The 144,179-nt window shown below is 35.0% G+C and overlaps 3 protein-coding genes and 2 long non-coding RNA genes across 6 annotated transcripts in view; 4 read left to right on the top strand and 1 right to left on the bottom strand.

Annotated features, from left to right (window-relative positions):
• The window catches only part of il10ra (interleukin 10 receptor, alpha), a 10,645-nt gene extending 728 nt beyond the window's left edge, over window positions 1-9,917 (bottom strand). The window contains 7 exon segments of the mRNA NM_001077625.1: window positions 1-2,092; window positions 5,438-5,550; window positions 6,882-7,035; window positions 7,777-7,922; window positions 8,191-8,366; window positions 8,467-8,581; window positions 9,732-9,917. The exon segment at window positions 1-2,092 is cut by the window's left edge and continues 220 nt beyond it. Of these exon segments, the coding sequence (NP_001071093.1) occupies window positions 1,244-2,092; window positions 5,438-5,550; window positions 6,882-7,035; window positions 7,777-7,922; window positions 8,191-8,366; window positions 8,467-8,581; window positions 9,732-9,789 (1,611 nt within the window). The 5' untranslated portion in view covers window positions 9,790-9,917 and the 3' untranslated portion in view covers window positions 1-1,243.
• Window positions 9,918-27,377: 17,460 nt separating this feature from the next.
• On the top strand, window positions 27,378-61,561 carry tmprss13a (transmembrane serine protease 13a). The gene is given in 13 exon segments (NM_001159512.1): window positions 27,378-27,507; window positions 36,634-36,814; window positions 38,680-38,784; window positions 38,966-39,169; window positions 42,422-42,548; window positions 43,413-43,508; window positions 43,595-43,638; window positions 44,989-45,151; window positions 50,622-50,791; window positions 54,183-54,281; window positions 56,430-56,572; window positions 61,000-61,155; window positions 61,238-61,561. Coding segments are annotated over 13 exon segments (1,521 nt in total). The 5' UTR covers window positions 27,378-27,489; the 3' UTR covers window positions 61,253-61,561.
• Window positions 61,562-68,702: 7,141 nt separating this feature from the next.
• On the top strand, window positions 68,703-114,572 carry fxyd6 (FXYD domain containing ion transport regulator 6). Of its 2 annotated transcripts, XR_012390382.1 has the most exons (10): window positions 68,703-68,974; window positions 92,069-92,122; window positions 100,440-100,463; window positions 100,562-100,597; window positions 107,889-107,963; window positions 108,314-108,350; window positions 110,621-110,670; window positions 110,769-110,807; window positions 110,893-112,180; window positions 112,382-114,572. XR_012390382.1 is itself a non-coding variant. In NM_199847.1 (9 exon segments), coding segments are annotated over 7 exon segments (300 nt in total). In that variant the 5' UTR covers window positions 68,890-68,974; window positions 92,069-92,073; the 3' UTR covers window positions 110,798-110,807; window positions 110,893-111,370.
• Window positions 114,573-115,087: 515 nt separating this feature from the next.
• On the top strand, window positions 115,088-125,044 carry LOC141377789 (uncharacterized). The gene is made up of 3 exons (XR_012390665.1): window positions 115,088-115,136; window positions 122,674-122,798; window positions 124,549-125,044. It is a non-coding gene; the product is annotated as an uncharacterized lncRNA (long non-coding RNA).
• A 6,049-nt stretch (window positions 125,045-131,093) lies between these two features.
• Window positions 131,094-134,467, top strand: LOC141377786 (uncharacterized). Its single transcript, XR_012390661.1, has 2 exons — window positions 131,094-133,307; window positions 133,516-134,467. It is a non-coding gene; the product is annotated as an uncharacterized lncRNA (long non-coding RNA).
• Window positions 134,468-144,179: the final 9,712 nt, after the last annotated feature.

The following is a 144,179-nucleotide window of genomic DNA, read 5'->3' as shown; positions in this document are numbered from 1 at the left end:
CATGTGAGTCTCCTTAACTTCAAGTTAAGCCCCTTCATGCTACTACACTACTACTTCATGTGTTGCAGTCCACAGACAGACCCTAATCATAAAGAGAGTACAATAGCTATGTAATTCTTAACCGCTATAATCACCACAGCCACATGGTCTCAGTAAACTTACATATGTGTGTAAGTGTGTGTGTACTGCAAACTGCATTTGTGTGTGTCATTTCAGAAAGGCTTGAATAGAGTTCACCACATATACATCAAATAAACTTTCTAACTATTTTTGACTCGTGACATTTCAGCGTCATCTGTGTCTGTCTCTATCACTGACTGCTGTTTATCTGACGTAACACACAAGAAGCAGACGTACACATCAGAGTGGTGAGCGGGGAGAGGCAGCTCATTTGGATTTGAAGCCACAGGCTACAAAAACAGCTACATTGTCCTCAGCCACTAAAATGGGCAGATTCTACATTATATGATGAATAAACTGATTGGTATTTTGAGCTGAAACTTTACAGATACATTGTTTAGACAAAAGTCTTTTCTTACATCTTGGGTAAAATAGGTGAGTAATTAATGCAATACATGTAATGTCCTTTGAGTAATGGATGTAATGCAAGTAAACAAATTGATATTTAAGTTTTCGATTGTTCCGCACCACCTTTTATGCACTAATCAAAATAATATAGTACACTCCTAACTGTAAATTTTGAGTTTTGTTCTACCCCTAAACATTTAAAGATTTAAAAAAAATAATTAAATAACCCACAAATTCTGTTGGTATAAATTATAATTATAGTTGATTTGATTATATCAAATAATTGACAAAAACACAGCATATTGACTTCGATGCCATTATTATTCATATTAATATCACATTTCATTACATTCAGCAATGAAATTTAGCATATCAAAAAATGTCAGTACATATATAACATGTACAGTCAAAATCTACAATACATGTGCAAGTTTGCAAATGATCAATACAAGTCTGTAACACAATTCAGAATTGGATTGCAATCTGTCAACCAGAATTACTACGAGCGTCATCATATCCTGATGATTTCACACTCTTCATATCTCGTCTTTTCTCAGCATTTAACCAAAAACGCTGGCCTGACGCATGAAGGAAGTGACAAAAGCTGGTTCTTCATTTGAGGGCCCAGCAAATATAGCACGTCTCTGCCACCATTCTAAATAAATATCTGTTAGCACAAATGCATAATAATAGCCTAGTTCAACCTGAAAAAGCCTCACGTAAATGTCAGCTCTACGTCTCCTAATGTAAGAGGCAAAGTGTCCAGCTTGTAAGGCTCTTTTAAAAGTAGTGGACATGTAATGAAAAGTGACGACTCCTCTGTTTTGTCTGAATGGCAGGATAGATCGTCCAGTCCAAACATATTCACAGTCTCTAAAGGAGATTTTTTCAAATAGCTTGATCTATCATTGTCATTAACAGTTTGTTCGTGAGAAAAGGAATCACAGTCTGTAAGGTGCTTCCTGGTTTTGCACCACATGCAAGTTTCGGAGTCAGAACACAAGCATGTGACTTGACCAGATCGATAGCCATTGATGCGACTAACCATATTAGCGTCTTCATCACATTGAATGGTTGTTTCGGTTTCAGCCTCAGCTGAAGGACTCTGACTACGATACCCATCCCCAATTACTACAATCTCAGATAAGAGATCATCATGCATAGGCTTGGGTTTGTCAGAAATATCTTGGGTTTGAATTCCCAATCCACTGTCCTCTCTTGTTCCTTCAACACTACTGCTGTTTCCTCCTCCATCCAGGAAAGGAAGCTCCTCAAGGCTTCTTCTTCCACTGCTAAGGCTGTCCTCGGTTCCTGTGAGACTCCCACAGCCGCTGTCCTCCTCTCTTTGCGGTCTGTTTTTGATCGAGTCCTGCTGGCCGATGCTCACGCCGCTGTCAGTGCTTTCCCTTCTCTCTTTTTCATCCTCAGAAAGCTCCTCTATTTCATCGAATGCTTTGGTCTTTTCTGCGATTTTGTTGCTGTTCAGTAGCCATCCCTTCTGAGTGACCGATTCCACCTCGGTTTGTCCTACATTCATTGGGAGCCAGCCATTCACAGCCAATTTCTGATGAATAAATGGAGAACATATGGTGAACACTTTATAATTAATCTGACCGTAACAGAAGTGAAATAAATTTGAATGGTTTAATCAGATGCATGGGGTATTTTCAATTTATTCTATTAAATTACAGTAAAATCATTTATAATGTTACAAACTATTTTAAAAAAGCATCTATCAATTGATCCTTCATTTTTTACAAACAAATTGTGAAGCAGCACAACTTTTTTCTACATTAATAATGATAATACATTAATAATATAATTCTAATTAAAATAAATACACTAACTGATAACTTTTAAAAGGTGACACTTTAGAATTGAGACCAATTATCATTAATGACTAGTGGCTTATTACCTGCCTATTATTAAGATATTGGCTGTTTATCAAAATTTATAAGTAGGGCCAGAAGGAATTTGAGGACATTTTTTGCTACTTCTGCTCAGAAATTTGTTAAAAATCTGCGGAAATTTTGCGAATATCATAACTAAGACTTTAATATAGGAACTAAAAAGTAATACCTTTTTAACTTGTTTTTAATGTTTACAATACAAATCCAATTAGATCCACTTTATTTGGTGAACAAAGCAAGGCTGTCATATAATATATATATATATATATATATATATATATATATATATATATATATATATATATATATATATATATATATATATATATATATAATAAAAGATATACTTTTCAAACTGTATTGTAAATAAATTATATAAACATTTTCCTATTAGTCAATACTTATACTGAAATTAAATAAATTTAAAAATATAAATTTACACGCATTTACACAAATAATAAATAAACAGAATCAATGAAAAAATCAGCTGAAATCGGAATTCTGCTCGGGCAGATTCCATGTTGGCCTACTTATAAGTAACTATTCTGCATGATTTTATTCTACATCTCTAATTCTACTCAAAACTACTACCCTAATTATTATTAAGCAGCAAATTAGGTGTTTATTGAGCAAAAATTCTTAGTTATAAGTTTTGTTAATAGAAGAAATTGCAAGTATGAAATTGTAAAGAAGAAATGCTTTGTAGCTGTTTTCAGTTCTCTGGATTTGCCATTAATTAGCATTAGACTGAAAACACAAACCACTTAGTTTTTAATTTTATTAACCAGTAATAATTCTTAAATATTGGGGAAAATATATATTTAGGAAATAACAGGCAATGAACCATTGAGTTATTAGAAAATACTGTAGACATGAGGTTAAGAAAACATGTAAATTATAATATTTGTGTTTACATGTTGTATTTTAAGGTATTTTTATTCAGCGTTCAAGTGTTCACATAGCAGATGAACAATAGCAAGGTGTGTTTGGCATGAGTTCCCTCAAGAAAGCCCTGAGCTCATAAGATCCTAGGGGCTGAGGCTTCCTCCTGTTTTTGTAGGGCGAGAGGGGAGTCTGAGCTCAGGTAGGTCTCGAGAGGTTTCCTGAACTAGTTCTGGGACTATTATTGATTTGGAATTTTTTTACAGCATGATAGACCTCTACCTGAAGGCATATGTTGGAGCCCAGAACTAAATGCTCATTCTCTGTGCCAATTTGGTTTAATTAATTCACTTGCATATCTCTGGACTATGGGAGGAAACCTGGAAACCCAGGGGAAACCCATGCGAGCATGGGAAGGAACATTTAAGCTTCCACAGAAATGCCAACTGGCTTAGCCAGGACTCAAACCAGTGACCTTCTTGCTATGAGGCAACAGTGCTAACCACTGAGCCACCATGCTGCCCTATCCTGAATAATCTAGAAAATGGGGTAGGAGTGGATGGGGGGATTCGTCAAAACGCAAAAAACTAAGGTTAGAAACTCTGGTAATTTATAGCGTGTTTGGATTTAATAATAATAATAATATTAATACTAATTCCTTACATTTATATAGCGCTTTTCTGGGCACTCAAATCGCTTAACACAATGGGGGGAATCTCCTCATCCACCACCAGTGTGCAGCATCCACCTGGATGACACAACGGCAGCCATTTTTTGCCAGACCGCACACCACACACCAGCTGATTGACGGAGAGGAGACAGAGTGATGAAACCAATTATGATATGGGAAGGGTTAGGAGGCCATGATGGAGAGAGGCCAGTGGGCAGATTTGGCCAGGATGCCAGGATTAAACCCCTACTCTTTTTCAAAGGACATACTGGGATTTTTAACGACCACAGAGAGTCGGGACCTCGGTTTAACGTCTCATCCAAAGATCCCTGTCAGTATACTGGGGCATTAGGACCCACACAGACCACAGGCTGAGCGCCCCCTGCTGGCCTCACTAACACCACTTTCGGCAGCTACCTAGCTTTCCCATGTGGTCTCCCATTTATCTGATTGGTAAATCATGTGATAGCTAATATGGGACCAGTCGTGCTCAATCATAAGCATGTGATCCTCTCGAAATTAGTTTATAAATAAACTTCCCGTTTGTCCTTAAACAGCAGCTGTGTGTGGATCTAGTCTTTTACATTTTTCATGCAAAGCATTTTTGTGTTGTTTGGATTAGACTTTTTGACAGTTGTAAGGCTGTGAAATAACAGAGAACATTCAGTGTATAGTTATGTGGGACTGTACACGGTCAAAACATGCCTGGAAATACTTTAGCTCTTGGTTTATCTGAAAGTAATTTAGCATACATTAGAATGTTCACTAAATCAGAATCAAGCATTAAATGTAAAATTGCTGATTTTTTATTATGAGGATCAGGTTTGATATCACAGTTTGTACAGTATAAAAAAAAAAAAAAAAACTTACATATATGAAAAGTCCCCTTTAAGATAGCTGTACAAATGTATGTGTGTAAAATGTCTAAAATATTTTTTTTTATAATATTATAAGATATATTAATATTTTCTACTGGCTTATAGTCATTTTTCATAATTCTCTAGTTGCTTTTTATTTTGAAGATACATTATCAGCAAGTTAAAAAAATAGATATTAAATATAAATTAATATTTTGCTTAAAGCATTTACTAATTTAAGGCCAATTGAGAGAATTACTAAGAACTTTGAAGTAGTCTGTTATATATATTTTACCAGAGTTGGGTTGAGTTGAGTTTAAATCAACCAGAGTCAGAACGCTATCATTCTATGTTATCATTTAACACCAAAGAGCATTGACATCACATATACGTAAGATACAAAAAATCCCTGACATTTGTCTTACTGTTACTGTTCCTCGAAAGGAGAACTGACACTTGTGACAAGAGTTAACGCTGAGTCTTTCTTATTAGGGCTCAATTCCTTTTTCTAAAACCCCGAAACTGGCTTGCTCTAACACTTTTGGTTTTCACGAAACTAAATCTATTTACAAATCACCAAATTGACTCACCAGAACAGCGGGCATTTTACCAGGACGCCTCAGGAAGAAACAGACAAATAACATGAATAAGGTTATGACTCCGACTACACCAATAACTCCGATGGAGATCACCACTGACAAATCTGAAAAACAAGAGAAATATATTGAGCCTCTGCACACTTGAAAAGTGAATGAAAACACTTGAATGAAAATTGATGAAACAGAAGCACCCTTCTGAAACCTTTCAGTGATCAGTCCATATTTTTTTTGCCTCTATGAAGAAGCTTTTGTGAAATATAAAAGTTCTATGAATGTTAAAAGTTCCTTATGCATCCTTTCAAGCATCTTGAAAAATATCTAGTAAAATATTATTTATTGTCATCATGGCAAAAATAAAATAAATCAGTTATTAGAAATAAGCTATGGAAACTATTATGTTTAGAATTGTGTTGAAAAAGATCTTCTCTCCGGTAAAAAGAAATTGGGGAAAAAAAATAAACAGGGGGGTCTAATAATTCAGGGGGGCTAATAATTCTGACTTCAACTATATATATAAATATATATATATATATATATATATATATATATATATATATATATATATATATATATATATATATATATATATATATATATATATATATTGCCCTACAGTCTTATCTTCATTTTCGAAAAATCCCCCTTCCACCCCATCTCCTCCTTTCAAGAACTACCTGATCTTGTACCTTCTACATGCTAATTGACCAGGTGGGAGCTCTGGGTTTCATAATATTCAAGCTCAGAGCCAAACCTGCTATTAATATCAAGCAATATCTAAGTGGGAACTCTTGAAATTAAGTTAAACTGACTTAAAAAATTGTTTAACTTGAAAACTTAGGTTAGAAACATGATTAACTTAGTTTAATGACTTATGATTAACATAAAAATAATTGTCGTAACTTCCCAGTTGGCATCTTGATGTCAAAATGTCATCAAAGTTACATCAAGCATGATGTCAAAGAAACACAACAAATGTCAAAACCTTTACATCCATTTGACATCTAAACATTGATGGCCCTTTGACCATCTAAGTAATTACACAAAAATATCATTAATCGGAAAGATTATTTTTCAAATTCCAAATTTACACCATAATTAGTATCTCTACAATGTATGTAAACAACATTTATGTCAAAACAACATCACATTGGCATCAAAAACATGTCAAAATCGATTGAAGGACTGTCAATGTTTTTTCAATCTACTGTAACATCAATCTGATATCATTTTGACATCAATGTATTCAAATCGAAATGTCAAATCGAAATTCAAATCGATTGACATATTTGACTGGCTTTGGATGTTGTTTAACATCAAGCTGATGTTTGACATTTTTTATTACAGTGTAGTAATGTACTGGATAATCAACTGACAACAAAGAAACTATGACAGATGTTCTAATGGTTTTAACTTTTACTGGAAATGTCTGTAGTACCTGTTGGTGGATGTATGCAGCGTGGCAATGAGGTGTTGCTCACTGCAATAGATGTGATCTCCAATCTCACACGAACACAATACGTTTGCCAATATGATAAATCAGTAAACTCCACTTCACCATCTTCATCATCATCATCACTCAATGTTTTAGCCTAAATCAGAGAAAACAAAGCTTTAAAGATCGCAAGAAAATACAATGAAAATAATTTATGTCCATCCACTGTTTCAATAGCGTTCATTCCAGATAAGACTTTACAAAAACATCAGTTAAAGTTTTACTAGCCATGAATCATCAAATAAACAAGCTACAAGGTAAATCATTAAAACATGACATCAATTTGAATGGTAAAAGGTTGTGAAAATGCTACTAGTTTCGTAAAATAACAACAATAAAAAAAATATTATTATAGGGAAAGTTTAGGATTTTGTATCCCCACAATGCATTTAAACAACCTTGATGTAAAAAAAAACAACATCAAACTGACATCTAATATTGACGTCAAATAAAAGGTGTGGATATCAAATGGATGACAACAATTTTACATTAAATTGATTTACATTTTAGATGTTTTTTGATGTTGTTTTTACCACCCAGCAAAAAAAAAAAATGTTTAATAGACGTCTAAACGTAAATAACTTAAACAAGGCTAAAATTGAGCTGTCAGTGAAAATCTAAGACATCTAAAATAGCCCAAAACTACAGTACACTATAGTTGTCAAACAGACAGATTTTATATGTGTAGTTATTTATTTCTGTCTATTTGACAACGAGTCAAGTTTTGGCCTATTCTTAGACGTCTATTAGACAGCCCAAATGTAACTTTTTTGATGCCAAGACATCATCAAGGTGTCCATTGGGTTTGTCATTAAGCTATGTCCACTGAAAAACCAACCTTACTCTCCTGTCCTCTCGGATACAGAATGGCAGAGTAACTTAGTCCATATGGAAAAAGCTCTTTGAGAAATGGCTTTCTGTGAATCTTAACCTTCACCGTATTTGGCCCTGAGAACAGGTCAAAGTCTGGAGACAACAGCTTAACTAAAACACAAAAAGAAAACCGTCCTTACAAAATTTTTTAAAATATACAGTTTGTTATATGATGTAAACACAATAATTCGTAACTTTTTGATAAAGTGGCTCTTTCGTAATTTATATGCATTTTTTATGTAAGACTTGTTCATCCCCCAATGATGGTTGGTTTTGGGGGCATGCTTAATTTTAAAAATAATATAAAGTCATATAAATGTAGAAACTAGCTACTTCATTGCCAATATATAAAATAATTGCATAAAAAGTCCATACTTACTATAATCTAAACGAATCCTTCTTATCACCAACCACGAAGATTCGTTATTTCCACTTATCAGTTCAATTTTTACTTTCATTGTAGGTTTGAATATAAAGTTTCCAAGATTACATTTAGTTTCTGTAATCATGTCACATTCTTGCACAATGTTCCATTTAGCATGAGGACCAGTGTCTCTAAAAAAGAAGACAAACATATTAGCTTTATATATATATATAAGCTGGGATAATGAGTTGAAATGTGTATATGTTGTTGGTGGATAGTAAGACTGCGTACAGTGCTAGTTTTACTTGATAAAAGGCAGGTACGGGGGCTTTATTGGGGGGATCCCACAGAACAGTTACATTTCCCTCCCATATGTCGAACGTCAGATTTAATTTCTTCTGCTCACCTATGAACAAAAGAGAAAACTTAGCGTTAGGCTCTTACTAGCTCCGTCGATTCTCTTCACTTCCTAAAAGAGTAATAGTTTATTTGCTTTTGTTCTAGTCATAGTTCTAGTCTCGCATTTAAGCTGTACTTTCCAGACGTGGGAGGAATAACAACACCTTTTTTGAAACAAACTGAAGTCATTTTGCAGTTGTATGCCCACTTCAACGGGGAAATCACTCGATTTTGCACAATGCTATGCAATACAATGTAATAACAGAAACTGGTAGTTCACTCAAAAATACAATTACACAAATTTGGGTTTTCTTGAGCGGTATTATCTACTGGCTTCAACTACAAGCTTTATAGGGCATTGGAATTATACATTTCTTTGAGATGTCTTCATATAAGTACCTTAACAACAGATTTCTATGATGTTCAAGAAATAAGGAAATAAATATGACCAGATAGTCTTTTCTACATATTGGTTGTTGGAGCTATTAACCGCAGGAAAAAATAAATAAATAAATAAATAAATAAATAAATATATATATATATATATATATATATATATATATATATATATATATATATATATATATATATATATATATATATATATATATATATATATACATATATATATATATATATATATATATATATATATATATATTATAATAAATAAATATATGTATAATATATATATATATATATATATATATATATATATATATATATATATATATATATATATATATATATATATATATATATATATATATATATAATTTTCTAAAGGCTAAAAAATAGATGTTGTCATTAGTTGTCATTGAAAGCTAGGGTTATTCCCCCAAGTAATGACTGCTAATACCTTCGAAGTTAACACATTGTTAATATATATATATCTTACAAAGCTAAAATATTATCAGACATACTGTGAAAATGTCCTTGCTCTGTTAAACAAAAAATAAAAACAAAAAACAAAGTATGGCTAATAATTCTGACTTTAATATCCTTCAATAGCAAAAAAAATAAATAAATAAATAAATAAATACACAATCCAAATCATGTTCATGCTCTAAATCATATATTTTTTTTATTATTATTTTGTAACAAACATCATAGTTCACAGAACAAATGACGCACATATATACTTAAAAGAATCTTACCTGCTATCAATCCTGGGGTACAGCAGACTAGAAAACAAATCCACAAGGTCCAATCCATGTTTAATGTCAGTTCAGCATCATATCCAACAACAATTCATAGTTCTCTTTCCACATAAATGCTCAAAACTCAAACTCAGTTTAACGCTCTAAACATCTGTAGCACCCAAGCAGTTACAACAGCTCAATGATCATCTACTTTCCAGTCTGATCTGCATGTCTCTTTCTCGTTTTCTCTCTCTTCTAAATGTGGCTTTGAGTGGTTGACTGGCTCTCTATGTATTTGCGCTGTGAATGTGAACTTCCCCTCTCGGTTTTGTTTCAGTCTTCCGGCAGATATTTTCCCTTATTGTATATAGCAACATGTTTCTCTCTCTCGCTCTCTCTCTCTCTCTCTCTCGTGGTTAAAACATTTAATCAAATGTGAACAATGTTATATATTTAATCTAAAAATTCTAACAGTGAAAATGTAATATACACGCATGTTAATTATTTCCCAATGTAAAGGGAAATACCAGTGTAGTCATTAATAAGGGGATTAACCAGAGATAACTTGTTTGTTCTTGGTATTTACAAAGAAATTTTTGTTAGTGATGGCTCAAAAAGTTATTACTGTTTGTGTTTAAGAGTTTTTTTTTTATTTTTTTGTTTTTTTTATAAACGACAAGAACTGTTGCTTTTCACAAAACTAAACCAGTGGTGTATTTGCATATCCGTATGCTACGAATGTGTGTTTTCATATCTGTGCTTGCGATCTGTAATGTGTTTTGTGGTCATTGATTATACATGCACAGTGAATGCACATCAGTTTGAAACATTTCTGCTCTTCTGATATGTGTGCAAGTGTTTTTTGGTCGGGTGTGGTTGGAAGATTTAACCAAGTTCTGAGAAGATGGCTGAGCTGTTATGCATATTATTATAATATAATTTGAAAGTTTAGATAACCCAATTATTTTATTATATTTTTCTAATTTTAATTATAATATAATTATTTTTATAACTCAATTAATAAACATGATTCAAGGAAGAAAAACAAAACAACGTGAATAAAGAATATAAAATGATAAATTAGTGATTTAATATTTATTCATTCATTAATTTTCTTTTAGCTTAGTCTCTATTTCAGAGGTCACCACAGCAGAATGAATTGCCAACTTTTCCAGCATATGTTTTACACAGTTGATGCCCTTCCAGCTGCAACCCAGTACTGGTAAACAACCATACACTCTCCTGCACTATATACAACTTAGTTTATTCAATTCACTTATAGCACATGTCTCTGGACTGTGGGGGAAACCGGAACACCCGGAGGAAACTCACGCGAAGATAGGGAGAACATGCAAACTCCACACAGAAATGCCAGTGACCTTCTTGCTGTGAGGTGACAGTGCTAACTACTGAGCCACTGCATCACCGTTTAAACGTTTCTTTAAGCTTCAATATGCACATTTCCATTTGCACTTATACAACTCTTTTAAACCAAAATGTGAAGGATAAAAAAAAATCATTAAACACAAAATAACGAACATTAGTGTCTATAATATATTATTTTATATAAGTTATAAACGAAGCAAAGATGGGGTTGGATAGGGCACACCCTACGCAAACCACCAACTAGCAACACCAGACAGGCTCTCAGATGGAACCCCCAAGGGAAGCGGAAGAGAGGCCCTCCAAGAAACACCTGGCGACGCGACCTCGTCGCAGACATCACAAGGATGGGTTACACCTGGGGACAAGTAGAAAGAATGGCCCAGGACAGGAACCTCTGGACATCTACCTTTGGCGGCCTATGCCATAAGTAAGTAAGTATAAACAAATCAGAAGAAAGAAATTAATTATATTAAAAACTATAATACATACTGTAGATATTTGCATTAAACTTTTACTTATTTATGGTCAATAAACTGTAAAAATCACAACTAATTATGTAAAGCAGGGCCTGTTGCATAAGAAAAATTAAAAGCTTCTGACAATTGATTCACTCTTCATGTTTCACTTTCCAAGAGAACTAAAAGCAGCTTGTTCATACCTCCAGCTCACACTTAATACAACTATATGAAAACGGTCATTGAGAATCAGTTCCCCTTTCCCCTATGAAGTTTTGTAATTTGCTGTTTATAAAGAAAGCACTGGTCCCACATCAGTGCTCTCAAAAAAGGATTTTCACACACCTGATCTGAGGCTAAATCACATGAAATATGACACAAAACTCACTCAACAAGTCTGCTTTGAAAAAATTAATAAATAAAATTCAGATTATCTAACCTGACCTTATATGTAAACAGAAACATAAGCTGTTTCATGCTCATTGTTTTTTTTTTTTTTACTCACCAGACAGTTTATTAGGTACACCTTACTAATACGAGGTTGGACCCCCATTTTGCCTTCAGAACTGCCTTAATCATTCGTGGCATAGATTCAACAAGGTACTAAATATTCCTCAGAGATTTTGGTCCATATTGATCTCTCACATGTTGCATCTCACATGTTGCTGCAGATTTGTCGGCGGCACATCCATGATGCCAAACTCTTGTTCCACCATATCCCAAAGGTCCTCAATTGGATTGAAATCTGATGACTGTTGAGGCCATATCAGTATAGTGATTTCATTGTCATGTTCAAGAAACCAGTCTGAGATGATTCATGCTTTGACATGGTGCGTTATCCTGCTGGAAGTAGCCATCAAAAGATGGGTACACTGTGGTCATAAAGGGATGGACATGATCAGCAACAATACTCAGGTAAGCTGTGGTGTTGACACAATACTCAATTGGTTCTAATGGGCCCCCACACCATTATACCACCACCACCACCACTTTCATGTTGTTGATGCCAAATTCTGACACTACTATCCGAATGTCGCAGCAGAAATCGAGACTCATAAGACAAGGCAACATTTTTCCAATCTTCTATTGCCCAATATTGGTGAGCCTGTGTGAACTTTAGCCTCATTTCCCTGTTATAAGCTGAAAGGAGTGGTCTTCTGCTGCTGTAGCCATCCATCTCAAGGTTTGACGTTTTGTGCATTTAGAGATGCTTTTCCGCATACCTCGGTTGTACCAAGTGGTTATTTGAGTTACTGTTGCCTTTCTATCAACTTAAACCAATCAGGCCATTCTCCTCTGACCCACAAAACTGCCACTCACTGAATATTTTCTTTTTTTGGACCATTCTCTGTAAACCCTAAAGATGGTCGTGCATGAAATCCCAGTAGATCAGCAGTTTATGAAATAGTCAGACCAGCCAGTATGGCACCAGCAACCATGCCACATTCAAAGTCACTTAAATCATCTTTCTTCCCAATTCTGATGCTCGGTTTGAACTGCAGCAGATCGTCTTGATCATGTCTACATGCTGAAATGCATTGGGTTGCCGCCATGTGATTGGCTGACTAGAAATTTGTGCTAACAAGCAGATCAAAATTGAAATTTTTAACACAGTAAGTGCATTTCTCAAAACACCATGGATAACCAGCAGAAAAGTCAGTCTCTTGCTCAAAATCCTTAGATCATCTCTTAAAACCTAATTTCTGTGTCAATAAACTTGTCAGTGCAGTCAGAATAATGAGACTTTGTGTTTTTGTGTATGGATAAGATCATGTTACCACATTGTCAATATAACAGTGTACTTTGGAGGGCTGTTTTAATGTAAATTATGGCTAGTTTTTATTTATTTCACTGTTTGTACTGTAATTTGTTGACAGTTCATGTCATTGTGATACAGAAAGAAAAAGACAACCCTACATACCACAAAGAAAAAACTAAACAAAAATAGACTTTTTTGTGATGACCTTCATTAGAAATTCACCTGAGAAATTCACCAATTGTAGACAGATTTAGTAAAAAAAAAAAAAAAAAAAAGGATTGAATAGAAATGTGTATAAAAATGCATAATGACTTAATATTATGACAACTTGTTCAGTCATTTTGCATGTAAAGATATATGCCATGAACAAACGAATGTTGTGGGGGGTGAAACTATTCAACAGAGACCAAAATAAGACATTTAGATAAACATAACATAAGTAACTGATACTGCAGGAAACATTAGAGAATTGCACATAGTCATTTGCATGGACGTACAAAAGAATTTTCAACTTGTTCAAAGAAAGGGAAACTGCTTTTTTGATGTGCACAACTGACACAATGCACTGAATATTGAACAGGGAGTTTTGAGAATTTCAATTCTGATCTGAGAAATATTCCAAAGTGACTGAGAAAGACTGTAATATGGGTTTCTGTTTTTATTATGACCTGAGAGTGTAAATAGGTCAGACTCATGACGAATCACAAACTCAAAATCCACATCATATGTACATATCTAGGGCGTGCGCCTATATTTAGATTCAGAATGTAAGTGCCTACTAAATCTGATCTTTCCTGAAAACAAACAGACACACACGAAGAATCAGCTATTTAAGTCACCAGTCGCAGATCTGTGCTCAAATGAAGCTGACAACAGCATCAGTGTGGACTCTCAGAGAAGGTTCACTGATTGAAGATGAAGATTAACTCAGTTAATAAAACATTCACTGACAGATTAAAAAAGTTTGTAAGAGATTAGGGCTGCAGATGTTGTTATGGCTATGGCATAAATGCTCTTCTCACAGTTAGACTAAAAACACATACACACCTCATAAAAAAAAAAAAAAAAAAAAAGATCAGGTGCTATGAAAACCACAAAAAGAAAAAAAAAGAAAAAAAAGGGCAAATGTCACACAATGTTTCACACTTGGTGAGCTAGGTGACTGAACAATATGTTAAGCTAATCAAATGAATAAAAAAAAAGTTTTTAAGTTTGTAAAATGTGAATGATTAGGAGAAAAATGTTTGTAACAAACTTTGATGTTGGCTTGAAAAAAGTTGTGAGAATTAGCATGTTGCTAGCATGGCTTATCATGTTTTTAGTATGTTTCCAGTATGTTATCATTGTTGGTATGAACTGATATATTTATAGCATTGTTAGCATAATTCTTACATTGCTAACATGCTAGCATGTTCTTCGCATTACCAAGAATTACAACATGATCTCACGGCAACATAATCTCACGTGATCTAACTTTTTGATTTAGTGGCTAATTCGTATGAAATCGTACAATCTCAAGCCTGGTTTATACTTCTGCATCAAGTGATTGACGGGACCCACGACGAATGCCTTGTGCGTTGCCGTGCATTTATACTACTGCGTTCTGTCTGTGTTCCTCTACAATAACATTTCTAAAACGCTAGCAGGAAGTGAGGTGTTTATGTTCCTCTGTGTCGAGTTTCTTTGCTGGTGTTTTGTTTTTTTCTGAATGCTTCCTTAATGTACAAGTGGCTCAAACTTGCTAATTTTGATGCAGGAACTGGTAGATGTGCTACAACTTTAACCATAAGGTAAACACTAAACAAAACTTTTCATCTGGAGCTCGTTCACAAGACTCGACACTTGAAAACACTGGCTTCAACAGACTCGCGCGGCTCTCAATCAATAGTTAAATTTTTTGAGAGGTACGCGTCAGCGATGGCGACGGTGAAAGCTATGCCTCCACGCTTTATAGAAGTATAAATCAGCCTTCATTCATACAATTTAGTATGATTTGCTTGTCCCCCAATGACGATTGAGTTTAAGGGTGGGTTTGGGTGCCATGCGATGTACGATTTTTTATTACAAATCGTACATTTTCTTATGACAAACAAATGAACAAATTAGCCACTAAACCATACCTGCCAACATTTGTTTCTGAAAATCTAAATTGTTGAGTTGGGGAGGGGGAGCGTAGTGGTGGGGATGTCTAGGTGGCAGGGGTGTGAGGTGTCTAATTAACACAGCTAAGTAACTGTACTATGCACCGGGCTTCGGGCAGCTGCTGGAATCGGATACTATTCCAAAGTCGGCAATCCGGGGGTGTTATAGTCCGGGGGGGTGAACTTACAGTTGTTTTCCGTGAGAAATAACAAAACGGGAGGGTGGCGGGAGGTGGGTCTGAAATACTTGAGACTCTCGTAAAAAACAGGGTATTGGCAGGTATGCACTAAAATAACTTAAACATTAAAAAGTTACATCTCCTCATGAGATCAGGCTGAGAATTACCATGATATAAACATAAATTAGCATGTTTTAACATGAATTAGAATTTTGGTAATGCTGTTTACATGTTTCTAACATGAATTAACATGTTGTTATTATGTTCAAGCATGAATTAACACAATCATGGGTTAATACAGTGCTAGTATGTTATTGTATTAACATGGATGTGCATGTTTCAAGCCCATTTAAAATTAATTAGGATGCTGCTAGCATGTTTCTTGCATGGAGATGCATTTGGTAGCACAAATAAGTTTGCTGTACACACATTTTTGCCTTCAACACGTTTATAACTTAAATTTGCATGTTGTCAGCTGTATTTCTATCAAACATTTGCATATTTTCTAGCATGTTAAATATTGCTACGGTATATTAACATTAGCATTGCTAGCATGAGGTTTTTTTTAAGCATGTTTCTAGCTTGTTTAGCTTAAATGCTATCTGTTTAGCTAGACAGATGATGTATAAAGGACTTGACATGGATGAATGTAGGTTGCTCTGTAAGATTTACTGACCTCACTGAAAGTCCATAGAATTTTTAAGGAGTATGCATTTTAACTGTCATTGCATTTTAGAAAATATATAGCATTAAACTTCTGATGAGTTTCGTGGTTGCAGCTTTAGGGGGAGATGAGACATGTCTCGGAAAAAGAATACTGTAGGATTTCAGGCTTTCAAATTAATAATCAGGAATACAATTGCTTGGTGATTTCCATTGCACCATGTTAAATGGTGTTGTTTTGCTATATGAGGAAGTGTACTCGAGTTGTGCTTATCATGCGGTTTCATTTTTTTATTGGTCTAATGCACTGCTGTTTTTTCACTAGTTTCATGGTTTTTCTTTGTTTCACTGCTGCTTTTAACAAACTAGTGGGTTTAAGTCAAGAATTGCCTACATTGACAGAAACACACACACATACACACATAAAAAACTACACAGAGTTTATTTTTGTCAAATGTTCTTTTTGGTTAGAAATCACTCATCAAAGTTGGTGCTGGCTGTTATTTGAATATTTTGCATTTCCATATTAATATATTTTTATATGTAAATTTATTTATATAATGCTCATTTATATATTAATCTTCATAGATTATTGTTTAAAACGTGAATTAGCACCAAAACAGGAAGCAATTTTCATATGTTAGCCTGTCATTTAGCCAACTGTGAAGACGACTAAATAAAACTAGGTCAAACATCGCCCTCTTTTGGTAAGAAATCACATCAAAAACCAATTTATTTCAATCATACTTAGCAAACATTTGGCTAGCATCACAACGTCCAGTCTCTATTACAATTAGTTTGTCCAGCATTCACAAATTCTGATAGTATTTTTATTTATTCATTTTAGTTATTTATTTATATATATTATTTATATATATTATTTGTATGTGTGTATATATATATATATATATATATATATATATATATATATATATATATATATATATATATATATGAGTGACATACTGTAAAAAGTGGCCAAGACCAGTTATTTTTGTTTTGCGAGTCGGTATGGGGCCAGATCAACAAACATTTTTTTTTTTTTTTTACATCTCAGCAATGTGTCTGAATGGAGGTGGTTAGTCTGTTGAGTCTGGTGAAATAAGAGAGGATATTGTGTTCGACACTGGGTAGTTGACGATCCGGATTTTACAAAGAAACTGCATGTATAAGGGTTAAGAAACCCTGGACAAAGATTTTAACAGATTTGTGTGTGTTGAACATCAATTAAGACAATGTTAACATTTGTTAACCTTAATTGTAGGGAATAACTGAATAATTCTGACCCCACCCTTTCCTCCAACCCCTATTTTCATCTTCCGGGTTTATAATCTATATGAAGTAGTGTCACTGGTAGTGTCTAATTATTTATGAGATTAAGTTCTCTTGTGAAGTATTAAGTCAATGAAATGTATACAAAATGTGACAACTGCCAGCTTTCATTTGAGGGCTGATAAGGCGACACCCTTATGCAGATATGACTGTAAATGGCTCTAATGATGATCACCATTTTACAACAATACACAGTATGAGCAATATCACACGAGTAGCAGTGCGATACGGCTGTATGTCAGCACTGGTGGGAGGCAATCAAAACACAGAGAGTATAAAAACCGTCCTCTATGAAGAGCTAATTTCTTCCGCCATACATTTACACCTGCAACTGACCGTCAGAACAGCAGAAACTACTGCTACTTCACAAATGTCATTTTAGAGCTAGTATTTAAATGATTCTTTAGCTTAATGTCTAAAATGATGACAAAACAGGTGATTTTGCTAACATTTTGAGAATATAAGGCATAAAATGGCATTAGACTAGAGACATTTTCCAGTATTTTTCTGCTGCAATTGGGATATCACAATATTTAACTTTGAAAAAGCCAAACACTAGCAGAAACGAAACCAGACCATGGTATAAATACAGCACTACAGCATACTAAAGAGAGATCGACTTAGAAAGGCACTTACCTGTTTTATAATGATTTGCTGTAGTTTGATACTGCGCTGAGTTTTTTTCTCCTCTAAGGGCTTATTATGCAGGCTCTGTCGCCGTGGCAGAATGTCAATTGACTTTGCTCTGCTCAGGATGATGAATACAGACGCACTTTATCTCTGAAATTATAAATATTTAAAATAGGCAATGTCCTTATAAGTAAACTGCAAAGTTGCAATCTAAACAGCTACTTTCTCGCCCGAAAAGCCTCAAAAGTACATTATGTTGTCCAACAGCTGCAACATTTGTCAAACTGTAGTCTGTCTATCTATCTATCTATCTATCTATCTATCTATCTATCTATCTATCTATCTATCTATCTATCTATCTATCTATCTATCTATCTATCTATCTATCTATCTATCTATCTATCTATCTATCTATCTACAGTATCTATACATATATACACACATATATATATATATACACATATATAATATATATAAATATTAAATATTTCCCAAATTATGTTTACCAGAGCAAGGAAATTTTAGTATGTCTGATAATGTTTTTTTCTTTGGAAAAAGTCTTATTTGTTTTATTTCAGCTAAAATAAAAACAGCTTTTATTTCTTTTTAAAAACTATTTAAGGTCAAAATTATTAGCCCTTTTAAGCAATTTTTTTCCCCCTGATAGTCTACAGATCAAACGATTGTTATACAATAACTTGCCTAATTACCCTAATCTGCCTCTTTAACCTAGTAAAGCCTTTAAATATCACTTTAAGCTGTATAGAAGTGTCTTGAAAAATATCTAGTAAAATAAAATGTTATTTATATATATATATATATATATATATATATATATATATATATATATATATATATATATTTGTCTAGTTTTAAGATCTGTAAGAGGAAAAACTTAGATAAAAAGAGAAATTGTTCATCTTTAACATTTTTTTTTCCATCATGAAATGAACAAATGTCATTTCCACTACATTTGATAGCTTTTATTTCAAAATGAAATAAATGATGGCAGTCGAACTTTGTCCAAGATCATTTTTGTATCTAGTTTAACCAATCTTTCCACCAAATATATACAATAATTATACATTTGTCAATTAAATAAAATAGTCCCTTAGGTCCAAGTGTTGAATTGTACACCTGTCACACTCTAAAATGTAATATTAATTTGGTTAAGAGCTTATTCAAAAATAAATAAACTAAATTTTACATTAAATAGAGCATTTAATGTGTGATAAAAACTTTTAAATATATATATTTTTTAAATGTGTGTGGTGATGGAAATGACAGTAGTGGAAATAAAATTACATTTCTACAGGTTATTGTGAAAAAATTAAAGATAGCTTTACTGATTAGCTTTAAATTGATACTAGCCTATCATGTATACAAAACACCCTTATTTACCTTAATTTTGTTTGGTTTTTAAAAACACCTTTGAGGGTACAGCATGTTTGGAAATGATGTAAATTAAATGTATTTTTTTAACAAGCTAAATTTATCTTGATTTTTCATCATGTGTTGTTGAGGAAAATGTAAATTCCCTCCATATTGAAGATGTGCTCGGATGTCACTATTCATTTTCATAAAAACCACCTAAATAGTTTTTTACACAAACTTTTTAAAGTGACATTACAGTGTTGTGGTGCAAATGACACTGATACAATGCGACAGCTATATTTTGTATAAAAGATAGTATTGATAATAGTCTCACAGTAATAACTATAAAATACTTAAATTTTCTCACTAGTGCTTAATTAAGATACATGAATATTTACCAGATAAATTATATTTTAAAATGTTTTTTTCATTGTTGAAATTTAAAACTCTGGGTGTGTGACAAGGTGAAAACAGTGATTTTGACACCTAAAAGGAGGTTGAATAAAATGAAAAATATATATTAGAAAGCTAGTAAATTTTTTAAAAGTACGTTTTATTATTAGTTTGATATATATATATATATATATAGAGAGAGAGAGAGAGAGAGAGAGAGAGAGAGAGAGACAGAGAGAGAGAGAGAGAGCATAGATGTCCTCATAAGTCATGTATTTTTATCTTAATACTGAATTTGAGTGATTTTATAAATGTCAGTCACGCCTGCCTGTCCACACCTGCATTACATCATCGGTTTTTAAAAATACACCTCCCTTGTTTTTGCCCCAGTCTTTGCCTCCTGGAAAATATGTAATCTGAGATGCTTCGAAGTGTGTTAATTGAAGTGCATCATGGTCGTGTAAAACATTACTGAATGATGGATCTATCATGTGCCTTAGGATGTTTTACAATGAGAAACTGTGGAATTTTAATGCTAAATAACTGTGAGTTTTATTTGTATTATTAAGTTTTACGTTTATTTAATATTGCTATGGGACATTTCTGTGATGTCACTCAATAATTACTGTAAACAACTGTAATGACATCACCAAACAGAAAAATTTGGCATTTATAAACACATGACACCCTCATATATATATATATATATATATATATATATATATATATATATATATATATATATATATATATATATATATATATATATATATATTTTTTTTTTTTTTTTTTTTTTTTTTTTTGATGACACAACTGGTGTTTTTGCTGACTCACACTAGTGACTCTACTGCTGAAACAAACAAAAAAAAAAAAAAAACGTGTCTGCATTTTTAGAGCTTGATGACTGTTTTAACACAAGTCTAGAACTAACCAACTATCTATAAGGTGAATAATTGCAAGCTTTGATTTAAACCAAAGAAATATACAAAAGTGGCGACGCAGTGGCGCAGTGGGTAGCATGTTCGCCTCACAGCAAGAAGGTCGCTGGGTCTCTGGTTTGAGGCAGAAATATATTACATTACATAATATGTTACATAATAAACAGAAATATATTACATTGATGGCGAAGCAGTGGTGCTGTAGGTAGTGCTGTCGCCTCTCAGCTAGAAGGTCGCTGGTTCGAGCCTCGGCTCAGTTGGCGTTTCTGTGTGGAGTTTGCATGTTCTCCCTGCATTCGTGTGGGTTTTCTACGGGTGCTCCGGTTTCCCCCACAGTCCAAAGACATGTGGTACAGGTGAATTGGGTAAATTGGGCTGAATTTTCCGTAGTGTGTGTGTGTGTGTGTGTGTGTGTGTGTGTGTGTGTGGATGTTTCCCAGAGATGCGTTGCGGCTGGAAGGTCACCCGCTGCGTAAAAACTTGCTGGATAAGTTGGCGGTTCATTCCACTGTGGTGACCCCGGATTAATAAAGGGACTAAGCTGAAAGAAAATAAATGAATGAATGAAATATACAAAAATGGGTCGATGACTATGTGCTTACTGTAATGACTTTAATGAGGGGAAAGCTATAATCTCATCAAGCACTGCAAATTTATATTTGATTTAACCATGTAGCAGAAGCTTTAATCCAAATTACAAATGAGGACAAACAAAAGCAAAGGAAGTCAACAAATGCAAAATAGCAAATGTATGTTGATGCTGTGACAAGTCTCAGTTAGTCTAACTTCATCTTTCTTTCTTTCTTTCTTTCTTTCTTTCTTTCTTTCTTTCTTTCTTTCTTTCTTTCTTTCTTTCTTTCTTTCTATTTTTCTTTCTTGTTAAAGGGGTACTTTTATGCTTTTTCACTTTTTGAACTTTAGTCTGTGTGTAACGTGTATGTTTGCACAGTTACAGTTACAAGTCTTGTCCACAGGGAGATATTTGATTAAAAAATAATAATAATAATAAAATTCCAACAACTAGCTCTATGGACAGGTGAGCATGATGGAACACCAATGAGGTGGAAGAGCATGCTCGGAGCCCGGTGGCAAGTCAGTGGGCCAATCAGAAATAAAAAATAACAACTGTTCGTTTTAGTGATTGGGCTGGAGATACAGGCTGCGTTTGAAATCGCATACTTCCATACTATACAGTACGCTAAAATCAGTATGCGAGCTGAGTAGTATGTCCGAATTCAAAAAATTTGAAAATCAGTATGCGAGAAGTACCCGGATGACTTACTACTTCCGGCGAGATTCTGGAGTGCGCATCCCATGCTGTGCTATCCCATGATGCCCTGCGAGCGAATTCTTGAATGGGAGTAAAGCAACGCAACTTACGCAGGTAGTTCACGTGACCAACAAAAAATGGTGGATGTAGTACGTCCAAATTCCATTCATACTTTTCACATTCATTCTCACATACTCATACTTTTCTAATGGCCAAGTAGTACATTTAAATTCAAATGCATTAGGGTGTTTCGGACGCAGCCACACTCTTCTTAAGGAGAAAAGAAGGACCAGCTGGGAGAAGGGAGAGCACAGCTCAGTTGTTGTGTGATTATTAAAAATAAATAAATTTGCTTACTTGAAGCACCAACCCTGTCTTCAGCTTCCAATAACAACAACAAACTATATTACAGTGGTGCTGAAAACCAGGAAGAAGAAGAAACATCACTGCTAGAATGTCCACTCCATCTATTGGTCCTCCAGGCGCTTTCGGTGCTCCACAGAGAGCAACATTACTTGCTGGTGGAACTGAAGAAAGATCTACAACAAAGTTTCCAAGGCCTAATGGAAGCCCAGCGGGAGGACCGCAAGCTAATCCGGAACCTGTTGGCCCAGGAGATCAGGGCCGCTCCGAAATCTGCCGCCCCCCCCTCCCATCACTTTACAGAAAATGACGTTGGAGGATGACCCAGAAGCGGCTGGTTCGAGTCATCCCACTGCTGCTTTTCCACTTTCTCACTTACACTGTAAGTAAAGCAAACAAATGATTTCATTAAATATTTAATATGAATTCTTAAAGTTATAAGACACCTCTGTTTTTTAATGTCAATTTAAACAAAAAATCTAAATGAGAGATTCATTTGCTGGTTGGGGTTGGGGGTATGCCTTATTTTTACATCCCAGTGTTGACAGGTATGCAATATGTGCAGATGTAACTTACTGCTTTGGCAAGCATTGTGGCAGTTTTTGAACACAGTCTAACTATTAGCCAGTCACAATGCACTAAGACAGGTGAGTCAGATTTCCAGTGTTTCGGATAAAGCCTGGAGGCTTCATAGTGTTGTAGGAGGCCTGTCAAAAAATTACTGAAACAGCTTGATAAATGAGTTGTGTAGCATGCTCTGATAGAATAAAGATGAAGGTGCATAAGAAGGACTGGGAGGTTCTAGCAAAGTGGTCCCCAACTTGACGATTCCTCAAAAATATATATGTTTAGCTAATAGGAGACATTGTGATGAAATGAGGTTTTGCCTGGGCAAGGATGATTTAAAGGTGATGGTACTTCATCCAGAAAAAAAAAAAAAAAATGTACGAATTATGTAGGCAGATGTACGTATCACTGTATTTCATGTTTAAAACGAACGGGGCAGTATGACACCGTTTCATGTCACGCTTACCAGCTGACCGCATAACTCCATGTAGACTGCAGAGAAGAGTTGACCATAATGACAGGGTCGGGTCTAGCAAAGAATACCAGATAGCAGGTAAGGCAAAAACAGAAGGCAAAAAATAAAACAAACAAGTAAAGAACAGGGTGATAACATGATAAAAACTAAAAATGTAATAAAAAAAAAAAAAAAAAAGGGCTTTTTTTCTGGATTGCTTTTTAAAACTATCGATTGGGTTTGGGGAAACCCAATTGGTATCAATCAGTGGTTGTGTTTAGGGAAGGAGGAGGGTGGGGCTGTCAATCAGTCAGTCAGTCGACAATGTCCTCTGGTGGATTTACATGAGAACAGAAGGCATGAATGGCACTCGCGAGAGAAATTTGAGATCTGAAAATTGCCTCTGGTGGATTCAGGAAAACAAAACCTGCAAAAAAACATAGCTCCAGGAACATTTGGCACTCTCCAGAAATGTATATAGCGGTACATTTTCAGAATGAGCCTGAGTTGTACAATCAGCTATAGTCAGATCATCAAGCTGAAATGAGAGGTACTTTAGAGTCTAGTATCAGCATAGCAGTGATGTGAAAATCCACGTTTCTGATTGACAGATCCTAGTGATGCTAAATAGAAGGAGAACAGAAATGGTCCAAGAACTGAGCCCTGAGGCACCCCAGGAGCAAGACATTGTATAGTGTATAGCAATTGAATGCAAGTCCCTAAGATGCTGTTTGATGGTTGACACAAGAATCTGACTTAATAATAAATATACCATGATTAATAACCATGAGAGCATGGTAGTCTCTGTAGAATATCTGATTCTGAAGTCAGACTGGTCACTGCTTGTTCTGTAATACAAAATAAAAAAAAAAGAACAAAACAAGCTTGAGAAGTATGAAACTATTTATTTAAAAATGTTTCTCATTCATCTATTCATTTTCTTTTCGACTTAGTCTCTTTTTAATCTGGGGTCGCCACAGCAGAATGAACCGCCAACTTATCCAGCAAACGTTTTACGCAGCGGATGCCCTTCCGGCTGCAACCCATCACTGGGAAACAACCATACAGTCTCATTCACACACATACACTATGGACAATTTAGTTTACCAATTTTACCTACACCACATGTCTTTGGACTTGCACCCTAAGGAAGCCCACGCAAACACGAGAAGAACATGCAAACTCCACGCAAAAACGCCAAAAACCAACGCACTCAAACCAACGACCTTCTTGCTGTGAGGCGATTGTGCTACACACTGCGCTAGCCCTCTCAGCATCATCCACTTACATGATCTGTTAAAGATCCTTCTAACATGCTGGTTGGCTGGTTGCAACAAAAGAAACAGGTCTGATTATTATTAGTGCTGCTACGTAGTATTTATAGGCTATAAACATGTATGTTGCTGTTGACTGTACACACAGACAGTTTTGAGCCAGAGTAACGTCAGGTTTTTCATGTTTTTAGTCAAATCATGTGGATCCAAGTTCCAAGGTGGCTTTTGTTACATTTCTCTTTTGTTGATACAATAAATTGCAGCACAAACCGTCTTATATAACTGTGCCAAAGCTCTGTGTTATAGCCATTATGTGTTATAAATAGCCAATGAATGAAGGGATGTAACTTTCCCATTTATTACTGTCATTGTATTTAACTGACATATTCGAATTGTTTGCATATTGGTTAAAATAATTCAATCCATCAAGGTTGCGTGTGTCTTAGTCAAGCATAAAGATATGTTAATAGAAAGTATTCATGGACAAACAAGCACAAGGATATAAGGAAGGTAAAATAAATTCACAAAAGTTATTGCTCCCGGTTTAAAACTTTTACTCCAGCAGAAGTGTGTCCCTGGGGAGTGTGATTAAAAGATGCTCAGTGACGGTAAAAGGCTGAACAGTGCTACCTGTGGTGCAGAAAGTTGTTGAATCACAGCTGACCTTTTTTGCCTTGTCATTCTGTCTTTGTGTAGTGCGAGTTCAGCTCTTCCTGTTCAGTGCTGTCAAACAGCTGCCACTGCTGTGACGATGATGAACTGAAGAGTTTCCTTCTTACAACTGCTGTGCAGGAGAGTGCGGTCACGTTGTAGTCATCCTGAAAGAGGCACAAAGATTTCAATCACAATCCAACTATTGAATTGCTTTGATTTGATATGTATTTATAACAAAAGATCAATAATAATAATAATAATAATAATAATAATAATAATAATAATAATGGTAAAAATGTATACTCTGTCTGAAATTTGTATTAATCACTGATGTATTAATTACTAATTTATCAGTCTTTCTCTTAGGTTTTGTTTGTTTTGTTTTTATTTTATTATTTTTGTATTATGTATATATTATTGGTTACTTTTGTTTGCTTGTTTCTTTGCTTTTATGCATTTCTTTGAGTTTGTTTTGGCATTTTTGTTTTCTGTTTTATTTTGTTTAGTTTGGGTTTACTTTGCTTATGTTAGATTTCTTTTTTGTTTCATTTCATTTTGTTTTCTGTTTTGTTTATTATTTGCTTTTTGTTTTTATTTCAGTTTTTTTTTTTTTTTTTGGTTTTTTATGTGTTTTCTGTTTAATTTTGCTTATGTTTTAACTTTTTTCATATACCTTTTGCTGGATTATGCTTAATTGTGATTTATTTTGCTTTGATTTTCTGTTGTTTTGTTTTACACTGCATAACATTGATACATTTTGGGTCATGCAGGTGTACAAATATGTTCAAAAAGGTGGCAACGCCAAAGCCTCAAAAAATACCAATTTACGTGTTTCGAGTTTACGTGTTCCAATTTACACTGGCTTTTCATCAGACAGTATTCATTACAGCATGTTGCTCTTTTTGTCTACACTTCTGGATCACATGATCTCATACATTATATAAAAAAATTATACACATTTGCAAATTACACAACTTAAATATTCAAAACAACAATACAAAAACAAATCCAAAAAATACATCACAAATAAAGAAAAACATAACAAAATATAACAAAGAAATACAACAAATTATAAATGTTGCGGACCATGTCCATCTCTTTATGACCACAGTGTACCCAATGTCAAAGTGTGAATTATCTCAGACTGGTTTCTTGAACATGACAATTCATTGTACTCAAATGGCCTCCACAGTCACCAGTTCTCAATCCACTAGAGCACCTTTGGGATGTGGTGGAACGGGAGATTTGTATCATGGATGTGCAGCCGATGCATCCGCAACAACTGCGTGATGCTACCATGTCAATATGGACCAAGATCTCTGCTGAATATTTCCAGTACCTTGTTGAATCTAGTCCATTACCTTATTAAAACTGGTCCAATAAAAAAATAATAAAATATACACACACACACACACACGCACACACACACACACACACACACACACACACACACACACACACACACACATATATATATATATATATATATATATATATATATATATATATATATATATATATATATATATATATATATATATATAAATATATCTCCAAGCATTAACTTTGATTCTACACACAAGGATATAGTAAATCACCAGTGTTATAAAATATTTATTAAGTCTGACGCCAATGTCCTTTGTTAACATTACAGCTCAGAATTTTTTTTTAATTTTTTTTTATGTGAGCTTATTTTAGGATCATTGTTTACATGTGGAGAAGTGAGGTAGAGGTCCAGGTTGTGGATAAACTCGTTGGACAGGTAAAGATGACACTCAAAGAGGGAGGATCAGAGGGCAGTCCTTAAAAAATGTCTTAATAAGAAGTTCTAAAATAGACAGGAAGGTCTCATTATTCCTTTGGGATTGTGGAAACAGGTCCAAATCCCACCCACCCAAATCCACAGACACTTTGGATTTAAGCATAGTCCTCCTGCATCAAATGGAAGACAATGACACGGTAAGAGTTATTCTGCAGAGTAAATGCTAATATTTTTCATTAGATCTTTGTTTTATTTATTTTTAACTCATGTTGGAGAGATGTTAAGTTCTATATGGTTTATTATTAGATGTCTTCTTACAAATGACCTCGTTTAGGTCTTGCTCATGTAGTGGTAATGAGCATTTAAAGGTTACCCAAGTTGGTTTCACAACAAATTTAGGATATGCTTTTTAAAAACAATAGAAATCATATTGAAATGACGACTTCTAATATTAATTTATCTGTTGATTTAATTAAGTAAATTCAAAACACTTTTAGTTCTGTGGATTGGATTTTGGTTTTATTTTGTAACATTTATTCCAGATTTAAAATAAAATGTTTGCATTAAAAGGTGAAACATTTTCAATCCTTTATTTTCCATTTCAGACAACACAATGTTTAACTTTAAAAGGGTTTAAATAGGCAACATTTTTGTGGAAAAACCCTGATTTTCAATAATAATAATAATAAATAATAATAATAATAATTACAGTGGGTAGCACAAATGCATCAAAGCAGGTAGGTTGCTGGTTCGAGCACAGACGGGGTCAGTTGGCATTTCTGTGTGGAGTTTGCATCTTTTCCCTGTGTTAACGTGGGTTGGTGCTCAGGTTTCCCCACCTCAAGTCCAAAAACATGTGGTACAGGTGAATTGAATAAGCTAAATTGGCTGTAGTGTATGAGTGTGAATAGTGTGAAGGGATGTTTCCCAGTGATGGGTTGCAGCTGGAAGAGCATTCACTGCAGTAAACATATGCTGGATAAGTCAGCGGTTAATTCGACTGTGGCGACCCCAGATAAATAGAGGGACTAAGTCAAAAAGAAAATAAATGAATGAATAATTATAACAATAATAAAAAATAACATGTTTTATATGTGTATGTGTGTATTTATCTTTAAAATTGCTTTATAATAACATTGATTTTGATAGCATTACTACTCACTACATCAAATTAGTTAGAATGCACAAATTTACAGTACGTAAAATACATTTATTAATCTTAGTTCATGTTGATTCCAGCATATTAATACATTATTAAATGTTAATTTGTATCTTGATTGATTTTATTTGTTAATATAATAATGACATTTCCGGAGAACAACATTAAGTGCCATGAACAACAGATGGCAACAAATGTACTGTTTAATTTTAATATTAGTGGATGGATTAACTTAATGCGATGAATTGTTTATTTATTTTTTTCATTGCCACAGCTAGTCTACTTCTAATTGTTTGCATAATTACTGGTCTTGCGGTTTAAGATGGGAATGAATACAAGAGAAACAAACCAGTTTGTCAACACTGAACTGAAAGCATTCTATGCTTCAGCTTTGACATCAAACACTGAATCACAAATGGGTAAAACAAATGGGTAAAAAGTTAAAGTGTTGATCCTGACATTAGATCATACTTCTCTTCCCTACTAAGGAAAAAGAAAAACTTCAGTTAATTCTGAGAATTAATTTTAAGGGATTGTGTGTAAATTGAGGTAGTTCATAATCCTCACTCCCATTATCAAATGTCAAACAGAAACCAAACGTAATCTGAAACTTGTCCTGAGGTCAGTATTGTTTTTACCTTATTGTAAGACCATGATGTGTTCTTCTACTTCATTTTACTTGTTAAGGAGATTAAATGCGCACTCAGCAAAGCATTACAGAAACTTTACTGTACCTGAAAGACAAAAAAATTTCTCTGTACTGACATAAGTGGCATGATGACTTAGCAAAGTCTCCTCACAGCAAGAAGATTGCTGGTTCGAGTGCTGGCTGGACCAGGAGGTCTTTCTGTGTGGACTTTGCATGCTCTGTGTGTGGGTTTCCTAAACAGTCAAAAGACATGCAATAAACAGAAGGTGAAATGGATAACTAAAATTGGAGGTAACGTGTGAATGGGAGAGTGTTTCCCGGCACTGAGGGTTGTGGCAGGAAGGGTATCCACTGTGTAAAATGTGCAAAAGTAATCGTCAGTTTATTCCGCTTGGGTGAACCCTGATAAAGAAGAGAATAAGTCGAAGGAAAGTGAATGTGATGTACTGACATTTTTTAGAACCACTAAAAAAGACATCTCATACATCGCCAAAACAAGTCTAAACCTGAGCTGTCAAGGAAAATCTAATAAACACCAAACTCTAGTTCAAAAAGGTGTAAAAGTATTCCTAAATTATCAGTTTTATTGATTTTGCCACCATTTTTGCTATTTATTTTTGCATTATGGAATCTTGATCTTTCCTTCAACACCTTTAAATATCAAAGAGTTTGATGAAGTGACTTTTATTGAAAATTAATTAATTGAAGTGATATATCGTCTTGTGTTTGTTTAAATTACAGTAAGAAATCCTAGTAATAAACATTTTTACCACAATATGTGGTCTCAAACTACAAAAAAGCCAGTATAAGTCACTTTGTTACACTAAATAAATATGAAAACTGCTAATTAAGTGATATTTTTACAGTGGCATCAAATAAAGATGAATGAATGACTATACATCTGATTGGTCTATTTTTGGAATACTCTTAGAAGTCTATTAGATGTTATTGACTAACGAACCGTACAATAAAAATACGATAGAAACTGTAAAATAAATGTTTACATTTTACAGTAAACTACCGTATTCATTCATTAATAGCATTATACACCAATGTTTTGAAGTTCTACCACTGCACGTCATACCTTTGGTGCACAGACAAAAACACACTTATAAGCGAGGATTTTACTGTAGCATTTTTACATTTTTTATTTTACCATTGAGCTTATGGTCATTTTTTATCATGTGTTTAAGCACATTCGAAAACAAATTCGAAAACGCCCATTTTAAAACACTTATCTAAACGCCACCTGAATCAGTAAGCTAAACTCAATAGGAAGTGGCACTGTGGGTCATTGAGAGTGGAAGTTAAACGGTGTTGACTCATGTAACACTACATGAATACAGCTTGAATTAAAGCCAAGAATACATTCCTTGGCTCTCAAATATTGGCCGATTTTGTCGAATGAGTTTATTATTATTTGGTCAAGCAGAGCAAACAATTACACTCCTACACACGCTAGACTGAAGAGGCATATCTTCTGAAGGAGACACAGAAAGAAGCTATTGAAATGGAAATTAGGAGAGGATTACAAAAGTCAATACAACCCTGTACCATATTAGAAAGCATCTGGCTCAACTGTGTAGTTTCCAAAGGTGTACTCCAATGTAATCTAGAATTGAATAAATAATGGATGAAATAGGGCTGGATGGTTATGTTTACCTTACAGCGAGAAAGTCGCTGGTTCGAGCTTTAGCTGGGTCAGTTGATGTTTTCTGTGCAGTTTGCATGCTCTCCCAGTGTTTAAGTGGGTTTCCTCAGGGTGCTCCGGTTTTCCCTACAAGTCCAAAGACATGCAGTATAGGTGAATTAGGTAAGCTAAAAATATCTGTATTGTTTGTGTGTGAATTAGTGTTTATGAATGTTTCCCGGTGATGGGTTGAAGCTGGAAGGGCATCTGCTGCGTAAAACAAAAACTGGATAAGTTGGCGGTTCATTCCGTTGTGGCGACCCCAGATTTATAAGGGGATTACGCCGAAAAGAAAATGAATGGATAAAATAGTGAAGATGATTAGTATTGCAAACCAACCCCAGAAAGGTGATTAGGGCGACAATGCCGATCAGATACATGAATATCAATAATGAAGTGCTTTAAAAACTTAAAGCTTAAAGTTACATGAGACATCTACTGTATAAAACAAATACAAAGAAAAAATGACAGCATCATAAAAAAACATTTCATTCATACGAATCAGTGAAAATGACTAAGAAACACAAGCAGTAGTCTTGTAGCCCATGATTGTGATATTGCTGTCTAGTGCTGACACTTAGACTGAACATGTAATATGTTTTAGAAATATCAGTTTTCAAAATGGCCAAAACACATAAACAGTTTAGACATGAAACTCCAGGGGTGTCTGCCCACCTATTACAAGTGTTGGCAAAAAAAAAAAAAAAAAAAAAAAAAAAAACTGGGATTAAAACAACTGTTCAAACTATCTGTGATCAGCTGAACCTCTAGAATGGGTTTAAAAATGCAATAGCTGTTTAAAACAGTGCATATTTTTGATAAAGGAATGATTGTAAAATCATTATGTAATTTATAACTGCTGGAATCACCATTATATAAATTCTACCTGACAAAAGTCTTATCACCTATCCAGGTTTTAGGAACAACCTTAAGGCAAAGACCTCTAGATTATGCTTGTTTTACTCAAATAAAACATGACCATGTCTTGATTTTTAATTATATAATTAGGACAGTAAGGTTCTTAGACAAAAGTCACTAAACAGAAATAATGTATATTATAGAATATTAAGTCCTGGTGCAGTGAAAAAGAATTAATATTGTGTATGACTCCCATGAGCTTGGAGGACTGCATCTATACATCTCTGCAAAGACTCAAATAACAAATTATTAAAGTAATCTGGAATGGCAAAGAAAGCGTTCTTGCAGGACTCCCAGAGTTCATCAAGATTCTTTGGATTCATTTTCAATGCCTCCTTCATCTTACCCCAGACATTCTTAATAATGTTTATGTCTGATGACTAGGCTGGCCAATTCTGGAGCACCTTGACCTTCTGTGCTTTCAGGAACTTTGATGTGTAAAATGAGGAGGACTATCCTGCAGAAGAATTTGCCCTCTCCTGTGGTTTGTAATGGGCATCACAAATGTCTTGATACCTCAGGCTGTTGATGTTGCCATCCACTCTGCAGATCTCTCACACACCCCCATACTGAATGTAACCCCAAACCATGATTTTTCATTCACCAAACTTGACTAATTTATGTGAGAATCCTGGGCTCATGCAGGTTCCAATAGGTTTTCTGCAGTTTTTGTGATGATTGGGATGCAGTTCAACAGATGATTCATCGGAAAAATGCCACTTTACCCAATGATCCAGTAGAAGTCAAGTTATTATTTGTTTAACAATTAACAATTTAATGTTAACAGCATTTGCGTGTGGCTCATCTTTGCAGAAAGGCTTGAATAAACAAATACATGATCAAACAATAACAGTTGGGAATGTTCCTGGTTCAGACTTAATGTGTTTTTTGGACTCATAAACTGGATCTCTCTTTCTTCATGTTTGTCTGTCACTGAATTTGCAGTTTATCTGATATGCCACATGTCAGAACAGTGGGCAGGGAGAACCAGCTCATTTGCATTTAAAGGCACAGGCTAAAAACTTCTACAATTTGAGCATTTCATAATAAACGATCTGATGGAGTCTTTTAAAAATAGCACTTTTTGAATGCTCCGAATACTTTTTGCATTTGACTGTTTCTTTTTACACACAGTCATCAACATTTCTACTTCTGTGATATATTTCACAGAAGTCAGCCATAAGAGTGAATGATAATTCCAATACCTTACTCAACTATCCAGGTAAAATAACCACAGTTCTTCATGTAATTATATGCATCCAGAGGATTAAGAAAGACAGTTTGCTGATGGTGTTGTGCTTACAAGGATGCAATTCATTTGATCCTTGAGAACACACTGCCTGGTTACAGATTAGCATTGAGGCATCAACACTTTGTCAAAGGCAATCTGCTTGCTTTTCTTCAACACAAAGTCTTTCCCAAAAGCAAAGAAAACCCTGGTCGCATCTGTTCAGTATTATCATGGGTGGTAATGGATTGGACAGTTTGAACCGATACGATCAAAGGGGTGAAAATGAGCAAGACAGGGAAATGAAGCAAGTGCACATCATGACCCAAGCAGCATGGTTTATTACACAAGATGTTTTTGGAGAAGCATCAATCAAAGTACAGGCTGTCGATAAAGATATTATGTTGATGGAGTGAGTTTACTGCAAGCACACATCTTGACATGTTCTAACAACACCTTTTTTAACCAGATGTCATGACAATGGAGTTTTGACTGCTTATGGCAGCATTGTCTGAATGCCAAACGAACAAGATTTCCCTAAGTTTTAATGACAAATAAATGTAATGACATATTCTGTCTGATTATATACCATTGATATATTTTTTACCAGGGAAGATTAAAATGAACCCACAATTACAGTTAATGCCTACGGGAGTGCATATTTTAAAAACATATTTCTTAAGTTACATATTTTCTAAGGCACAAAATAATATTAATAACAAATTTAAACGAGATACAGTGTTTGAAAAAAAAAAAAAAAAACACTGATTAAGGAGAACACTGTTAAACTAGTTTAGAAGTTTTAAGGAAATTACTACCGGGTGTGAGATTAACCCTAATCTCAAGGCGGTTATTTTGACCGCTTTTAAATTTAGTAATTTAATAACATTGTCAAAATATTACCCACATATCTGTAATACCTATGACTTTGCCTATGTGTGTATATTATTATTTTATTAAGATGACAAAACACAAAAGAGTTCTAAGTACTTCTACTTTGAATTAACATAGGGGTCAAAACGACTGCATGCATTTCAGTATCTGCTACTTACCTTTTTAATTTTCCTTTACTGCACACATTATAATATAAATATATATATATATATATATATATATATATATATATATATATATATATATATATATATATATATATATATATATACATGTGTGTGTGTGTGTGTGTGTGTGTGTGTGTGTGTGTGTGTGTGTGTGTGTGTGTGTGTGTGTGTGTGTGTGTGTGTGTGTGTGTGTGTGTGTGTGTGTGTGTTTTTCTTTTCTTAGAATGGCTTAACTTGAAGTGCTGTAAAAAAATAAATAATGACATGTTGGCAACAACGTACAACAGTGGATCTACCTAAGAATTTTCTAATATAGAAGTTTCCTTATAACGAATAATTTTGTTGTTTGTTTTGATTTAATTAGTGTTGCAGTATTATAAACTTTAACACAGAACTTACAAATGACACCTTATAAATACTTTCCAACAACTGATATTCAAACAGTTTTCATTTATTTCATTCTTTTTTTGCTGAATATTATTGATAACAATTAGAATATTGTATTATCATGTATACAACATACAGTAAACATAAATATTTCCTCCAGTAAATATTATAACAAATAAATAACAAGTCCAGATGAGAATAATAGCTACTAGCTGAGAATGTGTATATGATACTATATACTATACTACGCCTGTCTTATCTGCCTCAGAGCTAACTTACTTGAACTGTCTGCATCACTGCTCTTATCAAATGTCCAATCTGCATCATTCTCATGGTCACTAAAACCCATCTCATTTTTACTTTTATTTGCAGGAAGAGCCAGTTCTGTCCTTTTCTTCTTTCACTTACCATAGAACATGTTGTTGCTTGCTATCACACTGTTCCCTGTATTCATATTTAAGTAGTATTGCCATTAAAACTAGATTATATCCATAATGCAATTGACATTAATATACAACTAATTATATTATTATACAGCATTATATTACTAGCATTCATGTTGTTGTTGTTACAACGTAAAAGATCATTGCTGACCTTGCTAGGTAGCTATCCATTGCAATATTGCAAGTTCCACTATTACACAGTGTTGGTTTAATCATTTAATCAATTTATCAAAAACTATTTTGATAAAAAAATTGAGTTATGAACATGTCATCTTAACTTACTGGAGGTGATGTTTCAGATTTTTTGTGGATCTGACATAACTGGATAGTTTTTTTTTATTTATTTTTTATTGACTACTCACTATAAACTCCAGTCTGTCAGAAATTACGCTACAAAAAACACAGCATGTCATGTAACAAAAGCACATCATTGGCTACACCAAAGAGGTCTTCTCTTTCCAAAAAAAAAAAAAAATCAATATAGGTCTTAAAGAAACAGTGTCAGGGAAATAAACATAAATATCATGTGGCAACACCATGCGGTAGAGGGATTTGTGTGCCTCTGTTGCCTAGTAACTTCCTGCTAAAATTAACATAATTTCTTATAGCAAAAACATAACTTTACTTTAAAAACAACATTTTTTGCAGTGAAAAAAAAAAAACTCTCTCCCACTTTTGAAATGAAAGTGAAATGGCTAAAATTAAACATTTGCAGTCTAGAAGTGCACATTTATATGCATTACCAAAAGAAAATCTATTTTTAGGGTAGTGACTCTCAATTTTCTCAAATCTCAACAGAAGCTTTGAATGTAAATATGACATGACAATATGTCTTATATGAGAACTTTCAGAATCACTACATTTTAATATATAACTCTGGTACAGTAGTTCTCCTGTTAACCCCAATTTAAAGTCCTACATTCATCAGTCAAACAGCCAAATATAACCATGCAGGATAATAAGCCTTACAATACTGCAAAAATTGGTTCCTTGAAGCTAAAAACTCTAAAATAATGAACTAGCAGGCCAGAGTCCTGATCTAAACCTGAATGAAAACCTCTCACAAAGTTATAATTTGGAAACCGACTAGCAATGTCTATGAGAGATGTTTATAAGAGACTATTGATGTCCTGTTGTCACAAATATGCTGAAGTCATTTAAGACAAAGGATTTTACACATATTTATACACAGCTGAACCTTTAGATATTTACTTGTAAACTTTCTTTGTGCTACAATAATTTCTGTTCTTTAAATTGTATCACTGTGGTCTCAAAATAGACAGATGGGTTTACTTCTTTTAACACTGTTTTACCAGCACAGTAAAGCATAAACTAAAATGTCTTAAACATTGTAAAATTTCTAAATTTTGGACAACAAAGACTGCATTATTTGAAAAAAAAACTCAAATTGTTTTCTAATGGTGATATCCACTGTATGTTAAAGTAGGCAAATAAAAGACAACCAATCACATCTTCAAATGAAGTGATTTTTAAAATATGCTGCTCAAGGTTACGGGAAGAACATTTCAGACAAGAAATACAGGCATACTGACGTACTTGTTATGGCATTTGAAAAGAATGCAGAAAACAAAGAATCTTGATGTGGAAGAATAGTTGAGACATTTTAATTGTTCTGGACTAGAAACTACTTCTACTAAAAGACCTGGCATCTGTTGTGTGATGAACTGATAAAGCTTTAATCACGATCTTGCCAAATAACAATGACCACAACAGTGCTGAGTTTGAAGATAATTATGAAAGTGTTTTCTTTCATTTTCTCTTATGCAGAAGGACCCTCCTCCCCCATACTACTCTGTGGCAATGGAACCACAGGCCCCTCCTATGACATACGAGGAGGTGATTTTTCAGGACAAATATGGTGTCACACAGAATACTGTGCCATACTACATTCCTAAAGAACCACCACAAGTACACGTAGCAGCCGTCATCGTCACACAAGGCGTTGTCAGTAAGTATTGGATCATTTAAGTCATTCTATTTGGTATTAACAATACATAACATGCAGGAGAAAAAGTCTTCTGAATAATACACTGCTGCTAATTATAACTTATACTTCACAAATAGATCTTAATTAAAACAGCAAGGGCAAATACAGCTGCAAAGTTTGCAAAACAGATGCCATCAAAACTGGAAAATAAGATTGAATGTTGGAGACATTGTACTCTGTTGCTTAAAAAGTATATATTTTGTATATGTATATATACACACAGTTGAGGTCAGAATTATTAGGCCCCCTTTGAATTCTTTTTATTTTTTAAATATTTCCTAAATTATGTTTAACAGAGCAAGGAAATTTTCACAGTAGGTCTGATAATATTTTTTTCTTCTGGAGAATTATAAGGGCAAAATTATTAGTCCATTTAAGCTATATATTTTTTTCAATATTCTACAGAACAAACCATCATTATACAATAACTTGTCGAATTACCCTAACCTGCTTAGTTAACCTAATAAACCTAATTAAGTCCTCAATGTCACTTTAAGCTGTATAGAAGTGTCTTGAAAAATATCTAGTAAAATGTAATATTCTGTTTCATACAAAAGATAAAAAAAATCAGTTATTAGAAATGAGGTACATAAACTATTATGTTTAGAAATGTGTTGAAAAAAAATCTTCTCTCTGTTAAGCAGAAATTGGGTAAAAAATTTAACGGGGGTTAATAATTCAGAAAGGCTAATATTTCTGACTTCAACTGTATATGAGCAATATCACACTTGTAGCATTGTGATATGGCTGTATATCAGCACTTATGGGAGGCGTGCATTGCCCTAGTGTCTCACCAGTGAGGATATACAGCCATGTTGCACTGCTATGAGTGTGGCATTGCATTTATACAACATTTTGACGGCATAATCATGTAATTAAAAAAGAAAATCAAACAGCCCTTTCGTATGAGGAACTACTTTCTTCTGCCATTCCTTCACATCTGCATCTCACGTCAGAACAGCAGAAACCATTGCTATTTTTACAAACTTCACTTTAGAGATAGGATTTTAATTATTCCATACTATTTGAATTATTCAATACATGCCAAACGTCAACCGTCTTTGCTCTGCTCAATTACAGGTTAATGGCCACTGATGCGCTGAATCTCTGAAATGATAAATATTTCATAAGAGCAGTATCCTTATAAATAAACTGCATTAAACTTGCAATCTAAACAATTGCTTTCTCACCTAAAAAAGCCTCAAAAGTACATTATGTTTTCCAACAGCTCCAATATTTGTCTAACTGTAGTGAGTTAGTTTAGCTTGCTGCTTGGCACTCTATGTGGGTGAAGTAATACACAAGGGCGAAGAGGCTGTAGGAGTGCTGTTATTGCAGAATATTGCATGACCATCAGCCAATCAGATTTAAGAACCAGAGTAAACTGTTGTGTAAATACATACATAAATATCTCATTTAGAATTATAATATTAAATTAATTCATAAAAACAAAAATGTTTACATTGTGACATGGTTCTTTGTGAAAATATTTCCTTTTTGTCACATGAGAATAAAATGTCTTGAAAAAGAAATAATACTCAATTAATTAAGATCAACTGATTTAATTCAACAACTTCATTTTTGGCCACATTTTATTATTTTTATTCACTCATTTAGTGGCTCCTTTGTTCTTAATCTTAATAATTTCTTTGTTATAATTTGGATTGAATTCAAAACTTCCTTTTTAGTTTGAATTATTATACAGCGACACTCTCATTATGAGTTCAAATGAACAAAAATCTGTGAATACGCAGTCTTTTAATAATGTTTTGTGGGATATACATTAATAATTCAACAGGTTTACTGACTTGTTCTTGTTTCATCAGCTCCTAGAAGGCAGCAGTCTTGTGGACGGACTGCTAAATGTTGGGGTGGATTGGTAGGTGTCCTGCTGGTGTTGGGTCTCATTGCAGTGGCCATCTGGCTTGGAGGTAAGGCACTGGAACTGTGATGATCTGCAGTGTTGGAAAAAAAATCATTAAAAACAACCATGAGTATTGAATTACTTTTAAAGTAATATTTCCCAACACTGATGACCTGTCATGACATGATATACCGGTAATGTTTGCATTGTGTCTAAACCTCTGTTTTTTTCCATTATATTTTCTAAAGTGCATTATGGATCCCAGCCTAATTCAGAACACGGCAACAATGACAACAATGACAACAATTGCATGGAAGATGATTGCAGTAGTGAAGAGAGCCACTTTGAAGGTGCACATGATGGCATAAAGGTTCCTCCCACCTACTCCAGCTCCTCCTTGCTGTGTGACGGCGTTCAACACTACCAACATGGCATCGATGAGATGGATTGTGGTAAGACAATCATTTATTCATTAATTCCCTTAGTCTCTATTTCAGAGTTTGCTACAGCAGAATGGACTATCAACTATTCCAACATATGTTTAAAGCAACGGATGTCCTTCTTGCATGTACAGTAGTATTGGTTCACTGCTTCTCAAATCTGATCTCAGTTTACTGTTCTAATAACTGAATAACTCCCGTTCACTTAAAAGATGCATTTTAAAACAACGATGCATTTGCAATCGCGATCACTAATACAGAATTAAAACCCATTATTGGGCAAAAATGTGTAAAATTAATAATTTTAAGTATCTGTATTTAATGCTTTCACTGTGCTGCTGTCATGTCCACTTGTTGTTTTTGTCACGGGAGCGAAGACTGCCAGGAGGAGAATCGGTTTGATCTGGCCAATGGCATCAAGATTTCAGATTCTGAGGTGCCGTACGGGTCAAACAACTGGCAATGTGGTTTATATATTAAATACATTAACAAAGACAAAAACGAAGAACATTTTTGCAATAATTTTAGTTAGTTTCAGATAGTTTTGTATGTACACAATAAAGTTTCAGTTAGTTCTATTTTTTTGTTACTTATTATATACATTTATATACATATATATATATATATATATATATATATATATATATATATATATATATATATATATATATCTTTATTTGTATTTCGGTAAACGAAAATGATTAAAAATTTATTTTTTGGTTCATTTTCATTAATTATAATAACCTTGATTCCATTACAATTTATTGGTTAACCACAAAATTTCCAATATGACTATTAGATATCATTACGAACACTTTTAAACTGTGATGGTTTATATTGTTTGTGTGTTTCAGGATGGATCAGTTCAACATTTTGTTAGTTTTAGTCATGAAAAAAGTAACTAGACAACAATTTGGTTTCACAACTATGAATCTGTTTTATGGACAACAGAGAAGTGGACACAATACAAAGAGATTATTGGCTGAAGGTTTAATGATGTTTTGACTTTAATTTGAAACCACAATACTGTCATGTCTTGTTAGGAAAACATGGTTTAATGAGAAACTGTGCTGCTCAGCAATACATATTTACAGTAAACAGGCCTCTATTTATTTGATTATGAGAAATGTTCTTTAAAACTGCACTAGTTTGTGGAAACTCTGCAACGCTTACATTTAGAAATGAGGAAAGACAATAGGGATAGAAAAAGGGGGTATCCAAAGTTCTCAGATGACCACTTATTAAGTTTTAACCCTATTTAGACACATCAAAACCAGTGAATTCAGCCAAAATGCCTAGGAAAATGTGCAGGAGATGAATAAAGATAAGTAATAAATGTAATTATTAACACTAAATATATCTACACTTATACAAATACTGTATACTTTTTAAAAGGATTCTAAGTTTAAAATAACAGACTCCTTACAACTATTATGAAAGAAAATATTATATTCATGTTAGATGCAGTTTTTGTTCTCAACAGAGCTTAAATATAGACTTGAGTAACCTTACTGGCCACTTTATTAGGTACACTCATTCAAATGATTTTATATAGTTGAAGTCAGAATTGGTAGTAAGCGCAGTAGGTAGTGCTGTCGCATCACAGCAAGAAGGTCACTGGTTCAAGCCTCGGCTGAGTTGGTTGGCGTTTCTGTGTGGAGTTGGAGTGCATGTTCTTCCAGCACTTGCGTGGGTTTCCTCCGGGTGCTCCGGTTTCCCCCACAGTTCAAAGACATGTGGTACAGGTTAAATGGGTAGGCTAAATTGTCCGTGGTGCATGAGTGTGAGTGAGTGCTGGATGAGTTGGCGGTTCATTCCGCTATATATATATTTAGGGTTTTTTATTATATAAATATATCTTTATTATATATAGGACAGTGGAGTTAAGACAATAATACACAGGAAGCAGAAAAAGGGGAAGAACCAGCAAAAGACCTTGAGCCGGGAATCGAACTTGGGTCGCCATGAGCATTTCAGTGCTATATGTTACCTCTATTAACCACTAGGTTATTAACACTGACTAATTATTAAACAAATTATCTAATCAGTCAATCACATGGCAGCAGCTTAATACATGTAGATGTGGTGAAGGGGATCTACTGTAGTTCAAACCAAGCATCAGAATGGGAAAGAAATGTGATTTAAGTGACTAAACGACATAATGAGTTAAATGACATTAATGTCTTAATGATAGAAGATCTGGTCTAAATACTTCAAAAACTGATCTACTGGGATTTTAATACACAACTAAATGGGTTTTATGGAAAATATTTAGAGAAACAGAAAATATACAGCAAATGTAATAATAAGGTTTTTAGTATATAAATAAGACTGGTTGTTTTCACAAACAACAAGTTTTAATACTTTCAGTATTTCAAGTATATTGCTCTTGCCTAATTACTGTAGGTTCAAATAATTACTGTAAAATGACACAAATGCGACCCTGGACTCTAAAACACACGACCCACTTTAAATGTTTTCACACGATTGAGAGGGTGTTAACAGTGGTTATCAGCTGATATGGGCCTTTTTTATGGGCTGTTATCATCCATACACATGGTTAATCAGCTACACTAATAAAGAAGACACCAGATCCAAGTTTATTTTTTTACATTACTGTGACAGTTGTGGGTTGGTGTAGAGGTAGAAGTTAATGAAATACAATTATTGGGAAATTTAATAAGTAATATAAATAATTCTCATTAACTTCCGGCCACAGGCGTATGGGTTTTAGCTGATTAACCATGCGTATGGATTATAACAGTCTAGCCTACCAGTAAGCGCAAAAGGCCTTTACTGGCCCATATCTATTAGCTGATAACATTCAAATCGGCTGTCACAAGTTTTTTGTTTTTTTATATATATTAAGATTAACACATATACTAATATGTATATAAGACTTCCATTGATGTAGGGTTTGTTAGTACAGGACAATATTCAGCTTAGATGCAACAACATTTGAACATCTAGAATCTAAAAAAAAATTAAATACTAAGAAAATTTCCTTTAAAGTTGTCCAGATTAATTACAAATCAGAAACAGACTTTTGATTTATTTACAAATGATATATTTTTATAATATTGGTATGTTTATGATCATAGAACATAATTTTTAATATTTTAACGTTTGTTTGCTTTGGGTATAAATCTATCATTTTGATCTATATGCATTTTTGTCTATTTCTAAATGGTTTTGTCTTTCAAGGTCACAAATACTTATTATGGATGGACATGCAATTTTAACATTTCCTTCTGTTGTTTTCAGTGAGATTCGGTGCAGGAGGAGAGTTGCAGCTCAAAACTGCTCATAATGGTCAGTTCCTTCCGGTGTGTTATGAGGGATGGAATATCAGTTACGCTGACCAGATCTGTGAACAGCTAGGCTTTAGACGGTAAACATATTTACCCAACACACTAACAAAAATTATTCCTAGAAGTCAATTACCCGCTCTTCTACCATTATTTACTTGCCCTTATGTAATCTCAAACCCATATGACATTCATTAGAACACAAAATAAAGGGCTTTGAAGAACATTCACACAGGCCTTGATTAGCATTGACATGGGGAGCAAAACTTCCATAAAGCAACATATCATTCTAGATTACTTGTATATCTGTTATTATGATTTATTCAGAATGTGACATGTTTTATTAATGTTATGAAATTACAAAAGTGTGCATTTGTGGGTGAAATGTCCACTGTTCTGCACTCAAATACTGACTTTTGTCACTTGTTAAAACTAATTATTTGAAAATGAGTTGAATCAACACAATTCTTAAGTTGTTTGGGAACAATTTAATTATTTTATCCTTAATTCAAAAGGCTAGATGAATAGCCAGTGTGGGTGTAGATGTGGATAATTTTCGTTAAAACTAAAACGTATAAGTGTAAATGGGGCATAAGATATGCCAATGCTTGAGCCTATAAGTGGACAAAGCATGAACTGTTTACGGTATAATTACGGTTACCTGTACTATGGTAATTAACCTAATTAAGCCTTAAAAATAGACTTTAAGCTAAATACTGGTGTCTTAAAAAAAGCAAATAGTAAAATATTATTTACTGCCATCATTCAAATTAAAAATTAATCAGTAATTAGAAATTATTAAAAATAAAAAATATGTTTTGAAATGAGTTGAAAAAAATATATTTCCATTACACAGGAATAGGGGGAAAAATAAACAGGGGGCTAGTAATTCAAGTGGGCTAATAATTCTGACTTCAACTGTAACTTAAGTTGATTTTTTTCCACAGGTCTTATGAATCAAGTGCACTGAATAGCAAGAGCTCCGAAGCCCTTATTTTAGAACCAACATCAGGCTTACTTATACAGGGACTGGCCAATGTCAGGTAAGAGAAGATTGTAGAAAGAGTGTTAAATATTTTGCTTTGTCTGTGGCTTCATCAACCGTACATAATATCTTTCATTTGTTCAGCTCGGGTTGTTTGGACGACAAATCGGTCTCACTTCAGTGCTCCGGTAAGAATTAAACTTCACTCACTAATTACTGTGATGCATTGTTGAATGAGGCATCACAGTAAACATGCCATTCTTATTTCCTCCATTTGTAAGTTAGTGAGGGACATATTGTGTGGATAAGTGAAATAATGACCTGTTTTTTTTTTTTTTCTTTGTTTACTCTTCCAGCTTTATTTAGTGCATAACGTAGTTATTGTTAGAATATATGGTTCAAATACTGTAACTGTAGTCTTGAGTTTTCTCCCAGGAATGTGCACATCAAATATATTTCATTCAAAAAATTACTTCTTTGTTTTGTCATAGTTTCACGTCCCACTTTATATAGTTACCTCAATTACATTGTACTTACATTTAAGTTAATCATTTGGTACAAGGCACTTATTATGTATATGCATCCCAGCAAACATTTATGTGTTTAATAGACATCTAATAGACATCAAACATAGACAGCTCGGGTAAAACAAAGCTAAACTTGGGCTGGTAATGAAAATTTAAAAGATGTCTAATAGCCCAAAACTAAACCAGCTGTCAAATAGTCATTCTTTTCTGTTTATTTGACGACTAGTATAGTTTTGGCCTATTATTAGATGTCTTTTAGATTTTCATTGACAGCGCAAGTTTAGCTTTGTTTTAGCCGAGACAACTATGTTTAGACATCTATTAGACATCTGTTAGATTTTAAAAATAAAATGCTTGCTGGCATGTTACCTATATTTAAAAATTATCTGCATGTAATTTCATCTTTAATTACATTGACCCATCCTTTACACCATAACTCCCTCTTAAACCTAGCACTAAAAGCTTACATCCCTCTCTGCAAATCACCCTCCAAAGGTGACATGCTTCCTGATTGCATAAACACACACTAGAAAACATTATACATAACATTCATCAGGCTTTATAGTAGAGTTGCTAATTACAATAAAGAACTTAAAAATAGTCCTTGACATTTGCCTGTCATTGTCTGTCTGAACCACATCTTTGAATATACAGATGACATCATCCTTTGTACATGAACAGGGTGAGTAGAGGTATGCAATTACGTATTTTGACTGGAAGGTAGGACATGTTCATAATATGACTGAATATTTTGATTAGACAAACTTTTCTTGGCCCTACACTTTCCACAAAATATACACATCAAATATATTTTGACCTTTTTAATTTTATTTTGAGAATAAATAATTTAACATTCAGAATGTAAAGAGATTTTCGACCAGCACAAAAAAAAAAACAAACAAAAAAAAAGGTTTCTGAAGATAATCTGATTTAGTATAGTTAAGTGGGACCCATTATTTTTTCATCTTAACACCACAATAAAACCAATTCATTTTAAAAATTTTCTTTCAGATTGTGGCAAACAGCAAAGTTCCTCCAGGATCATAGGGGGCACTACTTCTGAACTTGGCCAGTACCCTTGGCAGGTCAGCCTGCATTACAACAAAGCCCATGTTTGTGGTGGAACACTCATCTCTCCAGACTTCATCGTGTCAGCTGCCCATTGCTTCCAAGGGTTGGTTCACACTTTATTTTAATCTAGACATTGAGGGAACATAGCTTGAATACGCTGAAACAGTTTCTAACCTGCTCAGAACAGACAACTTCTGTTTAAAATGGTGAAAATACCATAGCTAGGGCAAATACCATTGCATTTTATAGTTTATATATACCCACACAGGCTCATTCTGAAAATGCAGCTCTATATACATTTCTGGAGATTGCAAATTATGTAGCCAGAAGTATGTATGACTGCATTTTGTCTTTAAGCAATACAGGGTGGTATGACGATATGACCAGGGATGGATGCAAGACAATTGGTGCTTTGGAAACAATTGGTGCTTTGTCTGTTGGTAGGGTTTTTTAAAAAGGAGTTGGGTGGAGTTGATCGGTCAGTCAGTCAGTAAGTCATTCAGTCAGCAGCAGCCTCTGGTGGATTTACGTGAGAACAGGAGGCACGAACGGCACTCGCAAGAGAAATTTAAGATATCAAAAAGCATACAGAGTGGCCTCTCGTGGATTTGTGAAAACAAAAACTGCAAAAAAAATTAATTAATTTAAATTAAAAAAACGTACCTCCTGGGATGTATTTGGTTCTTTTAAGGAATGTATATAGGAGTATGTATTCAGAATGAGCCTGAGATGATATATACTGTTAAGACAAACAAACAAACAATGAGTCAAAGTGTAAGGCAACTTGCTGCATAGCTTTTTTTTTTTTTTTTTTTTAAATCTAATCAGCTATGAAGACACGGTCAAGATAATCTTCTACAGTTCAAACTGAACATCAGAATGGGGAAGAAAGATAATAGAAATGACTTTGAATGTCGCATAGTTGTTGGTGCCACCTGAGCTGGTCTGAGTATTTCAGAAACTGCTGATCTACTGGGGTTTTCACGCACAACCATCTCTAGGGTTTGCAAAAAATGGTCTGAAAGGGGGGGAAAATCCAGTGAGTGGGAGTTCTGTGGGCGCAAATGCCTTGTTGATGCCAGAGATCAGAAGAGAATGGCCTGACTGGTTCGAGCTGAAAAAAAGGCAGTAATTCAAAAATTACACCCGAGGTATGCATAAGAGCATCTTTGAACTCACATGTCAAACCTAGAAACAGATGGGATACAGCAACAAAAGATCACACCGGGTGCCCCTGTCAGCTAAGAACAGGAAACTTTTATTAAAAAAAAACGTTGCCTAGCCTCGATTTCTGCTACAACATTCGGATAAACATCATGAAAGTATGGATCCATCCTGCCTTGTATCAACGGTTCAGGTTGGTGGTGGTGTAATGGTGTAGGGGATATTTTCTTGGCACACTTTGGGCCCATTAGTACCAATTGAGCATTGTTTCAACGCAACAGCCTACATGAGTATTGTGGCTGACCATGTTCATCCCTTTATGACCACAGTGTTCACATCTTCTGATGACTACTTTCAGCAGCATAACGCATCATGTCATAAAGTGCAAATAATCCCAGACTTGTTTCTTGATCATGCCAATGAGTTCACTGTACTCAAATGGCCTCCACAGTCACCAGAACTCAATCCAATAGAGCACAGCATCATGTCGATATGGACCAAAATCTCTGAGGAATAATTCCAGTTGTTAAATCTATGCCATCAAGGATTAAGGCAGTTCTGAAGAAAAAATGGGGGTCAAACCCTGTACTGGTAAGGCCACCATATTTATAAACACATTGGACACTTTATTACATTTAATACTGTGCATCTTGCGATAATGGAGTTGGACCCAGTTTTGCCTTCAGTACATATTTGTGCTGTAAAAAATGCTGGATTCCACTCAATCAATTTGTGTTGAGACAACAAGAAGGAAATAACTTATTGTTTTTTTTTTTTAAATAAATTTAAGGTAATTGAACATAAAACATTTTAGTTGTCCCCGCAGCACATTTAAGCTCATTTTAAATTAGTTTAAACAAACAGCAAACACCATTTTTTATTTTTTGTCTAATCATTTGTACCACTCATTTAACAAGATAACTCACAGCCAAATATCATAGATTTTGTTCCACATTGACATGATAGCATTATGCAGCGGTTGCAGATTTGTCTGCTGCGCATTCATGATCCCAATCTAATGTTTCAGGACATCCCAAAAAGTGCTTTTTAAGAGTCAGATTTGAGGCCATTGGGTTTATTGAACTCATTGTCATTCAAGAAACCAGTTTGACATGATCTGAGCTTCGTCATGTAGCATGGCATAACGTAGGAAGTAGCCATGACAACAGTAGTTCACCGTGGCCATGAAGGGTTGGACATGGTCAGAAACAATACACAGGAAGGTTGCTGTGTGTATACTGTGCTCAGTTGATACTAAAGTTCCCAAATAGTGCCATGAAATTCTCCACCACATCATTACAGCACTAACAGCCTTAACTATTGATGACAGACACAATAGATCATTGCTTTATGTTGTTTATTTCTAATTTACTACTATCAAAATATTGAAGGAGAAAATCAGTTCAGGCAGTTCTTCGTAGATGTTAAAACCAAAAATAAATAAATAAATAATAATCTGCCAATCGGCTAAGCAAAATAATTTTGCTTTCAGTTTGAAAAAAAATATTTAATTTTACCCCAATGGCGAATAATGTTGCTTATTTTAGGGGAAAAAATAAAAAACATTTAACAGTGACCTATCATTTCTGAAAACAAAACAATATCTAATAAAAACATCTGTCAGTTTAATAAATGTAATAGTACATTTGTACAGAAAGTAGGGAAAAGCGATTTTGAAACATTTGCAAATCTTTTCAGATTTGTAGGAGTGGTTGGGAGCTGGTATTAAACTGACGATTTCAGCTGCTGAGCTTGTTTTCATCTTATAGTATTCCTAACCTCAAAATTTGCATGATTTGTAGCTGAATGCCGTTGATCTGTTGAACCGTGAATGAATCCCTAATGGTTTTAGCTGATCACAGATAAGTCTTTTGTTGCACTGTAGGCTCATGACTAATTAAATTAAAGTTCAATTGACCTTTAACAAAGCCACGCCCAAAAACCGCCACTCACGAATCGTGGTTTAGCAACTGTAGCTACGCGCAGGGGTTATATCAAGCTTTCGAGCAAGTGCATATGTATTGTGCAAATCTGATACCCGGTATCCTTAAAGTTTGGACGGGATGGTGGAATTGTTTGACTTTTCAAAACCTAAAACCCAAGAGGAGAAATGCCAGCGTGAATCAAGCTGTGTGAGGGGTGCTAAAGGTGCTGAGTTTTGACACATGTCACATTGCACATTTTGACACTGAATTCCTGACACATTCAGTGATAGACAGACGGCAATAACTCACACACCTCTTACCCTAAACAGATCTGAACTGTGTTTCCTACAAAAAACACAAAGCTGGTTATGTTTCACAGCTGTCTTATTCTTTTTTTTTTTTTTTTGCTTGATATTGTGAGTAATGCTCCATTTAAGCCTTCGCCATAACGTTAGTAACTTAGTCATACTAATAGCGAATAGGTGATAATGACATGAGTTATTGATCCTGAACAGCGAATCTGTTGCTAACTTTACTGAACGTCATATTTCCATCTATTTCAAGTTACGAATATTTGAAATTACAAATCAACAGAGCAAAACCGAGATGTGTTCACAAACTGAGCAGCTGCGATCAATATACAGTACTTTACCCCAGCTGTTTTTCAGTCATTTATAAAAAGCACACAAACATACTGACAGTAATAGGTAACTTACTGTACATTTTGGGTCGATGCTAATATTCGGCACAAATCCATCAGTTTCCTTTTCTGGCTGTTCTTTCTATGAATGAACTCTGTCATGCGTGTTTCCTTGTCTGTTAGTAATGCTATATTTCATTGCACAACAATTAATCTATCAGTTTTTTTGCCTAAAAATAGAGAAATCACAGTTTAATTTGTTATTATTAAATTATTTTAAAATTTCACCCTCCTGCTAAGCAAAAGCTAAGCTGTTGAATGGTTAGCGTATGATGTGGCTAGGCTAAGCTAGCTTCAATTTTGATTGATTTATTCTCTAATCTGTTGCCTATTATGCAGGGAATATACCCCTGTATTGCTTACTGCATTCCTTTTTTGTCTGGCTTTCTCGGATATCTCACCTGTTCACCAAAAATGACATTATATCCCTGGCAATGTCTGACACCTGCGCACACACATTGAAAAAGCCGTGCCAGGCATAAAAGCTTGACAGGCATAGCAACAGTTACTAAGGAGGGTGGGGCTTAGCAAAGGGTCCATTGAATTACAATCAGTAAAATAAATTAATTAATAAATACGACAGAGAGAAAACGATACATGATTACTTAAATTCAGTCTCCCAAGAACTCTCCTTTACTTAAAGAGAACACTCCATAGCTACTTCATTGTGTACATGTTTTCAACTGCTCATCACCGTAAATATCTAATTAACCAATTATATGGACATTGGCTTTTTCCCAATGCCTAGGCATCTGACTTGTTCCCTCAATGAGCTATGACTCTGTTTGTGCATGAAGACACCTTCTAAAACAGATTTCAGACATACTTCTTAACAGTTCAAGCATGTACAACAAAATGAAGTAGGTTTTGGGGATAATTAAGAGAATATTTGCTTGGAAAACATTTGGCAAAAGGATACATACATACATTATGAACCCTAAGTTGAGCTTCCAGAAGCCTATCTTTATATTTTAGCTCAACTACCATGAATGAAATGCACAGGATTGTGCAATATCAAAGGCAGGGAAAGAGACATCAATGTGTTGATGTACTTCCAACTGAAACCGAATAGAGTTGAAGGCAGGCTTACTCCTTGTGGACCATTCTCTCTTAGCAAACTAATGGTAAGAGGCACCTGGTTAAAAATATTGTGGCTGAAGCTGTAAACAGAGTAAGACCGCATTTACTTATGTAGAAGCAAATGATCAGACTTTGATTGATGATTACCAAATGTTTTTTGTTTGTTTGTTTGTTTGTTTGTTTGTTTTAGAGTAGATTAACCTGCACAGATTAGTTGTCCACCTAAAGAAAAACAATGTGCCCTATCATACAACCGGGCAATCAGGCACAAGACGTGTATGGTGTGATTTGTTGCTATTTTCAGACCAGCGCAACTCGAATTTTCATTACATTTCATGTTTTGTGCCACGTTGTTTAAATAGTAAATCCTTTTGTGCCACTTTGGACTTAGGGGTGTGCTGGTCTATAAAGGAGGTGTTTTAAGGTGCATTGTTGGCATATTGCTATTTTGAGGAACTGAAATAGACCGCACCATTGACTAACTGAAAGCTGGTCTAAAGTCCACACAGAGTGTGTTAGTTAAAATAAATTGCAGCGCAGAATCGTTTTGAACCCAATGGCCTTGCTAATCTTTTGTACCATTTAAGTTACAAGCACGATCATTGGCAGCTTTTGCTATTATTTATACTGTAACTGCTTTGAGTATTAGTGAGTGTTCAGGAATTGTAACCATTTTTGTCATATTTGCTTTGTCTTGATCGCAGCAAAATGGCAAATTCAGCATACTGGCTAGTTTATGTTGGGACTGTTTCCCAGCAATCCCTGGGGATGCCCTATCTAGTGAAGAAGATTATAGTCAGTGAGAACTACAACAGCGACACCAATGATAATGATGTGGCCTTACTGATACTCAGCAGACCTGTGGCATTCTCTTGTAAGTTCAGTTCACTTTCTCTAACACTTCATCAAAACACTAAAATATCTGAACTGGGCGGTATGACTAAAATCTTATTTCATGATATGAGAAAGTTTATTTCACGTGAACAATATCTTTCACAATATTATTATTATTTTATTATTATTTTTTTATATAAAGGTAGGTATTTTAGAAAATGTACAAAAGGGCTTTATATAATAAGCAGTGGTGGAAAGAGTACTGAAAAAGCATACTTAAATAAAAGTACCATTACTTGCCTAAAAATGTAGTGTGAGTAGAGTAAAAGTACCTGTTGTAAATATTACTCAAAGTATGAGTAAAAAGTAGCCCTTTTAAAAGTACTCATGAGTAATGAGTATTATGCTGTTAAAAGTTGATGCATTTACATGTAATTTGTGGATGTGTGTAAGCCTAACATTCTGTAGTGCATTTAGTTATTGCCCAGCAGGCACACAATGTCATAATCATGTAATATTAGGTTAGATTTAGGTTGTGATGTCAGGTGACCAAAATTCAATGTCTAGCCAGCATCTAAGGACAACACTATTTTGATGTCCAATAATGACGTCAAATGACATTGATATTTGGTTGATTTTTGGTTGTTAGAACGTGACCAAAATCCAATGTCGAGCCAAAATCTTAAACCAACATCCTATTACTGACATTTATTCATCAGTTATGGCAACCAAAATGCAACGTCTGATAGATGTCACGGTGGTAACGTCGACACAGCTAAAATCTGCAGGACACCGGCCCTCCAGGACTGTGGCTGTTTCTTAATATGCGTTCTTCAGCTGTCTTGCATCCTCGTGTTCTTGTGTAACATCATCATCAGCTGCCAATGTTCAGTTCCAATACTCAATACCGCAACTACGTCCACTGTATTGGAATTGAGAAACAGCCTGTGTTTGGGCATCCCTGATCTAAGCAGTCTCTGGGTCAATACGTGTAAAGATTTTGAACATCTTCTTGGACACTTAATGCTTCCAAACAGTTTGCTGCAATGTAAAGAGCAACTGTCTTGAAGTAGTTTATTATGATGCAATTTACTTTCTATGTGTGATTTGATCGGACAGAAATTACAGGACTGATCAGTCAGTGTCAGTGGGGGGCAAAAGAGTCAGTGTGGGGCAGAGTTCAGGAGGGAGACAGCTCTGGGGAAAAAGCTGTTCCTCAGTCTGCTGGTTTTTGTCCGGGGGAGCCTGAAGCGCCTGCCGGAGGGCAGGAGAGTAAACTGTATGTGAGCGGGGTGAAAGGTGTCCTTCAGAATACTGCGTGCTCGGCGCAAACAGTGTTTCTTCTGGATGTCCTCTATGGCTGGCAGTGTGGTCCCTGTGATGCGTTGGGCAGTTTTCACCACCCGTTGCAGTGCCTTACGCTCAGCAACAGAGCAGCTTCCATACCAGACTGTGACACAGTTTGTCAGGATGCTCTCTATTGTGCAGCGGTAGAAGTTCACCAAGACGGCTGATAAAAAAGCTGGTTCTTCTTCAGTTGCCTTAAGAAGAATAGGCGCTGGTGAGCCTTCTTGATCAGGCTGGAGGTGTTGGTGGTCCAGGAAAGGTCCTTTGAGTTGTGGGTCCCCAGGAACTTAAAGGATGAGACAGGCTCAACGGCCATCCCATTGATGTGGATGGGATCATGTGAGCCTGTTCGTCCCTTTCTGAAGTCCACAATGAGCTCCTTGGTCTTTTTGGTGTTAAGGAGCAGATTATTGTCGGTGTACCAAGTGGCCAGATGCTGTATCTCCTCCCTGTAGGCCGTCTCATCATTGTTGCTGATTAGACCAATCACTGTGGTGTCATCTGCAAATTTGATGATGGTGTTGGAACTATTAACAGCCCTACAGTCAACGGTAAAAAGGGAGTAGAGGAAGGGGCTCAGCACACAGCCCTGTGGTACACCAGTGTTGAGTGTGACGGTGGTGGAGCAGATGTGACCTGATCTAACATTCTGAGGTCTGTTAGTCAGAAAGTCCATAATCCAGTTGCAGAGTGATGTGTCGATATCCAGGTTCCTTAGTTTGATCAGTAACTTGGAGGGTATGACAGTGTTGAATGCTGAGCTGAAGATCACAAACAGCATTCGTGCATAAGTGTTTTTATTGTCCAGGTGTGTGAGTACAGAGTGCAGTGCTATAGAGACTGCATCATCTGTGCTCCTGTTGCTACGGTAGGCAAACTGATGTGGGTCCAGTGTGGGTGGCAGAGAGTCTTTTAGATGTGCCAGTACCAACCGCTCGAAGCACTTCATGATGATGGGTGTGAGTTCTACAGGGCGGTAGTCATTCAGGCATGTTGGGCTGGAGTGTTTGGGCACTGGCACAATAGAGGTGGTTTTAAAGCATGTTGGCACAGCTGCTAGGTTGAGCGACAGGTTGAAAATGTCTGTGAATACCCCAGCGAGCTGTTCTGCACATACTTTGAGGACACGCCCAGGAATACCGTCTGGTCCAGCAGCCTTACGCCCATTGATACGACTCAGTGCCGTGTGTACTTCTGAGGAGGTGAGTGTGATAGGTGAGTGGTCGGTGGAGGAAGTGATCCTGGTGTAGGGTTCTTTATTGTCTCTATCAAAGCGGGCATAAAAGTCATTTAGCTCGTTCAGGAAGGAGACGTCTGTGGCTGTGGGTGTGGACTGGCTGGGTTTGTAGTTGGTAGGTAATATAGGCAGTATAGGCAATTATAGGCAGGTAATAAGTCAATAGTTAGTAACATGAATTGTGACCTAAACTAAAGTGTTACCAATATAGCCTTTCCACTGTATGAGACATGTTTTATGTGGACAGGCCTTAATATTATAAAGATTTCTCAAGTAACGTCTTCTAAAATATAGAAAATATATCCCAAGTAAGTAACAGGAAATTTAAACTTAAATATGAAAGTTAAAAATTGTAAGGAACACTTTAAGCAATATCAAACATCCAAGTAAATTGTTGGACTTTGATTAAAGATTAGCATTTTTTTTTTATTAACTTGCACATAGTTTAACAGATATAAAATATATCCCAAGCAAGTAAAAGGAAATATTATATTTTTCCCTTAAAAAATACAAAATTTATAAAATTTTTGTATAAATATTGAAACTGACCATTTATTGTTGAAAATATAAAGCAAATGGCAACTCTGCCAGTCACCCGAGTATTTCCACGCCCACTTATTTACATTTTGCAGTTTACACAGAATAAATAAAATATTTGAAGGTACACGTTTCGTTCTGTGGTAACAATATATAATGTCATAACTCCCAGCCCTAGTCAGAACTGCATGTTTACACCATGTAATTTTGTTGGGTACCTAAATCAATCAAAAAATCAATAAAATATAGTCCACATTACTTTGTGTTCTAAATATTCTACAACAGCTGACCATTTTCCTTCTCTGTCCAGATACTACACAGCCAGTTTGCCTTCCTACATTTAACCAGACCTTTTCTGGTGGAGCGCAGTGCTGGACATCAGGCTTTGGGACAACAAAACAAGGAGCTGGTATAAAGAGATAAATCTTCATCTTGTAATTTTAAGGTTTTCTCTGCGTTCTGAATGATTTTGTGAAAACGAGCTTTAAAGTTTTTGCATTCCATACATAAAACAGTATGTAACATTTCATTTTAAATAAAAACTCTTACAATGTAAACAACTTATAAAAAAACCCATAATGTAAATAAGTTGTCATTTAATAAAAATATGTGAAGATAGAACCTTATAATTCTAAGTTAATTCTAAGCTAAGACAAAATGACAATAAATGAAAATGATGATGAAAAAAAACGGCAAAGAATGGTGATATGCCTATATAATAATTGACCAAAACAGAATCAATCAATCAATCAATCAATCAATCAATCAATCAATCAATCAATCAATCAATCAATCAATCAATCAATCAATCAATCAATCAAATCTATCTCTTCATATTTATAACCTAAACTCAAATATTAATTTGATATGTAGCTGTGTGTGATCATTTTAAATGTTTTGAATATTACCATGTTTTTTAAATTTATTTATTTTTATTTATATCTTGATTTCAGTTGAAATTTACTTGTATTGCGTACAAAAATATGATTCCAAAGTATGTTTATAAATGGTGCACATGGCAGAAACAACACAATATAATATCATATAAAAACAAATGTTCGTATATTGTGTTTACACTACAGCTATCAAGCATACACATCTGCACAGTTCCACGATAAAGTGTACCTTTTAAAGAAATGATATATACATTTATGCAATATATTGTTAAGTATTACTTAAAGGAAACCTATTATGTCCCTTACTTTTTATACCCCTATTATGCACCTTAAACAATGTAAAATAAGTCTCTGATGTCCCTAAAGTAAGTTTCAGATCAAACTACCACATAGATATTTTTTTATAACTGAAACTACCCATTATAGGCTTTAATCCAAATTGTGCCGATTTGGTGACTCTCGCTTTAAATTCAAATGAGATTGTGCTCCGAGCCAGAGGGCAGAGCTATAAATGCCTAAGCCTCGGTGAGTTGGGGCTTCCCTCTCTTATGACATGTACAAAAGGAGAAAGTCAATCAAAGTGTTTCTGTAGATTGTTTTTTATCAAGTGTATTTATAAAAAAAAGAAAGAAATAATTGTTTTTTTTTACCATTAGAAGTTGGTTATATTCACCTGTATTTGTCACACAACTGTGTTTAACCCCACTATAAAAGTGATTTTTCATAAAAGGTCCCCTTTAAATTACACACAAACCACACCAAACAACTATGATGTTAGTATAATAATGTGTTTTCTTATGAATTAGATATAATACCATATAATCGGGCAATTGCTAAATCCATCTAAATGAATTAACGTCATTTGACTTTTAACTATATAATTGCTCCAAAATTTATGAAGCCTGAATTTATTATAACAAACCATTGTTATAAAATGATTTACCTAATTTAACTAACTTGCCTAAATAACCTAGTAAAGCCTTTAAATTGCACTTTAAGATGAATACTAGTATTTTGTAAAATATGTAGTAAAATATTATGTACAGTCATCATGGCAAAGATAAAAAAATCAGTCATTACAAATTAAAACTGTTATATTTCGAAATGTGTTGAAAAAAAATCTTTCAATTAAACACAAATTGGAGAAAGAAATATATGGGTGGGTGGGGGCATAATTCTGGCTTCAACTATACATTTAATTTTATTTATTTATTTATTTATATATATATATATATATATATATATATATATATATATATATATATATATATATATATATATATATATATATATATATATATATATATATATATATATATATATATTAGCTGTCTATATTCGGGACAAAAATCATTCTAGACCAGGGGTGCTCAATCCTGTTCCTGGAGATCTACCTTCCTGCAGATTTCAGTTGCTACCCATTTCAAACACACCTGAACTAATTAATTAGGACCTGAACACCACTTCATAATTACAGGCAGGTGTGTTTGATATGGGTAGCAACTGAAATCTGCAGGAAGGTAGATCTCCAGGAACAGGATTGAGCACCCCTGGTCTAGACACAATGAAATCTAATGATTTGAGCTCAAAAGTCTGTCCAAATCACCATATTCAATTAATATAATATTGTTCTAAATCCTGTTTTCTTCCTTGTCTGGTAGATCGTGCCTCGAGCAGCCTCATGAGTGTGAGTGTGAACATCATAGACTCCAGTGTGTGCAACAGCTGTCAGATTTATTGTGGCCTCATCACCAATAATATGATCTGTGCTGGAGATCTGAAGGGAGGACGAGACTCCTGTCAGGTGGGTTTATTCAGCCAGACACTGTCTCAATAATACTAGACCTAATGTAAATACATTATTCACTGGCTAAAACTGGTTCAGTGTATCTCTGTATCATGTCACTGATTTATTCGGGTGTTTGTTTTGTTCAACCAAGTATCTACATACATTATAACCTTTGCATTAAGAAGAACTTTTGAAAGTATGGGTAAATCAGAATTTTTTAACATGTTCCAATTTAGTGACCACACCCTGTGAAACTGGTGTAAAAAATACTAAATAAATAATTGAAATTAAAAAATTATGTCTCAAAACAGTATTAATTAAACAGCATTAATCTTCCTAGAAACTTTATTTTATTAGTACAATTATACAATGTTATCATAAAAAGTCATTATTGTTCTAGTAAAAAAAAGATGATTGGCATGATAATTTACTACTTTTCATTGTATTTATTAATAAATTGTTATTTAGAATTTTTGTAAAATTTTTATACAAACAATATATTAATATTTTTATCAAAATATGTTTATATTACTTTTAACGGCGAAGCAGTGGCGCAGTAGGTAGTGCTGTTGCCTCACAGAAAGAAGGTCGCTGGGTCGTTGGTTCGAGCCTCGGCTCAGTTGGCGTTTCTGTGTGGAGTTTGCATGTTCTACCCGCGTTCGCGTGGGTTTCCTCCGGGTGCTCCGGTTTCCCCCACAGTCCAAAGACATGCGGTAGGCTAAACTGTCCGTAGTGTATGAGTGTGTGTGTGAATGTGTGTGTAGATGTTTCCCAGAGATGGGTTGTGGCTGGAAGAGCATGCGCTGCGTAAAAACTTGCTGGATAAATTGGCAGGTCTTTCCGCTGTGGCAACCCCGGATTAATAAAGGGACTAAGCCGACAAGAAAATGAATGAATGAATTAATTAATTACTTTTAACTTTAATATTAATTTCAGAAATAACCATTACTTTCTCGGCATTAATAAACCATTAGGGGCCCTATCATACACCCGGCGCAATAAAGCTCAAGTTATGTAGGGTGCGATTTGTTGCTATTTTTGTGCCAGGCTGTTTAAATAGGAAATTCATTTGCACCACTTTGTCATGGTGTGCTGGTCTATAAAAGAGATGTGTTAGGCGTATTGTTGGCATGTTATTGGGCCTGTTTCAGTAAGGAGGTTCAAACAACTAGGAGTTTAAACTTGAACTCTGAGTTGATTTGCCGAAAGATTAAAAACTCAGCGTTTTCGGTTTCAGAATAACTGATCTGAGTTAGGTCAATCAACTTTAAGTAGACCAACTCAGAGTTAAGCACGCAAAAAAAATTTACACACGTTCCCACTTTTACACTCGTTGATCAGTTTTAATAGATTTAACAGGGCAATTATGTGTCAGCCTCTATATTGATCAAATGGTAGAGGTTGATATGACCTTTTGAATGTAAGCAGAACTAAACAATAGTTTTTAGAAATAGTAATAATACCAATAATCTTGTAACAGTACATGTCTAAGGTCAGTGAATTGAAGCTAATTATTTAAAAAGGACAAGCCATTCTCATACATGATTTTGTTCTGTGTGTGACTAAGCAATAGCTGTGTTTACATCCAAAAATATAAATTAAATTTATGTGAAAAACTGGAATAAAAGATGTGCGAATAAAGCAGCATTTCCGTCCAATGAATCAAAAAGAACAGAATCATCACTTTCTGATTAACTAGCGCCAAATATCAACAGTAAAAACAGAACTTACTGCGGTAGCAGAAGCTTTGTCAATCTTTTCTTTATTTAATAAATGTATTTTATTTTATAAGTGTAAATGCCTCAGAAGATAATGTTGACACACAATGAACACATCGGGGCGTTTGAAGTCATAAGATGCAAAGAACAGACGGCCTTGATACTCTGGAGGTAATTAATAATATACAGTACATTAATACTGAAACAGTTAAGCTGTTTAAGAATGACCAAAACAACATTTAGGATGTTTTACAATGCTCTTAGCCTGCTGGTTTGTCTATTTACACACGTTTTCATCATCATCTCTTATAACAAACCTTTTTTTAATGCACACACAGGAATTTGATCATCAAAAGTGTTTCCATCTCACTTTATGCGCATCTTTTCTAAACGAATAAAAGTTAATCCTACTGAGTAATGAGATTGTTTTATTATGCATATTTTTAAAATTATGTGCATCATGACAGTTTGTTTTTATGCGAATCTCCAAAATGAGCATTAAAATAGGTGGGTGGACATGTAGGGCTAAGGAGAGAAATACCACTATGGGCCCTATCATACACCTGGCGAAATGTGGCGCAAGGCGCAGCACAATAGTCTTTTACTACTTTAAGCTTAGCGCAAGAGTAATTTTGAGGTGTTGCGCCACGCTGTTTAAATAGCAAATGCATTTGCGCTCAAATGTGCACCCATGGGCGTTCTGGTTTAAAAAAGCAGGCGTGTTTTGGCGCGTTGCTATTTTGAGAAACTGTAAATAGTCTGTTCTTTAGACCAGAACAAAGTCGGTTTATTGTCTGGCGCAAAGTGCGCCTGGCTTACACACTAAACACAAGACGCAATACGCAAATATATTTACATATAAAAAAGATATAATATATAAAGGATATATATATATATATATATATATATATATATATATATATATATATATATAGGATATAATAGGGATATATATAGGATATAAATATAAATGTTTAAAATATTACAAAACATATAAATTTCTAGCCTACATGATTTTAAAACACTGCCTTCATACTTTCTTCATCTCGGGAGGCTTTTTCAGTTCATTCAATTTGCTTTTGTATAATGTTATTATTATTAGCAGTATTATTTATTATACCCATTTTTATATTTGTTTTATTAAAAACAAGTTTAGATTTGTCCACTTGTCAGGTTTTAGACCAAATGGGGTATAGCAGGTGTATTTGGAAATAACTCAGTATTTTGACCACACTTTGTTATTATTAATCATTTATTCGTTTGCTGGAAATTAGAACTGAATTTAGAAATAGTTTTGAATCAAATCTTTGCACTTAACAAACTAAATTAATTATTTATAGGCTAATTGATGTCTGTGCGGTAAGGTTTCCCTATCCACGAGAGCAAAAGTGAAAGTGAACTTACTTTACGTCATGTTAATAGCAATGTGCTTATGGCGCGACGCAGCTGGCTCTTAAAGGTAATGGAAGATGAGACTCTGATTGGTTTATTCTCAAAACACACCTATAACTCATTAAGAAAATAAACTCAACCCTTTTAGACCATGCGCCATGGTGCAAAGCGGATTTTCCCGTTCTTAAGTTAGCAAAAATGTGTTCTGACACGCCCTGAAAGCGTTTGCGCCCTGTGTTTTGCGCTCTGTGCATGGACCGTCAAAATAGAGCCCTTTGTCTTTAAAAAAGGGGAGGAGACTGACAGAAACTCAGAGTTTAGAGAACAAAACCTGCTCCTGACCAGGCTAGGTTCACAGAGAACTGTACGTTACCACGGTACTCAGAAACAGGCTAGACTTACCCTGCTTTCTCGAGTTTGATAAACCTGCCATTTTGAAACGGAAAACCCAGATTTTCTCTCATTTTAGGGTTAAAATACTCTGAGTTTTCACTTAACCTACTTTCTGAAACAGGCCCATTATCTTAAGCATCTGAAACAGACCGCACCATTGACCAACAAAAATCTGATCTAAAGTCTAGCACAGAGTGCGTTACTTATGCACCTATGCAGGTCCAAACGTTTACACATTGCTTAAAACACAAAGGATGTACAGCAATACACGAATATCTTTACATATGAAATGCCTTTATCATGTCAGGGGGCTTTTTTCAGTTTATTCATGACAATTTGTATGCGTATAATGTTATTATTATTAGCACTATTATTTATCATATGCATATTTATATTTGTTTTAATAAAACTAAGTTTAGATTTGTCCACCTGTGTGGTTTAGGAAAAGTATGCATCATCATATGGGTGACAACACTGGTTCCTTATCCATGAAATTAAAGGAGTAAAATAAAGAGTAAAAGTAAAGTACAGAGAAAAAGGTCGAATGGAGGAGGCTCGTTCTTTATCCTTGTGCAGCAGATGGTTTGTTTAACTGTTTTCTCGCTAGTGAACCATTCAGTTTTTCCAATTACAAAGTCCGCCATGTAAATAGCAAATGTGCCATGGCGTGAAGCAACTGACTCTTAAATGGAATAGGAGATGAGACTCTGATTGATTTATTGCAAGTTATGCTCAAAACACAGCCATAACTCATTTAGAAAACTGATTTTTTAAACCAAACAATATCAAATGAATACAAGTAATGTTCTAAGCAATGTCTGCTGAAATAAATTTTTTGAAATAAAGGTGTTAAAAAAGTTTTTTTTTTTTATTCACTATTTAACAGAATGCTATTTGAAGTTCACTCTCTGTGTGTTTTGCATCTGTGTTTGGTATCAGGGTGACAGTGGAGGCCCACTGGTGTGCAAAGCTGATAATAATCGCTGGTATCTGGTTGGAATCACAAGCTGGGGAGCAGGTTGTGGACAAAAACAAAAACCAGGAGTATATAGCAGAGTGACCAGCTTTCTGCCCTGGATCTACACTAAGATGCAGGTAAGCTGGACAGTCCAACATAAGTCAAAATATTCTTCTTACAACTTCCTTCACCAATGTATTGTGTCTCTTTATATACCAGCAAGTGAAGCCATGACGCCTCTCTTTTGAGGAGGATTTGAACAACGTCAGCCCAAATCTAGGAATGAAGGACACAGTAATGCTCTTTGACATGGAGCAATGTTGTTATACTATAGCCACATGTGGACAAAGAAAAAAATAAAGACTCCATTGATCCCAAATTTTCCAACAAGAAAACAATAAAACAGAGCAAAGCAGCAGGCTTGATTTTTTCTTAGCATTTATCCACCTTTTCCCTCACATCATTACTAAATTTTAAATTATGGGTTATTATTACTTTTATTTTTACGTTTTGAGGAACATCCATTAAAAAGAATTGAATGTTTTTATTTATTTATTTTTTTAAATTAGGCCCTGTCCTCATGAACATGGGTATTTTTAAAACTGCAGTTGTTCTATGCAGTTTGGTCACTTACCCACATGAAAATGCAGATTCAGGTGACGGAAATTAAAACTTTTTGAAAAACTCTGGCTTAAGATTTTCCAAAAGTCTGTGTACAGTGTGGTTGTGTGGACACTACAACCATACTTTTTGCCTCATGATGTCAATACCCTCTTTTACACAGTGATACGATAAATATCCTGTAATTTTCGGGAATGACTTTACCGGTAAATTCAAATATATTAATTCGGACATTTTTAACCTAAAATCTTCCAAATAATGAATATTGTGAACAACATTGATGAAAAGATATGGAGGAACACTTTTGCATATTGAGATGTACATTTGAGTTTGTGCTGCAGCTTGTGAGATACTTTTGAAAACGAAAGACTCCTTCTGCGTTCACACAGCGCAGCATTCCGGAAAATTACCAGTAAAGTTACAATTTCTCTTTCCGGAAAATTGCCAGAACAAATTTATTGGTATTTTCAAAAAGGGCCTGTTCACACATGATCCTTTACATTTTTCTAGAAAAGTCTGTAGCTGCCTCCGATATCCATACTATATAGTACGCTAAAAATCGTTTGCGATCCCAGTGGTGTGTCTAAATTCATAGAACTTAAAAACAGTATGTGAGAAGTACCCATATGACCTACTACTTTCAGCAAGATTCTGAAGTGTGCATCGGATGGACAGTATGCTATCCGATGATGGACCGCAAGGGAATGTGAGTGAAGTGAAGCGATGCAACTGATGCGGGTAGGTCATGTAATGATGACAAAATGCTGGATGTAGTACATCCGAGTTCCATTCATCCTACTCACTTTCATACTGTGTAGAATGTACTTTTCCAACGACTGAGTAGTACATTTCAATTCCAATTCTGTACCTACTGAGTATTGTTTTCTTCATTCTGATGGGCCGACATGCCTGTGTTAATAAAATATGTGGAAAAACGCAACTGAGGCAAATTGTGCACATTCGCGGCAAAAGCATATTGTGTTGTTTGCACCGCGGGACAGGAATTGTCCCCTTTTTTAACATTTGCATTGTCTTGCATGTACTCGCGCATATACTTAATTCCGCAGTTGATGTGAAACCAGCATAGGAGGCATTTATCATCGGCTGTTGGTTTGTCGTGTTCTTAACATGCACCAGACTGCATTTTTGAGTTTTCATTTGGACAGTTTTTTTTTTTTCAATATAGGTGGGGAAAACTCCATTTATAAAAAATACTTATGTGTGGACATGGCCTACACTCAAAAAAGGCTTGTTCAAACTGCTTATTTAAAATGAACTGAATCAACACAAGTTTTTTTGGGGAAAACTTAATTTGTTTTATGTTTAACCCACTTAAACTTCTAAAAACGATTCAGGTAACTTTATTGATTTATATTGTAACAACATGAAAATAAATACGTGGAACCCAACATTTTTAAAATGAAAGGTTGTGCTACAAATTCATAATTAAGTGAGAGGTGAGTTTGTGCTTTGTTTTTATCTGACATTCGTATCACAAGCATATCTGTGGCTAAAGCTCTTACAGTTTACCATATTATGTTTCTCCAGATTATCGTCTCTTCGTATTCATTACAGCACGGTAAAATACAACGTGTATAAAACTGTTGGAGAAAGACTTGCTTCTAGTTTTTAAGTTAATAATAGTCTCTTGGTAAATCTAGCTGCCTTTTAATTTCCAATAAATAAATATTGGAAAAAATAATAGCATCACATTGTCTACAATTTTGTAAAGCACTTCACTGACTGTGTGTAGTTAGTTACAATAATAAAAATTACTGTAAACAGAAAAGTAAGGGATTACCTTAAACCTTTTGGTAATTTCATTACAGTTGCATATACTTTAAATGCTATAAGTAAATTGAACCTTTCCGTATGAATTAATTTGGAAAACAGTAATTACATTTTTTTTGCTACACTAAAGTATATATATATTTATATAAATATTTATATTTATATATATATATATATATATATATATATATATATATATATATATATATATATATATATATATATATATATATATATATATATATATATATATATATATATATATATATATATAATATTTATATTTTAAGAATTCAATGTTTTACCTTAAGGTTACATTTATCTGACAATTATTCATGCTTAAAGAACAATACATTGATAAATATAACTATAAACTACAACTTAATGGTATGTATAAACTACAGTGTCATGTTTATCTTTTATGAAGTATTTTTTAAATACAGTTAAAGCCATGTTTATCTCAAATTATTCAGATAATTAATAGTTTGAATTCTTTTGTCTACTGTATGTGTTGAGTTTAATAAGGGTTATGCAGTAATGATTTGAGTCATTAAATTGCTTACTAGGTAAATTAGCTTCAGACAAAGTAATTAGAAAAGTAATTCAAAAAAAAATTTTTAACAATGTAATTTGTAATAAGCAATTAAATACTTTTGTAAATTAACTTAACCAACACTGTTCATATTTCACCCCAAACATCATGGGGTGTTGGGAAAAGGTGGATATTGCTAAAAGTGCACTGCTGAACCAGAGTCTTTCTCCCTTTTTAACTCTGATTCTACATAATTATCAGGAGCATTCTATAAATGTGTATTTATTAACCAAAGGGGTGTTAAATGCATTTGAAAATCAATGTCTGCTTTGGTAAATTCAAATATTTATTAAAATTGAATGTAATTCTATACCCTTGTCTATACCTTGTCCTGCCTCCACTCCTACATCAGATCTTTTATTTTTTTTCATTAAGCATGAGTGAATATACAGGACACACATTTTAAACCATCTAACATATAGGTGACCATTTCTTTATGAGATTTTTAGCTGAAGGTGTAGTCAACAATCAAAAATGTATCTTTATTATGACCAACAGATCCACTGTGATGTAAAACTCACTCACTTATTTGGTTTTGGCTTATTCCCTGCTTTGTTATTCCCTGTGAGGTCACCACAGTGGAATAAGCCGCTATTTACTCTGGGATATATTTTAGTAGTGAATGCCCTTCAAACCACAACCCAGCACTGAACCCAGGAAACACACACACACACACACACACACACACACACACACACACACACACACACACACACACACACACTCCCAATCACACACTTTGACAAATTGTGTTTATCCAATTAACCTATAGCACATGTGGACTGTGTGGGAAACCAGATCACCCAAAGGAAATCCTCGCAGACAAGGGGAGAACATGCAAACTCAAACCAGATACATTCTTTCTGTCATTTAGCCACTGTGCAAGCCTAATGTACAGCTTTGTGTAAAAAATTACAATGTTTATTTACACTTATTGATGGACTGTTTACAATGATGCTGCCCATTATTTACATTTAGTTATTTAGCAGATGCTTGTCCAAAACGAAATACAAACGAGAAGTGCTTTTTATTCAAAGTAACTTGTTTACGCTCAGAGAATTTAGTGCTAGAGTAGTTCTTCAATAGGTCTTTAATAATCTTCAATATATTTCACCAGGGTTCAGGTATTCTCAGAAGAGATTGGTTTTATGTTGTCGTTTGAAGGACACCAGTGTATCAGCAATCTGAGTAGGAATGGGAAGATCATTCCACCAATGTGGAACATTGATTGAAAAGGTTTTGGAAAGTAACTTATAGCCTTGCTTTGATGGCACCACAAGATAGTGCTCAAACCCTGACCAGAAGCTCCTGAAGAGGGTGTAGACCATCAGCAGCAGAAGGTACAGTGCCAGTGGCTGTCCTGTAAGCAAGCATTGGTGATTTGAACTTGATTCAAACTTCAACTGGTACCCGATGCAGAGAGATTAAAAGAGATGTTATGTGGACTTTCTTTGGCTAATTGAAGACCATACAAGATGAAATGTTGTAGATAACCTGTAGAGGCTTTAGTGTGCAGGATGGAAGACCAGCTATAGATAAGCAGCTAAAAAAATAAATACCTTGTTTGAACAATCAAAATCACAAAAACCCACCCCCTCAGGACAGCAGCATTGAACATTTTGATGTGATTGACCCAAGTTCAAGTCCACCTTTTAGAGAATTTATTTTTCATCACAAATCACAACACAAAGGTCATCATCATCATTTTCTTGTTGGCTTAGTCCCTTTATTAATCAAACTTAAACTTTTCCAGCAAGTTTTTACGCAGCGGATGCCCTTCCAGCCGTACAACATTCACACACACACTCAAGGACAATTTAGCCTACCCAATTCACCTGTACCACATGTCTTTGGATTGTGGGGGAAACCGGAGCACCCGGGGGAAACCCATGCGAACGGCATGAGAACATGCAAACTCCACACAGAAACGCCAACTGAGCCGAGGCTCGAACCAGCGACCTTCTTGCTGTGAGGCGAGAGCACTACCTACTGCGCCACAGCTCATCACAAAGGTATTTATTTTAAATAAAAATGTAATGTTTTCAACTGTAAATAAAATGCCAGAAAGGTATTTAATAAGAGTGTTTATGGTTAGGGGTAGACGTCATTATTTAAATTAACTGTATCTCTTCAGATGACTCGGATTTAGATTAGGCAGAATTAAATAAATACAGTAAGCCGACTCTCAACTTTATATACTGCAAATCAGATCATTTACATCAGCAATGATCACATTTTAGTGTTGACTGGTGACTTTGCACATGGTTTGTTTAACGATCAGTGCATCTTATATTTAAAAAGGAGAAGGAAGTGTAAACCACAAAGCGTTTAAAAAAACTTTAATATTAAAAACATAACAACGGTGGAGCAGCAGCCCCAGCAGACAACTCAGACAACAAAAACTGCAACAAAGTATCACAGTCCTGATCCTCTCTCTCCTCTTCCACTGTCATCACTTCTTTTTTAATCCTTCTGTGGCTCTTCTGTGGCGTTTGAGACTAGTATGGCACACAGGTGACAATTGTGAACAGTCCGTTCCATGTCTCTCCCCACTCCATAAATATATCCCCATCACCCCTCACAGGCGGTGGTACCAAGTCTACACAACAGTCCATAACACACTGAGAAAGGTCTGGTCATTGGTGCATCTCCCTGTGCTAGACAACCTCACAGTGGAATCTATATACTCGTTTCCTAAAGGCTACTGATAACTCTGTGCCCTTGTCTCTTGCTTCTTCCCATTCTGGGCTGACAGCAGCAGGCTTTGGTCCACGGCAGATGGCAGTGACTTCCCATATACCACTCGGGCGCATAGCAGCAAGCTTCAGCTCCAGGCAGGCGGTGTTGAATTCCCATGCCCTTCGTGGATGACAGCTGCAACACTGTTGTTACCCTCCCAGTAAAATGTTCACAGCAGCAGAACCATGTTCCTAAGCAGTAAGGACTCTTTTACAGTGTGCACCACCTCCTCCAAGCTTTTGTTGCCAATGTAAGGAATTTATAAACTCATAACAAGGAGAAGGAGGTGGCAATCAGTGAACATTTAATAAACTATATAACAAACAAAATACTAAATAAAGTGGTAGGTGCCCCTCACAAACACGCGAACAGAGACAAAACTCCAACATGAAGTTTCCCATGCCTGGTCTTCTGTCATCTTCCACTGTCATTGTAACCTTTCAAAACTCCTCCATGAGACCTAAGATCGGTGTGGCCTCGCTCCACTACCACAACTCTCTGCCCCTCCCTACTCTTATACACCCACATCACCATGAGAATGAGCTCTACCTCTCCCCACTCCACAAAGGGGGCCAACAACAAGGTTCAAACTCACACTTCCAAAAAATGGAAAGGCCAAACGATGCAAGACAAAAGAGAGGGAAGGATGAGGAGATAAAGAATTAAGATTGAGGAGAAAAAACATTGGGGTGTAGCTGCCTAAACAATATCCCACTTGGTCATCAACCAGTTGAGAGACCCTCACTTGCAATGCCTGGCAGCAGCATCGGCTGCCCCTTAATGGATGACATTGTACTCCCATGTCTTCAGATGGCAAGCATCAGCTTCTCCGCTTTAGCATACCCATCATACAGCTTCTCCCCATCATCCTGGATGGCAGCAGAATTTCCCCCAGTGACAAGAGCTCCATGACAGCATGTTCCTTTTCCTTACCGCATTTTATCACTTACGTAATGAGGTAAAAAATGCACACTTATAATAAGAAAAAGACAGGAGCTGGAAACGTTCAATAAGTTTAATTATTAAATTAACAAAAAACAAACGTAGATTGGCAGCACCTCACAGACGACTGCAGCACAAACAATAACAAAAATCCTGGTCATCTTTTGTCTGCCACTGTCATTTCTCCTCTTTTTATATTTCCAAAGCTCCTTTATGGGACTTGGGACTGCTGTTGTGCAATCGTGGATGCTAAAACTCACATCAACAACCTCACTTTGCCCACATGGCTCTCAGCCTCACTCATCACAGTTGGTGTTTAAACATTAAAAAAGTAAACAGAAATGTAAAGGATTGATGAAAATGATAAATTAAAAGGATGTTATAGAATGATAAATAAATGATAGATATTGCTGGTGCATCATGTTGACGGCCGAGTGCAGATTACCAACAGAGAATATGGCACCTGAATAGGATGCATAAGTCCACCCTCGTGATTTCATGCTGGGATTAATGTTTTTTGAGACACTTTAAGACCCACATGTGAAACAAGAGTTATGGGAAACTGTTGATTAATATGTCCCACTTAATTTCTCCATAGAAATGAAATCAAATGATGAGACAAAAGTTGATATGAGGAAATATAGGCTACAATGTGAATAGCTAGGAAGTTAATTTTATCTTAAAGGAATTTTCTTTAAATTAAGTCTTTTTATTGTCTTTGTATCCAATCAAAGTATGAAATATTGCAATCTCTTCTGAATGTGAGATTGTCATTGAACTTCTCACAACTAATCGTCTGGAGATTAAAAGAATTCAGTAAGTTTATCTCCGCTTAATTTAGTCTGAAACATCAGATAACAAAGATCTCTTAATTGTGGAGTCATGGCGAAAGCCTTTGCATTTACTTATGTCAATTGACCCTAAAAAAGGCTTATAAAGACTAGCCAACCAAAACTAGCGACCAACGCGTGCGGTGTCTCTCTGCGCGCGTGGCGGGGCGGAAACCGAGAGCGCGCGAGAGGAGAGACAAGGGGACAAGCCAACAGTCAATATATTTATATCAGAAAAAAAGAAGGAGACCCTCGTTTGCTGTCATATATTACCGAGCGTTCCTTTCAGAGGATTTTTCTCCACCCACAACTTTTCGTGACATTTCAAAACGCCAAAAACCTCACTTGAGGAACCTACAGCCGCGCGCATCGTGTCAATAGGAAGCACCGTTTGCCCCACTGTTGCCCCCCTTACAAGTGCCCTCAAGGAGACGAGACAAGGTAGGCTATGAAGTGACTTTCTAACTAGGGCGTGTACTGTTGTGTTATAGTCTGGTGTTGTTTTCACATTATTTCTTGGAATGACGTGCGTCAAGGTTCGCATTTACTCCAATGACATCACCAATGCAAGTAATATAAACACGTTTAATAATTGTGGTGTGTGCATTTCAACAGCACTGTTCTTTTTTAAATGTCATGCAGTCCACGTAGAGCAGAAGTTAATTCAGACTTGAAATAAAATAATTAAACGTATGAATATGATATCACACGCTGTTGTTGTTTTGTGAGGGTGTGTCCGAATTTCATGCCTGCTTGTATCGTTATGGGTTAAATTGCATTTGCATGACTTCGATAAATCATTTAGGGTTTGTTTTGACATGTTTTTAGCAGGGTGGGTGATATATTTGAATAACAATTTGGGAATGTGTGAAAGCAACTTCGAAATGAGAGGGAAAATGATGATGGCGCGCGAGCAGATTACAGTTTAATAATTACTAAGAGGAAAAATGTATCAGCGCGTGATCAAAAAATTAAAAGTGTGGGGAAATGAGCTTTTCGTATGCGTGCTGAGAGAAATCTACAGGTTGAGAGGGGTCCGGAGATGACCACGACTGAGGTCTGCGCGCACAACAGGTAGCGCTTATGTTCGGCACTGATCGATAGATTGGAAACTGAGGGCGTAAAGCGCGTAATTGGCGGCGCGCGCTGGAATATTTGATTTTGATTGGCCGAGAGATAAACATGTATTAACAGTAACGGTTCTCTGTTCTAAAGTAAAATAACAAAGCTATCTCTATTTGAATCAAAATGTCATGATTGATTGTTTCGCGTAATAAAGTGAGATAAGGATAATCACTGTCCTTTTGTGACCTTCTACAATTTTATTTTTCGTATCCACTACTAGTTAGAGAATTTTAATGATGTGCTATCATGAGTATCTTACAATTGAATTATAAATAATATCTGATTTAAGTAAACGTCTTTGTGACAAACATAAAACGCATCGTTTTCATTGTCTAGGTTACCGTCACCATCTCTCTCAAAACTACAGCCAGCTTTCTGTAGCAATAATCGTAATCACCTGACGGGTACAGTTGCCATAGCAATATTTCTACACCATGGTAGAGGCGAGACTGGCAGCGCGCCAATGAAAGCTTTGTTGTCATGGATACAATTTACCCTCGTTGTGGTTGTGATGAGGTCTCACCTTAAATAGTGAACGATGACCTATTGTTCAAAAAGAAAAGAATACCACTCAATCAACTGAAATCCAGTCTGTACAATAAAACTAATATATTTTATTCTGGGAGGAGGTATTGGTGACAATGACCGTAACAGCTGGTGTACTCACCAAAAACAAACAAGATGAGCTTACAAACAAAAGGGAGATCACACAGTGATATTATATTATTTTTCAGTCTTTTGTTTGCAAGCCGTTTCTGTCATCAACACCTCCGCAGGCATAACAGCAATTACAGCATTTCTATGAAAAAGATGCAATTTAGTTGAACACAACAGGATCAGATATTATTTTGCACTTTAAAACACGAGGGAGGGAAGGAAATGGATTCTGAATTAATGGCACACTGAAGTGTGTGCTATGAAATTCTGATACTAATTGACATACATAATATTAATTCTTATTGTAAGCATTTATTATTTTTCCCGCAAAAGTATTTTTGATGTTAAAATATCAGATTTATCTTAAAAAAAAAAAAATGTCTTTAAATATTGCGGAAGTTTTGACTTCTGTTTGTTTTGAAATACTCAGCTGGGACAGCATGGTGACGCAGTGTGTAGCACGTTCGCCTCACAGCAAGAAGGTTGCTGGTTCAAGCCTTGGCTGGGCCAGTTGGCGTTTATGTGTGGAGTTTGCATGTTCTCCCTGTGTTTGCATGGGTTTCCTCCGGGTGCTCTGGTTTCCGCTACAAGTCCAAAGACTTGTGGTACAGGTGAATTGGGTAGACTAAATTGTCCGTAGTGTATGTGTGTGAATGAGTGTGTATAGATATTTTCCAGTGATGGGTTGCAGCTGGAAGGGTATCCACTGTACAAAAAAAACATATGCTGGATCCGCTGTTGCAGCCCCAGATTAATGAAGAAAAAAAAATGAATGAGTGAATACTGAGCTGAATGCATTATAATGGCTAAAACAACTGACTTGAAGTTTTTTTTTTTTAATTTACAAAAACGTAAACGTATGTTTTTAGAAGTCTCTTTATGATATATAACATTTGATTATATTTTAAATCACTTATGCTCGTCTAGGTTGGGTGCTGTCCTGTAGCTACCCACACACAATGATAACAAAATAGGTCTAAATACATTTTTAATTTGAGAAAATGCCTTTTTAAATAACCACCAACCAACTAATCTTCAGCATGTCATTTTGTTTTTAAAAAATCATGAAATTAAAAGGGAAAATTTATTTATTGGCAATGTTGCTTAGTTGCTTAGACTACCAGCAACTGTTTGATTGACTAAATATAAATTTAACTTTTTATTTACAACACTTTGTTTACCTTATGTGGCCCAACTAAGCTTTTTATAGAAACAGAAATGATATCAGGAAGAATATCTTACAATCAGATTAAATGGGGAATTAAAAAAAATGTCTTGACACAATAAAGATGGCAAAGAAAAAAACAAGGTTGGCATTTAGATAAATTTACTGTTTATTTATAAACTGACCATTTAACAAGGTGTAGGTGATGGCATGAATGCAATGAATTTAATAATAAAAATGTCATGAAATTTGAAACTAAAACCACCAGTAGGTGGAGTCAAGTCTCCGTCTTTGTCATGATTTTGAATGATTTATTTAATTGAGTTGTTCGAACAGCTGATTGGGCAGTGAGTAGCAGTGACGCAGTGGGTAGCACAATCGCCTCACAGCAAAAAGGTTGCTGGTTAGAGCCTCGGCCGGGTCATTTGGCATTTCTGTGTGCAGTTTGCATTTTCTCCCCGTTTTTGTGTGGGTTTTCTCAGGGGCCTCCGGTTTTGCCCACAGTCCAAAGACATGCGGTACACGTATGTTGAAAAAATTGGCCGTAGTGTATGTGAGTGTGTAAAAGAGTGTGTGGGTGTGTCCCAGTGTTGGGTTGCGGCTGGAAGGGCACGCTGTGTTAAACATGCAATCGGATAATTCCGCTCTGGCGACCCCAGATTATTAAAGGGCCTAATCCGAAACGAAAATGAATGAATGAACAGCTAATTAAATTCATTCACAAATGTCTATTTGAATGAACTACTGAATCATTGTCTCATATCAAAGCTAAAGATTCATTCATAAACAAAACTGGTATGGATATGTGCAGCGGCTGAAGCATTTTCGAGAAAGCAGAGCAACATTTGGACAACAGTGATTTTAAAAAAGCATCATTTGCGTTCTGTCTTTAGGGATAATAATAACGGTTCATTTTAGAAGCAGTGAACTTAGAATCTGCTGTAACTTGGATATAAACAGCGAAACTTGGGTCGCTAAAGTAAATGTTAGCAAACCCTGTTAACTGTGTTTTACAATGAATATAGAACAGCTTAAGTTACACTCGTGTCAAGCTGCCTAAATGCAGTTATGCACGGCAGGTACAGCTCTGTGAAATATGTGAAGTTTGCCCCACTCTAAAATGATTTTGAGGTGGAGGAGGAGGGAAAGGGTCACCATTGCAACTTGCGCCTATGCTTTACATATGGTGTCCTCCACCATTCAGAGGAATTTGTGGGTACGAGAGAGATCTCAGGTCTGGTGGGAGCAAATTGTGGCGACTGACCACTTTCCACCTCCACGTTTCCTCTGTTGATGTTGTTTACTACGTTGGCGTCTCCACACATGCTCTTCCTTCTATGTCATTAAACCGTGGAGAAGTGCCACATTGTCGCAAGTATATGACGTACAAAATGGATTGTCTCAATAATTCCAATCTGCCTGTTTACATGATAGTCACATCGTCACATATCCAATTTATATGATTTTTTACATATAAATTACTGATGTCTGAATATCCGAATGTATGCGTTTTTTTTTTTTTTTTCATGTGTACAGAGTCATAAAACAGATGCGATCTGTGTCACATTTAACTGGGAGTGTAAACGGGGTCTTAGACATTTTGAAAATTGTGTGAAATGACACAATGAACTTTATTGTGCTTGTGCGTGGCGCCCTATTACAATACTGAATTCTGGTTTGTTAATCGTCATTGTTTGTAAGTCATAAATGACCATAAATAAATAATTATAATATTTATTTGCACGATACGTTTTACAATACACACACTGGTGTTAATCTAAAGGGGTGGTGAGAGGAGATTGTGGTCCTACAAAGAAAATGCTTTTTGTCATTTTTTTCATTATGGGGATGCCATCCCTCAATTCGAGCGCTTCCAATACCTAAATTACACTGACAAAAAGGTGTCTGCACAATTGTTGCAAACAATTTATGTGTTGAATTTAAACAAATTAAGTTTATTAATATTCAACTTAATTTGTTTGTTTAAATTCAGCCCAAACAAAATGTTTGCAAACACTTAAAAAAAAAAAAACTAACTATAAATCCAAGGAATTACATCTGTTTTTTTTTTTCAGTTTACCTTAATAACTATTTATAAGGAGCAAATTAGGAGTTTATTGAAGCAAAAGTCAAAATAGTTTGCTAAGAGCAAGAACTGAGCTGTAAAATATAATGTGACCAACAATTATTTTATAAGTATATCGCAATATAAATCACAGGAAAACAACATATCTCAGATGTGTATATGTCAGATTTTTTCAAAATCATGCAACCCTATTGTGTTCTTTATTTTTTATATTTGTATTGTGTTATAACATATTTGTGTTTTTTTTTCTATGGCTAACTGCTCAACCACTTAGTATACTGGATTGTCAAAACTAATTTTGATGCAGACGAGCATTTAGTAACAGACCATAACCAGTTATGATGTTGGGATGGATTTCTAACATGATTTGTCATGGTAGTATTTAGAGATGTAATACTAGTTACACACAACTGTGTTTAAACCCCTTATAAAAGTGATTTTTGCATAACAGGTCCTATTAAATGAAATGAATACAACATACATTAACAGTATATGTGTGTGTGTGTGTGTGTGTGTGTGTGTGTGTGTGTGCGTGCGTGCGTGCGTGCGTGCGTGCGTGCGTGCGTGTGTGTGTGTGTCTATAAAAAAATAAACAAGCAATTAAATAGCAGCCTTTAACAATTAGCTAATTGCAATTTTACAGGATTTACAGTTCTAATTTCTTTTAATTATAATGACAATTTAAAAAGGTAATTATAGCCATCAGAAAATTATCATGGTTTATCTTAAAACCTGTTATTGTGACAACACTAGTAAGGAAGGCAAGACATGTGGAAGTTATTAAAAATGCTCCATTCTATAACTGAAAATTGAGAATGCAGTGCACTGTTATTGCAATGTAATATCAAATTGAACCAAATCGATGACAATTAAACCAAATATAAGACCAGCGTACACTACCTGAGAAAAGTCTTGTTGATCATTTGGCATTAGAGGTGGCTTATATGAAAGGCAAAGTCCTTTAGATTACACTTATTTTACCAAAATAAAATATTATTCAGCCTTGATTTTTAATTATTTAATTAGGACAGTAAATTCTGACTTTGCTTAGACAAAAGTCTTGTCACTTAACAGAAATAATGTACAGTATAGAATATACAATTTTCCTTCACCAAACTTGACTTATTTCTTTGAGAATCTTGGGTCCATGTGGTTTCCAATAGCTCTTCTGCAGTATTTGTGAGGATTGTGATGCAGTTCAACTGATGATTCATCGGAAAAATCTACCCTCTGCCACTTTCCCAAATGATCGACTAGAAGTCAAGTTTTTATTTGTTGTTCTTACAACTGGCATTGATGACAAGACTTTGGTAAGGTAGTGCTGATTTAAACCCCAATAAATTACATCCTTTTCTCTCAACTAAAACATTACATGCAGAATATACAACAAATACTAATCTCAACTGAACATATTCCCCACAGTAACAGATTGCACCTGAAATAGAGAAGGGAATAGTCTGGAAAAGTTTCACACCTAGTGTTTTGGGACTAAAGCCCAGTTTGAGAGAGAGAGAGTCAGAGAGAGAGAGTTTGAGACTTTAACAATCTCTTCATTTACAACCACTTTTTAACACATTAATGAAAAATCACAAAAATGAAAAATAAAAAGTAAAATAAATTTACATAAGAGCTGGTTAACTCACAATCATTCACCAATCAAACGAGTATTTCCAAACAATTATTTTGACCAACTTCACAAAGGCATTGATTAATACAGCATTTAGATCTAAAAATGTCCAAATCATCAATCAACTTATAATACGCATATTCTAGTTTAATACAGGATTTAATAAATTCCCTAAAAGCCAAAATACCATCAGCCAAACCCAGACCTGTCAGTTTCCTTTTCCGTGACAACCAAATAGCCAATTTTGCTGTTCCAAAAATAAAATTTAATAGAACATGGACTTGTATCTTGTTCCTGTTGTATTTAGGCCCATAAATGAAAGACTGGGCGTAAAACTCTCTCCCAACATTTGACAGTATCCATTCAGTTGATAAAAGAACATTTGTAATCTAGAGTAATTTAATAATAAGTGAAACACTGTTTCTTCCAAATTGCAAAAAGGACAACCCTCCCTCACCTGTGGATCAATGTGTGCTATGTGTCTGTCATACCATGCACTATCCTCCACTGAAGGTCTCCAGACCATTTTTCTATGGCAGGTTTGTACAGGGTCATCCAGCAACCTTTGTGGGAAGAATCTGGTCTCAAAAGAGTATGCCACTTTAATTCCTTCAGGCTTTCGAGCATGTGGAAATGCGCTACTTTTACACAAAGAGTATACAGAGTTTTTTCCTTGCTTCTTCAAAAAGACTTGGCTGAGATGTTCTAAAAGAAAGAAGTCCTCTTTCTGTATCCTGCCATTCTCCTGTATCCTTTGAAAAAGTCAACTCTGGAAATACAGAAGCGTCCTCCTCCGAAGTCAATCCCATGTCCACTGGAAAATTCTCCCGTATTTCAATCAACAGTCTCTCAGCCACATGAACTGATCTCATGCCCAATCTTAAGGCTAAGGCCTCAGCATTTATCCATTGTCCTTCAGAAACCAATTGTCCAATTTTTGTGATCTTTGCAGACCATGAGGCTTTTCTGAAAGAATCAGATTTAAAAATGTCCAGCCAGAAGTGAAGCTGATGTGGTTCATCATATTTAAATTCCAAAGTGCAATTCCAATCACCTCCTATTATAATAAAGTCCCCATCTTGCTGTTGTCTTAAAAAACACTCTAAATTAGAAAAATAATTAAAATTAGAAAGATAATTAATTTTAGCTCTTACAGCTATCAATCTACCTAGCTCTATCTCAGTTATCATTAGAATTTGAACTTTTAGAGCGGAGGAAAATAATATAGCCACACCAGCACTTTGTTCTTTTTCCAACACAAACGCCATTTAGCTTATTAGAATTGCTATGGGTCTCTTGCAAAAAAAAAAAAAAACAATATTTAGTTGCTTTATCCATATAGATTCTAACGATAAGTTCATCTTCTTCTCATCATTTAAACTATTTGTGTTTAAAGAACCCACCCTTAAGATTTTCATACAAGAGAGAGGGAAAGTGTTTCCTCAGACGAAAGCGCTTCTGTTATTTTTCTTTTTTTTTCAAGAAAGGAATTAATTTGATCTATAGTATATAGATCCTTATCAGCCTTCTTCACAACCTCAGACCATTGCTAATCATCTTCTCCCAGTCCATCATCAGTGCATTGTGACAACCCCTCCATTTCATCATCAAAACTTTCCTTTGAACCACCTTCCTGTCCTGTAGCACCTGTCCTGTAGTCCTGTGGGTCTTCCACACACCTGCACCCATTCCGAAATGACAGAGCTGACGCTCCTTGAACTTAAACAGATGCCATACCCCGCCATACATACTTTCTTTACACTGTCTGTTATAGCAAAAACAATCACTCAACGCTCTCAAACACGTACTCAGCTACACCTCACACTCCCAGCATGCACCTGAGAGAGAGAGAGAGAGAGAGAGAGAGAGAGAGAGAAGGCTAATTAAATGGGGAGAGAAACTGCTCCAGTTCTGGCAGAATAAATGCGTGTAAACACTTGCACTCCTCTTACACCTAGTCATGAGAGCTCTCAGTCGGTGCCAGGCTCTGTTGATGATATTATTCACTCTCATTCATAGAGCGAGTCATATCAATGAGGTCATGATTCTCTCAGCTTTCAACGTATGGTTTAATAACTACTACTTACACGAGGAAGTCGTATTTGATGCCTAAACCAGGACAACAAAAATAGCACAACGACATATGGACTTTGCAAATGGTCAGTTTCATACGCAAGTCAAAAAATATGTCCCTTATTGCGGGACATTCCCAAAAAGCAGTGATGCAATTATCTAACTGAAAACTGACATATACATAATCAACTCTAAGCTCACTCTACCCATATTTGTGTTGGACAGGCTTTGTGTTTGTTACTCGTCAGTTGAAATCTATAATTCATTTGACAGTCATTGGAGGTAATTTATGTTTTGTCTCTTCGCAAGCCATGCAGACGAGCAGCAGTCTTGCTTTTTGTCCTTTAGGAAGCACAGGAAATTTCTGTGACCAACAACAGTCTCAATTGACTTTAAAGGTGAATTGCACGGGTCAATGACTGACTTACTGGGGAGGCTGTTACTTGAAAGGAGAAAGGAATTGGCTGCATCTAACTATAGCACTCAGCCAATATATCTGCTTAGGTCAGAGGCTATGTGATAATTAAAGCCAGATGAGACTCATTCTCTGGCATCTACAAGTCAACAAAGGGGCTCCAGCTGAGTTGTAGGTTGTAAGGTATAGAATGGTACTTTTTTTTTTTCCCCAAAATACTGTAGTTTCATTTTTCAAATTTAAAAGGAATTTTAATTGTGGCCTTACCATTCAGGGTTTTGCTAAATAACCAGAGAGAAAGCATCAAAGCCGTTAATTTTGTGGAACAAAATTTTAATACAACAGAGTATATTCACAAAGAAAGATTATAACTATCATATCACAACTATCAGCAGTCAAAAATGAGTAGGAGGCGTAGAAACCCTCGCTTTTAATGCAAATCTGCTCATCTTTACAGGGTTAGTCTCTTACAGACATCCCTACAGACATCCCTACGAGAAAGTATGAAGCCATTACTTTTTGTGCTTATCAGCTGACTGACTACCTCCATATGTACGACTTTCCAACTGTTACCAGTTTGTCCAGTTAGCTTGACTTGTACTTCGGTAGACATGAGATGCAGAAAGGAGTCCACCCTAATGGGAGTAAACACAAATGGGGTTTGAGTCCAGTAAAGAATGGTTCCAGAAAGCAGGCAAGAAAAAAAAAAAAACAGAAGCTAAAAAAAATAAATAAACAGGGTGAGAATGTGGTCAAATTGGAAAATGAGGTAAAAATTAGGGGAGGGCGTTTCTTTTTCTGGGTTGCTTTTTAAAACTGTTGTTAAGTTTAGGGAAGGAGGAGGGTGGGTCACTCGATTGATCAGATAGTCAGTCAGTCAGTCGACAGGGCCTGTGGTGAAATCACTAGTTCCTCAGAGGTCATCACTAGTCTCTCACAGGACATCACTAGTCCTTCAGAGAAAATTACTAGTCTCTAGTCTCTCACAGGATTACATTAGTCTCTCACATTATATGTTTCTCACTGCTCTCTAACAGACATCACTAGTCTCGCATAGACAACAATAGTCTCTCAGAGGACATCACTAGTCTCTCACAGAACATTACTCACTAGTCTCTCACAAGACATTAGTAGTTTCTTACAGGACATCACTAATCGCTCACTAGTCTCTCACAGGATGTCATTAGTCTCTCACAAGACATCACTAATACCTCAGAGGACATTTCTAGTCTCTCACAGGACATCACTAGTCCCTCTGAGAACATTACTAGTCTTTCACAGAACATCACTAGTCTCTCACAGGACATTACTCACTAGTCACTCACAGGACATTACTAGTCTCTTACAAGACATCAGTCTCTAGTCTTTTTCATCACTAGTCTTTCATAGACATTGCTAGACTCTTACGGGTCATCATTAGTCGCTCATAGACATAAAAGTCTCTAATAAACATCACTAGTCTCTCACAGGACATCACTTGTCTTTCATAGACATCACTAGTCTCTTATAGACATCACTAGTCACTTAAAGACTTCACTAGTCTCCCACATGTCATCTCTAGTCTCTCATAGACATCACTAGCCTCCCACATGTCATCTCTAGTCTCTCATAGACATTACTAGTCTCTCAGAGGACATCACTAATCTCTCACTAGTCGCTTACAAGACAACAGTAGTCTGTCACAAGACATCACTAGTCCCTCAGAGGACATTACTAGTCTCTCACAGGACATCACTAGTCTCTCGAAAGACAATACTAGTCTCTGACAGAACATCACTAGTGCCTCAGGGAGCATTAATAGACTATAATGAGACATTGCTAGACCATCAGGGGGCATTATTAGTCTCTCACAGACATCTCAAGTCTCTCACAGGACATCACTAATCTCTCACAGGACATCACTAGTCTATCACAGACATCACTAGTCTCTCAAAGGAAATCACTAGTCTGTCACAGGACATCTCTAGTCTCTCATAGACATTACTAGTCTCCCAGAGGATATCATTAATCTCTCGCTAGTCCCTCACAGGACATCACTAGTCTCTCATTGACATCACCATTTTCTCAGAGGACATTAGTAGTCTCTAACAGGACATTGCTAGACCCTTAGGGGGCATTACTAGTCTCTCACAGGACATCACTAGTCTCTTACAGGACATCACTAGTCTCTCAGACATTACTAGTCTCTCAGAGGACATCACTAGTCTGTCACAGGTCATCTCCAGTGTCTCATAGGACATCACTAGTCTCTCATAGAGATCACTGGTCCCCAAGAGGACATTACTAGTCTCTCACAGGACTTCACTAGTCCCTCGGAAGACAATACTAGTATTTCACATGATATCACAAGTGCCTCAGAAGACATTACTAGTCTTTTTTACCGTAAATTTTACAGATTTATTTTTTACCGTGTACTTTCCAGGGGAAAAGGGGGTCTCAGGCAAAAAAAAAAGGTTGGGAACCACAGCCTCAGTAGACATCATTAGTCTCTCACAGAATATGATCCCCACGACACACAACCCCAACCCTCTACTCCTCACTTCCATCCACGATCAAGACATAGTCTTTCATAGGACATCACTAGTCCCTCAGAAGACATTACTAGTCTCTCACAGGACATCACTAGTCCCTCAGAGAACATTACTAGTCTCTAGTCTCTCACAGACATCACAAGTTTCTCACAGGACATTACGAGTCTCTCACAGGACATCACTAGTCCCTCGGAGAACATTACTAGTCTCTAGTCTCACACAGATATCACTAGGCTCTCACAGGATGACACTAGTCTCTCACAGTACATTATTAGTTTCTCTCAGTTACTAGTCTCTAGTCTCTCTAACAGACATCATTAGTCTCTCATGGACATCCCTAGTCTATCACAGACATCCCTAGTGTTTCACTGTACATTGCTAGTTTCACACATAAATCACTCTTTTCTCATTGTACACCACTAGTCCTCGGAGGACATTACTAGTCACCTTCTACCACCACCACCCAAGGGTAAATGTACAGCACATTGAACTTCTGAAAACTCTCCATTACCCAACACAATTTAGGAATGCTGTCTGGGACAGGCAAATTTATTATTATTATATATTTTTTTTCAATTCAGAGTCATCAAATTCTTTTAAAACACCTCTCTCCCAACTTGCATCCAGTACATGTCATGGCCGAGGTTAGGGAAAGGAGCGAGGACAAATAATGGGTTTTTATTAATAATAAAATAAAAACAAAAAGGCAAAACAAACTACCCCGAGGGGGAAAACTCTAATAAAACAAATAAACGAACAAACAAACTTGACTGGACTGGACTGGACTGGCAGGACAAAGCAGAGCTGGACACAACAGGACAGGGAACTATCGACGACGAACTGGCACAGAACAGAAAACATGAGGGGATTATAAAGCAAAAGTAAATTGACACAAACAGGTGAACATGACAAACTAATAATCAGTTAACAAGGAGGGTGGGACTAGACAATAGACGGGAGAGCACATGACAGAGACATGAAAAGCCATGCGCTCACATAAAACAGGACAAGAACATGCAGCCAATGAGAGAACTTATTAACCGCATGTTCATGACAAGACAAGCACAACATTGAAGCACACGACAAAAGCACGTGACCACAATGTAAACACATATATACCCACGTGCTTTGACAACAGACGCAAGACAAGCACACAATGAATGAAAACACTCACCGTGCGCTCACACACACAGTGTGCATGCTTCATCCCAGTGCCGACCAAAACCGAAACCAACTAGACTGAGATGCTCAGAATGAAACACCACGCTGCAGACAGACGAAAACACAAACACGAATACAAGAGCGCGCACGTCGGAGGTACGCAGAGCCCGCGCGGCCGCATCAAGCGGGAGCGCGCACGGCCTGCGCACACCCACGAAGGTGCGCGCACACACGGAGACGAACACAATGACAGAAACAAGTGCTCGACCCAAGAAAACTCGAGCCGAGCACAACAGGACTAGACATGACTAGTGTTCGGATTCTGCCACCAAAACAAGAATTTACAAGACCAGAGTAGCAGAACCCTGACAGTACATCAGAGTTTGTTATGGGGCATGAATGAAATGTTACTGAATGAAATTGAAACTGCAGAACTTTGGTTTAAGCTGTCTAAAAAAAAAGAAATGACACACCTGAAATTACATAGAACTCTGGAGAAAACATTTCATAGAGTGGTGCTATTTCTATTTAATATGTAAGTAAATGGGTGACCCAATTCCGAGTGCGTCAGCTAAGAATAAACTGTATAAACAAAATAACTCAATGTCTTTTTTCATTTCAATCGAGTGTGCTCTTTGTGAATTGTCTTGTGATAGTCTGATAATGTCCATTAGCAGACCACTGTGCGCTTGTAGAATGGGCAACATGTTAAAACAATAAGTCTCTTTAAAAAAGACCAAGAAAGAAGGCATTTACCAAGCTACATTGTGATAACATTATTACACATAAGGCAGTATTATGTAGATTATCTGAGATGACATTTTGATGGTAGAACAGGAAAAACTGGAACAAGATTTCCCAGATGTCTATCATTTCCTTGGTTCTGGCTCATTTGCCCGCTCTTCTGTTTGGGCATCTGGTAATAAAGAGCTCTGCTAAAGGTATTTGCTAAAACACAGAAAAATTCCAGTAAATCCAAATTGTTTTGTCAGTTTTCTAAATACTTATACCCCTTATTTCCTGAGTACCAAGGTTGCGGCTGGAAGCGCGTCTGCTGTGTAAAATGTATGCCATAGTAAATAGTGGTTCATTTCACTCTGGCAGCCCCTGATAAAGCTGCAGTAAAATGAATGAATGATACCCCTATGTTCGTATTTCATGTTCATGTTATGTATGATATTTTACTGGTCATTCTCAACACTCTGCACCCACTGGTCACGCTACCATGACCAGCATCTGTTTTTTCTTAAAGCGTTTGATGTAGAGGTGATGTATCCGGATCCGGCTTGTTCTGGCACAAATTAAGCCCTGGTCACAATACAGTAAGTAATATGCCCTTGATGGGTGAACATTAGCCTGTGGGGGAGTGTCTTTTGTTTCTCTGGGTGTGAATTATTCATGATCATTATTCTCACGCATACAGCTGAGCTGACCCAGAACAGAATTTACAAAATGTAAATCATTGTAATTTTTAATTTTTTTTTTGAATAAGAGAACAGAATCATTTTCACATAATTGGGAAGTAAATATTGTAGCCTACAAGACTGGTTACTCAAAAGTCTTATTCAAGCACATTGAATACGTGTTTTATCTTATTTCAGCTACATTTTGTTTCTCCAAAACCTACAAACCACACATAATATTTTTTTTCTCCAAAAAAAAAAACTAAAAAAAAAAACCATGTACATCATTAATTATCACAAAAAACAGAAATTTACTGCAGTAGAAGAAGCTGCGTCAATCTTTACTTAATAAATGTACTTGCGCCTCAGAAGACAATGCCGACACACAATGAACGCGTGGGGGTGTTTGAAGCCATGCATGAGACACGGAGAACAGACGCTCGTGACATGCTCCAGACACTCTGGAGGTCATTAATAATTAAATAACATTAATACTAAAACGGTTAAGGCGTTTTAGAATGAATGACCAAAACAACATTTAAGATGTGTTACAGTGTGCTCAGCCTGCTGGTTTGTCCATTCACACACATTGTTTATCATCATATGATCTCTTATAACAAACCTTTTTTGATGCACATACTGTAATTTGCTCAGGGAAAGTGTTTCCATCGTAGTTTAGGTGCATCTTTTCTATCGAATAAAAGTTTATCCTACTCAGTTATGCGCATTTTTTGCACGTATTTTCAAAAGTCATGTGCATCATGACATTTCTGTCAATCCTTTTTATGCACGTATCTCAAAATGAGCATTAATATAGGTGGATGGAAACGTAAGGTTAAGGCGAGAAATACTACATCATCTTTAAAAAAGGGGATGAGACCGACAGAAACTCAGAGTTTAGAGAATAAAAACTGCTCCTGACCAGGTTAGGTTCACAAAGTAAGTTACCATGGAAACTGACTCTGAGTTAAAGTTACCTCTGCTCCAGAAACAGGCTTGACTTACCCTGCTTTCTTTTTCTTAAAAATACTCTTGAGTTTTTACTTAACCTCCTTTCTGAAATGGGCCCCTGGTCTGCAAACACTAATCAAATAAAGCAGTGGTTCTCAAACTTTTTTCATCAAGTACCACCTCAGAAAAAAAATTATCTCTCCAAGTACCATCAAAATGAGCAGTATTGAGATACAGTAGCGTAGTAGGGCCAGTAAAGCATCTACAACTTTGCACAGTTAAAAAAACGTGGCAGATTACCTCAGAAATATAGGCTATATGTCATATTATATACATCATTTTTGATAAATTTTGAAATGTGTGTAGCATGTACATGACATATTTCATTCCTCCGCGTACCACTAGAAGGAAGCCTGCGTACCACTAGTGGTACACGTACCACAGTTTGAGAACCACTGAAATAAAGTGTTTTTTACAGGAGGATTCCCCTTACACAGTGGTAGCAAAATATTCCTTGTAAATCTCAACGTAAATGTTGATGCAGTGATGCAAATGAACCCTCAAACACAAGTTTTAGGGCAGTTTAGGCATTTATTTTTTGTTTAGTTTGCTGGATAGATGGATGGATGGATTGATTGATGGGTGGGAGGATGGATGGATGGTTGGGAGTGTGTAATTTTGGGTGGATGGGTGGGTTGTAATTGTGGGTGGGTGAGTGAATGGTTGTATGGATGAGCGGATGGATGGACGGGAGGGTGGATGGTTGGGTGGGTGAGTGGATGGATGGACAGACTGAGAAAAAAATTGAATAGAGAGGTGGATATGTATTGTATGGACAAATAAATAGAGCTATAGATGTATGTATGGACATATGGGTCAAAACAGATCTAATTGTATGTATGTACAACTGAAACCAGAAGTTTACATACACTCTCAAAAAAAGGAACAAAACCATTTTTAAAAAAAAAATGTCTAATCGTAAATCATACTAAACCTGTACTACAGATTCGTTAGGATTACCTAAATGATTTACATTTTTTGCTAAATGCCAGAATAATGAGAGAATTTATTACTTTTTTTTTTTTTAGATTTTTTTTATTAATTTCTAGAGGGTCAAAAGTTTACATACATTTTCTTGGTATTTTTTTGGCTTGCTTTTAAACTGTATAACTCTGGTCAAATGTTTTGGGTCTCCTTCCACAAGCTTCATATAATAGTTTTCAGGAATTCTGGCCCAGAAAATAAAATTCTGGCCCTTTATAATTAATGTTCTCAACTAACAGCAATACAACTTTTCAATGAGTACAATTGTTTGTATTCAATACTTTATTATTATTATTATTATTATTATTATTATTATTATTATTATTATTATTATTATTATTATTATTTTCCATTATCCTTATGTGCAATACCTGTATTTTGGCATTTTTTTTGCAGTCCACTTAGAATCCAAGTTGGAAATATTTTTTTTTTCTTTTTTGGCATTGATTGTTTTGAAATTCAATGGCATTAACATGCCTGTGTTTTTATTTCTGTAATAAATATGGCTGTTAAGCCAGGATCTTGTGGGTTTATTGTGGGTTTGTTTTTTACATGAAGAAATTTGTGTTACAAGTTAAACAAAAATTCTAATAAACAATTATATTTTATATTTGAATAGTTTTTGTCTTGCGTTTACATTAATTTTACATTTGAATAGCCAAAATTACAAGTTTCAGTCTATTAAATGTGATTAATCACGATTCATTTTCAAAATAAAGTGTGATTATTTAGTAAATTTTTTAATCAATTGACAGCACTAATATATATATATATATATATATATATATATATATATATATATATATATATATATATATATATATATATATATATATATATATATAATGTGTGTGTGTGTGTAGTTGAACTATCCCTTTAATATATTAGAAAAAGGACTTGAAATGTTTGTCTTGAAAATGTCAAATACTAGAAAATATATTCATATTTATGCAATGAAGTAAACATCGGAGTGGCTTTACACTGGAAAAAGATGAATATCTATAAATACCAAACATGCCTGCTGCTTCTCAACCCTTTAAAGTCGCTCCTGTCATTGCCACCCTGGCTTTAAGTAGGACACCGCCATCTCTAAATGGTGTCATGGTCAACCTGTTAAGAGAACCGACTCATTTCTGAGAAAATTGTGTTCGTAGGACTAATAATTTATGAAATTAACAAGATGCTAAAATTATACACACTGCCCTCATGCTCAGTGCATTACAACACATGGCTATAAAGCAATGTTACAGTTCAGCACCTATGAACAAGAGAATAAGAGACACCTAGGAACATATGTAAGAAATAGAAATGTACTTCATAGGCTCACATCCCATTTTCAAAATTACTTTAGTTCACTAGTTCAAGATGCTTAACTATATATAAATATATATACATATATATACCATTCATCCATCTATCCATTCACCAATGTCCATCCAATTTATATATATGTTCTTCCATCCAATTTATATACATGTTCACCTATTAATGCCTCTCTTTTTTCTCTAAATCTATCCATCCATCCATATATACAGTTAAAACCAGAAGTTTACATACACTGTATAAAAGGGCCATAACCATTAAAAAAAACAAGCCAGGTGTTAATGTTACTAAACTTTTTCTCTTTTAGGATTATCAAATTTGTTTCTGTTATGCTTAATAGCAGAATAATAAGAGTGAGATTGTTTGAGAAATTGTTATAACTTTTCTTGAAAGTCAAGTTTACATACAGTAAAATTATTATTCTTCTGAAAAAGCTCAGATGATGGTGTCAAGGTTTTGGACGTTTCTGATTGGCTAATTGACAACATTTGAGTTAATTGGAGGCACAACTGTAGAATAGTATTTAAGGAAAACCTCAAACACACTGCTTCCTTGTGTGACAACATTGGGAAATCAAAAAGCCAGACTCAGCAAAAAAGGCCAGATTACAATTTGCTAAATTAAAAAATATAAATATAAAGATAAAGATAAAGATAAAGAATATTTTTTGGACACATGTCCTGTGGTCTGATGGAACTAAGATTGAACTGTTCGGCCATAATGACCAGTGTTACATTTGGAGGACAAAGGGGAAAGCTTACAAGCCTAGTAACACCATCCCAACTGTGAAGTATGGGGGTGGCAGCATCATGTTGTGAGGCTGTTTTGCTGCATGAGGGACTGGTCCACTTCACAGTATGGATGGCATCATTAAGAAAGAACATTATGTAGAAATACTGAAGGCACATCTGAAGACATCAGCCAGGAAATTAAACTAGGCCACAAATGGGTCTTCCAAACATACCATGACCCTAAGCATACTGCCAATTTAGTTAAAATGTGCTTTAAGGAAAACAGAGTGAATGTTTTAGAATGGCAATCAAACAGCCCTAATCTCAATCCTAAAAAAATTAAAAAAATAAAAAAAATAAAAAATTTGGGCAGAGTTGTGGTCATATATATATATATATATATATATATATATATATATATATATATATATATATATATATATATATATATATATATATATATATATATATAATCATAACTAAGGTCACGTTTTGGTATGCACCTTGGTTTTGGGGTCATGGTAGAGCTCATTTGTCAAACTTAATACCAGAGCAGTGAGCCGAAGAATCTTGAAGGCGAAATTAGTGTTGCGATCTATTTACGATAACAGGTTTGCATGACAATGACAACATGGCGGAACCACTACTGAGCAATTTTTGAACAATACACTTTGTAAATTGTGTGTAAAACAAGTGTAGAAAATTGTATTATATAAAAAAAGCATTGGTTGCTGATTTTACCAGCAGAAGTTGTTACTCCACCCTCTTTGCTGGGCATCATTATGGAAGTTTTACATTTTAACTCACATTATTTAAGACTATGGATCTCTGGAAGAGTTTGGGAAGCACATTTCACTATATTGTTTAGTTCCTGAACAATGAATCCTACTATGACAGTTCCGCGGCAATTTATGTAATGATTTGGGAAACACATCAATGGCCATTAAATCTGGTCACAGCAGTAGTCTGTCAAAGGAACTTGAACTGTCACATGGTTGAGTGATGAACAGATTTGAAAACTTTGCAAAGCTGAGTTTAACGACCATGTCATGATTTGTCCATATAAAATTATTGTTCCGGCGATACATTAATTTCTTAAATCACTCAGAGAAGAAGTGTCCTTCCTGTGGTCAAGGGCAGTTAATCTCCACTATCTCATGTCATTTTCTTGTTGATGGCTCTCCAATGCTTAATGTCCTAGTAAATGACACCGCTCTAACTGAGCCCCTGACAGCTGTCATAGGGCTTGTAGGACTGCTGGCAGAATCCTGTAATATCCTGCCCATGACACAGAACAAACGACTTTGTCCTACTATAACAAATGTTATTATAGCACTCTCTGACAGAAAATCAAAACATAGAGAGGGAAAAAATATAAAATGCAGAAAGAAACAGCAAGACAGGCACTCAACCCGAGTAATGGTTAGCATATATTATTCTGATTAGCATATATCAGAATGAGGCAAATTTTTGTAGCCTAGATTTTGAGAAGATCTAAAATTGTTGAGATGTTAAATTTTTTTGGAAGTTGTGATATGATTAAATGTTAATAAAAAAAAAAGATTTTAGAGGTGTAATTAAATAGGTATAGAGCTTTTTGAGATTTACTTTTTCTTCTGGGAAATCCACTACCAATGTCACACGAAGATTGCAGGTATTTTGATACAAACCAGTCTCTCATAACTGTGATGGAGATTGTGTGTACTTATCAAGCTGGTTTGCTTACATTACTCACAACAGCATGCGAAACTGGTTGATTAATGATTTCAGTAGTTTTTTTTTTTTTTTTTTACTATTAAATGTAATTAGCTTTCAATGCCCGTACATACTGCATCCTGTGCTATTTTGTTTAATTGTAGGGCTTGTTTGGATTATTTTATGGAGAGCTTTGTTAACCACGGCAGTTAAAGACAATTACCTTTTTATTATCCAAATGTGTCTACAAATATTTTGAACTCTAAAAATAAACTAAAATAAAACTTAAGAGTTTCTATGGGCAGTGCCGTGACTTTCTTGTACTGTAGAAATTGAAGCCAACACTGGGACATTTTGGAATCAGTCTGTGCAGTAGTAAACATTAGATAGAACTACGCCATCAAAATCCAGCCCTATCTCCCACAGATCCAATCATAATCACAATATCATGACAAGAAACCACATTTTTACAGCATCAAATAACTGACTTACAATTTAACATACATCAAGATGTTTAGAACTATATAAAATGGTGGAACCCATATTTATTTTTTGTTATTGTAAATAAAAGGATCTGTTTAGACCTGGGGTCTTGTTTTTCATATGTGGATTACACAGTTAGCTGGTTATTGAGGATTTGACACGATCCATGATTGTTTTGTTCTTCAAAACTCATCCGAGAGTTGTTGTCATAAAAACAGTTCTGGTAGCTCAAACCTGCTAGGGAGCAGGCTCATTTCATATAAACAGGATTAGATCGGTTCATTTTTAAGCAAAGGTATTACTTAAGGTATGTACCAAATTCTAATATTTTCGTAGAGTAGTAGTTATATACACTTGGGAAAATAGTAAAAATATTTTAACTATATATATTACATACTATATATATATTGATTTATATTGATATAAACCTTTTAGATACAAACACATACAATCGTTTTAGTACAATTTGTGTATGATAATAGACATGCACAATATGTAAAGTTTTTAAAAACAATAAGACATTTATTCAGTCATAAATAAGTTTTGACAGTTAATATGACAGTGATTTGATGCTTCACAAAAGTTGCAGACACCATTGCCAATAACAAAATGCTTTTGTGATTTCATGATTTCATAAATTTAAAGAAATTATTTCAAAGAGTCCTTCACAACACACGCAGTGATCACAGATCAGTTTATCCAGACATTTTAATCTGATTCACAAACTTGTTTGGAGAACCAATTTAGCGAAATATTAATTATCAAGACTGAAAGATTCAAGATCTGCCAAATTATCTTAGATCATTTAAGTGAGATATGAAGAACGGACCCCAGGTTGCTTTATGTATTCATATTCATGTATCTGATTTCTGAAAATAATTAATGTATATTTAACCACATGAATGTGTCACTGCTAAACAAATATGATTTCAATTTTTAAATTGAAATAAACGCTACATTCAAATTTAACTTGGTTACTTTGAATAAAGCATCAGATACACTACAAGTTATTTACGTACTATTCTTATTTACAGAAAAGTAAGCTATATTTTATATTCGACATTCAAATTATTTTATATGCAGGCTGTAAAACATTATAAACACACAAAGCAGGCAAGGTAGATCTTACTTTTACAGAGAGGGAAATAAGTATTGAACACATCACCATTTTTCTCAGATAACATTTCTAAAAGTGCTGCTCGCTTGACAAATGTTTGCTGGATGTTGGTAACAACCAAAGACATCCATACATGTAAAGAAAATTAGTTAAATAAACTTAGTTAATTAAGTTATGAATAACAAAATAAAATGATGCAGGGAAAAAGTGTAAAAAGTCAGTGAAATCCCATCCCAGACAACAGATGAAATCTCTTAATGGTTATTGAGCAGAACAGATTTGATAGATGAGACCCATAGAACCATTCAGATTTTAACACTGTTAAAGTCTGTGAAAAACTCACACCTGAGCCATTTATGTGATGCCTCAACGCAAGAAGTTCGCTGGTTCGAGCCTCGGCTGAGTAAGTTGGCGTTTCTGTGTGGAGTTTGCATGTTTCTCCAGGTGCTCCAGTTTCCTCCTACAGTCCAAAGACATGCAGTACAGGTGAATTGGGTAGGCTAAATTGTCCATAGTGCATGAGGTTGAATGAGTGTGTGTGTGTGGATGTTTTCTAGAGATGGGTTGCCGCTGGAAGGGCATTCGCTGCGTAAAAACTTGCTGGATAAGTTGGCAATTCATTTTGCTGTGGCGACCCCGGATTAATAAAGGGACTAAGCCGACAAGAAAAGGAATGAATGAGTTCAGTGCTTTCTCCTTGTGTCATTCTATTGTTATAACACATAACTAATTTATCAGAGTTGTTTTGTTTTGTTTTTTATCTTTGTATTGTTTGGGGTTTTAGTAAAACCGGGTTCAATTTTATGTAAACATCTCCTTAAGAAATATTATTCCCAGAAAAAAAGCATCACGTGTTTAAAACAATTTCCCCCACTGTGTGATGCCCATATAGCCCACAGCATTGCACTCTCACACTCTGTATTTATTTATTTATTGGTGTATTTATTTATTTAATGTTGAGGGGAAGTTTAATTTGCATTTGTGTTTTAGTGATCAAATGCATTTAGACCTGTTTAGGTTAATCAGGAATGCATCTCAGACCAGATATGGTTGTGGCTGGAAGTGAATGAGAATTATTTATATTATTTCCTTAATTTCCAATTTATAGTTTTTTTTTTTTTTTCATGTCAACACCCACCCCAACCCTAAACTCAACCGTCACAGTAACAAAAAAACAGCGGTTGTACCGAATATTATTTGTTATCTATTAAATTACCCAATTAATTGTATTTTTAATGCCTACCCCCACCCTAACCATCACAGTACTGTAAAAATCTAATTATTGTTAAGTAGTATTATAAAAAATGCTACTATAATTTATAAGCATATCGCACTTCTGGACAGTTGCATATCCAATCTAGACTTTACCAATTTACATCTGTCCATATAAATCCAATCAGAAAAAAAAATGCATGAAGTGACCAAGTCTAACAGCCTCATAGATACACCACATAGTGGCAACCATTGAAAATCCAAGTCATTTCAAAACTGTTATGAAGAAAGAAAGAACTGCTACCTGAAATGACATCATTGTATCAAAATAAATGATTCAAAAAGCTTCACGAAACCAAATGCTAAATAAAAATATTTCTGTCATACCACTCTTTCCTGGCCACCAAAGCTCTTTTATGTGACAACTTTAACCCAGATGTATCGTAAAATAACAATGTTTATGCTGCAAACCCTGGGCATAGGCTTCAAAAACCACAAGATATGAATCTGTGATTTATAAGTCTCCAGGGAGTCTAAATTCAATCTGAAGCTGTCATTGAAAGAATGACTATATTCCAGTCAAGGACAGGGTGTAATCGTCATTCTGAATACTGTGAGCTTGCCAGATCCTTCTAGTCTTTGTAAATGTGGTAAACATGTAACCCACTAACACCAATTCTCACTCTATTTACTATGTGTGTCTCTCTATTTCTCTCTCTCTCTCTTCCCTATGCAGTTACCATGGAAACTGTTCTGGTCTTCCTTTTTTCCCTTCTAGTCTATGTGGCGGGTAAGTACCCTCCCTTCAGTCCACTAGGATCAGAAAGTATGAAGAAAAAAAACAAAAAACATGACATGACATGACACATTAGCGCCATCCTAGAAGTCTTTTACTGAGAATTTGATCAGTGACCTCTTCAAATCTAAGGGCATGTGTATGTGCATATGTGTGTGCTTTCAGTAGATTTAATATAAAACTGTGCTTATCTTTTCTGTGAATTGCTTTTACATATCTGTAAATGCATGTCCTGATTTGGCCAAACAAACCTAATTTGTAAAACGAGAGCATCCATTTAAATGCGCTTCCATCCATGCCAGTCCTCTGAAAGACTCCACCCAAGCCATAATTAGGCCACATGAACCCACCAGCACATGTGCACTAGATTCATTCTCACACACAGTGCTCTCTACAGTGGTAAAAATTTAATCTTTCTGCTCTGTCAACAAACATGTTGTTGACCACTAAGTGAATGCACCGCTGACTTGTTTTCATTTGCTTATCTTACATAATTTAACAAGGCCTCTTTCTTCTACCCTTCATACTTCGTAAAATCATTTTTTTATGTTTTCATTTTTTTATTTTCCTCCAATAATAATTTGTTCTTCCTTCCTACTTTACTACATTAAAGGTGCTCTATGTTTTTGACTCTAAATCAGGGGTTCCCAAACTTTTCAGCCCGCGACCCTCAAAATGACAATGCCAGTGACTCGCAACCCCCATTATCTTCTGAGGTGGATTTTAAATACAGAAACCTTGCATGCAATGGCGCACACACACCAATAGACCCAAGTCTATTCTTCATTTATTTTTTTAATGTATGACAGTGCTGTAAATGAGCAAGAAAGTTTATCCTAGTGCTATACAATCAATCTGCTGTACCTGACGCTATTGACTATTGCTGTGTCTTTAATATAATGTTTTCCAACAGAACTAGTAACTATAAGCTACTAGTAACTATATAGTATAAACTATAAACGACTATTTTTTTTTCTCTTCAGTAAGTTATGGATAAAAATTGGTAATTCATGCTTTAATAGAATAGATTTTTAGAAATCACCAGATGACCCCCCTTTCATTGTCCAGCAACCCCTCCGGGGGTCCTGACCCCCACTTTGAGAATCACTGTTCTAAAGCATAAAAACACCATGATTTAAGAAACATGCCAAGTGAACATACATTTTCATCTGAAAAACAATGCTGAAGTCAAATATTCTGCTTTGAAAATGTGCTTTCCGTGCTGGAACGTCTGTGTTTGTTTTGGTCATTTAATCCGCCAGTTTACCAACAGTTTAGCCAATTATATCTTAGCACCCCGTGTGACTCATTCAGTCATGAAGGCTCTTAAATCACGCATACGAGAATGAAATGTGACCTCTAGTTGACAGCAGCAGACTCTGAAATGAGCAAAGATTCAGTTCCACATGAAGTTATTGATTAGCAAATAACATAAATATTACGAATGTAAACATTAGGTGAGCAGGTTACTTTCTAACCCTCTGTCCTAACAACACGCTGATGTGATGAGATAAGCAGTAATAAGCAATTTGGCTGTTTGCACCAGACAAAACACAACAGAAATTTAAATACAGTCGTTTAGAAGCACAGAATGGTACACTTACTGCACTCCAACAAAATGATAAGCTTTATAATCCAATTAATACACATTAAACATCTTTAACAGCATTAAATGTACATGCTGAATAACTGATATGTGCTAAATTTCAATTTCAAACGGTTTATTTTAATTTTTAAGATCTGAGGTGACCTGCTGCTGCTTTCAGTAGTATGGCAATAAATGTCATCTAAAATGGCATCCAAACTCACATTATTAGCATTTAAAACTGAATAAAGCACATGATGTGTATCTAAGGAGATCATTGTCCATTTTCTGTTGTGCAAGAAATAGAAGCCATTTCTAAAATATAAATTTCAGGGGTTGGCTAGAATATAAACTACTTTTAATATGGAAAATATTCCTTCTATTGAGTGCCATTGTTTTTATTTAGAACACGGTTTAAATCAGCCTTAAATTAGCCTTTAAGCTAGATAGACATAATTCTGTTGATGTTGTCAATCTGGCAACTTGCTCTTGTGTGTGTTTTGAACCAGGCATGCAATAATTAATCAACCACTAGATGTAAAACGTACATACTGCACCTTTAATTTATGTCTGCCTTCATTCATGTCTTTTCATACATTAATCATAGGGTTGGGTATTGTTTGGGTTTTTTCAATACTGATGACAAATCAATACTTAAAAAATAAATAAATACAAATAATGGTGACGGTGCCAAAATTGCCCCTGAACAGATATTAAAAAAAAATAATAATAATAAAAAAGGCCACACAAAGATAGCTCGCTGAAACACACACACCTGTTTAGTGTACAAAATAAATTTTACTGTTTACATTCCTATACTCAACTACAAATCTTTTATGCTCAATGAATTTTTTTCCATTAATTAAAAAAACAACAACAACAACAACAACAACAAATTTATCACACCTCTAAATCAAACTGAAACCTGAAATCAAACACCTTAATCTAAGGCACGTGTGTCAAATCCAGTTCCTGGACAGCTGCAGCCCTGCACAGTTTAGCTTTAACACTAATTAAACACACCTGATCAAACTAATTGAGTCCTTTGGGCTTATTTGAAACCTACAGGCAAGTGTGTTGAAGCAAGGTTGGAACTAAACTATGCAGAGCTGCGGCCCTCCAGGAACTGGATTTGAAACCTGTGCTATAAAATTGTGCTATAATTATTATTATTTATTTATCTATTTATTTTGCATTTGAGTTCTTACAGAACAATAATTGATACAAATAATTGTGTTTCTTACAAAGAAACATAACAATTTAATGTATTTTATGTCAGAAAAGAGGCTATTCATATGACTTGATTTGATTTAACTCTTATTTCTTTTAAAGGAGGAAATTTTATTTCCTCCAAAATTGCACCCCTAAACCTTATTACGGGGTGAGCAAATTAATGTAAAATGTATGAATTAGATCATACAAATTAATATGAATCAGTAATAAATAAAATAAATAAAATATTTACAAATTGCCATGAGATTGTATTGGTTTTAACCCAGTTTTCCCACTTCCATGGCATAGACGTTTCAACAATGGTATGTATGTGAAACTTTTAGAATCCACCAAAATAAATATATTAATTTAAAAATAACATGATGGTTGTCGAATGGATGTAGTCTGAGTTCCTAGAACTATACAAGGTGAAGGCCCCCCAGTGAAACTTCATTTATTAAGGGATCAGAGGCAGTAGCTTGTCTTTTTATCACAATGTGCAGCCGATGAAGTGACACCCTGCTGATGCAGCATATCTAAATGAGATCTTAAAGCAATTTTCTACAGTATTTGCTGTAACCAATTAAACTATTGTGATTATCTCCAGAATACCGTTTAAAGGAATAGTTCACCATAAAATGGAAATTACTACATCATTTACTCTCCCTACAGGTTTAGGGTGGAGATGTGGATTCTCCATGTTGACGATCAAAAAGTCCACCAGATATATGAATGTTGACCATTCATATATTTCTACAGTACTGATAATAGCTATGTGAGCCTAAAATTTAGATTATGTGGATTTAACACACCATTTAGAAAACAACAGCAAAACAACTGTATATATCCTAGGGCTGGGTGACATTGAATAAAAATAAATATCACAATATCATAATTCATATCATTTATTAACTATAATTATTGAATACTTTTTAACAATCCATGATTTTGATTTTATGATTTTTTTTTTTATTTAACCAGTTTATTTTCATTAACCACCATTGCTAAGGTAGATCGTTTTAATAATCAAAAACAAAACTATTTAAACAAAATATCTTATCTCATCATAATAAAATAAACATAAGTGTTAAACTTTATAAATAAAATGCTACAAAGTCTGTGCAATGGTAAAGAGTAAATACTAAACAGTCAAAGCAAACTGTAAGGTATCAGCATCTGTAAGGTGTGAATAATAATGATACAGTAAACCTCTGTTAACAAAACAAACTATGAAAATCAAATCTGAGCTTTCAAGTAATGGAACTAACCACCATTATTCAAATAAATATTGCATAGTGGCTGGGATGCACAAGAAAAAGAAACCAAAAAGCCACTTCAGCGACATCCTTACATAATAATTTTATTTACAATCATATCTCCTCACTGCTGCTTGCAACGGCACTCATTTTTGCATGCAAACCATTGCTGCTGCTCTGATACAAGTTTAAGGACAAATATAAAATGCACTGCAGTGTTTAGTTGCTCTGTGTTTGTCTGAGGTAATTAATCTACTGTTATTACTGAAATGTGTATATTCTATACAAAGTGTGAAGCAGATTGGTTACTTCTACACAGCACTCATGTGGCATTCTGGAAAAGTTCAGATTTTTTTGCACACCATGTGCACGTTGCTCGTTATGCAAATGTGCGTGCCTCCATTGTAAATGACAAATTTACACCCAAAGTTTATTGGCATTGCTTCAAGGCACGTGCCCAGCAGCCACATTTTAATAAAACTGTAGCCTTCCTACTGAAACTTCATACCAAACTTCTTTTATCGTTATTGACAATGGTGTACGGTCAATAAATACACATACCGATTTCAAAGCCCAGCCATAATATATAATTTCTGTCTATTTTTATAACATTTTCAGCATGGCTTCTCATAATAATTGCATCATATGGAATGAATGTTATGAATGGTTCAAAACATCTTAAATCAGTACTTTCAGATTTGTGTCTTTCATCTTGCAATTTGTTCTAGAAGAACATAAAATTAACTTACCGATAATGTCACAACTTCTTATCTTGTACAATTCGCATAAACAATTGTTGCATACATGTTCTTAACAATCAAATATTCAGTTATTTCACAACTTTATTATTATGCATCCGCCTACATTAAATACTTTCATTTTCGTATTACACTCATTTTTCTTTATTTTCGCTTAATATGACTATATTCCTTCATTTTCTTTGACTGTCCATTCCTCCACATAATTCTAACCTTTTTTACAAGTTCCCATACTTCTATCCTTTCTTTATTTGTTTCTCATATAACTTACATTTTTTTCTATCAACGTTTTTTTTGCCAAGTTTCTTTACATTCTTCCTTCAGTATGTTTTGTACATTATACATTTTGTGATTCAGTTTACACTTCCTATCTTTTTTTTTTTTTTTTTGTTTATTTGTTCTCATAAGGTTCCACTGACCTTGCTTTTTCCATTTCAGCTCTGGTGTGAAGATGAGCACAGTTTTTACAGCACATACGCTGTACATCCCTGTGTGAATAGAGAGATAAAACACCTAGACATACTGAAATTTCTTAATGTTATATAAAATAATCAAAAGAATTATAATTGACATTTAGTAATATAAACATGTTAAACTATCAACTTAATAATCCACTAATCAAATGTCATATTAAGATTCTTGTTACTGATGTTGGGTGATATTTGATACATTAAGCTCCCAAGCTTGTATTTATAACAATCTTTTCATTCCTTAAAAGCATATTCCAGCATTGATGGTGATTCTAGGTTAGTTTATCATTAACTCCATTTTATCATAACAAACAGTGTACTGTACATTAAAACAACTTTAAAGCATGAATCCCAGTCTAGATTGTTTAAAAAAAATAAAAATAAGAATTAAACCATATTATGAGTACTAAAAGGAAATTACATCGGTGAGAGGTTAATCTTTACAACAGGGGTCTTAAACTCAAATTGGTGACATTCAAGCACAAGAGAAAATAAATCTGATTTAGTTGATGCATCTTAGGATAACAGACATGACGTTTATATTTCAAGCGCATCACCTGTCACCAGTGATAATGCAAATCAGCACATTTATTATGTCACAGATCAGGTGTGAAAAAAGTAAAAAAAAAAAAATATATATATGTATATATATATATATATATATATATATATATATATATATATATATATATATATATATATATATATATATATATATATATATATATATATAAATATATATGTGTGTGTGTGTGTGTGTGTGTGTGTGCGTGCGTGCGTGCGTGCGTGCGTGCGTGCGTGCGTGCGTGCGTGCATGTGTATGGCTGAACTTTAGACACACGCTCAGTCATTCTTTCACAGACTAGATGCAGTCAAAAGTCTAGCTTTTTGTTTCTTGTTGTACATATTGGAGGGGTCATTTAAATTATTATGAAAATACTACAAATGATAATAATTATTATTCTGTCCCAACCAATTGTATTGTGCAATAGCGTAAGAACAGCAGAAAGCCATTTGGGAAACTTATGTGGCAATTGTTCTTCTCGATATCTTTCTTCTTTTTTATAAAACTACAACAAAGAGAAGAAAAGTATGTACATATTCACATTTACTTTAACAAGTTCAATTTAACCAGCAGTACAATGTTACTAATGTACATAGTTTTTAAGCAAACCTTAATAAGCATATGATGAAAATCTATTAAATGAGACCATTTGAATGGAATATTAGCAGAAATATCCTATTTACACCACCAGCATAAGCCATATAGAAGTGTTTTTACATAAAATACAAGCGGTATAAAACGGATAATAATCAAATGACCCTTGAATATTTAAAATAATATAGCTTTAGTAAAAATAGAGCACTTATGGACATATATTTTAACGATTAAATCAGCCACACAGAAGTAAAATGCATGTGTGTTACTCTCGGCAGCACACTGAGAGAAAATGAAAGTAAAACTAAACCGAATGTAGTACTATAAATGTCGACTAGGTGGCGGATCAAAACCACAAGTGGCTAGATGAAACTGCACAATGATAGTAGTGATGTCTTGTCAAAAAGAGATGTCTTGGTGGGCCGAATTGCATTATATTTTTTTATGTTAGTTGTGGCCGGAAGGAGGACATGGGCAGGCTGTAAATCGCCCACAGGCTGAGAAGGGTCTGGCTGCAGAGTTACACTTGCATCGTCAGGCTTGTACTCTCAGGCTTGTACGCTCAGGCACCCACACTTCCTATGCAAGTGACGTCATTTACAATCGACACCTGCACCTGTCACCTCACTTGAAATCAACACAAATGAACCAAAAGTAAGTTTTCAGTTCAGTTCATTTGCGTTGACAGTGACGATGTTGTCAAATAGTTCTAAGTACTCAAGTTGTACACCATGACTGATCTTCCACCCCCGAAAAGCAATTAGTAAATTCATCATATGATTAGATGCTTTAATGTAAATTTACCAAAGCACGCTCCTATTAACATTCATACCAGCAAAGCTTATTATTTATTTATATAAACTAATAGCTTTTATTTTAAACATTTTAAGGAGTTGTAGTATTACAACTAACAGAAAAAGTACACATAATGGTCTTACAGCAATGATTATTGAATGACTTGGGAAACTATTCTTTATAACTATTCTTAATAAGTTAGCACGTCTGCGCAGGAATGCATCCATATGAAATCACAGTTGCAGTGCAGCTTCAACAGTCTCTACATGATCTCAGCCCATTGTTATAGGTTCTCCAAACATAATGTCGAGATCGACTCGATAAGGGAACATCTTCACTCACTTAACGGAAAGAAAGCAACTTATATGATGTGTAATATTACTGCAGAGCTGTTTTAAGACAAGCATTCGTGGTTCTTTACGATCTGTTTACGCAACTATAGCAACTGCGGCGCCCGTCGTCATATGTTGCCAAAAACTACAGTGAAAGCTTAGAAAAAAAGGCACTTGAGTAAGGGTGACAGATAAGAAGTTTGTTGCAACAATCTTGATGAAATTCATTACCTCAGAGATTTTTCCGCCTCAGGGACACTCTTGAGTAAAATTAATAAAGGACTTTCATGCCAGCAGCCACAGGTGGCGATTGTAAACGACGTCACTTGCAGAGGAATCATGGTTGCCTAAGCATGCAAGCCTGGCGGTGCAAGTGCAAATCTGCAGCCTGACGCTATAGCACAGGCCTTCAGTTTGAGATCCCTGCTTTACAACTTTTTCCTTTAACCTCACAGGCATCGATTTGGTCTAATGACTTTCTTAGAGTTTGATATACAGCAAATTGTATTGACCATGTCAAAAAACCCTATCATTATCCCTGAATCACACTGCACATTTATTAGATGATTTCATTTTTTCCCATTATGCATCTAGCTTAGAGCACTGTGATCTTTCTAAACAAGCTAAAACACCCACCACAAACAAACAGTCTGCTTTCAGTTATTGGATGTTCTCGTGAAAATGTTTCAGTTTTTCTCATTTCTCATCATTGTGTCTGCTCTCTGTATTGATCTCCTGTCCTAGGTTTGTCTGACTCTGCTCCCCAAGGCAAGTTGTAATGCATTTTTTTCCTATGTGCATTAATACATCACTGTGTATTACCAATGATTCAATTCAGTGTTTAATTTCTAACTGTTTCCTATCAGGGGAAAAGGGGAAGGAACTGAGCCCATTTGGATATGGTAAGAATCAATACTTACAAAAGCGTGCACACACACACACACACACACACACATACCTTATTTACTAGCAACACTCAAACATTAGGATATCAATTATTGGGTTACAATCCCTATAAATTGTGCCACCTATATAGTCACACTTAATATATAATACAATTCAACTGTGTCATCCGAATGAAATTACATCCTGCGGATGCAGCATATCTAAATGAGATCTTAAAGCAATTATCTACAGTATTTGCTGTAACAAATTAAAATATTACAATTATTTCTAGAATACCATTTTAAGGGATAGTTCACCATTTATTAATCATTTACTCTCCTTCATAGTGTTTATAGCAGTGGTCCAGAGTGTACTTTTAAGGCTTGGTTGTGTTTATAAGGTGCAAAAAAACAAAACGAAACAAAAAGTTACTTAAAAAAATTACTTAAATTATTTACAGCTATTATTTACATCATATTTTCTAGTTCCTCTGAAAGGCCCGTCCTCAAGAGGCTCTGATTGGTAAGCAAACATAATGTGCTTTGATTCACAGATCGGCTCTACCTCACCCGGAAAAGTGCCATGACCCTACAAACACACAGTTTTGTGCTGTGTAAACACAGTCAGTCAAAGTAGCGGTTAGCAGTATCAGTTTGTGCCTGAATCAGACAGAAAATGGACACAGAGGACACAGCTGAACATCACACCTACTCTTTAAAATAAAATATTTTTATTTGACAAATGTCTTTAAAATATCGTCACCTTAGAATTATAAAATTATTCTATCTGACATTTTTGTCAAAATTAAGTTAATGACATAGTCTTAATAAATGATAACCTTTTTACATGATGTGATGTTTTTTTACATTTTAAGACTTTTTATTAAAAAAAAACAAAAAAGGTTTTATCTACAAAGCCGACCTCTAGCCTGCATTTCAAATACACACACACACACACACACACACGCACACACACACACACACACACACAAGGACCAATCAGGATCAGCTTTCTTTGTCTTTTCACCAGACTGCTCCATTGAAAGAGGGAAAGACCAAATAGACACACAAAACTACTTAAGTCAACGTAAATCACTAAAGATGACTAAATAATGCTGCACCACACAAAATTGAGAAAAAACCTGAAAAGATGTGTTTAAATGTGATGATTTAAAAGCATTTTGTTTTTACATTTTACATTGAGATGAAATTTGAACTTGACTTTATTGTAACAGAAACACTTATTTAAAAAAAATAATAAATGTGAAATATTTTACCAAATTAATTACATAAAATTAACATCTGCACTGGATAAAATATTTAGCACAGCCTTGCATGCTTAATTTTAAAAAGAAAAAAAATATATTCATCCTAAAACATAACAATAAAGGTTATAGAAAGCAAAAATGTAACTCTCAAGCATAAACATGTTGTTACAACACCAAATTATATATTATTTTGATTGTATTTCTTGAAAAGTAGTCCTTCAATTAATGATCTGCCAGATAGAACCTTATAGTTCCCAGCGGAAAATGACTTTAGAATTAGAAAGTTCTATCTGCATTTGCCCTGTGTTACAATGACCAGCTATCGCTCTCCGGAGATCGCTGATTCCCACTATAATCATGGACTACACTTCCTCCTTCCTCTGGACTACATATGCATACATGCTCTCCGGTCACACTCACGCCTGCTCACTCATCTAAACTGATTACACTCGCATCACCTGAGAACTTTCAGAGACTGATTATACACCCTTCATAAGCCACTCATTCACCCATCCAGTTTGCCAAGTCTTGTTATCTTTCACAGTAGCATTACAACACGATTCCCAGTCTTGTTATCCTGTGTACCGACCATTAGCCTTGTTAGCCTCTTTGTCTTTGCCTGCCGCCTGCCTTACTGATCTCTTGCCTGTATTCGACTGTGATTCTGGATTGTCTCCTCAGCCCTGTTTGCACCTGTGTTGACCATTGCTTGCCTAACCACGAATAAACCGGCATTTGGATCTTACCTTTTTTAGTGTATGTGTCAACCCCTTCACAACACCCTGTTTGTTTTACCCCAATTTGCAAATGTAAGAGCATTTTGATAATTTACATGTAGAGTACATTTAGGGTCTCTGTCATGTTAATGTATGAAAGAGAACTGTTACACACATATTGTTTGCTGTATGGAATGCAAAAAAACTTTGAAGCTCAATATCTCAAAATCCTTCAGAATGCAGATAGAACCTTATAATTCTAAGGTGACAATATATTCGATTTATAAGCAAGTGTAAGTCATATGAAACGTTCACATATCTTTTACTAGTTTGTTATTTGACATTTAGAACATATGGAAAGTAGCCGCATAAAGAAACACTGCAGCGCTGTTTAGGATTGTGGGTGTTTACAACGGTTTGACTGGTAAATATGAATTTGTAGCTAAATTGTTACCATGCTAAACAGCATTTCCCAGTGTTTACATCCTTGTTTGCATCCTTGCTACAAGATACCTTTGATGCTAGAAACTGTGCATGTAATAGATCAATTTTAACAAATAAAACACTTACAGGTTGTGGCTCACAATCCACAGATTTGTCTATTATAGTTGAAGCTGCTCCATTGAGGAGTTTTTAGCTGAATCCAGCACTGAACTGGGAGAGATCCTAGAAGCTGTCCTTTGTCAAATGCTAGCTATATCTATTTTATAATTATCTAGAACATAGTTAAAATTAAATTGTAAGCACTTCTCTGTTTGTATCATGCCCTATGGAAGCCCAATACAGAAACAGAAAAATCTCTGTGGAAAAACCAGCATTTGGACGACATTTTAGCTTTCTCTGCTATAACATTACATCGCCCCTTTGCTAAGCATGGGATATGCGCATAACCTGAAGCATTTGTGATCTCACTAGCCTGGATATTTTTTTTTTTTTTTTAGTCCCTTAACTTTGTTTGCTGTAGGCTTTGCTAAGCTAACTCTGGAAAAGCCAATATCTCTCTTTGCATTGAACTTTGAACATATTACATTCAGAGATGTTGTTTATGTTCACACAACTATGATATACATTAACTAAAGTTTAAAATATGATATCATAGTGGACCACCACTTTAAACCTTGATGAGTTTCTTCTGTTGATCAAAAAAAAAAAAAAAAAGAAGATGTTTTGACGAATGCTGGTTGCTGGAATCTATCTACTTTGATAGTAGGATTAAAAATACTAAGTCAATGGGTGCCAGCTACCAACATTCTTCAAAATCAGTTATTCTGTGTTCAACAGTAAGAAAAGGAACTTAAACTGGTCTTGAACTATTGAAGGGTGAGCAAATGATGGCAGAATTTTTTTTTTTTTTTTGTATTAGGAGGAACTCCCTATAAAATGTGTAGGCTCTTTGAAATTTGATGAACTTCTTAATTATTTGAAGAGACTTCACTTTATTATGGTACCATGGTATAATTGTATCATTCTGAGAATGCATTAAATCACCATAAACATAGGCCAGTGCACAACATGAGGCAAAATGGGCTACACAACATCACTCACAGCACAATTTTAGATTTGACCTCATCAAATAGTGAGTGTACAATAGTGTAAACACTAATCGTTCTTGATACATCCTTGCTGACAGTGAAAAACCGCCTACTGACCTGTCAATCAACTATTTAAATCTAGAATTATAATATCACATGTGGTATAGGGTCACAAAAGTGGAATGATCATATCACATTGCTCTCTTGTCAAACTTCAAGATATACAGAAAAGAAAGGTTATAAAGGGAGAAAAGTTATGAAACCATCACAGCCGACACTAGATCAGGCTGTCCAAACAATCTGAACAGCAAGAGGGGCAGTTGTCAGGGAAGAAAACAAGAGGCCAGTTCCATCACTGACAGAACACCAGTGCTCTTGGCTGCCCAGAAATCAACAAGCCCTTCAGCTTTGACTGGTTGAAGAGTGGCTGGAGGCAAGACTCTTCTGCCACAATTGCAACATCATGCCTGGATGTCTTCAACATCTTTCCACCCGTCCGTCCATCTGTCTGTCAATCCCCCCCTAACATCCACCTATCCAGTCATCTATCCATCCATATATATATATATATATATATATATATATATATATATATATAAAATCTCTATCAGAGGTCGCTTTAACTGAATATTTTCCGTCATTGACAGATTTTTTTCAGCAGTGACGGAAAAATCTGAAAGTGATCCGTCATTTTGACGGATTATGCTGTGAGGGATCGATTGTAATTTGTTGCTAACTGTAATTCCCACCCCTGTCCAGCTGATGGCGATTATCCTTGTTTTGTCTCCTCTTGTCACCGCTGTGTAGTTGCAAAAACAGACAAACCTGTCAACAACACAATCTTGTTTTTCCCAGGAGTCTCCTGTATTTCAGACCCATCTCCCGCATCGTTCTATCTCCCAGGAAACTCCTGGAATTCCACCACCTCCCCCCACTCTTCAGCTTTTTGGTACGGTCCCCATGCGCACCGAACACAAAGCGCAACCGTGCCCATACCTGCTCCGCGCCTTTCAGTTCGCGTGCACCACACCTACCACCTACCCCTTCCGCTCTTCACTAGCTGAAGTAGCTCTAGCAATTCCGGTCTCCAGTGTGGCAGCAGAACGCGGCTTCAGCCTCCAGAACAAAATAAACTATCCGGAGAAGTCGACTTTCCGAGGCAAAGACACAGAATTTAATGACAATTGCCTCTGCATCAGTCTCCCTTGATGCGCCTGATTACACACAGGCAAGCACCCAGTTCAGGTTGACGCAGGAGGAAGATGAGTTAAGGCAGATAGGAGTTTTTGTTTGTTTGTTAAATAAATAAATGAATAATTTAGCCTATATGCTCGTCGTGCAAGTTCATTATTAAAATATGAATGAAAAAAGCGATTAGAAAATAATTAAATGCTAATTAAACGACGGTCAATAATAGGTTATGAGGGAATTTTTACAACCCTCTCCGTCAAAATGACAGACAAGAGAAAGTCTAACGCGACCTCTAATATCCATTCATTCTATACATCCATCATGCATCCACCTATCAATACAACTTTCCATCCACCCATCAATATATACATCCACCATACATCCACCTATCAATTAATCAGTCCATGAATTTATCCATTCATTTAACCACCCACCCATCTATCCATAGCATTTATCTATTCATCCACCCATGCATTAATCATACTTCTCTATTCCATGTACCATCCATCTATTCATTGTCTGCCCATCCATCCATGCATGTACTTATTTATGCATCTACCCATGTGCCCATCATCCTTTCATATATCCTTGCACCATCCATCTATTCCTTGTCTTTCCATCCATCCATGCACTTATCTATTCACCCTTGCATCCATCATACTTCCATATACAGTATCAATGTACTATCCATGTATTTCTTGTCTGTCTATCCATCCATCTACTCATGTATCCATCATACTTCCATATATCTAAGCACCATCTATTCCTTGTCTGTCCATCCATCCATCTATGCATGCATTTATCTATGCATCTGTTATCCATCCATCCATCCATCCATCATCCATCCATCCATCCATCCATCCATCCATCCATCCATCATACTTTATCCATCAATCCATGCATGCATTTATTTATTCATCTACTCATGCATCCATAATTCTTCCATATATCCATGTACCATCCATCTATTACTTGACTGTATATCTGTCCATCCATCCATCCATCCATCCATCCATCCATCCATCCATCCATCCATCCATCATACTTCTATATTTACATGTACCATCCATCCATCCATCCATCCATCCATCCATCCATCCATCCATCAATCCATGTTTGCATTTATCTATTAATCTACCATGCGTCCATCACACTTCCATATACAACCCGGGCTCATTGTGGAAATGTGGCCCCGCGGACGTTTCTGCAGACCGCGATTTACGTCCCGGGAGGTACGTATTCGAGCGTTTTTTTTGTTTTCACGGATCCGCGAGAGGCTGCTGTGCGCGCTTTTTCGCGTCTCAGGCGGGCGCCTCTCGGGGGCGCACCATTCTCGCGCGAAAAGCCGCCGGATCGGGGGAAAAAACAAAAAACAAAAGCCCTTGTCATCGATTTCGACCACGTTTTCGGATCCCGCCGCGTTCTCGCCCTCATTTTTCAGATTCCGTTTTTTGTCTCACCTAATTTCCGGAACCTGCTGTTCCCCGGACTCGATCCCGGTCGTCGTCCACCGCGGCCGGCTCCGGCTCCTCCTCCTCGTCCGGGGCCTCCGCTCCGCCGACGCAATGCTGTGAGCTAGACGGACAAACTGATTGCGTCGGGAAAGCCCTCCACTCGGAGACGAGCTGTCGGCCGGCGAGCGCGAAGAGGAGGGGCGGAGCGGCGCCACACCGCCCCGCAGCGTTCGCTCGAAAAAAAACAAACGCGGCCTTTACGTACCTCTGGCCACGTAAATCGCAGTCTCCAGAAACATCCGCGGGGCTACGTTTCCAGAATGAGCTTGGGTTGTCCATATATCAATGTATTATCCATGTATTCCTTGTCTGTCCATCCATTCATCCATCCATCCATCCATCCTTCCATTCATTTATCTATTTATCTACTCATGCATAATCATTCTTCCATATATCTATGCACTATCCATCTATTTCTTGTCTGTGCATCCATCCATCCATGCATGCATTTATCTATGCATCTATCATCCATCCATTCATCCATCTATACTTCCATATATCCATCAATCCATGCATGCATTTGTCTATTAATCTAACCATGCATCCATCATTCTTCCATATATCCATGTACCATCCATCTATTACTTGTCTGTTTAACTGTCCATCCATCCATCCATCCATCCAACCATCCATCCATCCATCCATCCATCCATCCATCATACTTCTATATATACATGTACCATCCATCTAACATCCATCCAACCATCCATCCACCTATACATACATCATTCTTCCATCCAACCATCCATCCATCATCCATCCATCCATCCATCCATCAAAATGTCCACCCAACAATTTATACATTCATCTTTTAATAAATATTTCCATCCATACATCAGTCAGTCCATTCATCCATGCATCAATCAATATTTCCACCCATCCATCATCCATCCATCCATTCAAATTCACCCTATTTACTTTCTTAATTTAAATTACTTTATTATAAAATTTACTAATGCATATTCCTTAACATAATACGCTACCATGTTATACTGCATTCATAACACACTATTATTATTATGTTTTTGTCTCTTGAGTCTTTCTTGAATGATATATCTGCAAATTGAAATGCTTTATCTCTTATCCAGACTATGAGAGTTTGAGGATCGGGGGCTTGGCGTTCGCCGTTGTGCTGTTTGCTCTGGGAGTGCTCCTTATTCTCAGTAAGAAATATATTACTTTGAAATTACTGTGGGGGGGGGAAAAAATGAGATTACAGCACAATAGCTAAACTAAGCAGCCTCTCATAAAATATAAATTATGAAGCAGTGGCTTTTTTTAACTGAGCATGGGATGAAGCTATATCGTGAAAATAGAGATGAATGAGTAAATGTCACACTTGGTGACAGAGATATCAATGAAGCCATGCAAGCTATTAACATCTCAGGAATAGCATATGTAAAGAATTATTATCTCCTGTTATCCCAGTCATTATCCCAGAATAAATCCTGACAGGTAATTTGTATAGTTTGATATTCATCAGTTTGATCTAAATTGCTTTGCTTGTGTGCAGGCCGCAGATGCCGCTGCAGTATCAACCAGAAACCCAGGTTAGTCCTACTCAAACCTCTATGAAACTCTGTCATTATAGTAACAAGGGATTTGGTTGAACAGAAAAAAAGTTTAAGCCACTATAATTGTTCATAGAGTTAAATAGGTATGTTTACATGCATTTAAGTTTAAAAAACACTTTTTTTCTTAAAATGTACATTGTATCTTCAACCCCCATTCTCACAGTGTCTAAAAAAGTTTATTTAAGTATTGGGTCTCTGTAAATCTCTGCTTTCCTGCTCTGATTGCTCAGCCTGTTGTGATTGGTCAATTACGGAATGGGTCAGAAACCAAATGCTAATTTCCATACCCAAATTGTACAAATTTCAACACATCTGTTTGAGTACAAATCGCTGTCTTTTGAAAGTAGGCGTAATGTGCAATATTTTGGCATGTTGACAACATGAACCAAACTTTGCTTGATACAAAATTGACTGCAGTGTATAAGACTTTGGGGGCAGTTTATTCAGAGTACATATTTATTTTCCAATGCACTATTTTTCTATTGTTTTTCTAAGTAATCATGCTTGTGAGATGTATGTGACCCTTACACTCATGTCTCACATCTTTTGAAGCACCACGCATGCAAGCACCTCATTTTTTAGACACTATGTATAGATCTTAAACTTTTTACAGCCAGTGCTGCTGATCAATATCAGTTACAAAGCAGTGAACCATTCAAAAGAACTCTAAGGTGTGATAATCCTTGTAAGATTGTTTACAGGCATTCAGTGTCCAGATAGCCTCTCACTTTATGCTGATTTTTTTCAAACCATTCCTGAGCACTAAGTCGCGCAATTTTAGAAGCAAAGATGTGTTTGAGCCCTTATTCTGCAAAAACAACTGCTTGTATTATTTTATCCCAGTTATTTCATGGGTATTGTGGTGCTTCCACAAACCAATAAAAAGTAGGCACTTTAAATAAAATAAAACCAATAAAAAGTAGGAACGCTATGTTCTGAGGTGTAATAGTTTTAAAGTGCAGTTAATAGTGCAGTTAATAGTTGTAAATTTGTACTAACCTACATATTTAATCCAAAAATAGCATCAAACTGTCAAAATGAGTGATGTGACAGACAAGTGTATGGATATATTAGATTAGATTCAACTTCATTGTCATTACACATGTACAAGTACAAGGCAACGAAATGCAGCTTAGGCCTAAGCAGCAGTGCAATAGTAGCAAGTGCAGGATATAGGTATAAGTTATAAAGTGCAGTTATAGTGAAACTATGGTGATATTTACAGATGGATGTACTATGAACATTATATAGAGGTTGTATTAGCTATAAGCAGAGGTTTACAATAACTGAATATAGGTACAGATTGCTATTAGTAATCGAAAGTGTCCATATAGTTAAATTTATAAGCATATAACATGTTCACTGAGAGTCAAGATAAGTGAAGTTTATTTTTAAACTAATTTCGAGAGGATCACTTGCTTATGATTGACCGGAGCTGGTCCCACATTAGCTAACACATGATTTACCAATCAGATGTTCCATACCACAGTCGTCTTCGTTTTGAAGAAACCCCCATTCTATCCCTGTCTCCTTTCCTAGATTGGCCAGCTTGGAGGCCCAGCGGTTAGCACTGTTGTCTTACAGTAAGAATGTTACTGGTTTAAGTCCTTACCAGGCCAGTCGACATTTCTGTATGGTGTTTACATGTTCTCCCCATGCTCGCTTGGGTTTCCCCCAGGTCCCCCGACTTCCTCACACCATTCAAAGACATGGGACTAAGTTAATTGACTAATCTAAATTGGCACCATAGATGAGCTCCTAGACAGCAGTATAGCAATCCCAAATTTGTCATTAGCCATAAACAGCAATGGAGTTCTTGAGATCTAAATGAGCTCAAACTTGCCCTGCAAACGGGAGGGAGCCCCAAGCTTGAGGATCTTACAAGCTCATGGCTCCCTCCAGGGACAGCATGCTAAACACACTTTATAATCAATCATCAGCTAAGTGTGGACTCTTGAAATATTCGTAGTTACCAGAATAACCCTTGTTATTAGTTTCAGTGGTTGTAATCTGGGAAAAGCATACCTTGTAATTAATAAACAGAAGTATGCAACACCCGTGCAGGTTTGTTCAGGAACTAAGATTGGAATTGCTGATCAGTTGTTTTTGATCACGAGTTCATTTTTTGTGAGACAAACTTTTTATCACGCACTTTGAACAACTATATTACACATTATATCAAGTGGAATTTCCAACTTGACACCATTGGGGCACTTTAACCTAAGGTATATTTTATATTTTCTCAGGGCTCCAGGAGATGAAGAAGCCCCAGCAGAGAATCTCATGGTTTCCAAGAGTAAGACCGAGTGTTATTTTCACTATTTTTGGTAATTTTGTTTTTTAAACTGAACACTTTATAACTTCTATTTATTTCACTCTTTCTTGCTTATAAAGCCAAGGAGACTCCTACAGCAGAAAACTGAAAGAGACCAGGTACAGCAACTATCCTTATGAAAATGATTAGAGAATCAAAATGACTGCTCGATTTTGTCATGTCTGCTTCTCTATTTGTTTGCAGTGTTGTTAAACACATAGCCATGGTTGAACAACTTTACTAAAGCTGAGGATGGTGATGATGATGAAGCTGATTCCAGACCATGGCTATGATTGCAGACAGAGATTTTGTGGGAGGAGGAGACTATGACTTGGATTTTTAATGGGCCAGTGTCTTGTACGTAGACCTCTAGTCCTGTCATGTGAAATCAGTATCTGTATCCGTCTTTCCGTCTTTGGCCTTTTGCGACAGTCTGTCTTGAGTGAGTTGTTTTAGCAAAACTAGCCACTTTCTTCTAACCACTGTTAATGTTTCTTGGCTCCTCCCCCAACTGAACGTGTACGTACAGATTAAAGGAACGGTTCAAGCAAAAATGAGTGTTATTATTCCCTTCTGATTCAAGTTATGAGCTAACTCCCGCAAGTTATTTGTTGTAAGTATAGCACAAATTGAGAAGATTATTTAAGTAGCATTTATTATATAATGATAAGCTAAAAAAAAATAAAAAATTAACGCAATAATTTTCATTTTTGCAAGAACTGTTCCTTTAATAATTTAGTCTCAACGTCTAACAGTGAAAAACTGTTAATGTTATTGGTGGTGTGACCACTTGTTATTGTCATTTGCATCCCACCTGCTGTGTTCCTCTTTTAGATTGTATAGATTATATGCAGACATATTTAAATACACTTGCGTACTATTAATTCACATGTAATGCAGAATATATATTTGAATATACAGTGTATGCATGTGTGTGCGTGTATGGATAGATCTATTGTAGAGCTTGAATGCGTGTGTGCAGGGGTGCCCACGTTTAGGGCAGCTCCTCCCGACAATCTTTCAATCATTGCACCCAGACCAAGCACAAAAACAGAACAGCTACACCACTGTACCACAGGGGGTGCCATTGTGCTGTCCCCTGATCAGCTGCAACACTGCCGGGCACAATACTGCCCTCATTTGGACCCACAGCCTAAACATCTGCGGCCTCAGAATGAGACCGCAGGAGCAGTTCACTTCACCATAGTGCCGCTAACCTGTGTCCTTTACCTTTCCATCGCACGTTTACTGTAGCGTATGTATTAGCATTCTTAATGAGATAGTTCACTCAAAAATATTGATATTTTGTCTACTCACCATTGTGCCAATAGAAATTAACCAACAAAAATTTATGTTTATGGGAAATACAAAAGATATTTTATTGGATGTCTGAACCAAGCAGGCACAGGACATCAACATGATGTCAGACTGATGTTGTACCCCAACGTCAAGGGGGCGCTACATTTTGTTTGAAAATTAAAATTGTGTTGACATCAGAACCCCAATGTCAGGCCGACATCAATGTCCAACCTAAAATAAACCAAATATCAATGTCTAATGAAGTTACAGCTTGGCATTGTGTGGACGTTACCACTATGACTTCTATCAGACGTTGGATTTTGGTCGCCTTACCTGTCAAATAAATGTCGGTATATGACATCAATATGACACTGGTTTAAAATGTTGGCTTGACATTACATTTTGGCCACTTTCTAACACAACCTAAAATCAACCAAATATCAACGTCTTTTGATGTGTTTATTGGACGTCAAATTAACATTGTCCTTAGATGCTGATTAGACATCGAATTTTTGTCACTCGTCATGGCTTAAATCTAACCTAATATTAACATCTTATGATGTTGTTTGCCTGCTGGGAAGGTTCTTTTACAATGAAGAAAGTGTACTTCAGTTTCGACAGACATTAATAGTGACAAAAATGTCTGACAATGTTGTCATTTATAATATTTTGTTTTTTTCCAATTGTTAAACAACTAGCCACCTTGTGTTCAAACTAAATAATGCAAAATCAATGAGGCATGAGCTAGCTAAATATTTATATTTATGGTGTGCATTATGCTAATTGTTAAATACCACATGTACAGCCTTGTGGCCTTTGTAATTTCTAAAAATATGCAAAGGCAAATTATGAGCTACAAAGAAAACAAGTGATCAAAACCAGGAATTAAAAGTTTTTCCAAAGAAACTAGTTAATTAAGCCCTATTTTATTTATTTCAGTAGTTCAAATGTTTTTGTTTGTTTGTTTGTTTGTTTGTTTGTTTGTTTTTTGTACATTTACATGCACTTTTAAAAATAAATTGATAATGAAATATTTTTTTTTTGCTTTAATCATATGCATTGCAATGTTCATTTAAATTCAATCCTATTACTATTTCATTACATTTCTGTTTGTGTCAAACCATTTTCATTGATGAAACAAAAGCAGACTAACGCTGATTTAAACAGAAAAAAACAAAAAAAACTGTTTACTGTGGTATAAAAAACAGCACTACAACACAAAAAAGAGAGATCCATTTAGAAAGTTACTTGCTTAAATTGAAAATGAATTAGCTGTAGCTAAAAAAAATAATAAATAAATAAAAATAAATGAACAAATAAAAACGCTGAGTTTTTCTCTCCTAAGGACTTATGTATTCTCTGTCGCCATCTTGTGGCTGATAGCCGCCAATCTCCAACATAATAAATATTTAAAATAGGCACTATGTTTATAAATAAGCTGCATAGTTGCAATCTAAACAACTACACTCTTGCCTAAAAAAGCCTCAAAAGTACTGCTGTCCTGCAGCTGCAATATTTGTCAAACTGTAGTGAGTTTATTGATCTGCTGTCACTATAGAGTCTGCAAGAGTGTTATTGCAGAATATCACACTGCTAACAGCCAATCAAATTCGAGTACCAGACAGAACTGTTGTGTTGTATATAGTTTTAATTTAGTCAAGCTGAGTTCACATCAAATGTGGAAATAAGTAGTACGTTAGCTATGCAAGTGAGCAAATAGAGGTGGATTATTGCAGTATGGTGAAAATGACATGGAATGCCTGACATGTTTGACATGGAAGTGCAGAATTCACCTTAATCACATAAGTTCACATAATTGAACACAAGCAAACAAACTGCAACTGGGGAAAAACATTCCATGAGTAAACTAGAGATGGTGACATGGTGGTACATGTTTGGCATGAACCCAGCAACAGTGTTTTGGTAATAAAGACTTAATTTGCTATTGGATCAATCAGCAACTGTGACTGTATCTCCTGAATGAATGATTCATTGACAAATGCAATTTTTAAACATGATAATATTGTTTTGATCCCAAGAGAAGGCATACATTTTATATTGACATACATACTGTAAGTTTAATCTTTAAATGTTAGGGTGGTTGAAATAAAATACTTTTTTTTTTTACTATGTATTTATATGGCAGCTGCAAAAATGTAGATTTAAATGTCCCAGTGGTAGAAAGATCTCTAGAAATATCTACAATTAACGTAAACATTTTATGGCTTTCAAATCACAATGGTAAACATGTGATGACAGAATAAATATATTTTTAGTGAACTATCTCTTATGGGTTCAATGGGACCAAAATGTCGGCTTCTCAGAGACCAATCATTGCATTAGTGTGCGTCTGCGTACTGTATGATCCACACATGACTTTGCTGTGATCGAAATGTTGGTCAGTTTATAAAAAGAAAAGCATTTCACAGAATATTAGTCATTTATATTTAAGAACACAGTCTAATGCTACAGATGCTTTGCTATTAGAGAGAAATTGAATACATATTCGTCTCATCTCTGTGCAGCTGCTGTGTTTGGCCGCTCTTTGTGCTTCTAAATAAATAAAGTCCTTATTCTGACAGGGATCAGTGTGTTGGCTTATTTTTTTTCCCTTTTCAGGAGTCTGAACAGGGATGACAAACATCAGTCAATCTTTTTTCTTCCTCTCGCTCCTTTAAAAAGGTCATATATCACTTGCCAGAATGAAAAAAAAAAAACTTCAATATGTCAGGTAAAATTTTATTGAAACCCTCCGGACTTGGTTATCTATCAAAATGATTGATTTGTAGCATTTAGCGTCCTGCTCTGCCAAATAAAACAGTCCATTTCAAGTCAATTACAAGCTCTCTGAGGTCTCAAAGTCAAGAAACAATATGGCCCCGATCAGTCTTCGCTTTTATACTGTGATGTAATTGGACGTTCCTTGGGCAATGATTCCAAAGGTTGGGCTCCGCGGTATTTTATCTTAGTTTGAAGGCCAGTGTTTATGGGCTAATAAATGCGTTTCAAAGAATTGTGGGGCGGCCAGATTTACGAATGCTCTGGGAGGGATGAAATACACCTCACTTAAGGAACTAAATACACACTCACACACACACGCACACATTAGTCAGGAGCTCAGGAGGAAGAGGAGCCTTTCTACTGTACAGGTGAGCTGAGAAGAGATGTCATGGAATTTATTTATTCATTTTTATTATTTAATACATTTTTTTTTGCAGAATGTTACACAAGAATGTTTCCCTTGATTTGTTGTTCCATTGTTGGCAAATGAAGACATTTGGGATGTTTAGCAGGGTTTCCGCTGAGTTCATTTAGTCAAATTTAACTTAAAGACCAATTTAGGACTATATTGAAAAAAATTTCAGATTTAAATAGGATTAAAAGGTAAGGATTTTTTTTTTTTATAATGGTCTGGTTGGGCCAATGGAAAAGATAAAAAATCTAATTTAGTTATTTCTTTTCTACATATTTAAAATAATGTTAATAAGTGTTAAAATTGTGTTAATGTTCATGCATATTTTTTCAACAGATTTTTAATCGATATACAACACAATATTTCAGTGGATTTGAGACTTTTTTAGGCCTAAAATGTAGTTTTTGAGATTTAAGACATTGTAAGACTTTTTAGGACCCAGCAGACACCCTAGATTTTTTAGTAAGATGTCTAAATTATGCAATATTAACAATATTTCATTTTGGGATTAAAAGTAAACAGTTAAAAATGTTAAAGTCAAATGGATGTGAAATCGGCATGAACTTAGTTTGAGAAGTTGTACTTTGGGGTTAGCGTTAATCCATGCCATGAAATACTAAAAGGTGAAAAAAGGTATAACTTTAAGATAAAATACAATTTGTTTGTTTCACAACACTTTGAACAATGCAATAAAAAAAAAAAAATATATATATATATATATATTTGCCATTTACTGTCGAGTTAGCATATTCTCGTTGCATTTGCTGCAGTTATTCATTTTGAGGTTTAAATGATCCATATAAATATCAATTGTTTGCAACATGTTCATAGCTCTTTAATATATATATATATATATATATATATATATATATATATATATATATATATATATATATATATATATATATATAAAGAAATAAATATAGCTTAAAGAGGCTAATATTTTTTTTTTTTTTTACCTTAAAATAGTTCTTAAAAAATTTAAAACTGCTTTTATTCTAGCTAAAATAAAACAATTAAGACTTTCTCCAGAAGAAAAAAAATAAATTAAACATACTGTGAAAATGTCCTTGCTCTGTTCAACATCATTTGGGAAATATGAAGGTATATATATATATATATATATATATATATATATATATATATATATATATATATATATATATATATATATATATATATATATATATATATATATATATATATATATTAGAGGTGTGAACCTATACTGGTCTCATGGTTCGGTTACAATTATCATGCCATTGAGTCAGTTCAATTCGATATCTCGGTGCAGCGACGATACACACACATACACAAGATAGACAGCACCAAATAAACAAACACGCACACACACACACACACACACACGCCATGCACGCTTGCTTGCTCGCTCATTCGGGAGCGATATTATGAGATCGCCCACTCCTGTTCAAATTACACCAGAGTTACCGACCGCTGCCGCTCTTTATTCAGAAATTTATTCCCGGGCCGCATGAAATCTGGTCGGGTCCCATGACAATGCACAGGTACATCCAGGGGAATGCATACCTATATCCAGAGGTATCGTTGTAACAGCCGAGAAATTAGTAAAATTGTGCACAGTTTCTGCATTTTTAAGTAGTTGGCGCCTGAAGCGTTATAAATACCCGCGCTCACCTCGCTCGCAATAGAGCGCATATGAGGTAACCGGTTATGATTATTATTGAACCGATATCAAATTGTCTGCGTCTGCGTTGTGGTGCACCAAAGAACATATATAGTTGAAGTAAGAATTATTAGCCCCCTTTTGATTTTTTCTTTTTTTTTTTATATTTCCCAAATTATGTTTAACAGAGCAAGAAAATTTTCTCAGTATGTCTGATAATATTTTTTCTTCTGGAGAAAGTTTTATTTGTTGTAGTTCGACTAGAATAAAAGCAGTTTGAATTTTTTTTTAAAAACCCAATTTTGGGACAAAATTATTAGCCCCTTTAAGCAATTTTTTTTTGATAGTCTACAGAACAAACCATCGTTATACAATAACTTGCCTAATTACCCTAACCTGCCTAGTTCACCTTATTAACCTAGTTAGGCCTTTAAATGTCACTTTAAACTGTATAGAAGTGTCTTGAAAAATATCAAGTAAAATATTATTTACTGTCATCATGGCAAAGATAAAATAAATCATAAATAATTTTCTAAAACTATAATGCTTATAAATGTGCTGAAACAATCTTCCCTCCATTTAACAGAAATTTGAGAAAAAAATAAGCAGGGGCGCTAATAAGTCAGGGGGGCTGATAATTCTGACTTCAACTGTATATATATATATATATATATATATATATATATAATACAATATAATACAAAAAGGTGAAAAAAAATGTATAACTTAAAGATAAAATACAATTTGTTTGTTTCACAACACTTTGAACAATGCAATAAAAATAATTCATACTTGCATTTTACTGTCGAGTTAGCATATTCTCTTGTTGCATTTGCTGCAGTTAATCATTTTGAGGTTTAAATCATCCTTAAAATGCATCACGGTGCATATATATAATATAAATATAAATGCATAATATATATATGACATAACATAATATATATATAAATGCATATATATATATATATATATATATATATATATATATATATATATATATATATATATAATAGTTTTCTTGACACTTCTTAATAACAAATGTTTAAATTTAATCTAAAAATCAGGCTCATCCACAAAATATTGATTTTTTCACGAGTTAAGTAAATTTAATTGTAATTAATATAAACATGTCTGAAAACATTGCACCTTATTTATGCAAATAAATAAACAAGAATTTGGAACAAATGTCATGCAATTTACAGAATAAAACAAAAATTACGCTTTACTCAAAACACAACTACAAATTTTATATTGAGCGAAAGAGATAATTTTTAACTGGTTATTTGTTCATTTCTTTCTTTCTTTCTTTCTTTCTTTCTTTCTTTCTTTCTTTCTTTCTTTAACATAGCTGTGTGTGTACTTGTTTATGTAGTTTAAGCATGATAGCATTTCATGGGTTTGACCTAGGTGTTATCGGTAGACCTAGGTGTTAAGGTAGTTCGCATACCATGTTTCTCGTAGTTTGAAGAAAAAAACAAACAAAAAAAAAAAAAAAACATACAAATCCGACTTAAAAAGATCTTTTGACTTTCAAAATTATAGTGTATGTGCACTAGATTTGAAAATACAGATGTCAGGAGCTGTCATCTTATAAATTTGCTATTTATTCATGATCGAAAATGTTGAGCTTAGTATGATCAAATACAAAAGTTTACTAAAACTGTATATATATTAAACACACACACACACACACACACACACACACACACACACACACACACACACACACACACATATATATATATATATATATATATATATATATATATATATATATATATATATATATTAGTGATTATTATCTTTACCAGCTTCTATTTATTTATATGAATAACTCAAGGATAAAATGAATACAGGGAGAAATTAAAAAGTAATACAATAGTAAACATGACCTTAAGTATGTAATGCAGACTTTTGCTTTGCACTTCATAATGTCTGTTACAAAAGCTTTATGTTACTAGTCAATAATTAATAGTGTGTGGTGCAGATCGTAAAGCTTTGATCAAGAAGGGTTTAAGCAATAAATAATCACAATTGTGCCCCTAAGTGGAAATGTTAACATAATGAACCAGAAGTACTTTTACTTTAACAAGAACTACATCAAGAAATTGAAAAGCAAACTGTCCTGACGGAGGCTTTATGAGTCGCTTTTTCTTCAAAGCAGCATGAGTTAATCATTACAGTCAAAGATATGGACTGGAAAGTATAGTGCAGTCAATCAATGTAAGCAATGTCTTTAAGAAAGCCTGGAGGAGCTGAAATGAGAGAAATACGGAGTAGAAATAACCCTTTTCTTAAGAATTACCTGTATGGAGCTGAGCTTTATGACCCTTGATATCCTTTTATCAGCTTCAAATCAAAGATCTGAGTTCTTTGAAGATTTTACCTGGAATCTTTTTGCTTCTAAAAAAAAATAATAATAATAAAATATTTGAACCAGATTGACCAATAGCTTTTGTCAGTGCAAAACAACCTTTTATTCTTTTGGTTAAAAAAAAAAAAAAAAAAAAAAAAAAACTACTTTTACCACAGTGTAAAAAAAAAAAATTGCTGCCTTAAAATTTCTAGTCATCTCAACTTACATCAATCAAGCTGACTAAAATAGTAAGTTCACCAGCTACGAAAGAAATTGGTAGAAACCTGGTTAACTTATTAAAATAAGGTAAAGCAACATAAAAATATGTGTTGACTTGACTTGTTATAAAATATTTTATAGTGAAAAGTTACACAGTAAAACATTAGTGATAAAAAAAAAAGCATTGCTAGATAATTTTGCAGCAGACCTTGTTTATTTGTAAGAGTTTACAATATGTGATTACATATGTTTCAAGGTAAGTTTGGTTTACTAATATTTGTGCCTTTATTTAAAGCCCAAAAAAACATATCTTAACCCACTTTGCACTTTTGCTTTTAGCAGTTTACATGCACATTATCGCTCTGCTTGTTAGTGGCCTAATCCATTAGAGATCATGAAAATTAGCTGCTGCACTGATGTTTTTTAAATGGAATGCATACCTGCAAATCACTTGCTATTTACCCTTATTAGCTACCATATTAGCTGTCATCGCATGCTATCAGAATTACCATCATGATTCATTCCAGAATTGCACACTGAAAAAAAAAAAAATGTTTGCAAAATTTTTGCAAACTATTTATATACGTTGAATTAAAATCAAACAAATCAAATTTAGTAATGTTCAAGTTAATTTGTTTGTTTAAATTCAGCCCAAATAAATTGTTTTGTGTGTTGTATTAACCCTTAAAAAATAGTAGGTCCAAGAGATCATCTTTGAATATTTTTTTATTGTACATTAAGCATTTTCTATTTATTTTCATTGAACTAGAATGATAAACAACACACTGATTACCAATAAACTGAATATATTATTAATATATAATAATGCAAACTGACACTGCCCTGCTCTCGGTCGTGGAGGATCTCAGACTGGCTTAAGCAGACTCTAAATCATCAATCCTCATCTTGCTGGATTTGTCAGCTGCTTTTGACACTGTAAACCACCAGATCCTGCGATCTACGCTTGAGTCACTAGGTGTTGCAGGCACGGTTATTCAGTGGTTCGGATCTTACCTCTCAAACAGGTCATTCAGGGTGTCTTGGAGAGGAGAGGTGTCCAACCTACAGCATCTAAACACTGGGGTACCACATGGCTCTGTTCTTGGACCACTTCTCTTCTCCATCTACACAACATCGTTGGGATCAGTCATCCAGAAACATGGATTCTCCTACCACTGCTATGCTGATGATACCCAGCTATACCTCTCTTTTCACCCTGATGATCCCTCGGTTCCGGTTCGGATCTCAGCCTGCCTGTCAGACATTTTACACTTGATAAAAGATCATCATCTTCAGCTTAACCTCACGAAAACGGAAATGCTAGAAGTTTCTGCCAACCCGACTCCACATCACAACTTTTCAATCCAGATCAGCGGGGAAACCATTACTGTTTCCAAAATGGTGAAAAGCCTTGGAATAACGATTAATGACCAACTAAACTTCTCTGACCACATCTCTAGAACTGCTCGATCGTGCAGATTCACACTCTACAACATCAGAAAGGTCCGACCCTTCCTATCTGAACATGCAGTGAACTCCTTGTTCAAGCTCTTGTTCTTTCCAGACTGAACTATTGCAACTCTCTACTAGCTGGGCTCCCAGCTAACTCTATCAAACCTCTTCAGATGCTTCAGAATGCAGCAGCACGAGTGGTCTTTAACGAACCTAATAGAGCACATGTCACTCCGCTACTCATTCGTTTGCACTGGCTGCCAGTTGCTGCTCGCATCAAATTCAAAGCACTGATGTTTGCTTAAAAAGCGATTTCTGGCTGCGCCCCTTCTTATCTGCTCTCACTTCTGCAGATTTATAGGCCCTCCAGAAACTTGCGTTCTGTGAATGAACGTCGCCTCGTGGTTCCATCCCAAAGAGGGAAGAATACGCTTTCCCGAACGCTCGCGCTCAATCTGCCCAGTTGGTGGAATGAACTCCCTAACTGCATCAGAACGGCAGAGTCACTCGCTGTCTTCAAAAAGCGACTAAAAACTCAACTATTTAGTCTCCACTTTCCTTACTAATATGCAACTTCCTCTCTGACTCCTCAACTAACTACAAAAAAATAAATAAATAAATAATTACTAATGCTTTCCTTCTTAGACTTTACACACCTGAAACTTGCCTATAGCACTCATTCATTGTTGCTCTTATAGTTGTGTAAGTTGCTTCCTTGTTCTCATTTGTAAGTCGCTTTAGATAAAAGCGTCTGCTAAATGACTAAATGTAAATGTATTAAGTGTGATAAGGAACAAGGTATTATATTATGATTAAGTTGTTTAATGTATTGTTAAATTCGAAATCCTTAGAGTTGTTTTCCACCATTCTCTGCTTTAGCTCAAGATAACCTTAAACCAGATATATAGCAAAACATGCATTTTCATCATATTTTTGTTTGTCATTACATATACAGTAACATATTAGATATTTGTCATGTTACAAAAAAATGAATGAGAAATTCCCTGAAATATGGTAACATGGTTGACATTTAATCTACTATATCCTAATATATTGTGTAAAAATGAATGAGAGAAGAATAATGACACGACTCAAAGCCTTGCGAGTTTTCCATCAATTTTATAGACATAAATTGTCTGTTTTTTTAAATTCTGGTCCACACATTGGTTAAAAAGGCATAGCAAACTAAACAGTTCTGATAAAAAAAAGTGACTTTCTCTAATTGATGTGACTTCAAGGCATGTCATTATACTTCTTTTATTCAATTTTGACAAAATGTTTAGGATAGTGTATAGTTTATTAATTGTTTGTCAACTCTGTTATTGTTATATGTCAGAATTTTTCATTCACTTTTTTCAAAACTACAATTGATGATGGTAGAATTTTGTTTTAGACAATGTGGTTTCTGGTTTGGGGTTAACAGCTTGAGATAAAGCACAAAATGGTGGAAAATGTCAATTCTGTTATTGTCAACCCTGTAAGTGATTTTAAAGGTTTAATGATAATATAAATAATTAGTAACAGAATAAAATGTTCCCTGTCACATTTAAGGAAAATAAATGAAAATAGCATTAAATGTGTTTGCATTTCTTGAATGAGTCACATGCATGCTTTGATAGACAACTAAAGTAGTCAGATTTTTTTATTTTATTATTGTTATTAAAAGTGTTTTATTACAATTAGTTCACATTCTGGTAATATTAATAATGATAAAGCTATGCATGACATGCATGAATATTCTGATACATACAGTTAGCCTTTCAAACAATTTATAACAAAGAAGTGCTGAATATTAATGGCTTTTTTAATTTATATCACCAGTTTTGCCATTGTGTGACCCACACAGAGCAGTCATGTCCTCAGGAGCAGGTAAGTCTCATTTTTAAAAGCTTTCTTGTACATTTATATATTCTGCTTCAACATCTGATATAGACAGAGGTGCAATGGTATTAAACAGACCAAATACTTTGAATCAATCAGCATTACGGCTTTTTAGTTATGCACTGTACCAATGCTGTTGTTTCTTTGGCCAAAACATTACATTATAGATTTCATGAATATGTTGACAAAATTGCATGTCCCAGATATCAAACATCATTCGATTGTTGGAAATGTATTGTATATTTGTAATAACATGTGTTTTTTGTAATGCAGATTTTACAGATATCAATAAGATCATAAATACTGTACATATTCGTTTCCATGTACATTAGAATCTAAGGGTTCTATTTATTTGTTAATATTTTTCTCAGGAGAAAAAAAAAAGAATGACTAATTTATTAATGTTATTATTAACTTTTTGTCAGGCAACTAAAAAAAGTATCATTAAAAAAATAATAATAATAAAATCTTTTTATTTATGAGCACATATTTTTAACACTCATTTTTTTCCCTACATTCCTTCAAAAATATATTAAATTCAGAACTATTTTTACAGTATGCATTTTCATAAGTGTAAGCCAGAATACATTTGTTGTTTAACAGAACATTATTTAGCTAATACTTTGCTATAATTCCTAGATTTATGCACACTTATTGTGTGTACAAGTACACACACAATCAAGTATAATTATTTTTCTTTATTTTACTTTTTTACCAACCAAGATACACCCAGAACATTTTTCACAAAACCATTTCACCAAAACCAAAACTTTACTGCCATACAGTACGTGCTCCACTTTTTACTTCAAAACACTTTTGTGGACATCTTGTCTCATGTGGATTAAATTATCCTATTCATCTTATCCTACCTTAATATCTTAAACAGTTTTTCCATCCAACAGTTCAAGCAGTTCAAGTTTTTTTTTCAAAAATATTTTAACAACATTCTGAAAGCGATATGTTATTTTAATCGATGTTTCAGCCCATGAACCTCAGTTACATTACTGCATTTATTCCTTTGCTAACATTTTTATTGTCATCACCCCTGGACAGAAATAGGTCATGTTTCGACCATCCTAAATATACAGAATAAAATCCATTTAAAAATTATACGAAAAATATGTAGCGGTTCACACAATGACAGCACATGATCAAACAGATATGTGGCCTTTCTGTGCCTGAAGGAAATTTAAAGGTACAGTTTTTTTGTAATAGCACTTTAAGATTTAATAAATAAATTAAAAAAAGAAGGGGAGGGTCATGTGGGATTTCGCTTGGTGATTTCCAAAAGTCAAATTAATTTTATTACACTATTAGAATTACTTTATTTTATCCATAACCCACAGAAGATAAAAATAGTGGTGAAAATATAGTGTGTTTATATAGGCCTGTTTTTGTTTATAAGTTTGGGAACCTTACACTTAAGGGATAATCAAGGGTCTGTCATGTGTTAAAGGATTGCAGATGCACAATAAATAAATAAATAAATAAAAAATGTCCACCCAAAGTTTGCCTTGCAATATTTAATTTTTTATTTTTTTTGACAGTTATGATTTCCTTGGATTTTGCCTTTATTTGATTGTTACTCCAAATAAATCACTGACCTGTTACAAATTATTGAACTGTGTGTGTGCTGACAAGATTGAGTATCAAAAGGGCAACTGGCATTCAAATATAGCTTAAAGTGTCCATGTCCTAGATGGTATTACCAAAAGCAGGGTGCGAATTACAGGGGGGTTTGACCCCCCTAAATAATGTTTGATCACTCTTGAATAATGTTTAAACAATATGTATGGGGGGGGGGGGGGAGTTCAGCCCTTAAATACTACGAAATAGTTCGATCTGATCTGTATTTTTAATAATAATGTTAATAATTACAATATGAGATAACATAAATATACATTTGACCACCCTTTTGTAATTGTTCACACCATTGTTAATACATGATTGCGCTGATCAGTCTATGCGAGAAAAAAAAATCTTTCAAATGTCAAATCAGCAGATCTAGAGTACCAAAAGGCATTGTGACTGTTTAAAAGACTTGTAAAATAAGGGTGTGTATATACATTTAGCCTGAAAGTAAAGCCAAATTAGATGCATAACATAATTTTTTATAGTTTGACCTACTGCAACATCTAAAATAGCTAATCAAAGGATACCGTAGGTCAAAAGAGTACACTAAATATCTATTAAAACACTGGAAACAAAAATAGGCTAATTCATAAATTAGATGTAATTTAGATAAATAAATGGCTGTAGCATGTACTACACAAACATTAATGGAAAGTTCAGTCTATAAGAAAACACTGTGGAAAAAAAAAAATATATATATATATATATATATATATATATTAGTACCCTAAATTTCTAAGTTGAATTAACTGAACTTTTCTAGTCATTAAACATTTGTTTTCGTGACAATGTTTTCCTTCAGCTGAGTCCTTTTATTTATCAGGGGTCATCAGAGTGGAATGAACTACCAACTTATCCAGCATGTTTTACGCAACGGATGCCCTTCCAGCTGCAACCCAGCACTGAGAAACACCCATACTCACATGCACACACATACACTAAAGCCAATTTAGTTTATGTAAAGTGCATGTCTTTGGACTGTGAGGGAAACCCATGCAGGGAGAATAGGGCTTGATAATACCATCTATCAGGGAGAACATGCAAACTCCAGACAGAAACACCAACTGACCCAGTTGGGGCTCAAACCAGGGACCTTCTTGCTGACAGCCACCATGTAATCTTAGTTGTGACTTTTGGTCATATTATTTTTTTTACAGTTTATTTTGCTTTAGATTGGTATTTAGTATCATAATGCGCAAAGTGGTAAAAAGAATGATGTCAAAATCTTTATTTTAATACAAAGGACATTATACCTTATTTTATTCTTTTTGTGTTCCCAGCCCCTACAGTAGACTACGATGCTGACTTTTTCTATGGTAAGGACATTAAATCTATCACTCCATTAATCCATTGTTTTGTTTACTGGATGTGAATGGCTCATAAAGGATAGTTCACCCCTCAAAAAAAGAAAATTCTGTTTTATATTACTTGTCCTTGCAATCAACTGAGATTTTTGGAACCCAAATGAATATATTTTGGATATTTGATTTTTGGATATATTTGGTTTTATTGAGCAGTAAACAATGATCTATAGCCTACAGTATTTGCCTGGGTCTCACAGAATTATTGGTACACTTACGGGCATCTTGTGACTTGTGCCATTTATGAAGGCTCAGAGAGCTCTCATGTTTCTTTCTTTCTTTCTTTCATTCATTCATTCATTCATTCATTCATTCATTCATTCATTCATTCATTCATTCATTTTCCTTTGGATTAGTCCATTTATTCATCAGAGAACGCCACAATGAAATGAACCACCAACTTAACCAGCATGTTTTTATAAAGTGAATGCCCTTCTTCCAGCGTGGGGGATTTGGATGCAGACCTGGTGCAGAGCAATCTGAGCTGCAATCAGTGCTTTTTAATGCGCTCACCTAACCCCACCCCTAACCCTACCCGTCACAGTGACTTCACTCACTCCATTGAGTGCATTGTGTCTGACATTGCATCGCTGAGTGATGCAATCTCAGCTTGCATCATAAAGGCTGCATCCAGATACTATTGCTTACAGCTGCAAGCCAGGAAACATCAATACGCAATCATTCAAATTATAGCCAATTTAATTTATTCAATTCACTTATATCTGCATGTCTTTGGACTGTGGTGAAAACCGGAGCATAACAGAATTATCATATTTTTGGGTGAACCAACCATCCCATTATGTGTAGAATTAAGAAACCTTTGTTAATAGTGACACCGGGGGCCATTAATTAAACTGCAGCCATGAAGTCTCAACAAAGTTCTTTTTCGTTTTTAAAAAAAATAAGTTGAAAATACTTTTGCTGCTGCTGTAAGTCTTTTGAAGAAACTGTAAAATTGTAAAAATAAATAAATAAATAAATAAAACAAAGAAGAAATTGTATATAGTGTTGTTTCCTCTAAATATTATCAAAATATATTGACTTATATAATAAGTAGTGCTGAGCAAAAATGAATTGCATCCAAATTGAAAGTTTGTTTTGACATAATATATACCTGATGTGGATGTCTTTACAAGCTTTACAATTCACCAGCGTCATGTCAACAAATGTTTTAAAATTACACTACTGTGATGGCTTGATTAGAAAGTATACATGAGATTAGATCATACAATCTATATTTACCACAAACCTGTTGAAGTTCTTAAATATAACCCCCTTATTTATCTTTATTGATCATTTTGCATAATTTATTCCTAAATCAGAATATCCTCAGAATTTCTTCTGTCTCCGATTCACAGACTATGAGACTCTGCGGATTGGAGGCTTGGTGTTTGCTGGGGTCCTTGTGGTCCTGTCTATCTTCCTCCTGACTGGTAATTATTTAGTATCTTTCTCTCTCTCTCTCTCTCTCTCTCTCTCTGTGTGTGTGTGTGTGTGTGTATGTGTGTGTGTGTGTGTGTGTGTGTGTGTGTGTGTGTGTGTGTGTGTGTGTGTGTGTGTGTGTGTGTGTGTGTGTCTGTGATGACTCATATCAAGTCGCTGATGTGTAATGAATATTTGTTGTGGTTGTAGGTAACCGCATTCGACGGTGTGGCAAGGGGAAGGTAAGTGCATTCAACTCACGTGTTTCTGATGACATCTAGTGGCCAGTTTCCATAAATATTATTATTATTTTAAAAGAGGGAGACGAGCTGTAATTTTTTTACTCGTGTTATCCTTCTATACGAAGTAGATTTACTTTTGTTAGGAATGTATAAACAAATTAAACAAAACACATATTTTAAATCATATTTTAACCTATAAAATTCTGAATGATAGGTCCAGATGTTATTAATAAATAACAATTTAATAATAATAATAATAATAATAATAATAATAATAATAATAATAATAATAATAATAATAATTAGGCATGTAATCAGCTGTGAACAAAATTTAAGGAAGACGAGACGCCTATCCCTTCAAAAAAAAAAAAAAAAAAAAAATATATATATATATATATATATATATATATATATATATATATATATATATATATATATATATATATATTAGCGCTGTCAAAATTAACGCGTTAACGCATGCAATTAATTTTAAATAATTAATGCCTTAAAACAATTAATGCAATTAACGCAGTTGCAGGTTTTTTTCTTCCTGTTGTGGTGGACGTGTGTTCAACATGCAATAAATGTGGATAAGACCAAGGAAGCACTTTTGAAGGCAAGTTTCAGTATAAAACAATTAGTCGCATCACCAGGCTCTCCAAAGTTTCATGCAGTTTCGGGTGTTTCATTTTTAACTTTCGACTTCTGTTGTAAGTTGATACCGCATGGCGAACAGAAAGAAAATCCTCCGCATTTCGTGACTCTGCCCTAGTAGCAAAGAATTTTGGCCCAGATTTGGTATAAAGCTGGCACAGCAGGCATTTATCCGGCACTGGCGTACAGCATGGGGGCCAAACATGGCCCGGGTTTGGCAGAGGTGGCTCCGTCTTTAAGGCGGCACACAAGATTTGGGCCAGATGAAAAATGTAGTATTTGGCCCAGATTTAAAAATTTGATAAGTGGGCCATGTGAATTTGGCCAGTCTTGACCCACATTTAAAATACACTAAAATCATTTTTGAGTAAAGAAAAAAAATTCTACCAATCAGGTCACTTTGAGAAAAAGCGTGCCCATAGTGTGCCTAAAGCTCATCACTCCATGGGTTTATCAATTTCATTGCAATCATGACACCAACACCAACTTATCTGGCCCAGTTCCGGCCCAGTTATGAGTTATTAACTTGGCTGAGACTTGGCCCAGATATGGTCCGTGTTTGGCCCTTGTCTGGAAGCCAGATTTGGTCCAGTCATGTACCGTAATTCACTGCGGCATTTGGGCCAAGCAAAACCTGATTGTGTGGGCCAGAGCGGGGCCAGATAAATTTTGCTATGTGGGGGTGTTCCTAAAAGGTAATAAAATCACTGCTTAGGCTACAGGGTAGAATTTTAATAAGAGTATAATCTTAATCATATTAAAATCGGAGTATTGCTGTGTTATTTATGTGAATGTACTCAGAAAGTCTGGTGAAGTCGCAAGCTGTCAAAGACAGGGCATTACTCTGCCTTTCAGCATGAGCCCTCCAAGTTTAGCGTGTTTCCTCATTAAACGCAACGAAAGAGTATGCTTCGCGTTGTTGTGTCAGAATCCTTGTGAAATACAGTAATACTTTAGGACGCTTAGTTTAAGCAAATTTGATGAACGTGATCATGCGTGTTGAATCCGAGGGGAGTCGCTCTAGTATGGAAGGCCGTTGGGGCCAAAATGTCTGCAGCGCGTTGTGTGTGTGTCTGTGTCATGGGTGGAGTTAGCGACGTATCTGAGTAGGGGCAAGAGGGGTGTGCAATGTATTTAACAACCGGCTTGCGAGAAATTATCATTCATTTGCGGGCATTTGGGAGTCTCTGTGCACTTGCGGGATACTCCTAGTCTTAGCAATTGGATGAATGTAAAGGAGGATTAAGCAAAATTGTTTCTACTCTATAACTAATGTTCTCAACTCACAGCAATAAAACTTTACAATGAGTGCAACAGTTTGTATTCTATAGTTTATTATTATAATTTTTCATTTTCCATATCTGCCATTCCTGTATTTTGGCATTTTTTTGCAGTCCACTTAGAATCCAACATGGAAATCAATGTTTTTTTTATTGGCATTGATTGTTTTAAAAATTAAATATCATTAACATGCCTGTGTTTTAATTTCTGTAATAAATATGGCTGTCAAGCCAGGATCTTGATGGTTTATTGTGGGTATGTTGTTTACATGAAGAAATCTGTGTTACAAGTTAAACAAAAAATCTATTAAACAATTATATTTTGAATTTAAATGTTTTTTGTCTTGCGTTTACATTAATTATTACATTTAAATAGCAAAAATGACAAGTTTCAGTATTTTAAATGCGATTAATCGTGATTATTTTTTTTAAAAGTGCAATTAATTAGTTAAGTTTTTTTTATCTTTTGACAGCACTAATATATATATATATATATATATATATATATATATATATATATATATATATATATATATATATATATATATATATATATATATATATATATATTATTACAGAAAAAAAAACACAGACATTTTAATGCCATTTGAATTTCAAAACAATCAATTCCAATAGAGAGAAAAAAAAAAAAAAAAAAAAAGATTTCCAAGTTGGATTCTAAGTGGACTGCAAAAAAATGCCAAAATACAGGCATTGCAAGTATGGAAAATGGAAAATCATAATAACAATAAAGTACTGAATACAAACAATTGTACTCATTGTAAAGTTGTATTACTGTAAGTTGAGTTGTCCTCCTTTACATTCAGCCAGTTGCTAAAACAGTCCAGTCTGTTGACATTATCGGGGGACATTGTTGACCTTTTCTTTTGAATGATGTGATCTAAGCGTGCAACGCAATCTAACGGCAATTCGTAACTTTTTTTTGTGTTGATTTAGTGCGCACACACACAGATACAGACACACACACTCACACTAACACACACAACGCATGCAAGACAGGGCAGCCGGATCGACTACCTTCAGATTCAACATGATCGCGTTCATCAAATTTGCTTAAACTAAGCGTTCTAAAGAATGGTTGTATTTCACAAGGATTCTGACACAACAACGCGAAGCAGACACTTGTGTTTTTAGGGGGAAACACGTCAAACTTAATAAAACATTGGAGGGCGCATGCTGAAAGGCAGAGAAGTGCGATTCCTTTGACAGCTCGCAACTCATGAAATGCAGAGGTTTTTCTTTCCGTTCGCCATGCGGTATCAAATTCCATTAAAACAGAAGTCGAAAGATTAAAAATGAAACATACAAAATTAGATAAAAACAAAAAGTGCTTCCTTGGTGTTATCCATATTTCTTTGCACGTTAAACACACGTCGACTACAACAGAAAAAAAAAACTGCAACTGCGTTAATTGCGTTCATTTTTTTTAAACATGTTAATTATTTCAAACTACTTTTGACAGCACTAGTATATATATATATATATATATATATATATATATATATATATATATATATATATATATATATATATATATATATATATATATATATATATATATATTTTTTTTTTTTTTGTCTGTGCTACAAATAATAATAACAATAATAATAATGATAATAATAAAAGTAATAATAAAAAATAATAATAATAATAATAGAAGTAATAATTATTAAAAAAAAATGTTTCACTTTTGTTTTATCAGTTTAATAGTCACTTAAGTAATATTTAATAGATTTCTACCAATTGGCGCTACTTACTCTGTTAATTCTCGTGTCCACAGAATATATATATATATTTTGTGTAATTTAGTACGCTTTATTCCACATGATAAATAAACTACCAGTCAGTCAACATGTTGAACTGTGAAAATATTAAGTCTAGATGAATTGAGTAGCCTCATATAGTTTAACATTCCACCTTGAAAAAAGGTTACAAAAAGTGAAGAAAAAAAAAAACACACATGGCAAAAGGAAGTTTATCACTTTCCCTTTCCTTTCGCATATCACTGTTTTTTATAGTTTCAATTAATGGTAAATTATATTTTTATAAATTTGTAATATCATCTGAACTTATTAAAGTTACTACATTTCAGGTGCTAGACTGTAGCACTGAATAACTGAAGACATAAGAGCAGATGATTAGCAGAAAATAACAAGTGTGCTTCCTGTATGGTGGCCGGGAGAGCTTAATGCGCTGCAACTTAAGAAAGCACATGGAATTACAAAAAAACACTAACAAATAAAGAAACGATCTTCATCAATTTGACAACATGTATTGCAAATTGGTCACAACACATACAACTGAAAAAACGGGCCGCAAATTGGTTATTTAAAGGTTTTGTGTTAATTTCCAGTTTTGCACATATGTTTAATTTAAAATCTTTGGATATAAACATAGCTAGTGCTTAGCGAAGTTCCAGACTACCCTCCACCAGACCTAACCTCTGTTGCCCACCTCTTTCAGGAGCTGTATAGTGAAATTAGCCACAAGACCCCTGCAGCCCACTCCCACTGGGTATACTTCCATTGTCCAGCCATGTTTCTCTACCTCAGCTGCCAACTCTGCATATAGAACTGTCTTTCATTCAAAAGATTTATGTGGGACTTTGAGTGACTGCACTTTCACATGGAACAGGGAGTCTGTGACACGTTTTACTCTGACATCTGTATTATGTGTGGAATACCCTTCCAGTTGCACTTGGAAATACCTATAAACTCTCTCATTAACAGAGGACAACCCCTTCCCAACCATCCTTACCCCCTATTGTAGTGATAAAGAGATACCACTGTTCCCTGGCTTTTTTTACACTTGAAAGTGCACACATGAAAGTGCACACATGCGATTTGGGTGTGTGTTTAAGCAGACAAATACACATACTAACATTGAAACATGTCAATCTTGGCATGTTTTATCTTAAACACAGTTAATTGTGTCTTAAACGAGCACAAACTGTTCAGAAAGTCCTACATTACTTATTTTCACATCCCAATGTTGAAAGGTATTTCCCCTGCAGCTGCTGCCAGGCATTGGTAGGCTACTATTTTCTAAAGTAATACAAAATTGAAGATCTCTAGAAAATAGACTTAATTTTATCTTTGTAATATGTTGTGGAACACGTAAGAAGTCAAAATCTGCCTACAGCAGCCAATGTGGCACTGATCCAAAGGCATTGATCTATGCAAGATCTAAGAAAACCATGTGAAGATCTTTCTCCTTTTTAGCCATTTGCAAGTGATGCCAAATCATGTTAGTGTGTTCCAAACATCCTAAGAAGCCCCTAATGCAGGAGTGTCCAAACTCAGCCCTTGAGGGCCGGAGTCCAGGAGAGTTTAGTTCCAATAAACACACCTGAACCAGCTAATCAATCTCTTACTAGATATACTACAAACCTCCTGGCAGGTGGTGTTGAAGCAAGTTGGAGAAGCTAAACTCAGCAGGGCACCAGCCCTCCAGGACTGAGTTTGGACACCCCTGCCCTAATGTCTGCCTTCAGTATGAGGTGCCTTTAAGTTCAGGAACTTAATCTCTGTGCCAAAACGCTGAAGAAAATCAGACCTTCCAAATTGAGAAGAATATTTTCACAAAAGTTGTCAATAGCTACTGCATTTTTCTCCTTGGGAATCAAGATCCCTCCAGCCCTTCTCCAAGTTTTTTGGATCACCAGGCCACTGTCATTAATCTCCAAAGGAACTTTAAAACTTAAAACTGGGATCAGGAGCTGATGCAGATCTTGCCCTTTTGCAGCAATCTCAACCATGCTCCAGTTAAGTGACTTTGTGTCTAACTGGTGCTCTGGTAGTTGAATTGGTGGCATATCTTCTGGACTTTAATAATTGGGATGTGACTGGCAAAATTAGTCTTCGTCATGTGTTTCTCAAGATTTGCTATGGGTGCTTTAAAGCAGTGGTCCCCAACCTTTTTATCACCACGGCCCGGGAGGGTTGGTGTACATAGATTGCTAGGTGACCATCAACCGTTTTCTCAAGAGGATGACAAATTGACAAAACATTGCTGCAACTTTGATACAACTTCTATTTGTGGAGAAAATTGAAAATCACTGCACTGTTTTGGTGTTCTGTGTTTGTCTAAGCTTATTAGTCTACTGAAATGTGTATATTCTATACACAGTTTGAAGCTGATCAGTCAGTTCTTGTCACATGACTTGAATAGCGCTTGCAACTTCTGAAAAGTTGACATGTTTTCAACTAAATATGCCTTGAGAACTGGAGCGCATTGCGGCAAACTCCCAATGCATGCACAAGCCACATACCTCCCTTCGAAATAACCAACTTGTTAAATGTTGGTGCTCAAGTGACCAAGATGTAACTAAGAGAATATGTCCATTTTTCAAAATTAATGATTTATTGTGTGGCCAGTTATCTGGTCTCAGTTTTCTTCTTGCTAAAGAACCTACTCACAAATTTGTAAGAATCTCTAAGGAAGGCAGTGCTTGTTTGCTCCTTTCCTTTTTATAGCTTTATAAATATAAAGCATTTACGAAAAGGTAATTCATGAAAAAAGTAGCTTTATTCCAGTTTATTTATTTGCTTGTTTGATTATTAATATCTTATTTTAAGATGTTAGTAAGCTCTTTTGACAACTTATTGTGTTTTACGCATCACTGATATATTTTTTTGTGCTTTCCTAATGTAAATTAGTTGTTTTTGTATATATTTTTTCCACAATACATTTTTAATTCAAATAGAACTATTTAGTAATTGTGTGGTTTCTTAAAAGTAAAACTGAATGAAAATGAGAAGAATTTATTTGGCAAAATAAAATAATATATTGTGTGTGTACATTTCAGTTAATCTATTTCAAGGAAGCTTCTGTAACAAACAATGAAAAACAACAAATATTTATACATCTAGTGCTTGACTGTCATTGTCTGAGCAGAAGATCATTAAATGTCAGTGTATTTGTGTGTGTGTTTCAGGGCAAGCATGGGGATGAAGCCATTTAACATCTGGACAGGATGAATTTGGGCCGTGAACAGCTTGTGAACTGAAAAGACAAATATTATCACACTCAACACTTTTTCTGGGATCTAATTATGATTTGTATTCAAAGCTTTGCTCATGCAAATATAATGTTGAATAAAAATAAAACAGTTTAAAAAGTTTTATTGAGAAAGTATTTCATTTTAATGCACTGTACTAGATAAAAAAAGTTCTATATAAATATCATAACATGGTAAATAATACGATTATTGAACTGTTTGAGGAAATTCTTTACATTCAGAATTTCATTTTTAACTCAGTGCAGTTTGCAATTCCTTTGTAAATATTTCTAAACATATTTACAAGCAATATACAAAATAGAGTATTAAATATGAGTAAATTTGATGAAACAGATGTACTACATGATTTTTTACTTTCATATAACATCTAGTCTGTTGTGTATCTTTACCATTCACAAATAAAACTTTTAAATTAAACAATTTATATATATATATATATATATATATATATATATATATATATATATATATATATATATATATATATATATATATATATATATACACATAATGCCTTTATTTTTTTTTATTTATTTATTTTTTTAATGAAAATGTTTTGCATGTTCCATTTTTGGGCAATGCTTTGTTCTCTATATACAGCTCTGATATCGAAACCAACACACTCACACACTCACATAACTATACAAGTCTAATTAATTTGGTCTTAACCTGTGGAGAAAATAAATGATTTCTACCTGGTTTATGCTTTTGGGGTTTAATTGGATTTTACAGAGATTTTTTTTTTTCCTTAAGGTCCCAAGTGCAAATGTTTTGTGTACCTACCTAGGGTCATTTTAGATTTTCTAAAGAAAATGAGAGTGTGAAGTATATATATATTCGATAAACACCTCTGAAAATATACCACAGGCTCATATGGTGCTACAAACCACTTTAAACTTTAGTTAGTATAGCCTACCCTACATGCTTATCTGTCATTCTGCTGTTTTGGACTGTTTGGCGCCATCTTGTGGCTGGTTTGTGTGGGCTATATTCAGCCGTTTTTCTCTCTTCAAGCTTTACGTTTAAGGAGACGTGAGTAAATTATTATATCTCAGATGAAAATGTCGAATCGTTTAATTTTGTGTCGAAAAAAAAAAGTGTGATAAGCGAGATACTGTTCATACCTGTATAGCCAATTGTTTTCACAGAATAAAGCCCTTCTTGTAAAACAGCAGCTGACAAAGCAGATTCGTAGATGATCCCCTATTACCACTACGTGTTTTTATTTAATTATTATTATTATTGTCTGTGAAATGACTGTGATAATTGTTCGGCTCAATAGCACCGTGCATTAATAAAGTGTATTTCTTGAAGACTTTAAACATTGTAATCTTTACCATAACCAATGTTGCATCCATCTTCCTCAAAAAAATTAAAAAAAAATTTAAAATAAATAAATAAATAAACAAATAAATAAATTAATTAATTAATTAATAAATAAATTAATTAATAAATTAATAAATAAATAAAAATAAAAAAGCTGAGCCAAAACAACACATTTCCACCGAATTTCTAATGTTTTGCTTCAGTAGAGGTCTGGAAAACATCCCATGGTTTGTTTAACCTGAGCAAACAGTTTTGTGCAGATATGTGCGTATTCGTTAATCCTGAATGATCATTTCTCCAGATTAAAACCTGCGTCTTGTGCAAAGATCACAGATAAACTCAATGCAACGGCTGAACCGACCTGCTGACTTCTGTTTACATACGGGAGAGAGAGAGACATAGATAGGATCCTCAAATAAGACAAAAACATATGCAATAAAATGATCGGGATCCTGTCCTTTGAAACCACATGTCTCCTGTAAAATGTATACCCTGTACTTAATATTCACAATGTATTACTATGTAGGCCTAATATATGAATGCGCTAGAAATTTAGGCATTCCAAAAAATGTTCAGTGCAGAAAATCTTAAAACATTATACATACTAAACCAGTAAATGAATAAATGTTTTTATCTCTTTTTAACCAAGAAATCAAATTCAATAGTTCATCATAGCATTTAATTAATTGCCTTTAAAAAAATGTGAAGCTTTGAAAAACTTCTACCTCCATTTCACTGAAAGCAAAGCATTTTTTTTTTAAAGTAATTCACTCAAATATTTCTGTTGCGTAACTGCTCTTAAACCATTACTCCCTATATTTACTTACAAAGTTCTGTAATAAAATTAGGGATGCATTTCATACATTTGCCTGTTTTTTCTTCTTCTTCTTCAGTCTAATGTAACAAAAAACTCAATGTATATTTCAGTTACATTACATCTTTTTAAAGCATGTTTTCTCAAAATGTGTTTCTCATAAATCTAACTTTGGCAGCACTTTTATTTACCAAACTTCACTTTTTCTTTTTAAAAAATCATATCAATATTCTAAAGGGAGAAAAAGTCCATCTTTTGACTTCATTTGATTATGTGCCAAATTATTATATATTTTTTTCAAAATAAAAAAAAATAATAATTTATAGACAATTTATAAAAAGTGCATATACAAAAGTGCAAAAAAATTTGAATTTTGTTTTGCCCTTCTATATAAAAAAGAAAGTAAACTACTGAACATGCAAGCAGGAGCCTGAAAAAGAAATGGTCAACTTTAGATGAAAAACTCAGACAGCACTCAGAGGTTTTTGCATCTGAATTCTTCAATTCATAACAATTCTAAAAGTTGTGGTGTCCATAACCATAGTGGACACTCTGGAGTGCACTCAATCATTTCCATAATGGACTGCAACAACTACACTCTCAGAAATAAAGTTACAAGGGCTGTCACTGGGGCAGTACCTTATCAAAAGGTATTTGAAGAGTCCATTTTGGTCCCTCAAAGGTATTTTAGGTGCATTTGGGTACTGATACTGTATACAGTATACCATTTGAGGTATGACTAAGGACTTTATATACAAATATGTACCTTTTTAAAAGATACTGCCCCAGTGAGCACTCTCGTCCCTTTATTTCTAAGAGTGTACCAAATAGCTTAGAATGACCAATAGGCAACACTCTAGTATAATTTGGGAAACACCCACTAGAGGGCGCGGTGGCCATTTTGGAATGAAAACTCCAATAGAACAACAGCATATTATCTGTCTGTAAAATAAACTATTAAAAGTGCTGATGATTGTGATAATAAGTGTTGTATTGTCATCTTTCAGGTTGTATCTCAGCTTTAATACGCTTTTTAAATAGATAAATTAAAAGCAGCTGCTTGCCATCGCGACAGTAACGAGATCCAATGGACAGCCGAACACTTTAACTCCAAGCTCTTTGAGTATACTGTACAGCCAATGTACTCAGCAGCAAGAAAATACTCAAAAAACACTGGGAAAAATTTACACACCAAATAAATTCCCGCGTCTGACCACAAGATCCACAGCGCAATCCTTTCTATGTAAAATAAAAAATATATGTATAATTATTTGTTAATTTAACGAGATCAAAGTCAGAATACCATGTTTAATTACTAATAGATAGCCTACTAAGTGTCAAATAAGTGCCAAGTCTGACTAAGAAGTTTAAAATGTAATCTGAGGGATTTATCAGCCAGCAAACTCACTGGTTTTCATAGCTCCTTTTAAGTGGACTATATACAGAGGTGGGTAGTAATGAGTTACATTTACTTCGTTACATTTACTTGAGTAAAATTATTGTGTAATGTGCACTTTTTGAGTACATTTAAATTTGTGTACTTTTACTGAAGTATTACTCTTACTGGGATACATTAGGCGGCATTCCTCCAATACCGTCAAATGATAATAAATATGATTCATATGACTTGTTTGCAAATATTGTTAGGCGCCGTATTGGAGAGGTTGTGGGGTTGCTATAGAGACGCGTCCCCCGCTTTCGGTTAGAGCGCGGCAAGACCCTATGTTGGAATAATGGCAGAAGTTTAGGAAGACGTGCAAGTTTTACTGCTTTCCTGCCATCTGCGGCTCAGAGAAGGACGATCACTTTGTCTGTACAGTGAGTTTATCGGACCAGATCACCTGGCCCCAAGTTCAGTGTATGTTTTTACTCCAAAATGTCCACAAAAATAGTTTCATAATGAACTGACATCGCAACATACATGAATGACAGCTCCACCCTGAAAAAACACGTAGTGGTAAGCAGGCCTGGATTGGCTAAGCGGGAGGACCGGGAGAATTCCCGGTGGGCCGGTCCGTTTTTTGGCCGCAAGGGCCGGTGTCCCTAGCTGCTTGCACTCTCAGCAGTCGCACTTTTTTCATTTAGTTATTTATTTGACCATAGGCTCACTCTTTTTATTCATTATTTTGCTGCAGCTCCACACTTTTTATTTATTTTCTCACAACCCTGTGAGCAAAATGCAGCCTGCAGGTTCATGATGGCGTAACTATAATTCGACCCCAAACAGCGGCACCTTAGTTAATATAAGAATTCGAATAATTAATATTAATGATTATTACACCTGCTCAATGAAAATCAGATGATTCACTACATTAATAATTCTGACAGAAATTGATCAGAAATCTAGAAAGGGGAGAAAAAGATTAAGCCATCAATAGACAACCTTTTTTAACAGTGCCATTGTGGTCCAGTGGTCAGCATGTTGCATTACCATACCTCAGGACCGGAGTTCAATCCTTACCTATCTAATTTAATTAATTTTTTTTTTTTTCATTTGGGTTGTTGAACATTTAAACTTCTAAAGCAGCTGTTTTCTTGAAAAAGACGTGATCGTGTCATTAGAAACTGAATTTGAAATAACGTTATTTTAATATAATCAGTCGTGAACTAAGGTGGGCCGGTCTAAGGCTTGAAACTCCAGGGCTGAAAAGGAGTCCCACTCTGGCCCTGGTGGTAAGTGTCAACATTATCCACATTTGAATCTTATTAATAGTAACTATAGGATAACAAAAGAAACTGCTGTTTAATGGAATAACTGATTATCCCTGCTCATATTAGTCATTCATACTGTTAACCATTAAAAATAGAACATTTAAACTTTTTTAAACATAAAATAGTATAAATAAAAAAGAAAAAAAATTCAAAAGGGGGTGAATAATATTGCCTTCAACTATCTATCTATCTATCTATCTATCTATCTATCTATCTATCTATCTATCTATCTATCTATCTATCTATCTATCTATCTATCTGTCTGTCTGTCTGTCTGTCTGTCTGTCTGTCTGTCTGTCTGTCTGTCTGTCTGTCTGTCTGTCTGTCTGTCTGTCTGTCTGTCTGTCTGTCTATCTATCTATCTATACACACAAACAGTTAAAGTCATAATTATTAGCCCTTTTTGAATTTCTTTTCTTTCTTTTTTTCCCAGCGTCCTACCAGTGCTGATATACAGCCATATCGCATTACTATGAGTGTGATATTGCGTTTATACAACAGTTCAATGGCACAATCGTGTATATAAATAAGAAAATCAAACACGGAGAGTCTAAAAACACCTTTTTTAGGAACTACTTTCTTCCGCCATTCATTCACATCTGCTGCTGACGTCAGAACAGTAGAAGCCATTACTAATTCACCAATGTCATTTTGGAGCTAGTGTTTGAATGACTCTGTCTAAAGCGATGACAAAACTGCTGATTTTGCTCACACTTTAAGAATATAGGGCTGAATGTGACATGAAATACCATCCATCTACAGAGATATGCTCTTACAGTGTTACAGTCTACAGTATTTCTATGTTGCAATTGGAATTTCACAATAATTAACCCCGAAAATAACAACAAATTCACTAATATTACCAGACTGCTGTTGTGTTTGTGATGAGAAAAAAAGGAAAAATGCTAAACACATGCGGACTTTGCCTATTTCAATCTGCCAACATATTCCTGATATGCAAGCAAATCGGTATAAATACAGCGCTACAACATATAAAAGAGAGAGATCGACTAATAATATCACTTCCAAACATACCTGCCAGGTGTTCAGGGGTGAGGTTGAAAACACGGTGCAGTGGGTTTTGGGCAGCAACTTCGATTGGGTACTGTACCAAAATTGGCAACCCGGGGGTGTTTAGTTTACAGACTGTAACAAAGAGGGGGGTGGGTGAAATTACGGGAGTTTTTTAGGAAGAAATAAAAATGGGATGTTTGCGGGAGACTGGTCTGAAATATGGGATACACCCATGAAAAATGGAAGTTTAGAAATCAGTAGTTAGAAATCAGCCTGTTATATATTCCAAGCGTAAGGGCTTATTATGCAGTTCTGTCGCCATCATGTGGATAGAAAACGTCAACCGTCGTTAACAAGCTCTCTCAGAAATTGTAAATATTTTAAAATAGGCACTATTCTTGAAAATAAACTGCATAGTTGCAATCTAAACAACTAATATTTAATATTTTAACAATCTGAAAACAAATATTTGCCAAACTGTAGTGTATCTGCTTGTTGCTGGCTGTATGGGGGCGGAGTAATACACAAAGTGTAAGGAGGCTGTTCGATTGCTGATATAACTTAAATATATCACGGCTTTCAGCCAATCAGACAGAACTGTTGTATAGATAAATAAATAAATAAATATATATATATATATATATATATATATATATATATATATATATATATATATATATATATATATATATATATATATATATATATGCACACACACACACACACATATATTTATTTATAAAATGAAAAGTAACTATTTATTTGAGTAACTTTTTATCAGATATTTTTTTCTTTTTTCTTTTACTCGAGTAACTTTTAAGATTGTTACTTGTACTTTTACTTGAGTACAGATTTTGGATACTTCACCCACCTCTGACTATATAAGTGAAAATAGTGAACGAGTGTACAGAGTAGGGGATGATTTTGAATACATTAATGGTTTTTACTTTTCCAGAATTGAACAAAAGTCCAGTTAGATGTACAGACATAGCTGTAGAAGAGCCAGAACTGCATGGTAAAGTTTGAGGTTTTGTTCTGCAAGCTGACAAAGAGCATTAATCACTGCTGCAGGCCTGAGCTTAATTATGCTTGAATAAATAAGTCATTAAAGGCAGAGACAGGGCCTGTCAGCCGCGCTCAGGAGACACCTTCATCTTTCTCCTTCACTTTCCACGCTCGCATTCTCTTGTTACTCGTTTCTTGTATTTCATTAAAACACAAGGACACAGCGGCATTGTTTGTCCCTGTAAATGCATGGCTTTACTTCAGAAAATGTTCATGAAGGTGCATAAACGTTTTCTATTTGTTGCTAAAGTAATTTTAACCCTCAAAATTCACTCAAATTCTCATTCTGGCTTGTCAATACTGGGACCTGAGAATTAATAAATTATTTATTTACTCATGTATTATAATAATTATTTTAAAATAATCTTACAAACTTAAATAAATTAAAACCCTACTGAATCTAATAAGCAACTTTCCATTAAGTCTCTGAGGGGAGAAGAACGAGATTCTGACGATACATTACATTAATATATTCAGTCCATTATATATATATATATATATATATATATATATATATATATATATATATATATATATATATATATATAAAATTTTAAATATTCAATTTCACCAATTTTTCTCATCACCATAACAGATTATAATAAAAATATGTATGTTTTAAAATTTACTTTAGCTACTTTCTCATAATTTCATATTCCAAAATATATTAAGGTATTGCCTAAAATCACAAAAAAATAATGTTAATATTTATTTTATGGTAGATTTTATTTAAAAGTATTTCAATTAAATGAAAAGCAATACATTTAATGAAACATTTAATTAATCAATCAAATTAATTTGTAATAAACAATTATTATTTTTTTTACATAAAATAATAAACCAATATGCCAATCTACAACTTAAAGAGCACCTAGGTTACCCCTTTTTTCCAGATTTAATATAAGTCTTTTGTGTCCCCAGAATGTGTCTGTAAAGTTTCAGCTCAAAACACAAATTAAATTATTTATTATAGCTTTCAGTAGTTTGTATTCTATAGTTCTAAACAGCTTGTTGCTGTTTTTGTATACTGGCCCTTTAAGGCTAGTCCTCCCCACCCACCGTTCCCACCTGCCTCAATTTCCACTCTTGAATTCCTCAGACGACAGTCAGACATTAAGAATGCAGATCTCACGTGATGTTGGTGAGAAATACTACAGTAAGTACTTCACCAATGAGAATGTAATGCATGTATTGTGGAGTAGCAACAATGAGTCACACACAATGTTGTTACAAAGTTCGTGGACACACACACAGACAGAGCGCACGTTTAACTTTGCAATGTTTTTGCAAGCAAATGTGACAGGATACAGATTAATCTCCACTGCTGTATGGATATCCTTTATGTTTATGTACAAAATAAACCTGATTTAATATCCACAAACTGGGACTGAATCGTCTTTTTTATAATTGCGCTGACACGCGGCTGTGCTGATGAAGTAAATCTGAAGTAAATCACTGTAATTCATCACACACATGCACTGCTTAAAAAAATTAAACCTGTAAAACTGAACAGATCTTTTTTTTTTTTTTTTTCACGGTAGCTTTGCGCACATCCTTTCTTGTTGATATGATTATACGCATTACTAAAAAGACATGCTAATACACAGCTGTCAATTGATTTGGTGGCCAAGGGGATGACACTCCTACGTCAAGTTGCGATCTCAAAACCGCTTCAATTGGTCCACCGTACGTTGTTAAATAAAAATAAAAAAAGACTGGTGTGTTTAAACCACTCCAATATGATGATCTATACGCTATACTTACACACATGTCTGTCCAAACAGTTTAAAAAGAAGATTTTTCCCCATAGGTGCCCTTTAAAACCTTTTTTTAATAGTGACATGCTCTCCCACCTGTGTAAAGCCAGAGTAAACAGCAACCTAAAGAAAGCAGATTTACTTTTGTGTAAACCGACAACCATTTTGTATTTTGCTATTCCTTTTGAGCACAAACAGTACAACACCCCTCATGGCATTAACTGTCAATAAAACACTACTCAATAATTACATTTAAAATGTTATGAAATTAAAAGGTTAAAATGACCTCTATTAAACTTCATGAAAATAATATGAAGCAATGAAAGACCTAAAAAAAAAAAAAGCTACAGTGTTGAGATGATAAAAATCTGAATGAGCCGGCAGCGCAGAGTGTAAATAGTGGTCTGCTTACAAGTGCACTTAATGATGAGAGGGTCAGAAGCTGTAGGTTCCCACACCTGTAGGGTATACGCGAGCGCTCTGGCTCTGGTTGCCGTTGGTCAGCAGTTTAACACCCTGCTTAGGGCTTAAGGATATACTGGTTTAACTTGTCATGAAAATGAATCCGCTTGTTTGGCTTTGTTAATTTGGAGGGGGTTACTGTAGCGTGGGAATCAAGATACAATCTAAACACCACTTTGAATGGAAACTGCTTGTTTAGAGTGATTTATAAACCGTAGTGCAAAATTAACTGTACTGCAGCTAAAAGGGCTAATAGATATGGTACTGCACGTATTCCTCATGCGGGCCAAAAACTAAATAGAGTTTTTAAAGGGATAGCTGACCCAAAACTGAAGATCATTTACTCATCCTTCACTTTCTTCTTTCGGTGAACACACTATTTTCTAATATTGTTTTGACTATCATGTTTTGTGTTAAATAGGAGAAAGAAACTCGTAAAAGTGTAGAGCCACTAAACTTTAGTAAATTGTGATGGAAAAAGTCATGTTTGTAAGAACTATCCTTTTAAACAGAACAACAAGAAAATGTTGCTATAAAACTGTTGAAAACTGTTGTTTCGTCTGTATTGAGGGGTTTTGAGTTATTGAGCTTTATATATTTTTGCATTCTTTACTGCATGACATGGGGAACTAGTTTTTTAAAGGAAAAAATGAGACAAAAATGT

Source organism: Danio rerio, chromosome 15 (assembly GCF_049306965.1).
Source record: "Danio rerio strain Tuebingen ecotype United States chromosome 15, GRCz12tu, whole genome shotgun sequence".
In the NCBI taxonomy this organism is placed as follows: Eukaryota; Metazoa; Chordata; class Actinopteri; order Cypriniformes; family Danionidae; genus Danio; species Danio rerio.
The sequence above is the reverse complement of the archived record's forward strand: the minus strand, read 5'-3'. Positions and strand labels throughout refer to the sequence as shown.